At 46.1% G+C, this 136011-nt stretch overlaps 1 protein-coding gene across 1 annotated transcript; it reads left to right on the top strand.

The window, feature by feature from the left end:
• Window positions 1–25908: 25908 nt before the first annotated feature.
• Arhgap31 (Rho GTPase activating protein 31) lies at window positions 25909–135494 on the top strand. The gene is given in 16 exon segments (XM_038346261.1): window positions 25909–26322; window positions 26324–26357; window positions 97621–97723; window positions 101395–101545; window positions 112721–112747; window positions 112749–112798; window positions 113613–113622; window positions 113624–113665; window positions 113667–113722; window positions 114361–114503; window positions 115374–115572; window positions 117846–117970; window positions 124338–124400; window positions 125249–125797; window positions 127330–127607; window positions 130062–135494. Coding segments are annotated over 16 exon segments (4287 nt in total). The 5' UTR covers window positions 25909–26256; the 3' UTR covers window positions 132453–135494.
• Window positions 135495–136011: the final 517 nt, after the last annotated feature.

Genomic DNA, 136011 nt, shown 5'->3' with positions numbered 1-136011 from the left:
AAATTCGCTAGATGGTAAGGATACTTGCTGAGGACTTGTGGGGCACAGTTTACAGCACCCACCCCCCACGTTCCTCTCTGTGCCATCCAAGTCACATTATGCCTCAAGCCAGACTTTGGATAATTTCCATAGCCAAACGGACAGTTCTAAGTAAGGACCAACAAGGAAAAGGTTCCTGGTTAATCTTAAGTGATAATAAAGAAAGAGGAAATGCATACACATGTAAGCATGTACCCACCCACTCTGAGATCCTCATCAGGGCTGACTGCAGCCTCTCCTTACGGGCAAACTACAGCTCCCTGTGGACACTACAGAAGGACCTGTCTGTGAGGTGACCTGGGGCTCTGTGCAGGCTGGTTCTTAGGCAGATGCACAGACTGCAGCCCCTTGGTCTCACCCTGCTTGGCTGTTACAATAAAAGAGTGGGGACTTGAGCTCTGCCACTTCTGGATCTTTCTGGAAATCTCAGACTGGGGTCCAGTATGGTCAGTCTCTCATTAGAGCCCTCGTACTGGTTATATCCCCAATGGCTTTTCCTTGGTACATGTGTATAAACACAGACAACCCACCCCCCCACACCCACACCCACCTACCCACCCCCCACACACACACAGAGAGAGAAAAAGATATATATATATATATATTAAAATCCAAATTTCATATCTCTTGCTCTTTTTATATGACTGTTAACTCCAACATAGAGGCTGAACCTTCAACGACCTCACCTTAACCTAGATGTCCCAAAGGGGGTGGGATACTTGTGCCCCACCTTCAGGCACCCTCACATTGAGAAATAAGGCGTCAACGCAACACGGAAAATGGGGACAATAGACAAACAACTTCCTGTGAGATAAGAACTTTAGTCTACTTGTTTGTAAAATTACACTTCGGTATGGGGTGGGGACAGGCACAGAGGTTAGAGGACAGCTTGTGGATCTGGTCTTCTCTCATCTCATGTGGTTTGCCATGGTTAAGACTGCCCCGGGGTAGATTGAGGCATCAGGCTAGCCATAAGCACCTTGACCCACTAACGCCGCTCACGAAGGACAGCTGGCCTGGTTAGAGGGCAGAGCATGGGTGTGAGTCCCCTGTGCTCAGCAAGTCACAACCCTCAGGCAGACCTTGTTCTTCCCTTCATGCCTGGATAGGCCCAACACACTCAACAAGAAACGTGCAGGTGCCTCTGTGGTCCTCTCACTCCATCTTCCTGTCCCTCTCCTGGGACGAGTTCAAATGCCTGCCTGGAGGCCTGCTCTCTTCCCTTCAGCTGGCAGGAAGTCATCAGGACTCTGGGCCAGCGAGACAACCTCGGTCGTGGACTTGTGAACTTCCATTTCGGGGAAACTTCAATGTGGGGAACTAGTGATCATGCTTCATAAAAAACCTATTGTAAATCTGCGCCTCTGAAACACTGCTCTTCTAAAAGCTATTTATGGGGACACTGCCTGGAGAACGCCCATGGAATTCAAGGAGCCTATGGTCACAAAATGACTGCAAGCGTAAGCAGCGGGATGGAAAAAAAAGAAAGAAAAGAAAGCAGGAAGGATTTCTTTTTAAAAAAAACTACACGTGTGGGGCTCTCATTTACAGGGTGTGGGGAGGCTTGACTTAAATTTTCAAACCTGGGCTGGGTGGTGGTGGCACTGCATTTAATCATTCAAGCACTTGAGAGGCAGAGGCAGGCAGATCTCTGAAGTTCCAGGCCATTCTGTCTGGAGAGCAAATTCCCAGACAGCCAGGGGCTACACAGAGAAACCCTGACTTGAAAAAAACTAATAAACAAACAAACAAATACCTACAGGGGTGGGGGGAGAAGTTCAAAAAACTTCATGCCTTCAGTTCAATTTCTGTGAACCTAAAATTGCTCTAAATACTTTTCTAAGACTGTATGTGTGATTATGCATCTGTCTGCATACGGTATGCACGTGTGAGTGCAGATGCCAGCAGAGGCCAGAAAAAGGAGGTCCTGTCCCCTGCAGCGGGGGTTCCAGGCAGCTGTGAGCTGCCCAGTGGTGGGTGCTAGGAACTAAATGCGCGTCCCCTGGAGGAACAGTCGTCTTGATCCTGAGCCTTCTCACTAGCCTTGAAGTTTTAAGAGCTCTCCCTGAGAACTGAGGAGCTATGATAACGATAAACCAACAATTCCCAAACTGCAGTATAAAAAAAGTTGTTCAAAAGGCAAGACACCCATCCTCAAAGCCGAGAGTGTGACTAACGCTTACTTAGCAATTAGACCTCCATCCCTTCATTTAATTGATGCTAACCTGGCCCCAGCTAAAAACAGTCACTACTTACCCCTCATAAGCTGTGTCCTCCATAAAAACTGAAGATACAGAAGAAGTTCAAAGGCAAAAGTCCTCGCTTCTGTGGTGAAAAAAAAGAGAGGTGAAAGCATTAGAACACCTCTCCGGGTTCAAGAGAGATTCCAACCCCATCCTCAGCTAAGTGACCAGAGGCTTAGTGACAAGCGCTCTCCACATTTCCCCAGCTCATGGAAAAACGTGGGAGGACGGAACATGCTCACTTCATAATGACATCGTAAGAATTTTAATGAGAAGACACGCCAAAACACCTGCCATATTTCCAGAGCTACAAGTATTTGTTCTCTTATCCCATGATTCATGTGGTATCAGAAGATTAACCGAGATAACCAAATCATACCCCTGCTAAAATACAGACTCTTTCGGTTAATAATTCCACTTTTCTTCCCATGAGTATATAATACTTTTATGATTAGAAACATGATACATTTCGAAAGAAAATACCCCTGGGGCGGTAACTCCCGGGTGGTGCTCAGAAAGGCACTATCAGACTTCTTTGTATTATTCTTTAACTCTGAGACCCTCCTCTTCCTGGAGCCATTCTTGTATTTAATCAAGATATTTATATGGAAAATGACGGGGAATCTGCAGAAAAGCCAATTCAGACAAACATCGAGGGCATTATTTTAGGGCAGTCCTCCGCCCACCTTTCCTTTCTAGAAATCTAACCCTAGAATTTTATTTTCTCTTCCCTCAAGGTAACAACTGGGCTCTGAGAGCCTGGCACTTTAAAAGCCCAGGCTTAGACCGCGCAGGCCAGAAAGGGAAGCATTCTTTAGTTCAGCCTTTTCCCAAACCTTAAATGTCTGCAATTTGTTTTTCAAGTACGGCTTGCCACTCCAAAGAAGAGTCCATACAATGAAAAAGATTGGTAAAACATTGAGATAGGTAAGCGATATTAACCTAAGGGCTTCGCGGTGGTGTTCTACTCCTGTGTTTTTTAAACTTTCCATAATAATAAAATAATCTGTGTCCCGGGCGGTGGTGGCGCAACGCCTTTAATCCCAGCACTCAGGAGGCAGAGGTAGGTGGATCTCTGTGAGTTTGAGGGTCAGCCTGGTCTACAAGAGCTAGCTTCAGGACAGGCTCCAAAGCTACAGAGAAACCCTGTCTCGAAAAACCAAATAATATAATAATAATAATCTAATAAGGAAGATAAGCTATAAACCAATAGCACATGATATAAACATCCATTCTTGGGAGAGCTCTTAGCAGTTATACCATCTCCGTGCCTCCAATGCAGATATGGTGGGAACCACATTTATGCACTAAATGCTGATACACCAGACAGAAAGGATGTGGGTGGCATTCAGCAGCTGGTGAACAGTACAGTCAACATATCAATATCTCTCAGACAGGGTGTGTGAGTGGGCACATGCCCCAGACACTTTGCTTTTGCTGCTTCAGACTCTCTGGGGCTGCACAGTGGAAAAGCTGGGTGGCTGGTGTTCCATCATAGCTCCCAGGAACTGACTACTATACAAACTCTCCCACTTTCCTTAGGGCTCGAGCACAAACTCCTAGGGAGCTTCTGGGTGACCACTGTCCTGATGCCTGTGACACCTTTGAAGTAAGAATGGGACAGAAATGACAACAACCATTACCACGTAGGAGTCAGCAAGATAGCTTGTCAGGCAAGGGAACCTGTTACCAGGTTGCCAACTTCAATTTGGCATGGAGGACAGAACCCACTCCCACAAGTTGTCCTCTGACCTGCACACATGTGCACAGGTGCCACACACACTAAATAAATAACAAACAAGCATTAAAAATTTAAGTCACTGAGCTCCCAAGGTCAAATGAGGGAGGCAGAAGGAGGGAGAACATAAGGAAGCGAAGTCAGGGGACTGCGAGGGGCTGCACCCACCTACTGTAGATGGTGGGGCTGATCTAATCGGAGCATCAGCCAAGGCAAGCTGGACTGGGAACTTGTAAAAGCACGGGATAAAACCGGACTCCCTGAACATGGTGCATGACAATGAGGAGCTGCCGAGTAACAAGGACAATGGCACTGGGATTTTGATCCGACTATCCTACTACGCATACTGGCTTGGGGGGGGGGGGGGTGGCTTAGCCTGTTTGGATGCTCACCTTCCTAGACCTGGATAGAGGTGGACGTGAACTTGGGACTTCCCACAGGGCAGGGAACCCTGACTGCTCTTGGGACAGGAGAGGGAGGGGGAGTGGAGGGGGGAGGGGAAGGTAAATGGAGGCAAGGAGGAGGCAGAAATTTTTAATAAAAAATAAAAAAAAATTTAAGTCACTTCAACTCCCAAACTGGAATCATTTAATATTATTTTTACTCTGGCCCTGTTCTATAGCATACAGAATAAAATTAATTTCCTTGTGTATATATACTGATATAAGTGACCAAATTTTAAAAAGGGGGGGATTGGAGACAAAGGTAGCTCTTTCTCATAGGAAATTTCCAATTTAGGACCCAGGAAAAAAGCCACCACTAAGCAAATACTACAGGCATCATTGCTTCTGTCCAGTTTCACCAGTTAATGGATGGAAATTTGAGGATGAATGGTTTTGTGCTCTGCTTAGCTGGAAAGGCTCTCCGCCAAGAGCAATCCACAAGCAGGAACTGTACAGAGGAACTAACATTACCAGGTGAGAGCTGCCGACCCTGCACACCTGTCAATTGTATTGATAAATAAAGGCCATCAACAGGACTTAGAAATGAAATCTAGATAGTACTGATAAGAGGTTTTGTGGCTGTGTAAAGGGGTTACTCTATTAGAAGAAGCTAGATGAACTTTATCATTTTCAAAATTTTTAAGCAATCTAAAATTAAATTATTATAAAATGTTAAAAAAATCATGAAGTCAGAACCTGAGTAGAGCCCCAATTAACTGAATTCTCAAAAAGATTCCCAACTCTGTGTATTCCTGATGTCTCAAATCAGCCTAACACATAACTTTCTAAATATGCTATATGAATATGGATATAACATAAACCACGCCTATTGAAGAAAGAGATGTCATATTTAAAAAGAGAGAAAGAAGCTGGGTGGTGGTGGCGTACACCTTTAATCAGGAGGCAGAGGCAGGCAGAACTCTAAGTTTGAGTCCAGCCTGGTCTACAGAGTGATTTCCAAGACAGCCAGGCTATACAGAGAAACCCTGTCTTGAAAAACCAGAGAGAGACAGAGAGACGACAGACAGGGAGAGGGAGGGAGGGAGGGAGGGAGGGAGGGAGGGAAGGGAGGGAGGGAGGGAGGAAGGAGGGAGGAAGGAAGGAGGGAGGAAAAGGAGGGAAGGAGGGAGAGAGGGAGAGAAGAGAGAGAGTGAGTGAGCATAGAAAATAAAGACTAACAGGAAAGGGAAGGATTAGACACATACAAAACATCTTAGGGGAAGTCTGACAGTAGAAAAGGCTCGCCCTTCAATTTACCTTTCTAAAACAGCTCTGGATTGTGCCTACGACTTCCTCCCCTCTATTCAGAAGGGAGAGGCTGCCACTCAGCCCACCCCTTCAGTGTATTGTGTGAGCGCCTCTTAGCTTTTCTGTCCAATAGTGCACATTCTCGAGAAAACCAGCTTCGAAAATAACTATTTTGACTCACAGTTTGATGTGTTTCAGCCCATGGTCAGCCGGCCTCATTGTTTACGGGCTGTGGTGAGGCAACACATCATGGTAGGAGGCCCGTAGGAAGCAAAGGTTCTTACCCTGGAGACAGAAGGTAGAGGAGCAGGAAGGGACAAGGATATACTACCCCTTCAAGGGCATGCCTGTGGCTCTGTAACACCCATTTTATACATTTTATAACAGTTGCCAGGAAACATGAAGTAAGCCGAACAAATGACTAAGGTTGTTTCGTGTATTGTATGTTTGCAGAAGTCACAAGAATTTTTGGCGGGAGTTTTCAGGAGAAGCTCATGGCGTGTTTCTATGTCATGTTCAGCTCTCTGAGAACTCTGTAGTGAGGGTCAGTAGAGTCCACCTTCTGGTCGTAGAAAACGGGCCACAGAAATCAACTAAGCAGGACTCTCAGTGTCCAAAGTGACAAACATGAACCCTGTATGGTTCTGAACGAAGACCTCTGCATATACCTTATGGTTGTGTAGCTTGGTGATATTGGGACTCCCACAGTGGGAGAGGGGCTGGGGGCGTGTCTCTGACTCTTGTGCCTGCACTTGGGACCCTTTTCCTCCTACTAGGTTGCCTTGTCCAGCTGTGATATGAGGGTTTGTGCCCAGTCTTATTGTAACTTGTTAGGCGAAACTGGATGGATATCCTTGGGAGGCCTGTTTGTTTGTTGTTTAAGAGAAAGAAACAGGAAGAGTTGCAGGGGGGGGTGGGGGAGGGACTGGGAAGAGTGGGGAGAAGGAAAACTTTGGTGGGGATGTTATGTATAACAAAAGAACAAAAGTTTAAAATAGGTGCACCTACTGCTGTCATTACAGGTCAGGAGAAAGTTATGTTTCTAATCCAGGGTTGGGGAGTGGCTCATTACCAAAACATGCTTCTGCTTTATGGTAAAAATAACTAATTATCCATTAAAATAGTCCAAAAGTTTAAATGACATTATTATAGATAAGGAACAGTAACATTCAGTTACATAAAGTTGGCGGCAACTTGATTGCGTAAATTTTAAGAGGACCTATTCTAAATAGCCCTCCAAACCCTCATCTACACACACACACACACACACACACACACACACACACACACACAGAGTCAGTGAACTTCAGGACTAGCCAGAGCACCATAACCCTGTGTGCTCTTCTTAAAATACCTATTTCTGGGTCCACACCCAAAGGTTTTGTTTTACTAGTCTGGGGTGGAGCCAAGAAATTTATATTTTAAACAGGAACTTGGGTAATTCTGACACATACCATTGTTCACTGATGATTAAAAGAAAAAAAAAAGGCCAGAATAACCAGGAGTCACCTGTGGTTCATGGATTAATTGTTCTGTTAGTTGTTCTGTTCTGGTCCATGGCTATAATATAATCCTGAGAAAACTGGAGCAGGAGGATTGCCCCCCAAGTCCCAGGCCAATTTGGACTGTATTCGCTAGTTCCAGGCCAAGACTAACTTGCTTTAGATGTCCCCACTGTGGAGAAAAGGGCTTCAAGGAAGGCGTTTGCACTCACTCCAGATCAAGCACACACCATTACTAGCCCAGCTTAGAGAAGGTACTAAGGACTTACCTCAAGTGGCACATAAAACGTAATTAACAGAGTCACTGTTATGGCCCTCCCTGCCTATTCTTCCTCAAGCCGTTCAGCATGGCCAGCCATTCTTTTTGAGATGGTTTTAGCTCTCAAAACTGTGGATTTCTTTCAAATATAGTCAGATACACAAACGCTTGTACTATCTTATGGAGTTTTCCGTGTTCACAAAGCCCAAACCGTTCTTTAAAATTAACTTAAAAAGAAGAAGGAGGAGGAGGAGGGGAGGAGGAGGAGGAGGAGGAGGGAGGAGGAGAGGAGGAGGAGGAGGAGGAGAGGAGGAGGAGGAGGAGGAGGGGAGGAGGAGGAAGGAGAAGGAGAAGAAGAAGAAGAAGAAGAAAAGAAGAGAAGAGAGAAGAAGAAGAAAAGAAGAAGAAGAAGAAGAAGAAGAAGAAGAAGAAGAAGAAGAAAAAGAGAAGAAGAAGAAGAAGAAGAAGAAGAAGAAGAAGAAGAAGAAGAAGAAGAAGAAGAAGAAGAAGAAGAAGAAGAAGAAGAAGAAGAGAAAAAACAAACCAACAAACATTGTGTCGTTCCCTGCTGGCACTCTCCAGCAGGGTGCTGGGGCAGCCTTCCACACCCTATCTTGAATTTCACTTGCTCAACCTGAACCATATCTGAGATTCCTTGAGTTTCTTAAATCCTAGGAAGATTCTTTACACACACACACACACACACACACACACACACACACACACACCAGCTAATTGTTTTTAAAATGAGACAGAGAGAGGCCTTTTCTAACTCTCAAATTACCTTCTTTCTGCTCTTTCATCACCAAACCAGTGGGGAGACAGCCAGAGCCAGGGCAGCTTCCCGTGCTCATGATGACTGTCCACCTCCCTACACCTTGCAACCACAGGCGCCCTCTGAGTCCTAATTCTCGCCCCCAAAGGCCTTTGCTGGGTACTTATCACCCTCACCCTTCAAAACCTGAACCCCATACCAACAGTTAATCATCCTTATCTAAGAAAAGCCCAGAACATCAAGAGATACGGATCCACAGACCCTAGGGGAATCAGGTGCCCGACCGGCGGCAGGTGTGTCTGAAGACCTTCAAATCCCCAATGACAACCTCCTGCTGAGGTCACTCAGCATTCGCCCGGCCCTCACGGGCGCGGAAGTACAGCTCAGCTGTGTCCATCTCCCCAGGTGAAACCTGTCTAGCCCGGACCCATCAGGATGGGCCTTTTCCAGGTGGAGGAGCCTGGAGACGCCAGCACCAGGACGGGGGACGCTTCGGATGCGCCCCGCATCTCCCGGCTGCGCGCAACATCATCCCCCGCCCCCAACTCCCTGGGCGCTGGGACGCTGGCACCGGAGCCCGAGCCGGAGCCCCGCCGGGGTGGGCCTCTGCAGGCCCCCAGCCCGCCGGCCACACGTCCTGCGGGACGTGGGACAGCCGCACGGAGGCCTGATCGCGCAGACTCCGCACCCGCCCGGCCCCATCCCGTCGACCCACCAGGCCAGCTCCGAGCTATGACCGCTCGGAGCGCGCAGCCGCGGAGCTCCGGCCCGGCTTACTCCCCCGGACGCGGCCACCGTGAGGCCGCCGGCGAGGGGAGGTGGTGAGGAGCAGCCCCGGGGATGTCCCTCGTGGATTGCGCCGCCAGGAGGCGCGCCCTACAGCCCCGGCTCCGCCTCGCACACAATGCCATCGGGAGGCGGGTCTGCCCGGTTCTCCAGGGGCTTGGCGCCACCGGCCGGCCGGGCCAGCCCCACAACGCGCTACAGGGGCTTGAGAAAAAGAAGGGATGCACAACTCAGCCTTTGGGGGATCACAGACCTTTCTGCGGCTTGTGAGCTAGGCCCCTGGCGCTTCTCACATTCCATCCCCGGGGACGTCACCGGAACCTGGGAAAGAGATCGAAACCCTCTGCTTTACAGAACAGGAAAAGGACGCTTTGGACTCGCAGGAATGTGCAACCCTTTCGCTTCTCTGGGCAACACTGAGTGAAGCTTGGCCTTAGGCCACATCCTAGAATCCAGAGCTCCGCAGTTACCTGGTTATTTTGCGTGACATTACCAGGCGACATTGTCATCTACAAAGTTCACGTTTGAGAACCCAGAAATCGCGTACCAAAATAAAAACAAAAGCAAAGCCTTCGCCCTTAATAATGTTTTAAGTAATTTTACAATTTTGCATTTTGCATTGGTCTGAATTCATAACTAATCTGGGCCAAGGGTTGGACGTACACTTGAGCAACTCTAAAAGTTCGACAGGTTGCAGCCTTCTCAGTCATGCATTGCTCCAAATTGAAAACAGAATAATGTTTATGCCAAAAAGAAGATTGAAAAATAATGGTGGGCTCTGCATAGGCACAAAGGACAACAGAATACATGCTACCAGCTCTCTCGGAAATTTTATATAAACGTTACCTATCTAGCGCACGCTAAAGCAGCGATTCTCAACCTGTGGGTCGCGACCCTTTCACAGAGGTTGCACACCAAATGATTGCGTTCGGATGGATAATAGTAGCAATATTACAGTTATGAAGTGGCAGCAACGTAATTTTATGGTTGGAGGTCACCACCACAGGAGGAACTGCACGAAAGGGTCCCAGTATTAGGAAGGCTGAGAACCTCTCTGCTCCCAAGGAGCAGACTAGGAAAGAGCACTGAGGCACTGAGCTTTAAACAGGTCTAAGGCCTTTCTGATGCTACGGGTCCTAGTCATCACTGTGATGGGGAGGGAAATATAGAGCCTGGAGACTGAGCCTCCTGCATCGGGCAGAAGCCTCCTGAAGAGCACTGGAGAGGTCCCAGGAGGACGGTGCTCTGGCAGAAGTAATGGGACCTCCCCGTAGAGGACCGGTTTTGATTTGGTCCTATGGATACAAGTTACCACTTTTAATTTTTCATTTATTTCTATATTTACTGTTGTGTAGTGCTGAGGACAGGACTCAAGGCCTGGGCTACTTGAGACAAACCACCAGCAAACTGTACAGAACCATCATCACGGTCATCCCCTTCACACGGGCACGCCTTGAGTTCAACATCCTTTTAAAAACTATCATACCGGTTAGTTTTTATCAGCTTGATGTCAACTGGAGCCATCTGGGGAGAAGGAGCTTCAGCGAGGACTTGTCTCCGGTGAGCAGCCTGTGGGTGGGTCTGTAGATTCGTGTTCCCAAGGACCAGGTAGTGTGTGAAGGCCATCACACGAGAAGTGATGTGACCCCTGGCAGGGGGGCCTGAGTTATATAAGAGGGTAAAGTGAGCAAGGCAGCAAACAGAGCTCCTCCACAGTCTCTACCTTGGCTTCTCTCAGTGATGGACTAGCACGTAAGGGGACTCAAAGCCCTTCTTCCCCTGGTGACTTTTGGTCATGGTGTTTATCAGAACAACAGAGAACAGACTGGAACAATCCCCAAGCAAAGGGGCTACATGTCAATGACAGCAAAGGCACTACCCCATAGAATGAGCCCCCCTGAACTGCTGTCAGAAAAAAAGCTTTTAACAAACTGAATTGAACACACTTTGAACAGCTAGAGATCCCTGACTCCGGCTTTTATCACACCCAAGGAGTGCAGGGTCTTGCTTAGATTGTCGCTACCGTGACAAAGGCTAGAGCTTTGAGAAGAAAGAAAACTTCAGCTGGGAAAATGCCAGTATCAGATTAGCCTGTGGTGCGTTTATTAATGACGAATGTGGGAGGGCCCAGCTCACTGAGGGGGGTGCCAACCGTAGGCAGGTGCTCCTATGTTTTCTAAGGAAGCAGGCAAATGAGGCATGAGGAAGGAAAAGGCCAGTAAACAGGGCTCCTCCATGGCCTGAGCTTCAGCCCCTGCCTTGGGTTCCTGCCTTGACGTCCCTTCGCAATGGATAACAACTGTAGGCTAAAACAAACCCTTCCCTCCACAAGCTGCTTTTGGGCAGTGTTTGTCACAGCAATGGGAAGCAGCCTAAGACAGAGACTGGTACCCAGCGTGGGATTTTTACTGTGACAGAATGTCGCTTTGGGAAGGAGAAGTAAGAATGGGGGGGAGGGGAGACAAGAGACCCTAAGAACTAGAGAAACAATTCTGATCCTTTGTGTTGGGCTGGAAATAGTGTTCATTTCCATTGCCAGAGTAGAAAATATATCATCCAAAAGACACTGGGCAGAACACCCAAAGAAGTCTTGCCTGCCTTGGTGGAAAATTAGCGTACTCTGAGCACTGTTCCAGACCCCCAACAAGACCCCAAAGGAGTAAATCGTCACCAAGAATGTTTATAGAAATGTAAAAATACTCAACATCCAACAGGAAAAAAATCATAATGCCTGACATCAGGTGTGCAAAGAGGCAGGAGACAACCACTGTCCAGGACAATCAGCTTAAGGTGAATGTAGAACTGGAATTAATACTAGAGTTAGCCAAGATGGACGGGAAGACAGCTCTGCACACATTCTACACATTCAACAAGTTGAGCCGGTTGTAGCGGCTCTTGTCTGTATTCCCAACACTGGGAGTGCAAGATGGATGTGAGTTTGAAGCAAGCCTTGTCTTCAGAGACTGTATCTCAGGAAACAACAAGCCATGTATGGTGTTACATTAGGTAAAACAGGCAGATCTGGAGTTCAAGATGATCCAAAACTACATGGGAAATTCGAGGTCACCCTGGCTGGATAAGTCCCTATCTAAAAGGATGGAGGGAGTTTTGTTTTTTGTTTGTTTGTTTGTTTGTTTCATTTTGGTTTGATTTAGTTTGGTTTTATTTTCCAGACAGAGTTTCTCTTTATAGCTCTGGCTTGTAGAAGGAGTGGCGGGCTGGCGGTCCCACCACCCAGATCCCACATGGCTACCTCTTATACCCAAAATTAATTACACGGAAAACTGTATCATTAAAAATTGCCTGGCCCATTAGTTTAAGCCTCTTATTGGCTAATTCTCATATCTTGCTTTAAACCATATTTAGTAATCTGTGTATCACCCACAAGGTGGTAGCTTACCAGGAAGGATCTTGGACTGCGTCCATCTCAGAGAGGAGAGGCATTGGCGACTGCCTGAGACATCTGCCTGACTCTGCTTTCTTTCTCCCACAATTCTGTTCTGTCTATTCTGCCTACCTAATTTTCTGTCCTGTTTAAAGGGCCAAGGCAGTTTCTTTATTAACCAATGAAAGTAACACATAGACAGATGACCTCCTCCATCACTGGTTGTCCTGGAACTCACTTTGTAGACCAGGCTGGCCTTGAAATCACAAAGATCCACCTGCCTCTGCCTCCTGAGTGCGCTGGGATTAAAGGCATATGCCACATCGCCCGGATGGGAGGGAGGTTTTTTTTTTTTTAAGTCTCTAACTGGACCTATAGAAATGAAAGGGCAGACTAGTGACAACAGGAGGTCAGAGGGGAGGAAGGGGGATACTCTCATAAGATTCTTTTTTTTTTTTTTTTTTTTTTTTTTGGTTTTTCAAGACAGGTTTCTCTGCAGCTTTTTTTAGGAGCACTGTCCTGGACCTAGCTCTTGTAGACCAGGCTGGCCTCGAACTCACAGAGATAAGATTCTTTTTAAATTTATTTATGTGTACAAAAGTCTTGTCTGCCTGTGCCCACAACGCATTCCTGGTGCCTGCAGAGTTCAGGCATCCAATTTGGAAATAAACTTACAGATGGTTGTGAGCCATCTCATGAGTGCTGGGAACTGAACCCAAGTCTTCTGCAAGAGCATCCAAAGTTTTTATCAGGTAAACCATCTTTCAGCCCCTATTGTAAGGATCTCATGCTACATGATATATAACAAATCCCTACCCTATATGTGTATATTATTTTCAGATAGAATATGATAGATAATAATATAAGCTTTTGGGCAGCCACTAAAGGGACAAATGGCCAGCAGTGGTTGGATCAGGATCAGGGGTTTCCAAGTGCTTGGCCTCTTATTCCAAGAGTTGAAATGAAAGCCCACACAGATTTGCAAAGTAGCAAAGAACCCTTAATTAAAGCAAAATAATAGAAAAGATCAGAAGACACCGCAAGCAAGCAGTGGCCACGAGAATCAAGACACTGAAGGGCCCCTGTTACTGTGGGCTTCCCTTTCTGAAATTTAGTAAAAAGGGTAACTTTAGTTACTAAGGACATAGTGAGAGTGGTTATGTCTACTAATTGAGAGATTGCCTGATGTTATTTTCTGGGGTATGTGCCCCTTCCCATAAGGCATCTGATTTTAATCGCAAGCCTGCTCAAGTACGCATAAGATGGTTCACTCCTTAAAGGTTCACTGGAGGATACAGCTTTGTTTAATTGTGAGTGAACCCAAAACCAATTCAAGACAGGCCCTTACATTCCTTGTACCAGACACATTGGAAATATATGAATTTCACCATCCAAGTGCAGAGAATAATGGGACCCTGTGTCATGAATTCACCCCCAAGGCTCAAGACCATCACTGAAGAGGGAAGCTGAAGACTGAAAGAGGCAGGCATTTGAACTGGGCTGTGGTAGCATACGCCTTTAATCCCAGCATTAGGAGGCAGAGGCAGGTGGATCTCTGTGAGTTCGAGTTCAAGGCTAGCCTGGTTGTCTACAAGAGCTAGTATCCAGGACAGGCTCCAAAGCTACAGAGAAACCTTGTCTCAAGAAACAAAAACAAAAACAAAAAAGAAGCCGGGGGTGGCGCACGCCTTTAATCCCAGCACTCAGGAGGCAGAGGCAGGCGGATCTCTGTGAGTTCGAGACCAGCCTGGTCTACAAGAGTTAGTTCCAGGACAGGCTCCAAAGCCACAGAAACCCTGTCTCGAAAAACCAAACAAAAACAAAAAAAAGAAAGAAAGAAAAGAAAAAGAAGAAGTTTGGTGGGAGTACAAGAACAAAACAACATCTTCTGGACATAAGATCAAGACAGTCGACATTATAATGGGGACTGGCTTGTCTGTGAGCTCCCACCACTAACCAAGGAACTTTTAGCACTCTATGGCTTCTAGGGGACAGAGAGACAGTTTTACTGAAGAGTGTGACCCCGTACACAGTTGACCATGCTCCCATGGATAGCCCCTGGAGTGTATGGTCTGTACAAATTCTACTTGGGTTATGAGAGAGAGAGAGAGAGAGAGAAGAGGAGAGAGAGGAGAGAGAGGAGAGGAGAGAGAGAGAGAGAGAGAGGAGCATCTATCTGGGGATGGTTTGCATACCCTTCATCCCAGCAATTACAGATACCAAGGCGGCAGAATATCTGTGATTTCGGGTCAGCCTGGTCCTACAGAAGTGGTTCAAGCCAGCTGGGGCTATATAGACCCTGAAATCAAGAAAAAGAGAAACGGGGGGGGGGGAGGACAATAAAGGTGAGAGCAAGTAGGGGAATACGGAGGAGGAAAGGGAACCAGGGGGAAAAGTAGGTAATAATATAACCAAAGTATACTGTTACAAGAATTCTCAAAGAAATTGAACCAAAAAAAAACTGTTGCTAGGGGAAGAGAAATTTACCCCGCAGGTCAGAGAGGGAATGTATGTGTGCTCCCTGCAGGTGGGGTCCAGGATTGCTGGGTCCATTATTCAGAGGACTGCTGCGTATGCATAACTCACAGGTAAAGGAAATGGCTGTCAGTTGCATTATTAGGAGATGCATAACTTAACCTAAATAGAGTCCCACGTTACTGAGCTGGTTTTTGTGCTTGTCTGCCTCAAAAATAGATGTAGCTGGTATGGCAATAAAGGAGATGAAGAATAATCGCAAGGTTTTCTATGGGCTGGAGAGTTACCTCGTGGCTAAGTGCTTGGTGCACACCTCTGATGACCTAAGTCAGATTTCAGGGCCCGTGTAACCAGCCAAGAGTGTCTCTTGCACACTTAAATGTAACTATAAAGTTGGTAATAGCAACAAATTGTTTTTTTTAAAACTGGGAAAAGATAAACCACTAATATAAATCAAAAGAAGCACAAAGGAGCAGGAAGGTGTCACAGCAAATAAAAGTGTTCGCCATCAAGCCTGAAAGTCTGAGTTCAACTCCTGGAGCCCACAAGGATGAAGAAAAGAGTTGACTTCTGCCAATTGCCCTCTGGCCTCTACATACATTCTATGCCCCTCCCCTGACCACCACCCACATACAAATAAATAAAAAGGTAATTAAAGTTTGTAAAATGAAACAAGGACTATAGTTCAAAAGTAGAGTATGTGCTTAGCATGCACAAGTCCCTGGGTTCAATCGTCAGAGGAGATGACAGGGAGGTGAAGAGAGAGAGAGAGAGAGAGAGACGAGAGAGAGAGAGAGAGAGAGAGAGAGAGAGGGTAAAGAAAGGAACAAAGAAAATGAGAGGCCAGTTTTGTTTTGTTTCAATATTCAAGCAAAAAAAAATACCTCAAAGCAAAGACTATTAATAGAATAAAGAAGGTCATTCATTTTATACCCGTAAAGGATGGGTCAGTTATTAAGGGGAAAAAAAATCCTAAGTATTAAGTAAACCAAATAACAGACCTGCAGTGCATATGCAAGGAAAAAAAACCCGAAAGGTATGTGCTGAGAAAGTGGGCACATCCTTGGCTATAGCCAGAGATGAAATATTCCACTCTCAATAACCCTGAAATCCAGAGTTGTGTTCCTCAGCCCTCCAGAACCATAAACTGAAGTAAACCTCTTCTCTCATATGTAGGTGCTCTGTGCAGCAACAGAGCAACTGACGTGGCCTACCACTAAGACTGGCCAAACAAGAATTTAAAGTGTCCAGGCATGGCAGTGCACACCTTTAGTCCCAGCACTTGAGAAGCAGGTGGATCTCTGTGCGTTTGAGGCATCTGGTCTACGGAGCAAACTCCAGGTCAGCAGAAGCATGCACTGTGAGGCCTTGTCAAAACAGATCAAGAAAATAAATTTACAATCACAACAAAAATGATGAGGAAAGAAAAATACACAAGAGGAACCGGAAATGGAAAGGCATCAGAAGTGACTGCATTTCCCATCATTCACAGCAGGGAGTTAGCGCACACTGAAACCGGGTTGTGCCATGGGTAAACTGTGACGTCAGCATAGACATTCAGTCACAGTGCTAACGGCCAAGGAAACTGACAACAGGCTCTCCACGAGAAAACTTGCCCCTTTTCCAGGTTGATATTACTTTGTACCTCTGAATTCTCTAGCCAAACAGTAGGTATTACTTTTAAAACAATGTCCCATGTCTGCTTAGTATCGTCCTTTGCTGTTGTTTCGATTTCAGATTTAAGACAGATGAGGACAGTATACTATGTCTATTTTTAAAGTTTTATGGTCTGTGCGTGTATGTTTTCCAGACGGAAGCTCAGCCACTTCACAGCCTGTCTCCACACGATGCTTGTTTCCAAAGCAAACACTAACCCACATCCAAAAATAACAGAAAGGGAACTTAAATCTCCACCTCCATGCCACGAGGACAATCAAAGAGGGGATTCCCTTCATAAGCCAGAACAAAGCCTTATGGAAATCCCTGCTCCGGCCTTCACTCAATATCTCACACCACATGGGAGCTGGTGGGGCTCCTCCTTCCCTTACCGTCAGCACACTCCTTGTTAGGGAAAGCAAGCAAGGGTGAGAGAGTCCTTCAAGGGAAAGTCTAGCTGGACAGAAAGTTTACCCTCATGCCTGAGACCTAACCTGCGGATACCTCTTGCAAAACTCTTGTTTCGGGCTCTGTATGTTCTAAACTAGGTCACTTCCCATCTCTGCATTCACACAAGCGTCATAGTCCCCCGACCATATGCCTGCGGGCATATAGCAGTGCCTCACCACACCAACTGCACATGGAACTGTCGTTTTGGAATACAGCTTTATAAAAGTGGGCGTGAGAAAGAGGAAGGAAATGAGTGTTTTACCGAGGATCTGCTATGGGGCCGGACACAGGCCTGTGACGGTCCCTCGGTGTTCTGTTCTGGCCTCAGTAATTTTCAAGTGGAGCACGAAAGGTTAGACAGGAGAAGTACATGGAGTTCAAATGAGCCCCCATGGAACCCGGATACTCTCTCCTATATGTGCAAACACACACAGTATAAAACCTTCTACATAGTCTAAACCTCCTTCTACCTCGACACACATAACTGAGACACAGGACACATTTGCCAGTCTTGTGCTCGGAATCCTGCTTGAGCTTTTAAGCTTAAGGATGAGAGAGAAAGATACTGACTTCGTTGAAGCCCTGAAGGGGAGGGTTGCGCACGTCTCTCTGTGTACACATGTGGCGTGTTACACCGGGGGTTTATAGCGCATACATATTCAAAGATGCCCACTAGGTGGCAAACCCACATCTCAAATGTTAATGTTGACTGGGATCCTCCTTCTGGAAGTCTGCGGAACTTTAAGCAGCCAAGCCCAATTTCCTGAAAGGCCGAAATAGTGTATATAGTTTCAGGACTATGCAAATAAACTTTGTGATGGTAATCTTACAGATAACTTCTGGGGAGCAGGGTAAACGTACAACGTCACCACTTCTTTTAGTCTATGTTACTCCAGCATCCGTGCAAGTGACAGTCTTAATATAGACAAATCCCTTGACAAAACCATCTGATGGCACAGCAGGCTTCAGAACCCCATTGTGGGGCTACAGTTAGTGACAAGACAAAGACAGGACTCCAAACAGCTTCACTCCTGGCTGAGACACCCACGGAGCTAGGGTGCACTTCCTCTCTCGCTCAGGCATGGGAAGGAGCTATGTGGAAGCTGGTACCCTTCCCTGTAGCTTCCTGTATCTCCCCTCCACCCAGGGTTAGCCCACCCTGTAGAACCTGTACGATAGGACCCAGTCTAGGTCTAGACTCAGATCTATAACACACTGCCCTAGCCTATCTAGCTCCTCCCACAAGCCAGATTTGCCAGCTCCCTCTCCTGCATCCTATATTGACATGAACAGATCCTGGCCTTCTACACCTCTGAGGGTATTTTAGAAAAAGCTACCTTGCTGTCATGAAAATAGTACTGACAGGCCAGCCCAATCAATGAATAAATGCTGAATGCAAAGAGATTTCATCATCTCTCAAAATGTCAGTGTTCGGGCCCTGGGATAGTCACCAAATTTCTCATGGAAGAGTAGGAGCCTGTGGTGATTTGGGGTGGGGAGACCCTGGGGTGGGGACTGGGCCCTTAAGGTGGTTTCCACAGAGCTTCCCTTTCTCTGGTTCCCAAGCAAAAGAAAGACTTCGGTGTCCTTCAAATGTGATAGTTCCCTCTATGCCATTACCTGTGAGCCACTGAAGACCTAAAATACTAGACGGAAATGTGCAATGTTACAAAAATGTTCTATTCTAATATGTTTTCGTTGTATTATCTTTACTGTCTCTAACGTATAAACTGAATTGAAAATAAGTGTACATGTGCACACACACCAAACGATTGTATATAAGGTTTGACACCTGCAGTTTTAGGTCTCCACTGAGGTCTTGAAAAATCTTCCCGTGGATAAAGGGGACCAGGAGATGTGAGAAGACTGCCCCGGACTTCCCAATTCCCACCATCCCTCTGGACCACAGGGTCTCTGCCTATTTTCACAGCAGTCATCCTTGGCTGCCCTGGAGCATCTTGCTAACGTGGGTTTGTACCATAGTTGTTTAGCTTCCCTCCCTGCTGGAGCTACAGACACTGTCTGGAGACTCCACCAGGAGAGAGTCAGAGGGAACTTAGACTGTGTCCAATTTCATCATTGGGGTAACAACTTCAGGTTCAGGATTCTGGGTTATTTATCTTCCTTAATTATGATACTGGTTGGGCTCCATAATGAATCACTACAAATTGAATTTAAACACCAAAACTGTATTGTCTCACCATTCCAGATTCTAGAAATCTAAGATCAAGGTGCTCTTGAGAGGGTTTCTTCTGGAGGCTGTGAGACAAAATCTGGTTTCACACTCTTCCAAGTGTCTGGTGGTTTTCTGGCAATCTTCAATATTCCTTGCTGTCTTAGTCACTGTTCTGTTGCTGTGAAGAGGGCACTGTGACCAGCATTTAAAATTGGGGCTGGCTTCCACCCATGGCCATCATGACAGGAGCATGGCCAGCAGGGCATGGTGCTGGAGAAGTAGATGAGAGCTACACCGAGAGAGAGAGGAGAGAGAGAGAGAGAGAGAGGAGTGAGAGACGAGAGAGAGAGAAGAGAACACCATGCCCCTGATGTGGGCTTTGAAACTCAAAAGCCCACCCACAGTGGCACTTTTCCTATGACAAATCCACACCTCTCAGTTCTTCTCAAATAGCACTACTACTTCTTGGCGACTAAGCAACTCAGATATATGAGCCTCTGGGAACCACTCTACTCAACACCACATTTGCCTTGTGGAGCATCGTTTCTAATTACCTCATCTCTCCACAGCATCTTCTTGTGTCCGGAATGTATACAAACGGGCCAGAGACTCACCCTGTTCCAGTTAATTGAGTCTTAACTAATTACATCATAACCATTCTATTCCAATAAAGTCACATCCCACAATACTAGAACTTCAGCAATTTGGGAAGGATGAAAGTCAACCTAACACTGACTGCATTTTCTAAAGGAAAAGCCCAAAACACCTTCTAGTTGAAGCGGGGCAGAACGTGTGCTATCGGGACTGTGGGGGGACATCTCATCTCAGAAAGAATTTTAAAATATCAATGGAAGATTTCTTAATTATAGAAGCTCTGCTTTATATGTAAGATTAGAGACTCAAACCTCTGTATCTTTTAAATTTATTAGGAATTATAAATTATAAATCAAGAGGAATTAAAGAGGACTCCCATGAAATCAAATGAATGTGCAATGCATGGAGACACAGACATGAATACAGACATGTGGACACACACACGCACAGAACTTTAAAAAAAAATCACAGTACATCAGACTGCGTATGTTTGACTGGTCTCGTTTAGAATCAGTATGAAGAGTTCAATACTTGTGTACTAACCATGAAAATGCAGAACATTGTAAAATTATTTTTCAAGTGTGATTTTGGTTAATTTTGAGCCACTTCTTCACTACTCCCAAACCCTACAACCTTGTAAATTTGCTTGTGTGTGTGTGTGTTGTGTGTGTATATATATGTATATATACATATATACATATATATATGACATAAGGAGAAACAACAGGAATATATCATCCCAACAGAAAACATTCACTGTGGGGGGTCATGGTTTATATGGAGACAACAATGTGCATATGTGACTATTTTAACCTCTTATTTTCACGCTGACTTCACTATGCTATGTCCCCAAGGTAGTAATGAAAGCAGAGTCTGAGATCTATGAGACAACAGACGAGAGTGAGCCGTGACAAAGTCACTCCCAAGTACCTACAAAAGTACGGGAAGGGACTATCTTACCCTTTTGAAAATGCTACTAGGTTCTAGTCACTTACATAAAGTAAATTATCTGAATTCATGTTGGAACTGAGGAAATCTATAAATAAATAACGAAAATTAAATACGCTTAAGGCTTACAAACCGGTTTATATAAGATAGAAAATTAGGATGCCAAATGGAGATGGGGGGTGGGGGAGGGACACTCCTGAAACACTGGATGAACTGCAAGAAAATGAAAATTCCCTCTGTGTAAAAGAATCCAACAAACAAACAAACAAAGACTCGTTTGTGTATGCAGGACCTGTGTGGGATTTATGGAGGTATAGATTAATCACTCAGGCCTTTCCAGTCCTCAGAGAAAACTTCATAAGGTGTTACCACCACACTCATAAGAGGAGAGCCCTGAGGATCAGTAAGGTTAGAAAATTTGCCCCACCAAGGGTCATAGGGCAAAAAACTCAGCAGTGCCTGACCCAAGTCCACCTCCGCCCGCAGCCTCTACCTGCAGCTGGGAGCAAGCAACCTGGGCTGGAGAGTCGCAGCTTCCCTCAAGCCCCCAACTACACCGCATCTCCCAGCAGGCCTTAGGAGAAAATGCAAGAAGTCATGGAGAAGAAGGCTGGAGTGAAGGGGAGGAGACTGTGGAGGAAGACTACCGGGCGTCAAGGCATAACAACACCGTGTAGGAAAACAATTTCGCTCAAGAGGGCTATTTATAGGGGATGTTCTTCCTCAGAAGTCCCTGCCCCCTCCCCCTTTCTTTTGTGTAAATGGCGCCTGGCAGATTGGTAAAGGGTTAGAGGCAGTGTACAGGAAACCGTGGGAACACAATGAACGGGGCGGGGACAGATCCCCACCCCACCTAAGAAAATCGCTTGCTCCAATGTGGAGGGACCCTGGAGGGAGACAGATGGGCTCTGAGCCGGGCTCTGATCCTTCTATAGTTTCTTTTTTTTCCAAGTCAGAAAAAAGACAAAGTTCCCAAGGGTACAGAATCCAGTGAAAGGGAAAACAGAGGCTGAAGGAGGCAACAGAACAAACCAGGATTACAGAAATAAGTCAAAGACGGTTTTTTTATTCTCCCAAGTCAATGCAGATGGTTTTTCTACTCCAAGACTTTCCAGTTTGAGAAAGTCGAAGACATAGCAAAAGAAATGATCTCAAGCTGTAGCTACTGGGAGGGATCAGAAAACACCTCCAGACGCTGGGGGCAGACTCTGGGGCCCTCTTCATAAGAACAGCCCAGTCATTTTTCTCTCTGGGCCCCTGATCAAAGGCCTCAAGCCAAATAGATTCAAAGGTAGACTCTGGAGCCTAGGGCTAAGCCCTGTGCTGGTTCAGATGTGGGGCTGTGTAGGTTCTGATGGGGGCATAATATCAATTCAGCAGGGGACATTTGGCTCTCCCTTTTAGCCTTGAAGTCTCAGTCCTGGACCAGGAAGGAAGTGTCCCGCTGCTCTTGGCAACCTCCGGCCCATGTTGAGAGGACAAGTGAGTTTTGTGCCCCGCTAACAGAGTCTGAAATGCTAAAGACCCATTTTCAGGGCAAAATGTGCATATTGGTCAAATGTCACAGTGATTTAAAAAAAATCAGGGAACGCAGAAAATCTCCAGACCTCTTAGATCTAGAGTAACACACACACACACACACACCACCACACACACACCACACACACGTGACGGTATTCAATGTAAGATATTAGAGAGTGACTAAAATAAAATTTTAATTCTGAACTTGTTTCAAATATTACATGTAGTAACTAGTCTTCCATTCTGTCAGTGTCTGCTCTACCTTACCTTTCAAACTGCCAAAGAATATTTCTTCCTAGATGCTCTCTGGTGTGGCCCTGATGTGCCAAGAAGTAGGGTAGAATTTTAGCCTAACCAGTTGCCCAGTTCTTAGGAACTTGGTTTGGTCTCTGACTCTGCCTTCCTACATCTAGACTCTGTGGAGGGGGGAGGGGAGGCAGAGGGGAGGGGGAGGAGGACGGGGAAAGTCATTGTAACCCAGTCTTTTTCTAACATTTTTCTTCCCTTCCATCTTCCATCCCCAAATTCCTCCCTTACTTGCTTTTTTTAGTTGGGAGGGCAAAGAGATATGTAGGGCTCTCACCTTGATTGACTATGCTTTCCAGGTCTGGAATCCAAAAGAACTAGGTAGGTGGGCGGGCACACAAGCAGACTGTCCCAGACCGTATGGAGATGGGAGGAGACTCTTGCAATTCCCTTCTCACTGTTCCTGCTCACTCTTGGGAGTCCTGCTCAGAGCAACATGGGCTTTCATAGTATGGAGACGGACAAGCACGAGCCCTGGGGCATGGACTGGTCAGGATGGAGAACTGATCCCCTTTTCCTCATGAAGGAGTTCTTTTACTTGTGTTTTCTTAGGGGTTGGCAGTGTGGGCTTCGGCAGTTGCATGCCTCTAAGGATGCTTGGTCCACCCCATCTGGACCTTTGGAGCCGCCATTTGCAATGTAACATAAACAGGCACTGTGTGCAAGAAGTACAATCATGGAGCCCTGGATGTTAGCTTTCTGAAGTCCCTTTACCTGGCCATCCTCTGTCATTTGTTGGCCTGAGAGAGTACAGAGGGCTAGATAAGACGCAGCCGTCCTTGTCACGGAAGAGCTTCCCTTGCAGCTGATCTCACCCCCCAGATACCATCCGAGCACCTTTAGCACAGGGACAGCTGGAGGCAGGATGAAGACGGAAGTCAGCAAGAATTGCATCTGGCTGGACAGCAGATTAAGCATTTAATTGGCTACCTGGAGAGGGAGAGGAATGATGATGAAGTTGCCAATACTAAATCTAGTTGTATGAGCAAAACTGGGTAAAGAAAAGGTAGAACCACAGGTGATGCTAAAACCTATTGATACTGGTTTCTGGTCTTCTGTTTATTAATGGTGAGGAAGACTTGGGTAGCCATTCGTCCTCAGTAGGTGCAGGTAAGGGAGACTAAGCAACCACAGTTGCTTCTCAGTGGTAGGTCTCCGTAAGCAAAAAATGCTTTCCAGTAAAGTCATAACTTATCACCAGATAGCTTATTTATTCCTTCAGTGAACATTCCTACCCTATCACCATATAACCTTTGCATCCTAGGAAATCCACAGTACAACGGAAGAACCCTTTGAAACCAAAATCTGATTACACACACACCACACACACACCATGGTCCTATAAAGAATCTGCTTAAAGTAAACAAGAAGAGAGAGAGAAAATAAGGCTCTGAAATCCCTTAATGAGGTAAACTGCTGAGCAAATGTGAGATGCTTCCTAGAAATAAAAGGAGAAATAAGCCAATATATTAAATAATCAAAACAGCTTACAGGATGCTTAGGAATTTCTGCTCTGACTACTGGAAACAGAGAGTCATGATAGATTTTGAGTAAGCAAGCACATAAACAGCCCTGCTTCAGGAGTGCCCATTAGGCTTCCAGTACTTAGGATGAGGGGGATGGGAGGAGCTTGGCCTTAGCAAAGGGGGTGGGGGAGTATTCTAACCATTGATGGGTATTGATTTACTACCAAGGAGGCCTCGACCATGAAGAGCCCCATCTGTGCGGCCACCCTGAAGGACTCATCTTTTTGGGCTGGGCTAGCTTGGAAGGAGGAGGAGGGAGAGCAATGAGTCAGTGGTCATCAGGATGACCGAGCCAGTGGTGGTGTCATTGAGACAGATGGGAATGTGGAAGGCAGGAGAGCTTGGGACTGGGCACAAACTCGAGTGCTCCAGGGGCCAGGTAGGTATAAAGGCTGGAAGACAGGCCGGGGAGGGGGCTCCAAATTAGAAGGTTCCTCTCTAAGGGAGCTAGCATGTCTCAGCTCTCACAGTCCTGACTACGTGAGAACACGCTTGTGGTATAACCAGAGCTTCCATTTCATAGGAGATGACAGAAATACAGATTCCTAATGGAGAACTATCTTAATTCTTTCATATTAGCTGCTATTGTTTTTTTTTAAAAAAATATGTTTTACACACACACCACACACACACACACACACACACACACACATTTGTAGGCCAGATTTGTTAGGCTAGCTATCAGGTTATGTCCTGACATACAGAAAAGGTCAGAGTTCAAAGTTCATAAACTGTCATGTGTGAAGCATAAGTGACTTTAAGCGGAATAAGTAACTAAAATACTACACGTAATGCTTTTTGCCAGCTATATGACTATCCCTACCCTTTAAGCCTATATATGGATTCGAATGTATGCAGGAAGTTTAATCTAATCTTCAAATTGTTAACGCACAAGACCTTGAGTGCTCGCTTGTGTGCTGAGTACACAGAAGTCAAGGAATTCCATCTAAGTGAAGGAAAAACACGCCCTCCTGAACACACGCCTCGAGTTTTAAAACAACCTGGAAAACTGTTCTCTGTGTGATGGCAGAAAATGACAGAGCACACTTAAATCCCGGATTCTCTGCCTCAAATCTCTTGCATTTAGCAAGTTTGCTCTGTGTTGTGTGTGTGTGTGTGTGTGTGTGTGTGTGTGTGTGTGTGTGTGTGTCTGAACTTGAGTTTGTAACTAGAAATGAAACTTTCTGGGCAGTGGTTACAAAACTGCAACCTTTCTCGCCCTAAGGTATCCTAACCTCAGCGTGGGAGAGGAGACGCCTGGGCTTCAGGGACCTCAAACCCTGGCTAGGAGAGATGGGAGTGGCCAAAAAAAAAAAGGCTCTGTAGGTCAGGTTTCTGGAATCCCAGTCCTTGTTAATGTCACTATCCTTGTATGTGTTTGCAGAGGAGAAGGCAGGCACTGAAATAGAAGTGTCAGAACTGGGCTGACAAGGAGGATAACTTCGTGAGCACCCATCCCGCTCCCTCCCTGCCGAGTCCGGCGGGCACCGCCTCCTGCGCCGTGCAAAGAGCCCGGCTGGCGGCAGGAAGCGGGCGGGAGGCCCGCCGGTCTCGCGAGGCCGATTTCCTCCGGGGCGGCCCTGGGCGATCCCTGAACTCGCAGACCCGCCTCGGTCGAGCACGATCTCTCCCCCAGCCCGCGCCGCTCAACCCACCCACTTCCTTCGATCGCGGCGCGCGCTCGTACACACACACACACACACCACACACACCACACACACACACACTCAGAGCTGCCAAAAATTTCCAACCTCCGCCCCCCTCCTGAGCTGACTTCCTTCCAGCGCTTCCTGAGCTGGACGATCCTGGGATTTGTAAGGACAGGAAAAAGGGACGGCGCGAGGGCGGGGCGAGGGGACGGGATGCTTGCTGCTCGCGGTCCCTCAGCGGTCTGAAGAGAGAACGCGGGCCTAGGGCGGAGCACACTCACAGCCTCGGGGGCGGTCCCCTCGCCGCCGCGCCCCGGCCCCTGCTCCTCGCTAGGCTCAGCGGAGAAGCTCGGGGGGAGACGCCGCGGGAGCCCGAGGAGGGAGGTTGACACCCGCCCGGAGCGGTGCACGACCCGATCTGCTCTCCCATGCCGACCCGCGGCGCGGCTCTGCCCTGGTGACCCGACCCCGAAAACCCTCGTCAGCGGTGCGGAGCAGAGAGCGGAGACGGAGGGTCAGCCTCTGTGGGACTAACTCATGAAGAACAAGGGTGCCAAGCAGAAGCTGAAACGAAAGGGAGCCGCCAGTGCGTTTGGATGTGACCCTGACAGAGTATCTGGAGAGCTCGGGACAGGATGGTAATGTACCCCCTCCCCCTTTTTTGTTTAAGAGCGATGGATTCTCTTGGGGTATGTTGGATGCCGTTCACAAGTTAATGTGTTCCAGGCTCGTGCGCTCACTGTACTTTGGGGAAAAAAAATGTACATGGTACTTAAGAACAACCCTGCCACCCCGACGTTCAGGAGCCGTGTCTGTCCTTCCGACGTGTCATAGGAGTGGTTGAGTGGGGTATAGCTGTGGCAGTGGAGGCTCTGATCTTAAACTTCGGGTGTTGGGAGAGAAAGATGGGGCGGGGGGCGGTGACTGACGCGTGGAGCAGTCATGGGTAGGTTTCTCAGGATGTGCCCCAGTGACCATCTTAAATGTCCCTCCTTGTGCTGTCGGGTTTCATTCGCTCACATCCTTTTTATTAATGTGGTAGGAGGCAATGTGATGGGAGTGGGGTGAGGAATCCTGGCCGGGGAGTGGTTGCACCAACGTTTTCTATATTTCTGAGTTGATGCCAAACATATTCGTACCTCCCCCAACTCTGCCCCCTCCCACCTGACCCTTTACCTCCTCTTGGCTTTCAGGTTAGCATTTGGTGTGTCATGGAAGAAGTTTTTTGTAAAGAGGTCAGAGGGCTCGGCTTTTAAATAGTTTGGGCTGTAAAAAAGGCAAAGTCAGCTTGGAAAAAGAAAAGAGGAGCCAGCAGAGACAATTTAAATATTTGTTGGGTGAGGGAGAATGAAAACTACCCTAGTTGGGTGGTGGTGGCGCACTCCTTTAATCCCAGCACTTGGGAGGCAGAGGCAGGTGGTCTCTATGAGTTCGAGACCAGCCTGGTCTACAGAGCTAGTTCCTGGCAGGCTCCAAAGCTACAGAGAAAGTTCTTAATATAGGAAAGTTGGGGAAATTGAGCATTAAATGACTCCTTTTGTAGCACTGGCTGATTCCGCACTTAGCTATGACATTAAAAGCTTCTTTGAAAAAACTTTGAAAACTTCAGAGAAAGAGAAAAGAGCCCACTCCGTGTTTACCGAGAGATAGGAACAACAAAAGAAAGCTTAGGGCAGAGCAACTGGACAGAGTAGTTCTGCCTCCAGGAAAACTAGTTCCCAAAACAACTTGGTTTGTCTGTATCAAGCACGCATCCCAGAAACAGTGCAGGGCTTTTTGTTTCATTTCCCCTTTTTGAAGACTCAGCAGCCCTAGCAATTTGCAGTGGTGTGATATTCCTGTGGTATTCGGGAGTCCGGAGTCTGCTGTGTCATTAGGACAAATGGCTTAGTATTTTAGAGCTCGGAGGAACCGCTGGTTTCAAAACCGCCTCTGAAACGGACGGAGGCATAACTGAAGTCAATTCATTGAATTCTCCACAGCACTCTGGAGAGGTCGTTTTGAAGTAAAATCACTTGGGCTGAGCTTTTCTGAACTTGACAGAAGCCCAAGGACACATCTTAACCACTGTGGCCTGAAATAGCAAAGGAAACATTTGTCTCCACTTGTTTTGGCAGGGGTCTTCATGTTAACCTGTAAGTACACTGGGCATGTTCCTGGGATGCCATCTCCTGTCATGTGGGTGTTGTTCTGAGACACACACACCACACACGCATGCACACACACTGTAAGAGTTGTATAAGGGCCCTGCTAGCCACGCCCCAGTCTTAAAAAGTCACAGGTTAAGGAAGAACCTGAAAACCCTAGGGCTCTGGGAGAGAACTTCAGAAGCACCCTTAGGCAGCTCCTCTCTCAAACCTGTTTTTGTACTCTGGACTTCTGTGTGCTTCATATGGGAAAGGGGAAAGGGAACTGATGTTCAGTAGAAAAAGTGGAGGGCTGGTGCTCCGTGCTCTCCATCCTGCGAGGGAGAGAGGAGGTTCTGAGAGGAATAGAGGCCCAAGGCTCGTCACCACAAAGGATGGAGAGGGTCCAGACCTCTTTCTGGCTCCTATGTATAAATCAACATTCTGCCCCCCAGATTGAAAGTGAACAGCCCTGCCACAGATGAGCAACCGTTTAAGACTGGACACACCTGAAAAGAGTTTGGTTTTGAAGTGGAAGGCAGCTGGCACTCTTGATCCCACACTGTTGTAGGATGTGGAAATTAGCCATGAATAATGAGCAGCTAATATAAATTAGACTAAATAGAACTTCTGCCTCAAGACAGCCAAAAGTCATTGCTTTCCTTGTGTGTGTGCATCTATGTATGCGTGTGCACAAGCCGGCCCTCATATTACACGCGTGTGTGAGATGATGATAGAATTGATAAATATTTTTTTTCTAAAACAATGCAGAGACATGTATTAGTTAATAGGCAAGGCCTGAATTCTGATCCAGGTGAGGAAGGGCTGAACAGGGCACTACCCCTTTGTCCATGACCTTGGGAGAGTGTCTCAGAATGTTGGAGGTGGTAAATCAGATGGTAACCAGGAACCAGGAGGCTGGGAAGGGCCTTTCAATAATCATGTCATGGTCATTGAACTTTGGGGTTAAAGGACAGGACACTGGACCTAGGTAGAAATGGAAGGAAAGTGGGTTTCAGTTTGGGAGCACAAGAATATAGAGGAAGAGCGGAGACATGAAAAATCAAGATCTCCTGTGTTGCCTGCCACAGGGAGCAAAGTCACAGGCTGGCATGGAGTACAAAGCTGGTGATCACTAGCTGAGCTTGGCGCTCTGGATATGGGGAAACTGCAGTGAGCGAGTGCTAGCTCCAGAGAGACAGAGAGGAGCTGAGCACAAAAGGGACGGCTGTGAGCTACTTCTCTAGTTCAAGTCTAGCCTGGCTACCTCCAACCGGACAAATAGGACAGGGTAGGGTGAAAAGCGACCTCTTTGTTTTTCAGCCTAGAGTGAGTATTACTCATGGCCTGCTATCACGCTTAATCTTTGGGAGGCTGATGAAAGCTGAGCTCCCTTTCTTAGAAACATACACATTGAACATGCAGTTCCTGCAGGTAGCCACATGGACGATGGGTTTCACACCCTACTGGGACCATCCCCAGCAGCACAGAAGCCTGGCGTGACAACTTCCCGCTTCTCCCTTCAACCCCCAGTGTTGTGGATCAAAGCAGGGGATTCCCCAAAGGTAGTCAAGTGTTCTAACCCTGAGCTACACCCCCAGCCTCTGGCCGCTTTTCTGTCACCTGATAAGCGGACCACAGCAGTCCATAAGGTGACTGCTAGGAACAGACCCATAGGCAGAATGACTCCGCCCCAATCTGAAGTTCGTCCCCTGGGAACGGGCTAGTTCTCTCTTCCTATCTCTGATCACCTCCCTACTGCTGATGTAAGGAGTCTACTTTTCTCTTTCTTCTTTTTGATTGCTAAATGTGGAGGGTCTTTTCTCATAGCTATGTGTTTGAAACCCGTCAGATTATTGTTGTTACCCATGGCACTAGGGCGTGAGTGAAGCCCAGAGATCTGGAATGTGGGTCATGGTCATTTCCTATCACTCCCTTACGAGCCAAGGAATCTGGGTCTTCTAACAGAGCTTCAGGTGACGGGACCAGGGGCTAGGAGCTAGACGGAAACTGTCCTTATCCTCTGGGCTGGCCACACTTTAAGAGCTAAGACTTCCTTGCCTTTCTGATCCATCATTATTCGTTTTACCTACTCCTTGGTGGAAAACGAGACTGAGCTCACCTAGTGCCTTAATGGCAGGCAAATGGTGGTGACAGATTTTTAACCAGCTGGAAACTCCTTTAAAATGTTGAAGCCACTGCACATAGCACACACCTGTCGTCCCCGCACTTGGGAAGTTGAGGCAGGAAGATCAAGAGTTTAAGACTAGCCGGGGCTACATTGTCAGATCCTCTAATCATCTCTCAAAGGAAAAAAAAAAGGCAATGCAGGGCCCATGAAAGACCAACTAAACCAAAACCTCTCCGAGATGGTTTTGGTACGTGGACAGGGTGGAGAAGTTGTATGCGTTGCTTAGTTTGTAGGCCATGTTCCCTGCATAAATAGAGTCCCCCTCTGAATGTTCCATAAAAAGTGTGGACCTTTTTCATTGCTGAAGAATTTTTCTCATCCTTACCAGGGTGAAAATGTGTAATTAATATAAGACAAAGATTTATAGGTTGTAATATTGATTTAGTTTAAGAGGCGACAGAAGGTTCAGAACAAACCACTGGCCCACGCCAATGTAATACTGCCCTTGCACGGAACTTGCTAGTGTTTCAAAGGATGAGGGTGAGCAGTGGGCACATCAGTTGTCACTTCTTTTCATTTCGTTTCTGAAGCTAAATAGTTCCCTAACGTGGTTTATTCATTCCCTTTATTTATTAATCCAATAAACAAGGCCCTATCCCAGCCATGTTTTGGATGCAGTGGGGGAAGAAAGATGGGCTTTGGCTATAAGAAACGCATAGTCTCAGGGATGTGAACCAGCCAACCTTCAGGCACCTGTTGACTTTGAAGAGGCAGTTGTAGGAGAAGATGTGAAAGCTTTGGTCTCCCGTTAAACAGACAAGATACTGAACAGACATAAACAGAGCGAGATCGTAGCAAAGGAGGCAAATACTTTTCTGTTTCAGAGTTAGTGCTGAATGGACACAGGAACAGTATCTCTGCAGCTTGATCCTTGTCTGGTGCATCATTTGCACACCTTCCCCAGCTAATTCCTCACCAAGTGTGTCTCAGCTATAGAAAGTTCTAGAAGCATTCCCTAATCCAAGTTAGTGGATTTTGCTGGTGCTTGCACTAAGATTGCTGGAAACTCTCCTGCCTAGAGTCTCAGCTTTGCTTGTCCCTAGATGATGACCCTGGAGAGAGAGTTGATTCTGTTTCTGGGTCTCAGTTTCCCCTTTTGAGAAATAGATGGTAACAGGACAGATGTGAAAACACTGGATTGATATGGGTAAAAACACCTGTCTGAGGACCCACACCTGTCACTAGCAAAAACAGCCTGGATTTACACTACCACAACCACGAAGACTGAATGAGGCCTCCGTGAAGTGAGGGCATTTGTCAATCACCCGAAGGAATGGAAGCAGGATTGCGATGCCTCACTAGTGGGGAGTCCAGTTGATGCAGGGCCTTCCCAGAGCTGCTGAGAAGACCTTCAGTGCACAGGCATAGAAAAGAAAAACGTCATCCTGAAAACAAACATGCATTGGTAGATTGAGAGCTGTGTTTAGGCTCAAAGATCTCAAGTTAGAGACCAGTCTGGGCTATACAGCAAGTTTTTTTAAAGACCAGAGATAGCCAATTCCTTTCTAGGCCTCAGAAAACTGAAAGAGAAGCCTGGTTCCAGTTGGGGGACATTGTGAAGACAGAGAACAGTGGCCTTAAGGGCTTGAGCGTAGAGAGGCATCCCCACTTCAGAATGCCAGAGTGGAACTGGAAGAGGCAAGAGAAGGGTAAAGGCACTAAGCCCAGAGCAAACTGCCTGGCCAACCCTCAGCAGCCTGGACGGCTTTGTTTCTGGGTATAACAAACAACCCACACAGAGAATGGAAACAGCTACTTCCACCTACCACATGGCTCCCTTCTGCAGGCTCTCCAGATCATGCAAAGAGCTCCTTGACCACCGGAACAGCCCTACCCCTCACTTCTCCCATGTCAACCCTGGCAGCCTCCCAGGTGCCTCCCATCTCCAGGATAAGTCCAGTGCCACTGCCTTAAGAAGCCCACTCCCCTCCTCCCAAGCCCCCCACCCCAGCCCCACCTGGAGTCAGAGACCCATCTGCAGGACAGGGGAGAGCTTGTGGCTCCCTCCTACACTGGCGCAGAAGAAGACAGAGAATGGAGCACATCCTACCCATACAGAAACGAGCTCCCAGCACCATCCAGACTGCAGCGTTGGGTGCGATGTCTGTCCTCCCCTTGATTGTGGGTTTGAGGCCAGTCAGCCCTGTACAGCCTCCGTGGGGCAGCCCTGGAAAGCTTCTTGTGAGGGAGGGAAACAGTGAGAATTCCAGAGTTTAGTGACGAAGACAATTCTCAAGCACTTGCTGGGACAGTTTGTTCCCAGGGATGGCCTCCCTAACAAACAGCTTTCCTGGGATTCGATGCCGCGTGGTGGCTCTGGGCAGTGGGTGGAAGAAGTGGGTGGGGACTGAAAGTTCCAAGACTCAGGCTGGGCATGGGAACCCTTCTCCGCCACCCACTCTGCCACTGGATACTGTAGCTAATGTTCTGGAAGAAAGTAGTGATAAACCACCTGGTCAGGGCTTCTATTGCTCCTTCCCTCCAGGAGCAGACTGCCCACGCTGAGCTGCCTGTCTTCTCTGGCCCAAGGATCTCAAGATCCCACTTCCTTCTTGCAGTTCCTACAGGCCAGTCCGGAGTCAGGGACATGGAATGAGTTTCTTTACCCACATATTGTGCTCCGCACATTTAAATCAAATGTAGCATCCCATCCCCTCCTGCTGCAACTCCCCCCACCCCACTTCTCCCACTCTTCAAATTAATCTTATTAGTGCATGTGCCGACCAGTCCTCCTAAGTATTTCTCCCAAGGCTCCAACACAAAGGCCATGCTTGAGTTGAACTGATCTTGGCGCCTCTCTCTCAAAAGGCTGGCCTCAAGTACTACGGAAGGCGGGGCTCCAGCTGCTGGGACTCTAGGAGCCGGCCCCTGTTGGACTGCCCTTCCCTGGATGCAACCTTAGATAAAGGTTAAGAGAAGGAACTCTCCTCCACTGGAAAAAGCTGGCTGGCTACAGTTTGCTAGGTGGTTGGAGGGGGAGGGGCGGAGAGGTTTCTTGGAAAGAGAGAAGGGACCCAGTGTGAAGGCTGAGTTCCAACCAGACCATACTGCTTGGTTATCATTAGCAGGAGTAGTGACCATCAATATTGTTTGTTTTTGTTTTGTTTTTGTTTTGTGCCCAGCCTCTTTGTTCACACCAAGGAATATTTTCAACCTCTTTAAAAACTGACATCCACCAAGGAGAACTGAGTTCTGAGAGGTTAAATTATTCACCAAGATTATCCAGATTGGAAATGTAAGGTTAAACCCAGCTCTCTAAAACACCCAAGGCCACAGTCTGGAATCATATCTCTCAGAAGAGAATAATTTATAATTTTTACTAACTATTGTTGTTCCTCACAAAACTAAATATTTGTGCCTTTTGCTTTGCCTTCTCCCAGCCCGACCCAGAGACAGCCATAACAGTGGGGAGTGAGAAGTGCTTTGTCCCCTGCAAGCTGGTTTGTGAACAGCGTGTGCCTGCGTTGAGCAAACACACACTCACATCTGTCCAAACCCACCAGTTCTCAGTCCCTCCTAGGTCCTTCCCCACTGTAGCCGCAAGCCACCTCTTCCTTCTGGAAATACCCATGGCGAGAGGTCAGAGACCCCCAGTTCCCTCTCCAATTCTGCCCACCGTTCTGTGTTGTTCCTGGCTGTATATGTATCTCAGGGATCCTGTGGTAGGCACATGATCATTGCTTGGTGTCTATCTGGGATCTCTCTTCCTATCCGGGAATGGGCATTGGAGCCCTTAGGTGGCTGGTGACGAGGACTCCACTCATATGCTGTGTGATCAGGACTCAAGTCTCTTTCATGGTCCATGGGGCGGGGGTGGGGGGGAGGTTGTAAGCCATACCGGATAGCAAACAACCCAGACTTTGCATGGAACTCTGCAGAAGCTGACTTTTGCCACCTCACTCCTTGGTGTGAACCAATTGAGTTTCTGTGATTGGGTCGCGTGGCACTTTTGTTCTTACTCAAGCTTGGCTGGTACGTCATGCTCTGGTACCACACCCATGGTTTGATTGCTGGTCCAGAATGCCTTCAGAGGAGAGAGAGTTGAGCACTACTCATACCAGCTCACACTGTTACAGATGCCAGAAACACATCTGGAACATGGTGGCAGAGAAATAAGGTCTCAAGGGTTGGGAAAGGGCTTCTGCAGAAACTCAAGTGCGTATCTCTTCCTCGGAAGCAGAGATATTATGATTTTAATTTTCATATTTTTGTTATGCTTTTTTTAAAGACCACTTTTATGTGTGTGTGGAGGCAGTGGGTCAGTACTGAGTATGGGACCCATACCTTGCCCTTGCCAGGCAAACACAGTAGCACTGACCTCCGCCACCAGCCTCATCCGCACAGACTTTTCATCAGAAACTTACCTTGCTGGGACTTCAAATTAAAGCAAACAAAAATGGAACGGAATGGTAATGCGCTAGATCCTACTGCAGCGGGACTCAGCAGGGGTCACCTAAGGCCAATGGAAAACACAGATATTTACATTATGATTCATAACAGTAGCAAAATTACAATTATGAAGTAGCAACAAAAATGATTTTATGGTTGGGGGGGTCAACACAACACCAGGAACTACATTAAAACGCCCTGATATTAGGGAGGTTGAGAACCCACTGCCTTCTTGATGTTCTTAAGTTGGTCTTGGCCTACAGGTGATCAAAAGACAAGAAATCAACCTTCTACAAATTATGAAGAGGAGTGAAGTGAGGGCTTTAGAGAATGTTTAAGCAAGAGATGCTAAAACGTGCAGCATCTGACTGACAGCCATTGGACAGAGGGTTATTTGTAGCTGGCAAAGTCATAAAACAAAGATCCCTGACTGTAAGGGACAGCAGAGGAACTGGGAGAGGGGTGGCTGGAGTCGAGAGGCAGGAAACTATGAGGCTTTGCCTGATCCTTGGGGTTGGTCACAGCCTCTGCCGCCTCGGGGGCATTTAAACTCTGGAAAGGCCTCTAAGAGATGGGGAAGACAGAAGCCTGTCTCCAGGGCAGAAGAAAGATTTCACCATTAGGTGAACACACAGCAGCTGCAAGGATAAGAATGGTCACTGGTCTGGCTGGCTGGGCCTCTACCTGTTTCTTGCCTGAACCCAGAAAAATAAAGCCTTTTACATACAGAAAGATAAGGCTCCACCCACCCCCCAAAAAATATGTTAATCTGATGGTCCTGGTGGCACCTACCAATAATTCTAATGCTCAGGATGCTGAGGGAGGAAAGGCTTGTAGTTTTGAGGCCAGACCAGACTCTACCATGAGTTTGAAGGCCAGCTTAGGAAGCCAGGCAGAGCTACATATCAAGACCCCGTCAAAAGAAAGGAGGAGGAGGAGGAGAAAGGAGATGGACAACAATGCAACTAAGATTGTAAGAAAAGCGAAGGGAGGAAGGAAAGAAAGAAGGAACAGGGATAACACGAAATAAAGAGAAGAGTCCTGGGAGGACAGCGCGATCATGCTGTGCAAGCAGAAGGACCCAGGTTTAATCCTCAGAACCCATGTTTTGTTTTGTTTTTTAAGAAAGAAAGAAAGTAAGAAAGAAGCCGAAAGAAAGAAAGGAAAGAAAGAAAGAAAGAAAGAAGGAAGGAAGGAAGGAAGGAAGGAAGGAAGGAGGAAGGAAGGAGGGAAGGAAGGAAGGAAGGAAGGAAGCCAGCATGGGCTCCATGTGGATCCCTATGCTTGTTGGCCAGCCAGCCTAGCCTACTGGTGAGTTCCAGGCAGGTGATAGACCGCCTCTAAAAACAGATGGCCAGCCCCTGAAGAGGAACTCATGAGTTCTCTTCTGACTTCCACGCCGTTGCCCACACACGTACCAGTGCCACCTGTACAAACACACACATGCCACATACAATGCTCAGAGAAAGAGAAGATACTGCCCACCCGATTTTGTTCTCTTTTTTAAAAATTATTATCGTGTGTGCATGTAGCCATTAGAAGACAACTTATGGAAGTTGGTTTTTCCCTTCCACCGTGGAATCTGCTGATCCAGTTCAGGTTGTCAGGATTGCACGGCAATCCTTTCCCCCCATTTTAAAAATAATTTTAAAAAATTTTTTTGAGATATGTTCTAACTAACCCTGGAAGACCGAATATTAACCTTGCTGGTCTCTGCTGCCCAAGTGCTAGAATAAAGGCATTCACCAACACGCATGGCTAATTGGGTTTCTTTAGGTCTATAGCTATAGGCATAAAAATGTTCAACCTCACCTCATCTGTCTCTATTTGATGAGTGAGGGGCAACTCTGACAGTCATTTGTCAGGGTCACCTGGTTGGGAAGTGGAAGAAGCAGGACTCCAACCATATCTGATAGACACTCGGTTTTCTCCCAGGGCTTTGTCAGCTCTGGTCCCAAATAGCCATGGCTTTGCTGGCAGTGGGCTATGCAGAGTTCCATTTTCACACGTGTTGCTAGTCTAGCTTAGGTGGAGTCTGAAATAGTTTCTAAAACCCCTTGAGAACAGAGTTCCCACTCCTGGTTTTTCCAAGAAAGATTCCTAGGTAAGTTCCCAAAGGCAACGTTGGAAACACTGAAGTCGCCATTACCCTAGTAGCCCCCTCCCACCACTTTTTAGCCATCTGTTTCCTGCAGGCCGAGTATCACTGGGAAACAATGATGTCAAGTCCTTCCAGAGAAATCGACACCTCCCTGTTGGCCCCTCCCTTCAATGCATATTTTGTTCCTCTTCTGGCTTTTGTCTTGCCGTTCACTTCGGGACTCCGTGTTGGCATCAATTGTTGGCTTCTTATTAATAAGCTCTGGCTGTTTGAGTTTCGGTGTGGCCTGCAATGCGCACATGTCTCTTTGGGTCCATACTTGGGAAAATCCCTTTGTTGTGTTTGGCTGATGACTAGAACGTGGGCTTGATGTTTATGGAAGGGTACTTTCCTTTCGTGGGGAAAGCAGTGTTAAATGCAAGATTCTAAAGTAAGCTCAGGGCCAACAGTGGAACCCTGCCTGGGGCCCCAGTGGAATGTCTTGAAAACTGTAATGACCTGGGCACAGGGGCCTACAGCTTAAGGTCAGGAAATTACGGCCTATGACGTCATCTGTGAGATCCTGTATTCCTCCATCTGAAGCAGGCCTTCATGAAACGGAGATCCCCACCTCCCTTTCCTTACGCCCTTACAGACGATTGGCTCCAGAATGAAAGTGATAGAGTCCCCAGGGAGAGTAAGAGTTTTGAAATATGAATTAAAAAAAAAAACTTCTAAGCCACAATAGAAAAATACAGTTCCTTGAAGATTAATTTTAAGAATGGCAGAGTGATGCACGCCTTTGAAAGCAGCGCTTGGAAGGCAAAGGCTCTGCTTCCTCTGTCTCTGTGAGTCAAGATCAGCATGGTCTACATAGTGAGTTCCAGTACTGTCAGGACTACATAAGAGACTATGTCTCCAGAAAAAAAAAATTAAATTCAAAATTAATGTTAACTGAAGATTAGTCAGATTGTCTTTAACTTCCACATGTGCATGTTTGGATCTCTTGTAACCAAAATGAACATGGAATAGAGGTTTTAAATGGCTGTTTTGCCCTGGTGCTGAAGCCGCAGTGGCTCCATGTGGAACACATGATCCCATCCAGTAGGCCCGGCCAGTTGGTAGGAGCCATGCTGGCTGCTCCTGCCCGGGTCTTCCTCAGAGATCTGTTTTCCAGGGCTTGTTTCAGTGAGCTCCATCCAGGTGATGCGGATAGCTGTGGCCTGCAAATCTCAGGTGCGGCCACAGTGAATACGCAGCTGGGAGCAGCTGGTAAGTGAAATCACGTGACTTGATAATCCCCAGAATTTTTTTACTGTTGCCCCCAGTGTCAATGGGAGACATGAATTATTACTTTTTATTACAGAAGAGAAAAAAAAACTTTTAAAATTTTTATGGGAACAGAGTGTCTGGAGTTGTTGAGTTTTGTTTCCGACTTTACTTTGGAGGAAGTCTGTCAGTTTGCTTTCCTATGACGTCAGACTTTTCCTCTGGGTTATTTTCAAGTGTGAAGGAACCAGGGCAGCCTTAGTGGACTCCGGGACATATGAGTGACTGTGTGTTGTCAGGAAACCCTACCCAGGTTCAGCCTTGTCACTCGGAATGTGATTCCAGAGCTGTGGAAGTCGAGAGCGCCGAGAACAAACGCTGCTTTTTTTTTTTTTTAATTCTCTTAGATACACAAAATTATTGACTTCTATGGTTGGCTGCATTAAAAGGCCAGCTTTAAGGATCTTATCTGTTGGTAAACATAGCCAGGGTGGGACCATGGCAAACTTTGCAAGATTCACATTTCTTTAATATTCTCCCAAGGAAACGAGTCTTAAAACAAAACCCAATGTGGGGGCATGTGTTGTGGTGGAAGTTTGTAATTACAGGGACAGTCATGTTTGTATCCGGGCTTCAGAAGGGAAAATCTGAACAGAAAGCCTGCGTTGCATCCATCTTTGACAGAACAGGAGGGCAAGAGGCCCTTCCCAAGTGCCTGTCTGCCTGCCCCACAATGTCAAGGTGGGCTGAGCTCCCGATAATGGTGAAGTAGCTGTAGGAACAGACCTGTACTCTGGCAGGTAACAGACTTTCCCAGCAAGTGGTCTGTGTGTTCTCTGGGCTTGGAAAGGGGGACACTCCCTCCAGGTGATGTAGGCAGCGATGGGCTATGAATGCTTCAGGTGACACAGCATTGCCCAGGGTGCTGATTGTCATGAGCAAGTAAAGCAGCTTCACGCACTGCGGTGACAGCCGCTCCTGCCACTCGTTTCCTGTTGCTGCCATAACCACTTACCACTGGCTTAGCAACATAACATAAATCTAGGAGCGCTACTTCCCGGGTCTGGAAGTCTAGCATGTGTGTCACCGCGTGCCAGCAGTGTGTTCCTTTCTAGGGAGCTGGCAGAGAATCCCTTTCCTTACCTTTGCACCTCTAGAAGCGCCTTGCACTACTTGGCTTCTGGACCCTTCTTTAAAGGCACTTCTTTAAATGACACTTAGCTTTCTGACCATTTTTGCAGTCACAGCTCCTCTTCCCACAGCTGGAAGACCTATGGGATTTGACTTAGCCTGTCAAATTAGATTCTAGGATGCTATCTCCACCTCCAAGTCTTAAGTGCGGCTTACAAAGAGTCCAGGCATTAAAGCTGAAGGCATAGCACTGAGTAGATTCTCGCCCCCAACAAGCTCTGAGATCTTGGCCAACTCCAACACCTGGTAACTGGATGATGTTAATTCAAGGGCTAAGCTGTTAGAAAATACCCTTCCCTTCCACGGTGGATTTCTGGAAACAAAAACCCTTGTTAAGGTCTGGGTCTTAGAGCTAGACAGTCTGCTGGGTGTTGTGTCTGCACGGTGTACCTCACAAGCTGCCTGATAAGGCTCTGCTCTGCCAGAGGTGTGGGATTACGGCTTCTGTTTATGGAGACGCTGCCACTCAGCAGGCCTTGCAGCGTTGACTCATGGGTCTCTGGAAAGCAGCTCTGGGAGGCAGGTATTATGATGTCATTGGCATATAATGACTGCACACATTTATGGAGTACAGTGTGATATTTCAGTACAATGGAGTAACGAGCAGATCAGGGTAAGTGGCAGGTCTATCGCCTCAAAGATTGATTAGTTCCTGTTTTAGAAGCATTTAAAAATAGTTGTATTAGCTCTTTGAAGTTTGTAGCCTACTGTCAATGGTAATCACCCAACTGTACTACTGAACACTAAGTTAGTCCTGACCATCTATACCACTGAGTATTAACCATCCTCTCCCAGTCACATCTCACCTGGGCGCTGGTAAGCACAATTATACTTTCTGCTTCTATGAGATCAGCTTCTTTAGCTTTCCACATCTGAAAATAAGTGGCATTTGTCTTTCTCTACCTGACACATTTTACATTGTTCCCCAGGCATATCCATGTTGCAAAAATGGCAGGATTTTCTTTTTAGTGGCCACATGTTATTGGTATTCCTGTGTGTGTGTGTGTTGTGTGTGTGAGAGAGAGAGAGAGAGAGAGAGAGAGAGAGAGAGAGAGAGGGAGGGAAGGAGGAAGAGAGAGAGAGAGAGAGAGAAAGAGGGAGACGAAGAAAGAGATCCATCAACAGATGAATGACACACATACTCTTACATATACACACAAACATATATATTGGCACTCATATATATGGCACTCTATCTTGATTGCTATGAATAGTGTTCCAAGAAATGCAGAACTGGTAGAAATCTCTCCTATGTACTGATTTCCTTTTCTTGGATATCAACCCAGAAGTGGGATCACTGGATCATATGGTAACTCCATTCCTAGTCCTCTGAGAAACATCCATACTATTTTCATAATGACTATACTAATAATTTCGATCCCCACCAATGTTCTGAGACTTCCCCCTTTCTCTGTATACCCATTAGTGTTTGTTAGTTTTGATTGTTTGATGGTAGTCATTCTAAGTAGGGTGAAAGGATAGCTTATGTGGCTTTGATTCATATTCATATGTGATGTTGAAAACTGTTCCATACACTTTTAGTTACTTGCATCCTCTTCTTTTGAGATACCGGTAATCAGATTTTTGCGCTTGTTTTGTTGTTGTTTGAGACAGGGTGTCATGTAGCCTTGAACTCACCGTATAACCAGGGAGGATCTTCGACTTGGTGATCCTCTTGAGCCTTCTACCTCCTGAGTGCTAGCATTACAGAGGTATATTCTTCATGTCAAGATTATTCATTATGGGGACTTGAACCCAGCGCCTCTCCAATGGCAGGAAAACACTCTGCCAGCTGAGCGATATCCCCAGCCTGGGATATGGTCTAATAGGAGGCTTATGTTGTTGAGTTTTGCAGTGCATTGTGTGTTCTGGATATTATTCCTTTTCAAATGAGAGGTTTGCAAACGTTTTCTCCCATTCTGCAAGTTGCCTGTCCCCCATGTTGAATACTCCCTTAGCTGAGATTTCTTCCAGCCTTTGCCTCTGGATTCTGTGCTTTTGGGTCCTGTCGAGAAAGCCTTGCCCAAACTAGTGTCCTGAGACATTCCTCTGTGGTTTTCCTTCTCGTTGTTTCATGATTTGGGGCCTTACATTTTGTCTCCAGTCCATCTTGAGGTGATTTATTATGAGGTGATTTATTTATTATGTGGTGTGGTTTCATTGTTACACATTATGCATCTGGTTTCCCAGCAACACTGATGTAAGAGACTGGCTGTTTGGTCTCTCGTGCCTTGTGTAAAGACTTAGCTGGTTGTAAATCTCTTGGCTTGTTCTGGATCTTCATTCTGGTCTTGTCTGGGTTGTTTTCTTTATGTGAAACATGCTGCTTTGGTCCATATAGCTCGTGGTAGTATGGTTGGATAAATAATGAAAAGTAGGTATTATTAATAACTTTTCTCTTTAGGCCCTGAGCATGCTAGGTGAGCTCTCTATCCCTGAGTTATACCAGCAGTTGGTTTTTAATTATGGCAAAATATACATAACATAAAATGTAGCATTTTTTTACCATTTTAGTATACGGTTCGGCAATAGTGAGCACCTTTGCATTCTTGCACAATTGCCACCATGTCCATCTTCCAATTACTCACCTTCCCTAACTGAGCCCTGTCCCCATTAAATGCCAAACTCCCTGGTCTCCCCTCCCACAGACCCAGAATCTCCAATCTAGTTTCCATCTCCAGGGATATGACTTCAAGGATCGCACAGGCATGGGAGGGAAGTATTTGTGCCTTTGTGGCTGGATTATTTCATTTATAATGCAACCGTCTTCAATGAGAAAAAGGAAGGCTCAGAGAAGAGATGCCGTCTTGGTGAATCCAAGTTTAAAGCGAAGCCCATCCCACTCCATCTGACTGTATCATCCATTCTTAACTTACCCAGACAAGGCAACTACAGAGAGACAAACAACAGTGGGGAACTCAATGCCCTGCCCTTCAGGCAGCCCAGGTTCAGGCCACACGGCCACGAGAACAAAAACTGGTACTACAAATGGTACCTAAATAGTCCCAGCACTCAGAGGCTGAGGCGGGAAGATCTCAAGGTCGAGGCTATCACGAGCTCTGAAGTATAGCAGATTCCAGGCCAGCCTGTCTGTACCTGGAGACCCTGTCTGGGGAGAACTGGTTAGACTAGACTTGGGAGGAATTCCAGGAGAACAGTCAGAGATAGTGGAAAAGAACATCCCAGGACCACCAGGTAGCAACAGAAAAGGAGATTCTCCAATGCTCTTAACCGCATGACTCACCAGGTCAGAAGGCCTGGCCTTGGCAACAGGGTTTGGGGAGCTTCACTTAGGGAGACTCCAGTTGTATAATGCCCTGAAGGCTCCAAGTTCTGAGACTTGGAGATTAAAGGCACTATCAGCTGTTTGCATCTCAGTGGGAAGGGAATCAGCTTCATTCTTCCCAACACAACTTAGATTTTAAAGAGACAGCTCTTTAGAGCAAAAAAGATACCTCCGAAAGACAGACAGAAAGACAGGACACTTGGATGAGATAGGGTGGGATGGGTTGGTCTGGCATGTCTTAAAAGCTAACCAGGCAGAACGTGGCGGATGAAAGAACCTGGTGTGGAGAATCCAGACTCCCCAGCTCTGCCTCTAGCCCCAGCATTCCTGTCCATTCTAACCCCAGCACAGCCCCAGCGGGGGTACTCGTTCCCATCCCAAGGTCCCTGCCCTTGCATTGACCTCCACTACCCCTCACCTCCATCAACTGTCAGAACCCCTAAGTTATTTCCTTCCTTGAGTCAAAGCAAATGAGCCCATGCAGACTGGGACCATTGACTCCTGCTCTGCACTCGGCCTGTAGGGTCAGCTTCTTCCCTGAGTCTCTAAGGCAGAAGAGTCAAATCTATGTCCAGCTTCTAGAAGCCATCCCTATGCCTTGACTTGTGCCCCCCCCCCCATGTATCATTCGTCTTCACCCCCCTGCCTCTCTTCTCAAGTCTGCATCTCCCACCCTCTATTATAAAGACCTCATGGTCACAATAAAACCACTCAGGTGATCCAAGCGAACTTCAGCATCTCAGATCTTTAACTTGGTCAATGTGAGAGGTCCCTTTTGCCATATAAGGCAGCAGTCCACAGATTCCAGGAATAAGGATGTAGATCTCTTTGGGGGAGGGGAGGAATTACTCAACCAACCACAGTCTTTTTTTTCCCTCCTAGCACATATGGTCAGTTCAAGGATAACAGTAACTGGGTATTATAGGTGCAGGATGAGAAGGACATCAAATGCCACCAACATTTATTAAACTCTTACCACGCTTCAACCACTGAGTCAGAAGGAACAAAGGAATGAACAAGCATTTTCTGTCCCTAAGGAAGAATCCCTATCTCATTCAAAAGACAGACTTGTCCCAAGCTGATCTTCGTACACATCCCCAGTAGGAAGTGGATAACATCAGTTCTGACTCAGAGGAGTGGAATCCTGCAAGATGAGTGGGCTCTCTCCCTGAAGGGGAGATAGTCTAGATTAGAGGCACCGGCTACACAAAGGCATAGAGGTATAACACAGTCAAGCCAGATCCACATTCTCAGGAGAGCACCAGGGAGAGGGTACTTCCTTTCATGGGCCTGTGCTTTCAGGAACAGGTTCTGACTGCAATGAGCAACTCTCTCAGGGAAGAAGAGAATGGTCAGGTCAAAACTGTCTCCTTCAACTCTAGTGGTAAAGGAAGAATCTCAAAAGAGCACACTCTAAAGCCACCATGTCCTTTTTGTGGTTTCTGTCAAGCTATTGAGAAAACTCCTGTCCCCAGTCAAGGAGGGACAGAATTGAGATCGACCCCGAGCAACTATAAACCAGAGTTTCAAAGTTTGTCCCATTTGTTTATCACCTTAGGAAATGTTGTTCCACTCTGTCTTGTGGATGACAATCAGAAGGATGTTTAACATTTCAAATCCAAGTTCCTCGGAGGTGAAAGGTGTGTGACGTTTCCCGCCATCTGCTTCCTGGTCATGCTTCTACTGCATCCATCTCCTTGCCTTCCAGTGCTTTTAGCAAACTTTTGTCGTCTGTTCATAAGCAGATATCATATCACTGTCCTTTCTGACTCCACCCCATTCCACTCAGATAGCTGTCCCCACATCAAAGCAGTGTCCTTTCCCCCGTCCCTGTTTTTGTCTCATGAGGGACTTCAGATTTCCTTGGAAGCAGACCTCTCTCTCAGCCCAGCGCCCCAGCTCCTCTAGAACTACAAGAATGGAAAGTAATTTAAGTTTTACTTTGCCAGAGGGTGAGTATCCTGTGTTACTAAAAAACAGCCCAGGCTGGACTGAGATGGGGCACCATGGTCACCAGTGCCTGGTCAGCTGCTCCAGAGCTGCGTTCACTCTAGGATCTCATTGCATCTTTACCAGAACGGCTCCTGTTTCACATGTTTCACTTCCATCCCAGGCTTCATGTGTCTGGGTCCCCAGGGTATTCGAAGTTAGCTGGTAGGACCTTTAAGATGTGGGTCCAGTGGCAGATCCTAAAGCCAGCTGAAGGTGCTTTCCCCCCGAGGCATCATGGGTATCAGGCTCTTTGCTTCCTGCCTCTCAGTGTGATTTGATCTCTTCCTCTCATGCAAAATCCTATTATCACATTATAAGGTCCTTACCAAGGCGAGTCATTGCTAGCACCATGGCCATGAACCTCCAAAATGGTCAGCGAGCCTTGGGTGTTTCATTGTTGTAAAACAAAGACCAATACAGCTCCTTGGTAACTTTTTGTAACTCTCTTGGCTCCAGAGTGAATGTTAACTCTTGGTGTCTTAGGGTTTCTATTGCTGTGATAAATACCATGACCAAAAGCAACTTGGGAGGCATTGTTTCAGCTTGCATGTTCCAATCGCAGGTCATCGTGAAGGGCAGCCAGGGCAGGAACTCAAGGCAGAACCTGGAAGTAGGAACTGGAGTAGATGCCATAGAGAAGCAACCCTCACTGGCTTGCTCCCCATGGCTTGTGCATCCTGCTTTCTTAGAGCACCCAGGACCACCTGCCCAGATGTAGGAGCTGGGTCTCTCCACCCAGGACCACCTGCCCAGATGTAGGAGTTGGGTCTCTCCACCCAGGACCACCTGCCCAGATGTGGGAGCTGGGTCCTCCCACATCAATCACCGGTAAAGAAAATGCAGCACAGCTTGCCACAGGCCAATCTTATGGAAGCATGTTCTCATTTAAGGGTTCCTCTTCACAGATACATCTTTAGCTTGTGCCTGTTGACATAAAACTAGCCAACATATAGGAGAAAGAAATTCAGGGTATTGTTTTAAAGAGAAATGAATAACTGCTACCGGTGAAAGTCATCATTTTCCTCCTGTAAAATTACAAAAGTAATGGGGGGAACAACTATCAGACAATGAGAAGAATCAGAAAATATAAAGTTCCATCTCACAAGGCTGTCACTCTATTGGTCAATTACCAGTCTGGGCTGGTTTGTCTATACTACTCTTACCAAGCCAAACTTTTTGCATAATGGAAAAGCTCCCTATATTCTGTCTAATGTAGCAGTCACCTGTCACATGTGAGTACTGAGCCCTGAATGGTGCTGTGCAACTGAGGGAAGGAAGTTTTGGCTGTCACTCATTTAAATGCGCAGAGCACGGTGGCTTCTTGCCCTTGTGCTGTGCCGCAGCAATGATGCTGTCTGTCCTTTGTGTGTACACAAAAATAGACAGAGAAACTGATTTCCATCATTTCTTCACCAAAAAATTATAGGATGCTGTCTTAGTCAGGGTTTCTATTGCTGCAATGAAACACGGTGACCAAAAATCAAGTTGGGAAGGGAAGGGTTTGTTTGACTTGTACTTCCATATTGCTGCTCATCCTCAAAAGAAGTCAGGACAGGAACTCAAAGAGGGCAGGATCCTCGAGGCAGGAGCGGATGCAGAGTCCAGGGAGGGATGCTGCTTCCTTGTTCAGTCTGCTTTCTTGTAGAATCCAGGACCACCAGCCGTGGGATAGCAGTACCCACCATGGGCTGGGCCTTCCCCCATCAATCACTAATCAAGAATACTTTACAACCCTGCCTATAGCCAGATCTTATGGAAGCATTTTCTCAAATGAGGTTCCCTTCTCCCAGATGACTATAGCTTGTGTCAAGTTGACATAAAACTGTTCAGAACAGATGCAATATGTTTTGAAAGATGCTGATTTCACATAATAGTAAGTCTTGGAGAGCTGCCCATGTTTACAACCCTGAGTTCATTTTATTTGTTTTTAACTGTGTGGCATTCTGTTGCACAGTTTTTTAAAATATTTCAAGTACCACATTCCTGTTGTTGAAAACACAAAGGATTCTAAAGTGTATGGCAAAAAAAAACACTCTTCCTCCCATCCCTGGCCATAGCTTTCCTGTTACTCTCTCTAAATGCAAGGACTGTTGATTTTTGGAAATATTTCCATGGGTGCCCTGCATATATGTGCAAGCAAATATAGTTTAGTAAAAATATCCCCATGTGTTTATCTAGTTTTTTTATGTGTGGATCACTATTTTATAAGTGCCCTTAGGCTACCTCTCATTGATTAAACATGAATAAATAGATCATTTATTGAACATGTTGTATGATCCATGCATCATTCATGTAAGTAGTTTCTATAAGCTTTAGTTTATTGGATATTAATGCTGTTTCACTTTGCCTAGGATGAGGGTAAAACTTGCTAGCCATATGCTTCGAATTATTCAAACTTGCTTTTCAGGATTTGTGAGGGGTGTTATCTGGTCAGTCGGTTCTCTGTCAGAAAGAGTCTAAGGCAAAAGGTCAAGGCAGAGGCTGAGGAACAGCTAGAAGCTGTTTGGCGCCGATTCCCATATTCACAGTATCTTAATCATACTAGTTATCTGAACTAACCTAGCCCCGGCCACAGGGACCCAGCCAGAGTGACAAAAGCAACTGAAAAGACGTGGCAGCTCAAACTGGAAAAGTCCACAAAAGTCGGACAGTTCTATCTTTGCAGAAACTGCAACCAGAGAGGGTTTTAATAGGACATCACAAAATGGCTATAGATTCTTACATAGGCAAAATGAGAGTGTCTAAACAGACCTAGGCCCTTCAATGGCTTCCTGACATGCTCAGGACAGACTCCAACTCTATCTACAGCAGACACGTTAGCCCTTCACTCTCAAACACCTGCCTCCTCAGCAGCCTCCGTGGACATGGCCTCCCACCTGAGCGTTAGTCTTGCCGCACGGGAGCAACCACGGGTGTGCCAAGTGCCATGTTCCTCCCCGCGCCCTTCTTTGTCCCCTCACCAAGCCTTCAAGACCTCAGCTTGGATGTCCATAATGCCTTCCCTCGCTGCTCTAAGAAGGAGTATCCTGTCCATGTTTTCCCTTTTACCCCCACATTTCACCAACATGGCTGTCAGCATTTCCTAACACTGCCTAGATATGAACATGCTCGCTCCAACCTGCCCCTACCTCATCCTATACCCTAGAGATGATCTTGGCTCAATTCCAGGATTCCAGAAGCCATGTGTCCTGCGTCATCACCTGATCCAAAATACTTACAGAAATGCTTAGAAATATTGGTTGGACGAGTGGCTGGACCCAAGAAAAGGCCATCCTGGGTTAGTCCTATGTGTCGGTGGAGGTGTCTGTGTGAACATTCTGCGCGTGTGCATGCATCTGCGTGTGTCCATGTATATCCCCGTGGAAACTGGAGGTTGGGGAGGAAGCCATGGTGGAGCACAGGCTGAGTCCTTTTCAGCATCGGTCATCTTACCTTAGGTGAGTGAGCACTTCTGAATCTTCATTCCTCCTGTGGCTCAAGCTGAAAACAGTACTTGGGAGGTGGAGTGGGAAAGACTGAGACTTCAAGGCCATTGTAGGATACATACTGAGACTCTATGCTCACCCCTCACAAACGAGTGACTAAAAAGAGGTGGAAAAACTAGATGATATATTCAAGGTGCAAGACTTGGGCTTCCCAAACAGGGAACAAGATCCACAGCTAGCCTATGGTTTAGACTTTGGCTCAGGAAGCGCTCACTGGCCCCAAAAGTTGTACTTACTTCTGTGCCTCCTGCAAACATAGCTGTGGAAGTTAGCAGAGTTGCTTTCCCTAACATAACCATGCACAGGCCTCTACCTCCCCCAGCCTCACCAGCTCCAGCTGTCTGCTGCCAGCTGCACTTCTTCAGGGCCGTGAAGTGTAACATCAGGTGTGCAGCCAGTGCTTCTGGGGGAGCCCTTCCTACACTGTCCTGGGGTAACCCTGTGCCAAGACAAACACAGACCCAAGTGAATGAGAAGCTAATGTGGCACTTTGTAGAGCTGAACGAATCACAGCAAATTGCTATCCAAGCTTCTCCTTTAACTCGAGGCCATCCTGAGGCCCCGGAGGGTGAAGTCATTCGATCGAGAAGAAGCAGCTGCTTTTTTGGCGGCCTGTTGGTGTTGGCCAGAAATAAGAGGTCAGCGAGTTGCTCATGAGCGCCAGGGTCTCAGGAGACAGGGTGTCAGACTGTGGTACCTTTCGATGGTAAGGAAGAGTTCTCAGCCTACCTCACAGCTTGAGGGGAAAAAAAGTCCCTAGTTAGAAATATGACACATATTTAATGGAATATCCCAAAACACAATATGTGTTTTAAAAAGAGGAAAAAAAAAGCTTGCAAGCAGACTACATAGTGTAATTCTGTTTTTTGTTTGGTTTTAACCAAATACTGAGGGATATCTACATACACATTACCAATATGTTCCTTTGAATGGATGTTTCTCTCTTCTGCGTACACTGATGTGTTTGTGTGGTCTGTGGATTTTCTCTTGCTGCTGCTATCCCCAGGAACGTGCAGGAAAAATCCAAGAAAAGTTATTTTCACCTTATCAAAGCATACTTATTCCTGACATAAAAAGAAATGTGTGTTGTGTGTGCTGAGGGGCGTATCTGCTCATGTTTGAGGAGGCCGGAGAAGGACATCAGGTGTCCTCTGCCATCTCTCTCCACCTTATTCCCTTGAGATGGGCCTCGTGGTGAAGCTGGAGCTGGCCATTTTCCAGCTAGGCAGGCGGCCAGCAAGCCGCAGTATCGTCCCGTCTTCACTCCCACCCCCCACTGCTGTCACAGTTAGCGGTTCAGGTGGGCACTAGAGATCCAAACTCGGGTTCTAATTACTTGCACAGCAAGCGCACTTAGTCAATGAGTCATCATCTTGCAACCCAAAATTAGTGCAGCTTTCTCCGTTCCGAGATGAGCTCTGCCGTTTGCAGCAATGCTCCTCAGGGAAGCCCTCGTCTATAAAAAGCCAAAGCCCAATTTTGAACGCCTATTTTAAAAAAAAATGATTAAATTTCCATGTGACTCTACAAAGTCGTGTCCCTCTGAACCTAGCCGCAGAGAACAGATCCTCTCAGGTACAGTTGCCAAGTTCAAGTTCTGAAGACAAGACCCTGGCCTCTGATGACTCCACAGAGACCCGGTGTCCCTTTTGCCTGTCCTGAGGCCCTTCCTAAGACACCAGTCTGACCCATGGTCCCTAGAGCCATTGCCTGGGACTCCTGGTAGAGCAGCCTCGGGGACTTTTGCCAGGGCATCCTCACATCCCTAACGAGGGGAGAAAAAGAGCTTTGGTTTGAGGTTGTACAGAAGCCCGGTTAGCTGGCTGCTCTGGTCAGTAGCCAGCTGCTGACATTAATAAGAGACTTGCACAATACATACAGAATGTAGGACAGACTGGATGGGATCTGTAAATGTGAGGTCCAAGTTAATAGAAGACTAGAGAGCCTGCCAAAATGTTGGAGTAGGAGGAACAGAAGAGTAAGCCTTTGCTTGTGACTAAGTGCTGGCTCTAAACCTCATTTGTTCTTCTAGAATCTGTGATGTAGGCAAGGCAGGTAATTATGAGACTTAGTATACAAAGAGGACACCCATTCCCCAAGGATACAGCGCTGCCAATACCAAATCTGTGCCCTAGATTCACCCTAGGATGTGAGGTCTATTTATGCAGAGTGCACATTTAAAGCTTGTGTAGGAATCTGAAAGCCTGTACACTAGTCCCGTGACTTTGAAGGATTCTTTCCCTAAATCTCAGCCCCAGCTTCCTCATTTGCAAATGAGATAATGATAGCTTGCTTCAGGAGGTCACGGGATCTGGCAAGATAAAGGCACAAAACCAAATACTGTGTCGTGAAAATCTTGAGTTGCTAAAGGACTATGAAACGCAAACAGTTTCTTCAGTGGCCGGGTGGAGGAAGATATTTGGGGGAATGATTTTCTCCATGCAGAAATGTTATTTTAAAACTGGATAAACTTAATACAGCTCACAGCAATCCAATACCCCCCAGCCATTTCACTAGGAAGCCAAACCTTCTATTTTCACACCCCTTGCTCTGGTTAGGGCAGACTCAGCTCTGAAGAGAAATAATCAGGTTTCCAAGAAAGCATGGAATTCTTGGCCTGCTGCCTTTAGGCTTTGCAACCCCTGGCTCGCAGTGGGCTCAAGTCAGGGGCTTGGAGGGAGTAGGCACTGTGGGGCCCTGCTCTAATCTTAAGAAATTGGTTTTGCCTGTTTATGTTGAGGGATATTAAGAGCAAGTAATTTTATTTCTGAGCTAAGCTACGGCCACTAGAGGTGCCTGGTGGGAGGGCTTGGGGCTCCTCAGCCTGCTTTGGCGGGAGAGCTCTGTTTGTTGGTGCTCTTTGTTTAAGGCTTTGGAAACATGCATCCAAACAAGGTATTATATGCTTTCTGTTAGGCGGTTTGGAGATCACATCCTGGCTCTTTAAACAGGCAAGTCAGACGCAAAACTTCTTTTTCTGTGAAAGTCGCCCAGCCAGCCAGCCAACTCACCTCCCAGCCCTTCCTGATTTTCCTCTACTCACCTCTTTAGTAACTCCTGGGAGGGTCTGTCAGACTCAGGGTTACACCCTACAACCTCTCTTCAAGACACACTGAATCAGTGGTTAAGGAGAAGAAAGAAAGAGAGAGGGGGGAGGAAGGAAGGAAGGAAGGAAGAGAGAGAGAGAGAGAGAGAGAGAGAGAGAGAGAGAGAGAGAAATAAACAGCACATAGCACCAGTCTGCAATGTACTAGCTTGTGTTTTGTATGATGATGGACATTTTATTTTCAATGGAAACAAGAAAGAAATAAGATAGAATTATAGAGCTGGCATTAAATGACACTGTTCATTTTTGTCATTTTAAATATGTGTCTGTGTGGGGGTATGTGCCCATAAGTGCAGGTATCCCTGGAGGTCAGAGGTAACAGATCTCTTGGAGCTGGAGTTAGAGGAAATTGTGAGCCACTAAGCATGGGTGCTGGGAACCGAACTTGCGCCTTCTGCAAGAGCAGCATCGCTTAGCCACTGAGCCATCTGTCCAACCCCAACTTCTGCAAGCAGTTAATATTCTTTCCCTCTTCTTCTCCCTTCTTCCATCTCCTCTGGTACTGGGGATGAAAGCCAAAATTTTGCACATGCTAGGCACATGCTAAGCACATGCTCTACCGCTGGACTGCACCCCCAACCCTCACTTCATGCTCATTCTTGGTTTTAGACAGATTCCACGTTGCCCAGGCTCACACTGAACTCACTCTGTAGCCTATCGTGGCTTGGAACAGGTGATTCTTCTGCATCAGCCTCCAGGGTGTCTGGGATTCGAAGACTGTACCGTCAGGACCTAAGAAGACGCGTGTCTCTGCCGAGAACATTAGTGAAAAAGAGTGACTTCTGTCACCAGAGATGTGTCACAATTAACATGAGAGGACTGGGAAGAGCTAAGGAAGGATAGAGGGAAAGAAAAGGGGACAGGAAACATGGAAACTGGGAACGGATACAGGGAAATCAAATGTAGCTTTAGATTACCAGAAATGGTCAGCTGTGTGGGAGGGAGTCCTGCCCTTGTTAGTGAAGGTTGGTGTGGCATAACACAAGACTCTTCACTAAACATCATTTCCATTTTTTCTTTCTCATTTTATTCGTGTCTCTGTGTGTGCATGCACATGTGCGTGCGTATGTTAGGTCTTTGGGAGGAGTAGTTGCTGGTGTTGTCTTTTTCTGGTCTTGTTTTGATTTTTGGCTTGTTTTTAGACAGAGTCTGTGTCTTCCAAGGTAGCCTTGAACACCTGATGATCTTCCTGCCTTGACCTCCAGAGGGCTGGGATTGTAGATGTCCACCCCAATGCCTGGCTAAACTTCAGTCCCTTTATGTCTGCTTGAGAGACTGGGAAATAATTCAGTTGGTAAAGTGCTTGCTGTTTGGGAATCTAAATTCCATCCCAAACACCACATTAAACCAAAAGGTGTGGTGGCACATGCTTGTAATCCCAGCGCTGGAGAGGCAGAGACGAGTGGATCCCTGGGGCTCTCCAGCTAGCCTACTGAGCCTACCTGGGGGATCTTAGAACCCACTGGTAAGTCTCAAAAAAAAAAAAAAAAAACCAACAAGATATATAGCTCGATAGAAACACCACCTGAGGTTGTCCTCTGGACTCCACTTACACACACGAACTCGCACACATATACACCCACATGGGAGACCTCACAGGGATGCTTTGAGAACATCTTAAACAGTGCACAGAACGGAGCTTACAGAGTTCACTGAGGAAACACTTCTTCCCCAGATCAGGTTCCTGCCATCATTTTCTTCACCGTTCTTTGAACAGTTGGTCTGAGGGGTTAGGATTGTGGCTTCTTTCATCTCTCTCTCTCTTTCTGCTCTGAAACTAAACCCAGCTGTTTCTACAGTTTTAAACACTAGGTCTCAATGGTTTTTCAGTGGATAAAAATTTAAAATCATAATACATTATCTCCATTAGAACTCTTGGGCTTATAAAAGAATATTTTTTAGAGATAACACTGATGACCAAACAGTCGAACTCTAATAATTCTTGAGAATGTCAACCAATAATTTGAATTTTTAGTTAAGTGAGACTTTACTCTGAAAATGTGGCTTGGCTTAGCTTGCCTTGAACTTGGTTGTAGGTATCTAAGGAGATCTTTTGTTTTCTTACCAAATAATTCGGCTCAGCTTCTTGGAATTGAAGAGGTAGCCGTTCCCTCTTTTCCTAAGAGAAATTTACAAATTTCTAGGGATTTCAGCACTTAACCGATACTGTGAGATTGATTTTTCTGGTTCTAGAAGCTTTTAATTCTTGCACACTCCAAAAGAGATATTGAAAAAGAAATCTCAAAATTTTGAGATAAGCGTTCAAATTTCCAGACATTCAAAAGGTAAGCTCGCTGGTAGATGATACAGCAATATTTCAATGAAGAATTTCTGAGCAAAAAATTTGAGAAATGGTAAAAACAAGTTAAGCTACATTCCAGCAATAGATGGACACCCATCCCTGCTCTAATGACTTGCCCTTTTTTTTTCATATTCAGGTCAGATGGTACCTAAAAAAAATGCTTTTTCAAAATAAGCATTGCCGCTGGTCTGATCTATCTTGGGACTCATTGTTAAAAATTCTTCTCTTGTGCTGCCGTCTTTGGGCCAATACCAAACAAACTTAAACAACTGGGGAGCAGATGTTTGACTAGAGAGAATTCCACAGCTGAACTCAAACGCATTCCCAAACAGAACAAGACACCGACCACAGGGATCGATCGCTCTCTGCCAGGCTGTTATAAGATAAAAGCCACCCCCCCACCTCCTCCATTTCACCCCATATTTTCAAAAAGTGATCTTTTTAGAGAACTGGGCTGAGGCTTTATTTATTTATTTATTTTAGGGCCAAGTCAGAAAACTCCTTAGTTTGGTTGAGTCCGAGTGTCCATGCAAATGCTTAGGTTAGTATTTTGATTTTTTTTAAGCAAAATAAACAGAAATCTTTTCCGTTGTGATGGTTAAAATGATTCCGGCACCACCTTTTACAAACGTTGATGGCGTTGTTAAGAAATCACTGCACGTGGCAGCATCAGGAGGCATCTTAAGAAAGTAGCACCTCTCTGAATTCCGTGAGTTGCTGGCTGTCAGGCAAGACCGTTTCCATCTGGGCACCAACACAAAGTCATACCCAACACAAAATCAGGATTAGTATAAAGCATAGTGTGAACACATCCTGGCTCCCGTACCAGGACCCTTTCCTTTCAAAAGTGGGACAATGATGGGCGGTTCCTGCTGCCCCTTGTCACCTCTTCCAGGGCCTGGAAAACAGCTTGAGGAGGGTAGACCTGACAACTATTCGGAGAGAGTCCGTGTTTTAGCTGAAACCTAGTGAGTCCTCCTGGGTTATCCCTAGTGAAAACGGTACAACTTGCAGAAGACTGGAGGGGGAAAACGATAAAGGAAGAAAAGAAGGAAGGACCTTTCGCCCCTACATATATGTGCACACACACACACACACACACACACACGCGCGCGCGCGCGCGCATGAACACATACAAACAAAAAAATGATTGTACAAAGAAAGAGGGGAGAGAAAAGGTAGGTGAAAAAATGGAAAGGGAGACGGGCTGGCCCACTCTCGCTGAGATCACTGTGAGATGGGAAGTCGGTAAAGGGATTTCCCTCTTCCGTGTGCTCTTTTAAATCTTATAAAAATTGTTTGAGTAATGGGGGAAACCCCTCAAGTACAACTTCTCCTCTCTCACCCAGGAGAAGTAAGGTAAAGGAATTGGAACCACCACTGGGAGTTCCTGAAAACCAAAAGAGAACTCTATATATGGCCTGGTAAATTCTGCATGCACCACCCAGAGACTCCAAGATCTCAGTCCCATTCCTGAAACACAAGCCTTCGTCACAGTGTGTGCTTCATAAATCACTCGAAGTGTTATCCGTAGTGTCAGATTACATGAAGGACACACTCCATTCTCCATATACCATCCGATCTTCACAAAATATGAAACAGTTCTTAGACAAGGTAAAGCGCACCAAGTTGTAGCTGCTCCTGCAGCTACTCTGGTGAGGCCATCCTGATTTCTCCTTTCCCTCCCTGTCAAACAGGAGTAGGCCCTAAACAGGGCAACCACTTGATGGGTAGGTCTTTTCCAACCTCAAATGGGCACGACAATCATCTTGCTTGGGTTGAGATAAAAATCCTTGAATACTGAGTTGGGAAGATAGTTCAGTTGGAAGGACAAGTATCTGAGTTCAGATCCCCAGCACTCCCTTAAAAAGCTACTTGTGACATCTTTAATCCTAACACCGAAAAGGCAGAGATAAAAAGATCTCAAGAGACTTCTAGCCAGCCGGTCTAGCCACGTCAACGAGCTCCAGCTTTAGTAAGATTGCCTGTCTCCAAAAGTAAGGCAGAGGGCCAGGGAGATTGTTCTGCTAGTAAGGGCACTTGCTGAGAAGCCTGAAGGCCTGAGTTTCATCCCTGAGCCCCACGTGGTAAAAGGAGAGACCTGAGTCAAACAAGTTGACCTTTGACCTTTACCTGCGGGCCATGGAAGGAGTGTGCTTGTGCTCTTGCACACCAGTAAAAACATGTGAAAGAAAAAAATAAGAAGAAAATTTAGAGAGCAACCGAGGAAGACACTTGACATGCACGTATACCCAAGAACAGTAACTTCCGGTTAAATGTGAATTCATTAAGTGAAGTGTTTTGAGGTTAGAAAGAATTCTGGATTTTTTTTTTAATCTTCTTCCGATACCATCTCCTGGCTCGGCATACCCCTTCTTCCTTCCTTAAGTCACCTGTGTGATGATCTCTTCTTTGTCATTAGTGGCCCCCACCCCAGTCTCTTACTCTCAGGGCTTGGCACGCCCTTGCCAATAAGGAATCCACTAGAATCTCACCATTTCCTCTTTATACACTTAAATCTCAAAGATCCCCCCATGCTTGGTACCCTGTGCCATGCCCTTCCTTTTCATTTATGTCTCAGCCAGGTAAAAATCAACATATCCTTCTTAATGTCCAGGTACTCTTTTAAGATACAGAAGAACTGCTCAAAGACAAGTTCATTTTTGCACGAGGATTAGTGAGGTCCCTTTTCGGCAGTGATTTTAAAATATATATTTTTTAAATCATACTTTTCTGTTTTAGTTAGTAACACATACTTATCCTGAATGTAGAAATCCTGAAAAACATGTCATAGAAAGGAAAAGTGGATATAATTATATCATTTATAGTTGTAATGAGGGGCAATTCTATTACTCTTTATATGTGTGTGTTCTTTGTATTTTGTGATTGTGTTATATAATAACATGTAACTTATTATTTTGAATCTATGTTTTTTCGATTATAACCTGTATTTTTTTATAAGATCGTACATATAACGTTAGACCTTGTAATAGTTTTACCTATATATATTATATATGTGCCTTTTTGTCACTGTTATTAGATATTTCACTTGTAATCATTTTAATATCATAAATAAGACCACAGCAAATATTTTGTTAAGCATGTGGCTCTTTTGTTACAATAGTTCTTTAAAATATATTATCCCAAGAAAATTACTGGATTTAAAGTTATATATTAGTCTGGGCTTTTCTTGATTTTGGATGAAAGAATTCTAACATGAGATGTAACAGGTGAAGCCGGGCGGTGGTGGCGCACACCTTTAATCCCAGCACTCAGGAGGCAGAGATAGGCAAATTTCTGTGAGTTCGAAGCCAGACTGGTCTACAAGTGCTAGTTCTAGGACAGGCTCCAAAACTACGGAGAAACCCTGTCTCAAAAACAGAAAGGAAGAAAGAAAGAAAGAAAGAGAGAGAGAGAGAGAGAGAGAGAGAGAGAGAGAGAGAGAAGAAAGAAAAGAAAGAAAATAATAACGGGTGATAGTGGTCACTAACAAAGACAATCCCTTGGCATCACAGGGTCTGGGAATAGAAAGATGGGACCAGAGACCAGAATTTAGATTTCTCCTGTCTCTACAATGGAATAACAGCATTTATCTCAGGGATAAATGGAAATTAAGAGTATATAGAGTGTAAGTGCCCCAGCCTCGTTTTATAGCCAAGGCTTCATTTAATGAGCTTGCTTTGCCTAGTTCCCACACTGCCCTGCTTGAGCCCAAGAGTTAGTTTGGGAAGACTCCCCATGCCAGGGGGCACCCAGCACCTCATCTTTGTCCCAGCTACTGTTCAACCACTCCCCCCCCACACACACCCATGGCCCTGGAGAGGCCCATAATGAAAAGAAAATAGTTTCTGGTAGAGAAGCCACTGAGGTAGGAGAGTTGGTGCTGGGCTGAGCGGGGCCCCTCAGCCTGCAATGGCCCGTGCCTCCCTCTTGATGCCCAGGCCATGCTTCCCCGCATGCCGTGCCCAAGTGTCTGTCTAAAGCCAGGGTTGGGATGGGGTTGTGCACCCCAGAGGCCCTGTCTGCTGCTCCGCCGTGGTGTTGGCCTTGCAAGGCTGTGCGGCAAGAATGTAGAGTTTTGACTTAGGGTTTTGTGTGTGTTTTTTTGCCATATCCGAGGAGAGGCGAAACCTGCCTGGTCAGAGAAAGAGAGAGGATGCGTCATAATTTAAGGAAATAGTTTAACTGTCTCATGGGACGTGTGATGAACTGCCGGAGAGAAGACCAAAGAAAACCCCTAGAGTGGCCTTGGGAGCTGAGGCTGAGGCCCAGGCAGTGAGCTCACCAGGTGCACAGCCTGGAGAGGGTCCTGGTCCTAATAACTGCAGTCTCCCTGCCACAGAGAGATTGTCTATACCAGAGAATGTTTTCTGGCCCTCTGGGCAGCGTCTGAGTTCAGTCTGTCTCCTCCACCCTTCCTTGAATGGAAACTGCATTTCTAGTTTATGTTGGGGCTGTACCCTGTTTCCATTTCCACTTCCCTCCTGGGTCCTGGAGGAAAGTGAGACATGAGCTCATGAATCAAAGACAAGTTAGCATGAGGGCACTGCCTCTGAAGGTTCTCTTTTGTAGGTAGTAGCTGTGGGGCTCCTGTCAAGCCTGCCCAGTAATCAAGAACTGAGAGCCCTTCTGCCCACACCATTGCCATTGCGTTCTGTCATCTGTAGCTGTAGGTGATCCTACATAAAATCACTATTGTGGTTATGCTTCTCTGCCCTTGCAGTTTCCCTTTTCCAGAATATGCCTTTAACCGAAGTTAAAGGTGCCAAAGCTCTGGTGCTGTCTATTGAATGCCAGACATTCTCAATTCGATTCAGCCCCTCCTGGACTTTTGAACAATGGCTTTCAGATACAGGCCTCTAGACCATCTAGACAATCTAGAGCCACATCACATGCTCACCTCACTGTGTCCTCACAACTTTAGGTTAGAGTCCCCTCCCATAGAATGAGCAAGCAGCTCTTTATGCTATAAACATGAGTCTTAGTAGTTTTATTTATCTTGAACTATTTCTAGTATGAAATGGTGGTCATTGACATTATTGTTGGTTGATGTTTTTTCTCAAACACTCAAAAAAAGAAAAAGAAAAGTCTAACAATTGTATGTGGGTCACCCAAATCTTTTAAACCTAATTTGTGGAATAAAAGACTTAAGGACAGTGGTCTCACTCCCCATTTAGTCCATATGTAGGCAGAAGAATCTTTCTGTTACTTTCTCAATTACTTCGTCTAGATCTTATTTGTTTGTTTGTTTGATTTTCTTTCTGTTTTTTGAGGCAGGGTGACTCCGTGTAACAGCCTTGGCAATCATAAATTCTTAAAGTGAGGTCACAGAACTGAATCTGGGGGGGAGGCCCCAGAAACTTTGACAACAGTGTAAGGTATCTGAACATACAACCACCAAAAATTAATTCAAAATCAAACATGTAATGAACCCAAAGTGTTTCTGGTATCACTCACCAGTGTCCCATCAAGGGACTTCATTGCAGCCCTGGTACTGAACACAAAGCCTGCACAGCTTAGCCTGTGAGTATCACATCAGACAGGACCAAGGAAGACTGCCCAAAAGCCTTCACCTCAAACTGTATGGTGTGAATTACAGTGTTCTTATGAACACAGCACAGTCTTCTGTTGTTATAGAAATATAATGGCTTAATTACAGAAAACAAAGTGTTTATATATGTTCCTGCTGTCATTCTTCAGCATGGAAATATCAATGTATCTTTGGATACATTGCCAAAATGCTTGATTTTAAAAAGAAATATTGCTGAATTTCTGACTTGAGTTTTATACAAAAATTACGAAGGAATGTTTTGCTTGGATCAGGACAGAATTTCCAATAAAAGATACCTCTGCTATTCTGTATTTACAAAGACGCATTCTCAGCATTGATAACTATAAAATAAATCGCAGTAAACTTGAAAAACCATCAGAGAGGCTCTGTGTCAGGCAATATTAATATTTAGCCAAGATTTAATTCTTCATGCAAAAATAAGTACACCATCTCATTAGTATGCAAATGTGCCTCTGTCTGTAATAAATGGTGAAATTGGGGCTGGAGAGGTGGCTCAGTGGTTAAGAGCACTGACTGCTTTTCCTGAGGACTTGGCTTCAATTCCCAGCACCCACATGGCAGCTCACAACTGTCCATAACCTTGATTTCAGGGGACCTGACACCTTCACAATGACATGCAAGTAGGCAAAACACCCATGCTCATAAAATAAAAGCTTAAAAAATAAATGTTAAAAAATGGTGAAATTATTTGTATGACAATAATTGTTTTTAAATTATTAAATTACCATTCAGTGGTTGGTTTGTATGCCTACTTTATATACTTACATATACCTGGAATCATATAAAAATTTCTCAGGCAAAAATTTCTCTTAGAAAAAGTCATTCAAGAAGCCCCCAGTCTAGATTAAAGTAGTACAGTTGTAGCTATCCTAACTTCTAGTATACAGCACTGAGAGGTGACTTTCTTATCCTGTACAAAGGACTGAATCCAGAGCCTCAAGGTTGCTAGATAGCCAAGGGCTCCATCACTAAATTATACCCTCAGCTTTGAGAGGTAAATTTTAACAGACTACTGCTTGAGTAAAACAGAAATCCTGCATTGCACAAACCAGGGTCTTTGGATCTTTCAGACAGCAGATCAACAGGATGACGAACTGAAAATGGGCTTTTCCTTAAAAGGAGAAGCTAGGTGCTGTGGGTAAGCAGTCAGGTCTACCCCTGCTTCAGTAGAGCAGAATGAGAATGATATCAGGCCATTAAACTGGACCTCGGTTATATTGACCACTCTCCTAGTGTTGGGCACTAATTTAAATCTCAGGTCATAACTAACAATGAGTGGATGAAGGAATGACCGCTGCATGGCTCCTGTCATGCCAATACGGAGACCACACATACACAGTTCTTCTTTGGATGCTACAATAAAATTTTGCCTAAAATTCTTGCTTCTGCTTCTAGGGTAGGAGCTAGGATGGTTTTTAAATTTGAAAGAAGTATCTTAGGACTATTAGATAAGAATCCACCCAAATTTCCATGTCTGTCAATGCTCTACTAATAAAAATAAATTACACATTCATATATGTTCACTACTGCTCTTCCCAAGACTCTGTGTTCATGAGGTGAACTGGAAAGACTGTCATTCCTCCTTTATGGAGAAGATATTTAAGTGACTTGCCAGAGGCCGTGAGTCTACTGCCTGCTTCAGCCCATAGCTGCTCTTCTTCATTCTGCAAAGGCCTCTATGAGACGAGTCTCAGAGCCTCGAGCCAGAGGAGGAAGGGTGGAGGGAAAACCAGCCTCTGCTACCATATACCTAAGACTCTAACTCAGAAAAATAAATGGCATGGCTTTAAGACATGCTGTTTGACAGCCTCGGCAAACAGAGGTGGGGAGAGTTGTAGGGAAATGAAAGAGGAGCTACTGGTCATTCTCAGACTTTGCTTGCAAATTGGAATCACCTGGAAAGTTTTTTGGGGAAAAAAACCTCGATGCCCAGTTTCACTGAGGCTCATCGGAATCTCAGAAGGTGGGAGAATACATAGGAATTTTGACAGTTTCCCTGGGCTTTACCAGGGCAGTGACGTTTGATGATGTGTGCCGAGTTTCTCAGACTGCAGGGTGCACATCTGACCACTTGTGAGTGTGTTGCACTTGGAGTTCTGGCTCTGTAGACTGTGGGAGACCTGCTACCTCTTAAAGTCAGGAAAAAAGAGAAACACTGGATGCTGTGTGGTCACAAAATGCTTACCATAGCAAAGATGGACGAGTTTGGGTGGGTTTCAAAGGGTACCTGAGATCTAATGCAGAAGTGTGGGAAGGCACTCTAGATTAGGAGGTGGTACACTCAGAGTCCTGGGGGTGGGGGCATGTGAGGAGGGGTTCCTGGGACAATGGCTGCTCTAGCACAAATAAACTGATCTGATCTACCCAATTTAGCACTTGGCAGTGAAGTGCCTATTGTGTGGGGTGCAGATGTGTCCTTTCCTCTTCAAGATCCTGGTGTTCAGGGGCGGGCGTTTCAGTTCTGTTTCTGATACATGATGCTAAGCACTTGGCAGGGCTTCAGAACATGGCTGCAGCTTTGCTTCTGCTGTCCCCACTGCGTGATGTATGCTGGGGCTCTTTCAAGCCTGTCACGTCCTAGAGAGGCTCCTACTGTTTAAATAAGAGCTCAAGGGATTTGCTCAACCAATTAAATGGCGGCATCCTCTTTCTCTTCCTTCCCTCCTCCCACACACTTCTCTCTGCTGGAGCTCTTCCTTCTGAGCTTGTCACCATCAACTCTATGTTTCGTCTTGTATATATTTACCTTGTCTTACTTACTGCCTGTCTCCTCCCATAAATGCAGCTCCATTTTATTGGTGAGAGAGAATTTTGTTGGGGGGTGTGTACTGCTTTCCCCAGTGCCTGGAACAATCTGGATACTCTGTACCTGTTTGTTGAATGAAACAATGAATGAATGAATGAATGAATGAGCATATATATATACATATATGTATATATATATATATATATACATATATATGTATATATATATATATGTTTCAGCACAAGCAAATTCAACATTCACAGGCAGGAGAAGCCAAGAGACTCCATTTTGCAACTCTTCCTTCAAAGAAGAGGAAATTAAGACAGGAATTGGTCATTAGGGAGGAACATTTGAAACAGCAAGTGCATAAAAATAAATTGCCCTCCCCGTGGGCTGGAGATTTGCTTTTAAATGTTCTGTGTTAGAAGCCTGATGTGTGATCAAAGAGCTTTGCTATTTAAAACAAATTACTTCAGGAAAGGCTTATAAACCCCATCAGTGATTAGTATTAGCATGTTTTAAAACACAGTTATGTCTCAAATGAAGAGAAAAGGTAAAGGTCTCCAAATACAGCAGATTATAGTTAAATGAGACCTTAGAGAGAAAATGGGAAGGGAGGCGACATTTCTCATGGGGAAGTAACTCATGACTGCGGAAGTCGGGTTTGGAAGTCCTGGTACTTTACTCTGGTTAACCATACATCACCCATTCCTGCTTCTGCTTAGACACCTCCAGCTCACTCACACAGCTGACTCTTCCCTCATGAACAGCTCCAAATACCGGCAAGACCTTCCCTTGAACAGTTAGCAGTACCCTTAGGTGGGTACAGGCCTGTTCAACCTACCCCATTCACTCTTGGGACAATGTTTCAAACTTTGAAGATCGCCACTTCCTCTCTGTCAGCCCACCTTAGCCACAACACGACCTCAGGCATCAGGACCCTTGTTGAAGCCGAGTAACCTCGGCTCCTCAGTTTTTTTTTCAGCACAGGAGAGGGTTCCACTTTGTGTGTCTGCATGGTTTGCTATCGAAGTCAGATGCCCCTTTAACATTTCAAACTGCTCTGGAATGCCAGGTTGTCTGTTCTTCTCTGTGTGTCACCAAGAAAAGCATCCTGAATGGTGCAGGGTCTCCCACTCCCTCTTCTTAGAGCCTAAGAGGTAACAATATCTTTGTCAGCCACATCTCGTTTTAAATATAGTGTCCTTGTAACTGCTTTCACCTTTCAGACAAGTTTGTACCTCCGAGATGAAGGGGTGGTGACAAAACTGAGTTCGTGTTATGTGACAATAAGAGGCCCATGAAGAGTTTCAAACTGAATTCAGTATTTCCTCACTACTTTTGCACCAACATATAATGACAATACAAGCTTTGGAAACAGCCCCAAGTGGAAAAAAAGATTGCTGCTGTTCTTATTTATTAAAGGAAATAATAAATCCCATTTTAAGATTGCCATTAGAAGGTTATGAAGCCATATAAGCAATAACTGATATACAATGGATGGGTGATTTAAACAGATGCCCAGAAGATAATAATCATATTACCATCCCAATAACATGTTACTGGGCAATTACATTGCCCATGCTGGGACCTCAGGACATGATCATCTACTTTGGAAGGAACCGAAAACGTCTACAGAAAAGCAAGAGAGACCATATAGGTGAGCCCAGAGCGCAGTCCCGAGTGAATTCCAGGAACTAGACATTGGGGGCCCTGTCACTCCGTTGTCATTTAGGTCATGGTGGCAAACAGTTTCCAAGCTTGTCTTTCTGTCTCCCCTATCCCCATGAGCCACATGTCAACCCAGCCTGCATCATGTCACCAGAGCTTGCCTATGTACTGTTGCATAACCAGAACCACGCACACTTGCCACACAACAGCAACGGTGTTCAAGGGGAGCTGGGGAGCCTGGGATGTTTGCTGCAGTGCCTCCACACCTGGTTCAGTTCCTTACTGTCCCTTTCCTCTCCTTGGCGGGCCCAGAAGCCAGCTGTCCATGGCCTCCTTCCACAGCGTCTCGGGGGGACAAAGGCCTCTCACAGGCCTCCCACCCCCACGCGGCCGTATCCAAGGCTACCATGGGGAACTTGGGAACAGGCCTTGGCTCTCAGACAGAGGATGCCCTGCGTGCCCGCGCACAGAGCTGGCGCTCATTCCACCGTGCCATGAAAGGACAGACTGTTCTGTGGCCGAACATGAGCGGATTGAGAGGCGTCCATCCACAGCGCCCTCACTGGAGCACCGTACAAGCCTTATTGTGCAAGTCCCCACTAGCGCTGAAGAACGGGTAAATGAAGACCCTGTCTGGATACACAGGCAGACACTGGCCAGTCAAAGAGGATAAGAGAATGGGGCTGTGTCCTTGCAAGGCGGCTTTTCCGCCATCATCTGTGACTCAATGAACCAGTTGCTTCATATAATGGGCTGGGAGGGAGGGGAGTAGATACATCAATTATCTGATTATTCCAACTGATCTCATAGTTCCAGCCAGTGTTGTGATGTGGAAAAAGGCACGGGGTTCACTAGGGGAAAATGTAGGAGACAGGATTGGTAGTTTCCCTGTGTGCTGTTTCTTCTCTTCAGAGGGTCCAGAGACCCCCAGGGTGATGAAAGACGGTGTAGCCATTTCTAGTCCTCGTGAGATGCTCAGTCTGCTGGCTTCACAGGAAAGACACGGATTGTCACCTGACCCACTGTGAGCACCCTCTGGCCTGTGTTGCATTGGTTCAGCGAGATGCCACGTGACTTCTGAGAGATGAACCAGTATTGTCCAGCCACCAGTGGCTTTGGCTGTCTCTAGGGTTGTTTTGTCGTGATTTAGTGCAGATATTTACTTTCTACAATCACATAATCAACTCTAGTCAGAATCAGGAATTTCTAGACCTAAGTGTCTAATGACACTAAAGAAGTCACCTCCCCTCTCTCAGAACCCGAGTTTCCTTATCTGTAAGAAGATAAAGACAGACAGCCTCCAAGTACCTATGCTTGAACCAAATATCTACACCAGGAAGGAGGATTTGGCTTCTTGATGTCTTTATCTTCCCCACACTTAGAATCAAGTCGGAACTAAATGGGTGTACTGCACGCTCGTTGTGCACAGCAGATCTGTGGTCTGTGTCTCAATGTGTCTGTGGAGTGTGTGCCTTTGAAAGCATTCAAAATAATCTTAGCTGTCAAACTCTCGCCTGGTTGGGGCCCTGAAAGCTGCCATCCTTATCAATGACTCCTTCACATCCGTCCCACTGTGCATTCCTCGGGAGGTGGCATGGCCAGTGGGAGGAGGGCTGTTGTTTATAATTTTTCAGATTAAAATGTCATTGGGTGCGCCTCTGAAACTGCTGACATGTTTCGAATGTCCACTTCTGATAGTCTGCTCTTAACCAAACAAGCTGGGCCACGGGGTCCTCTTAATGCCCCAGGGTCCCTGGGATGAATAATGGAACATTGTGTCTGCCTTCAGTCACATTGCTAAAGGGCTCCACGCCTGACAAGAGATAGCTGAGGCAACATTCACTGTTGTGTTTGTAAGAAGAAGGTGCTCAAAAGGAGTCCTTGACTGTTTCTGTCTGCGGTATATCCCTAGGTCCATGAATGGTACTCGTGTATGCGCTAATGTGCGCTGAACATTTGAAAAATGAGAGAAAAGACAAAAAAAGGAAGGAGTTAAGCAAAGTGATATTAAAGGCTTTACATAAAGCAAAAAGACAAGCACATAACTACATTTTAAACTACTTTCATTTTATACAAAACAGTAAATAAACAGAACCATGACTCTGGCCTGGGCTGGTGATTTGGGAGGGTATTATGGACAACTCCGGGGAACTCGTAAATATTAGTTCTATACCAATGACAATTCTCTGAGGTTCCAGAATCCACCAACGATGTTCAGGGGTAGTCATTCACCTTGAACAACCAGCTTGAGAAACTTGGCGTTTATAAAATCTGATTTAACAGGGACCAGTTTTGACAGGATTGTAGGACCCAGGATTTTATTAAGAATCAATGGATGACAAAGACACCTCATAGGGTAACTGACTCTGGGAAACATTTTGGAGTCAGGAGGCCGACAGCTTCACTCAGTCATGTGAAGTTACAGCGTGCTGACCACCTGAGAGCAGCCTATGCCCTGGGGGAGAGTGCCACCTGACTGAGCTAAACTGCAGCTTCACCAACTCCGCCTCTGAGTTCTGTTTCGAGTTCCAGAGACGCAGCGAATATTGCTTCACCTAGTTCTACTGAAAACCTTCAAATATTTGAAAGTAGTTTTCTACAGTTAGAATTCTCCCTTTCCAGGCTAAATTTCCCAGACTCCTTCACCCTTCTCCACATGGGACTGTCTCTTAGTCAGTGGTTCTCAGCCCGTGGGTTGTGACCCCTTTGGGGGTTGAATGACCCTTTCACAGGGGTTGCAATTCAAATATCCTGCACATCAGATATTTATATGACAATTCATAACAGTTGCAAAATTACCGTTATGAAGTAGCAATGAAAATAATTTTACGGTCGAGGTCACCACATGAGGAACCGAACTAAAGGGTCACAGCATTAGGAAGGCTCTTCTGGATCCTTCAGTATTATATTTTAAAAAAGCTTCTTCAAGCAGTGAAAAGGATTTTGCAGACATTTCACATATAGCACACTCATGGGCACACACACCCATGTCCATACACACACATGCACATTCCAGACCCTGTTCTTCTATTAATGTGGATTGGCTGTGTTGGCTGTTTTTGCTTCCTAGCCCAGCCGCTCACTCACACCGATGAGTAGCAGAGAATTGCCCTGGTCTTTGTCTCTGATATCCTGGCAATGTTAGAAAGGAGGTCAAGGCTCTTCCATTAGGATGATGAGAACCTCCATTTACCCGTGTCCTCTTCTGTGTCATAGAAAGCAAGCAGATGTTGCTCCCTTTAACCCAATAGGCCGACACAGCTGTCTCCATTTTCCACAGGAGGGCACGGGGATGCGGGAGGCTTTTGCCTTAGGTTTTACAGAACCAGCCAGGGCCAACTTGGAGAAGAGCCAGGCTCATCAGATTGCAGGGCTCAGGATTATTTTTGTGAAACACTACGATGCCCTGATGAAAGGTGCTGTTTGGTCAACATATTGGAAACCCATGACCCAAAACAACATATCCTAGTGTTCTGGCTCAAACAAGATTTTCCTTTCTTCTTCAAAAGAAGGCTCTGAGTTGTTTCAGCTAATATTAATACCCAGTTGGCTGGGGAAATGGTTCACTGGGTAAACTGCTTGGTGTGCAGCATGAAGACCTAAGTTCAGGTCCCCAGCAACCCGCATGTAAGCCGGGTGCAGGGGCTTGAATCGGTAATGCAGTGCTGGGGAAACAGAGAAGGTGGGACCGCCAGTCTAGCCAATGCAGCCAAATCAGGTTAGTGAGAAGCCCTATCTCAACAATTAAGGAAGAGGGGCTGGAGAGATGCTCAGTAGTCCAGAGCGCTTGTTGCTCTTACAGACAACCAGGCTCAGTTTCCAGCACCCACATGGTGGCTCACAACCACCCGTAACTCCAGTTCCATATTCCAGTACTCTCCTCTGGCCTCCGTGGGCACTGTGCACGCATGTGGTGTACATACATACTTGTGTGCAAAACACTCATACACCTAAAATAAAATAAAACAAATATTTAGGAAAAGTAGAGAACGATAGAGGAAGACAGCCAGTGTTAACCTCTGACCTCCACACACAAGTGCATGGGTGAGACACCTGCATATATGTATATAACTGCATACACCTCTACATCCCTACACAACATATTAATACTATACCCTGGCACTATCATCCACATAGCTATCCCACCCTTCGGGTTGAGATTTGTCCTTTCTGTTTTGTATTTACGGAAGAAGGCAGAATTAGCAACTCTCACAAACACACTACCCACAATTTAAAGAGATAATTTCTTGATACTTGGAGAAATATTAGAATGTGTTTGTCATAATTACCAGGATTGCATTCTTTTAAAAATATAATGTGCTTTTTTTCTGGGCCTTTGTCTTACAAAGGACTGATACTTTGGTCCCTGCCTGTGTGGGGGCACCGTGTGGCAGCCCCTGTCTCTGGGATGCTTGCATATCATCCTGTACCCTGTCCTTGACCTGAGGACAGTGGACATCTGGGTCAGCAGGTGATACAATGGACAGAAGAGAGTAAAGGGATGCAGCAGCTGATGGGACCTTGCTCTGCCTCCAGCCCCTGTTCCTTGCTCTCTCAGATCCTCACACCTTTAATGGGGCTTTTGACCACTGCGCTTCCCTTGTGAGAAGCGATTCACTGCAGTTATTTAGTGAGAATTTTGATACTTGGATAAAACCGACACGGTCCTCCCACTCTGCTTACAGAATGTAGCTCTGGACCGGATGGAAAAGAGTCAGGCCACAGGAGGTTTAAATGGCTCTGCCACTTAGAGCTTGCTCCTTCTTAGCCCAGTCTCCTCAGCGTCACTGTTCAACCCTGGCACACGGACACAACCTCATCTAGAGGGTGTACCCGGATATTTGCTAGACAATGCCTCAATCCTTTTAAAAATGAGGAAGGATGGAGCCAGGCCCCAGAGGAATGACTGATGCCCAAACTAGTGAAACCCATTGCCCTTTGGGCACCTCGCTGGCCTCCCTGACTAGTGTCCCTGACACCTTGTCTCCTGGCTTCCCTTTACCTCCTGTTTGGCTTGCTGTGTTGGCCCTCACTCCCGCCCCCCCCCCACACCCTACCATTACAGCCTGGCTCCTTGACAAAGCTTCTGCCTGACCAGAAACTGTGTGACTGCTGGCTCCTTTGGCTGGGCTCCCTAGACCTGGCAAGCTCTACCCTGGCTTCAGACTCTCAACAGGAACCTGGGCACTGCTTCTGGAAACATCCAAACAGTAGCTCTCGGTTCACTGGCGATACTCTTGATAAAGGCCAGATTTCGCCACTGTCCTTGGGTCTATGTTGCCCCTTTGAAGTCTCAACTCTTGGGATCTGCCAGTCACCCATCTCTAGGTAAGGAGACTGTTTAACTCACCATCCATATTGCGGAACACTAAGAATAGAAGAGAGTGCTCCTAAGACCCTCCCACAACACCGCAGATAAACAAGGGTTGCCCACTTGGGAGGGTTCCAGGTGATTCTCACAGGTACATATTTCCAGCCACTCAGGTGGATTTCCCACTTTAAGCAAGAGCAGTATTCCACACTCACTGCAAGCTGATCTTGAACTACGTAAGGTGCTTAGGACAAGCAGGCATTCTTTATGTAATCCTTACAGAAATTTTTTTATAACGTTGCCTATATCCTACAAAGGAAACAGGGGCTCCAGGAAATGAAGTAGTTTACTCTCTACCCGTTTCGTACATGCACGGAAATGTCACATTGGGTCTCATAAATATGCACAAACACTGTAACAAAATAAATATAATTTTAGAGATATAATAAAATGCAAATAGTCTTATTACACTTTGATTAGTATGTGAGAGTGTATGTGTACACGCGTGTGCGCTCGTGCAGGCCATGGCGTCACAGGCAGAGAACATCTTGAAGGAGTCAGTTCTCTCCTCCTACCCTGTGGGTCCCCAGTTGGTCCTCCACTTTCAGCACATGGGTCCCAGAGATCAAAGTCTGCTTAGTAGCCGGCACTTTTACCTGCTGAGCCCTCTCAACCAACCTAAGAATATTTTTAATAGATTCAATAAATATTCATCAAGGACCTATTACTTCCCCAACACTGAGATACTCAAACAAGAGAAACTATATACTCTAAATAAATCTTTCATTTAAATAATAAAAAAAGTAGTCTGAAGAAACATCTCATTGGTAAGGGGCCTTTATTTTCCAATCTTCCCCTTGGGCCCTGACCAGTATGATAATGGATCAATAAAAATCAGCTCTTTAATGAGAGACAACAGACACAGTTCCCAAATTCAAGACTGCTCTGCTTTAGAGGAACATTTATTTGTATGTTGATTGTTTGGGATCTGAAATGTATTTTCCCATGGTTTAAAATTTAAAAAAAGAAAAAGTAGTGGTTAGGCTCCAAGCCCAACTCACAAAAGTTTGTGCAGACTGTAATTTCCCTGAGGTCTGCTCCTCTGTGCCATCCTAAACCGGAACAGGAAGCGAAAACTATGTGTAGTTCTCGCGGTGATTGACTGAGTGCCTTGAGACAAATTCTTTAGACTCTCCAAGCCACAGACTTCTCAAAGCCGAGATCAGGTCTCACTTCCAAAATTTGCATGACTCATAGATAATGTACGTAAAAGGTTCTCTTAAAACAGCATTTGGGGTTGGGGGCGGAGTTCAGCTGTAGAGATTTTACCCAGCATGCAATGAAGCCCTGAGTGTGGTCCCCAGCACTTCTCTGGCATGGTGGTGTGTGCCTGTAAACCTAGCATTCAAGGGCTCTGGGGAGGAGAATCAGAAATTTAAAGTCATCTTCAACTATGAAGCCATATAAAGAGATAAACAAGGCTTTGTCTCAAGAAAAAGAATAGTAGTATTTATGATGTTATAGGAACTGGCCAATGTTTACGACATTGCCAAAGAGCAAGTAAGGTTTCCAAGAGTAGAGACATACACTTCCCTAGCCAGTGGGGTTGAGGGAGAGAGGGGAAATGGCCAGAATGAAGCAGGATTGGGAAACTCTAAGGAAAGACGGCCTTCCTGGGTAGGGGAGGTGAGTTTGGGGAAAGAGGAACTAAGGAGAAAAAGGACTTTTAGAGGAAGATTCAGGCAGCAGCATTGTAGAGGCCCCAGATTCTAAAGTAAGGGCACTGGTCTGTGATGGCTCATGACCTTCACCCTTGCAGACACGGGAGTTCTGACTGCTTTGGAACTAGAAAAATCATCAAGCTTCCCTTCCAACACACGCTTCCCAGGTCCTGAACGCAGAGCTCACTGCTCCAAGAGATCTAGTCCCTGGGTTAACTGCGCTTGCATACAGCGGTTTCTAGATCAATGACAGAAGCCTTGCTGGCTCTCAGCTCTCCCGATTCCAGACAGGAGGCTCGCTCTTTTTCGTTCAAAATGTCTTACAGGTCTCAAGTTGAACTTTTTTCTGCATGAAAGTAACTTCTCCCATCATTCTATCACCAAATGAGCCATGAAAATGATGATATGATGATAGTTCAAACTGGAAGCACTGGGGAGAACCTTGGGAGAGCCTCCCCACGCACCTGAAATAAATAATACCCACTTGTCTGGAAGGGCATTAAATATGACAGTGTAACCAACTAGGAAAAGCTCCACTTTCCATAATCACCATGCATCCCTAATCCAGCCATACCCATGATAAAATGCTCTTTGTCTCCAAAATATTTTATTTGTCTCAATTCCGAACAGTTGCACTGTTAACTGTTGTTGCTTTTAAAAGAAGTTGTGTTGAGTATAATTTACCCACAATACAACTCACCCTCTGAAAGTGTACGGGAGTCCGTAGCTGTGCGGACACCGACTGCGGCTATTTCAGACTGTTTTCACTGCCCTCACAGGGACTCCATTCCTGCCTTCCACCTACTCTTTCCTCCTTGTGTGACTACCAACATTCTGCCTCTCTCTATAGATTTCCTACTCCAGGCATGTTGCATGAGTGGGATTATACGGTATGTGATATTCTGGATGTGACTTCTTGCACATAACGTACTATTTTCAAAATCCATTTGTGCAGAAGCATGTATTGGGCCTTAAGTCCTTTTATAGCAAGGTTGAATTCTACTGTGCGGCTATACCAGAGGCTATTTATCCATCATCTGATGGGCATATGAGGTTTTCCTACTTTTGCTATTAACATTTATGATAATGTTTTATATGAGCATTTGGTTGGTTTTGGTTTGAGTTTTATTTTATGAGTTTCTAGGGACCAGATCCGTGGCCATATGCAAGCCAGGCAAGCACTCTCCCACTGCCCTGAATGTATGTTTTTATTTCTCTTGGATGGGATTTATAGTCACATGTTAAAACTAGGTTAGCATTTTTTGGAGCCCATCAATTTCAATAACATGTGCAAATAAAATCAGCATATTGGTGTAGCTTTACTAGTACTTTGGTGAACAGACGAGTTGGGCTCTTAGCATTTATTCCTTAATAAGCTTTGCACTCTCTTTGACTGTGGTTTGCAGACCTGATTGACACACGTGGATTCCCTTTAATGCTGCACTCATTCATCCTGGCATAAATAGTTTAACTTCACTGTACGTATGCTTGGTGCTTCCAGTCCCTGGCTCTATATAGATTGCACTCAAATAATAACTGGGAAATTAGTCAAAATAGCACAATGATTATAAACAGAGAGGAAAAGCAGAACATGAGGCTGGGCGGTGGTGGTGCACACCTTTAATCCCAGAGCTCAGGAAGCAGAGGCAAGCAGATCTCTGTGAGTTCAAGGCCAGCCTGGTCTACAAGAGCTAGTTCCAGGACAGCCAAGAAACCCTGTCTCCAAAAAAAAAGAAAAGAAAGGAAGGAAGGAAGGAAGGAAGGAAGGAAGGAAGGAAGGAAGGAAGAAAGAAAAGAGAGAGAGAGAGAGAGAGAGAGAGAGAAAGAAGGAAAGAAAGAAAGAAAGAAAGAAAGAAAGAAAGAAAGAAAGAAAGAAAGAAGAGCATGACTTGGTGTGGAACGGCTCCAAGTATTTTTCGTAGGACAGAGACTTAGAACAATGAAATGTTGCCTACCTAAAGATGCCATATCTTTATTTCACAAGTGCAGATTTTACTTCACACACAAAGTAATTATTTTGCTGAATTTATATAACTTTAAAATAGAATTTGGGGGCCAGTGGGATGGCTCAGCCAGGAAAGGCACTTGTCACAAAAGCCCAGCAACCTAAAGTCAATCCATGGGACCCACAGAAAGGCAGATGGAGAGATGCAACGCCACGAAGCTGTCCTCTGACCTCCACACGTGAGTGTGGAAATAGTGCCCACACGTGCCTATAACAGTAACGTATTAATTGGTTAAAATAAAGCTATATTACTTGTTAGCCAATTTTCTTAAGAGAGTAAAAAAAAATGAGATAATAAAATTTCAGTTACTACTGCTACTGTATGACATGCTTGTTACTGAGCCTGATTCCACTCCCCAGAGAGAGCAGTCTTACAAATGGCCTGAGCTGGCCTGGCATGGTTACACACTTGTAATCCCAGCACTTGGGAAGTGGAAGAATGGGATCAAGAGTTCAAAGTCAGCTGGTAACAAGTTCACGAGCTACAAAGAGACCGTATGTCAAACAAAGATGTAAACAAAGGACCTGCTCTGCTGACAGATGTTGAGTCAACCACTGTACACAAACATGTACAAACCCAGAGAGTTGTTTCCTAACTATTTGTGAGTAAGCTTGGGTTGGAAGGCAAGAAACAGTCAGGAATTCAAGACCAAGACGGTAGAGTCTTTCCAACTGAGAATTAGAAGCTCTATGAGCTTAAATACAAGGGTAAAACCAGGCCCAAGTCTAGAGCAGAAAGCAGTTGGGGATTCCTAAATAAGACAGCACCCTGGTGGAGGAGAGTTTGAGGTTCATCCACACTTAGCAGGAGAGGAGACAGCAGAAGACTACAACCCGAAGTGCGGGTATAAGACTGGCCAAGAGTAGGGGCATTAATTAGCTACTTATGTTTTCTTGCAGGGTAATAGGGTTTTGTTTTTGTTGTTTGTTTGTTGCCTTTTGGGAGGGGTTCAAGACAGGGTTTGTCTGTGTAGCTTTGGAGCCTGTACTGGCACTCACTCTGTAGACCAGGCTGGCCTCAAACTCACAGAGATCTGCCTGCCTCTGCCTACCAAGTTCTGGGATTAAAGGCGTGCACCACCACCGCCCAGCCAGGTTGGTAGTTAAAGGAATGGAGAAGGAATGGGTGAAAAGATCTTATAAATTGAACATAGGAAAGATATCAATTTTTCCTGAAATTGACCTGCTTTGTTTAATACATGCAATTTTTCTCTTTTTGTAAATAAACACAATCTTATTTTACAATTCATGTGAAAAAAACACAGGCAGGGAAGGGTCTAGAACAACCTTATACAAGAATAAAGTATGAAGGATCAATCTTCTCAATATGAAGGCCTAGTATGTAGCCACAGTCTAAAGACAGTGCTGTATTAGCGAAGGGTAGCTATGTGGATCAGTGGAGTGGAATGGAAAAGCTAGGAATAGCTGCCAAAACCAGTCCCACCAAACTATTTTTATGGGAGTATGTAAGTAACACGATGGAGGGAGGAGACCCTTTCAAGAAATGGTGCTAGAGAAATTCACATCCGTGGATTAAAATTAAGTGTGAGCTGGGCATGGTGGAACAAATCTATAACTTAGAACTTCGGTGGAGACAGGAGGATCAGGAGTTCAAGGCCATTCTTAGATACAGACAAAGTTTGAAGCTAGACCTGGCTACATAAGACCCTGCCTGAAAACAAAACAGAAAAGAATCTTTGTTTTTCGTTTGTTTGTTTTGTCTTGTTTTGTTTTTTGAGACAGGGTTTCTCTGTGTAGCTTTGGGTGCCTGTCCTGAAACTAGCTCTTGTAGACCAGGCTGGCCTCGAACTCACAGAGATCCGACTGCCTCTGCCTCCCAAGTGCTGGGATTAAAGGCATGCGCCACCACGGTCTGGCTTAAAATAGAATCCTAATGTACAGTTTATGCTTTATATAAAACTTTGTTTGAAAGTGATTACAGACTTTTTAAAAGATTTTATTTTTAATATATAATGTCTGCGTGTCTGTGTGTGGGAATGTGCACCTGCGGGCAGGTGCTGGAGGAGGTCAGAAGGGAGTGCTGGATTCTCTGGAGCCGTAGTTACAGGAGGTTGTGAACTGCCATTGTGGGTGCTGGGAACCAACTCAGGTTCAGTGCAAGAGCAGTCTGAGTGTATGAGCTTAACCACCAAGCCGGCTCTCCAGCCCTGAAAAGTGATCATCGTCTTAAATATAAAGTGCAAAACCATAAGTCTTACAATGTATTAAAGAAAATCTTTGGAATCCATGACTAGGAAAAGAAATTCTTAGAGTTGGCTCCAAAAGCATCATCTATAAACAGAAACACAGATACATCCGGTTTCACTGAAGATAAAATATTTTTGTTCAACAAAGGACTCTGCTAAGAGATGAAAAGATCATCTACAAAAAGGAAGGAAATATATATGCCAACCACGAACTGACAAATGACTGGTGCATAGAATGTGGGAAGAAATTTTCGACCTCAGCAGAAAAAAAAAAATAGAGCAATCCAATAACAGAATTGACAAAAGATAGGAGCAGGCATTTCACTGAGGAGGGTGTCCAGAGGAGAAACCCAAGAAGACATGTGCATCATCACTACAAAATAAAAATTAAATCCACAGTGAGACACGTGTCTTCTAGTATTTTTATTTTGGTTGAGCCATATATTTAGTGCACTTCTGTGGTGTGTCTGATATGTAGAAATTAGTAATTTTTCCAGTAAAGAGGCTGAATTGAGTGGGGGCACTAAGCTGTTAAGAGCTGGTGACTCTGGTGGCCATGCTAAAGATAGTTTATTTTCTTTTTCTTTTTCATGTAAATTAAGTGCTCTAGTAGCGTCCCACAGCTGGAGTGTCGTGCATCCCTTTCAAAACATCTAATTCCAGAAAGGCTTGGTGATTGATTAGACATAAGAGTACATTGATTAGACACAAGAGTATTTGTGAAAATTGGCACCAATTGACCCAATGAGCAGTCATGGCAGCCATGTAGGATGGGCAGAACCTGGGCCACTTCTCAGCTGTGTGGTAGGACAAGGAACCCACTTTGTTGACCGTTTTCACCTCTGAAAATGAGAACAGTAATTCTTAGTGTAGAGGGTGCAGGGAAGAGTGCGTCGAACACCATGGAGATGTGAGAAGCCTCCAGATGTCCATTGCTCACATATCACTTCTGCACAAGAGCCAAGGGTGCCACCTTCAGAGAGAAGTCTTTGTGGAGAAGAGTAATTTTGTTGACCATCTTGGTCAATAATATCTAGGATAGTCTCAGCTGTATTATTTTCCCCTCGCTGTTTTTCACAAGACTGCTCATGCCTGTCTGGGTATGTATCTTGGTTATTTTTCAAAAATAAAAGATCTCTTTTATACCTCTTTTCTTCCCTTGTTCATTTAGCTGGTGGATGGAGCTTTCCAAAGGTCTACAAGAGCTTTTCCTTCAGTGTGTGAACTGTATGGGAACATCAAAAGATTTCTTGCAAGTGCCTAGCAGGGCTTGTACAAAGCATGTACCTGTAAATACCTGTGGAATGAAAAAAGAAAAGTTTGGATTTTGTAAAAAAAAAAAAAAAAAAAAAAGAAAAAAAAAGAAAAGAAAAGAAAATGGAGAATGAGAAGACATGGAATGTTATATTAGTCGAGAAGCTTTTGGGGATCAAAGGCAGCCAAGGAGTAGGGAGACAGGGCACATCCAAACAGCGTTTGGAGAGACTAGAATCAAATAAAAATTACCTACCAAGCAACTACTATATGCTAGGCTCTGCGAACAGAATAGCAGTGCTGTTGATAATTACTAGGGGAGAGGGAAATGAGCACAAGGATGTGCGAGAGTTTATATTTGGATGGAATAGGAGAGAAGACTACATCAGGATGGAGAGAAGGGTTCTCTAACTGGAGCACAGGCAAGATGCACAGCGTTTAGAGTCACTTTAAGTTACTGCTTCTGCCACCAGTGTTGATGATGATAGTGGTGACAATGATGATAATGATGATGGTGGGGGGACAATGATAATGGTCATGATGGTGACAGTGATGGTAGCGGTGGTGGGGACAATGATAATGGTCATGATGGTGACAATGATGGTAGCGGTGGTGGGGACAATGATAATGGTCATGATGGTGACAGTGATGATGGCGGTGGTGGGGACAATGATAATGGTCATGATGGTGACAGTGATGATGGCGGTGGTGGGGACAATGATAATGGTCATGATGGTGACAGTGATGATGGCGGTGGTGGGGACAATGATAATGGTCATGATGGTGACAGTGATGATGGCGGTGGTGGGGACAATGATAATGGTCATGATGGTGACAGTGATGATGGCGGTGGTGGGGACAATGATAATGGTCATGATGGTGACAATGATGGTAGCGGTGGTGGGGACAATGATAATGGTCATGATGGTGACAGTGATGATGGCGGTGGTGGGGACAATGATAATGGTCATGATGGTGACAGTGATGATAATGATGTTGGCAGCGGTGGTGATGATGATGGTGATGATGATGGTGATGATGGTGGTGGTGGTGGTAGCATGGATGATGATGGTAGCAAACCTGTCCATAGTGCTGTGACATGCCAGGCACTCTGCTGACTCAGCAACTGTATGAGATGGTTACGTTCCCCCATTTGGCAAATGAGGATACTAAGGCACAAAGAGGTCACATAGATAGCAAAGAGAAAATATTCCCAGCTGAGCATCGCTAACCTTTCAAATGTGGTTCTATCAATGAGCAAGAAGTTCCATCTGCTGAGAAAAGCATGACTCTTAACCCTTCAAAAGCATATTCCTACCAACATGAGCACTGTCTTTTAATTTCTTTAATTGATAAACTTCATTATTTTGAAAAACTTGCAAATATTTTTTTTAAAAATCACATATAAAAATTATCCAGATCCAAAGTCTGGATAATTTATGAATGAACTTCTTATAGCTTAATGAACTTCTATACAGTTAGATTAGGCATACAGAATAGAAAGTGTGGGGCTTCACATTAAATTTTACACCTTCACTGTTGGTTATATTTTATCTACCACCAAAAAAATATGACAGAATTAGAATTAGAAAAACAATTCGTTTTTATGCCCTCTTTCATAACTTGTGACCATGACCAGCTTTCAGTACTTCTTTGTCTGCTTATATTTAGCCTTTTTGGCAACATCTTTTATGGGACCACTCCGTGGTGGCTGTGCACTTGCTCTGGGGGTAGGAACATGTCCATCACTGGTATAATGAGACAACCAGAAATCTGTGTGCAATCCATCATTGCAGCTCGCCAGGCCCTCCCAAGGGTCCTGTCACTTTCTGTCGAGAGACTTGGGAATTGTAAACACTCTTGGAATGTTGATCAAAACCATCCCAGACCTGATGTCACAGCTTATAACCAACCTGGTCCTACTGCTTCCTTCTCAAGATGGCGGGCTTGTTTTCCCTATTCCTTGTCATATATATGTCTTCAAAGTAGACCTCTGCTTCACACCCTGCTAGCTTGGGACTCTCTCTCTCTCTCTCTCTCTCTCTCTCTCTCTCTCTCTCTCTCTCTCTCTCTCTCTCTCTCTCTCTCTCTCTCTCTCTCTGTGTGTGTGTGTGTGTGTGTGTGCATGTGTAAAACAGAATGTGTACAAACTGTCTGAGCTTTGAAAGAGCAACTGTAACCACGGCCCCCGGTTCAAGGGTTTCCGTTAGGAAGCTCTGCATCTTCATCTAGTCCTAGCTAAAACCAGACTGAAGTCATTCATGTGTAAATGAAAACACACCAAGAAAAAAATGAATCCCAAATGTACAGCAAGATCAAAAGAAGAAATAAGTTTCTCAGTGGGATACCCAGAACTGTGCAGAGACCATGGTTACCACTGTTTTGCATAAATTGAAGGTCAGAATATGTCTCAATAAAATCCTTAAAAATGGAAGGGCTAGCCAGAGGCTCTGAGTTAAGATTCCCAAAAGGATGAACCCCCTTCAAAAACAAACAAACAAACAAAACAGTGACTCCCGAATTGCACAGAAACGCTTAGGTGTGAAGCGTTTCTCTTAAACACTGTCGTGCGTGAGGTAGATGCTCAAGCACATCAGCTGTGGTGCAGGAGCTGCAAGCAGAGCATGCAGCGGACCGAATAGTGTCACAAATGGAGCAGACGTGAAGCCTCTCATCACAGACGACTCTGGTAGCTGTGAATGGTGGTCATACCTGAAACCTCACTTGAGAGGCTGAGGCAGGAGGATTGCTTCAAGTTCAAGAACACTCTAGATTATCTCCAAAACAACGTTACTTTGATGAATTTTCAAAGCCAAAAATATGGGCTGGCAATATGGCTCAGGTAAAGGTACTTGCTGCCAAGTCTGATAACCTGAATTTGATTCCCCACAACCCACATGGTGGAAGGAAAGAGCCTTCTCCCAAAAGTTATCCTCTGACCTCTACATAGCCAATGTGCATGCACAAACACACACACTCACACACTCTCTCTCTCTCTCTCTCTCTCTCTCTCTCACAAACACACACACACACACATTAATTAATAATGATGTTTTTAATCAAAATATATAGATACACTCTAGCCAATCATTCTTTTGGTAATTACTGTCAGATGAGCCTACGGAGGTAAACATCCCTCCCCTGGTCTGTTTACATTCATTTGTACATTCAATCGTGCATTCACTCAAGAAATACTTACTGATTACTTAATCAGGACCAGAGTGGGTACTGGGAAAGGGTGGACTAGCAGGCTGGTATGGCTTGGAAGTGGGAGTCAGAGAGACAGCCTTAAAGACCTGCTGTTCTGTTTGCATAGGAGTGCTATTCAGCAGGGGAGTTGAATTCACTCAGCCTTTGATTTCTCATCTATAAAATGAGAAGAGCTACAGTTGCTGTACAGTTTACACTGTAGGCTCCTGACATCTGACATCTAACCAAAGGAACGGTTGATTAGACTGTGTGTGGTGTGTGTATGTGTACAGTATGGTGTGCGTGGTGTGTTTGTGTGGTGTGTGTGGTGGTAGTATGTGTGTGTGTGTGTGTTTATGTGTGGTGTGTGTATGATTGTGTGTGTGGTATGTTGTGTAGATGATGTGGTGTGGTGTGTGTGTCTGTGGTGTGTGTGTGTGTGTGTGTGTGGTGTGCACATGTGCGTGTGTGGTGTGTGTGTGTACAGTGTGTGTGTGAAGTATTATCTATCAGACACTTAGCCAAAGTTTAGCACTTTATTAATATTTTAAGGGGGGAAGGAAGGAAAGTACTTCAAAATGTAAGCTCCTTTAACTTAGAGATAGCTTGGTACATTCCTCCTCAACCCTTTTCTAAGATATATATGTCAGTCTACACGCTCCTATGATCAAATACATGCCTATTAGCCAAGAAGAAACAGAAGCAGGGAGCACGCTGAGACAGGTGGAAGGCAGGGCTTCCACGGGAAGCAAAAGCCTGCTTGGGATGTCAAAGCTGTCTTCATCTTTGCTTTCTCTTTTCCTGGAACCAAGCTGAGGATAGCTTCCCCTTCTCTGGATGGGAGGGGACCTCAGACTGATCTGGGCACCCTGAAGGCCTGCTCACTGAGTGCATGCATGCATGCGCACACACATCACACACACACATACACACCATACCACACACACACACTCACACACCACACATACACTCACATACCACACCAAACACACCACCACACACTAACACAATACACACACACACACACACACCACACCACACCACACCACACACACATCAGTCCTTGTACCTGTCACTCTCTCATTTATTCAATTCTTCTGGGAAGGAGCTCAGGAATTTGAGAGGTGTGGAGTGCACAGGCTTGGGGCTAGCCTGTAGGGCAAGTAAAGGCCAGTTAGTTTGGTGAGATGAGGCTTCCTGGGAACACCTCCTCTAGCCTGAGGGCAGCAGAGGAGAGGGGACTCAGAAATGGAGACATAGTTAGGAGCCAGGAACACTGGATACCCAGCTAAATTTGAACATCAGGCAAACAACAACTCATGTCTTAACAGAGGGCCCATGCGACATTGGGGTGATACTGAAACCAGCGATTATGTACTGTCTTATATGGCAGCCCTACTCTGAAAGGGAATGAGGGACCTCCATGGTCCTGTGTTTCTGTCTGGGACTGTGTGAGACACAGCTTCCCTGGCCAGCCCACCGACCTGCTGTCTTACAGGCTCACCCCATTATGACAGACTCTTCCATGAAGCCCTTTGCAGAGACATGAAGACCCTGCTTGTAAGGGTTTGAGGGATACAGAGAGAGGCAAGGAAGTTGTTCATATCATTGGAATTCTAAGACACTGTTTGGTTAATTATTGTTGTTGTTATTAAAAATAGACTCTTTTCTCATACACTATCCTGTTTACTGTTCCCCTCCCTTTACTCCTCTCGGTTCTTCTTCACTTCCCCTCCCTTCTGGATCCACCCCCTTCTGTCTCTCCATGAAAAAAATGCTTAGAAAGAGCTTCTAAGAGATAACAACCATACCTGACAAAATAAAATATAATAAGAGAAAACAAAAACCATCACATCTAGTCTGGACCTGGCAAACCAGCAGACGGAAAGGAGCCCCGAGAGCAGGTACAGGAATCAGAGGCCCACTCGTTCACACACTCGGGAGTCCCATAGAAATATTAAGCTGAAGGCTGTAACACATACACAGAGGACCTGGTGCAGACCCATGTCGGCCCTGTGCTTGTTACTTCAATCTCTGTGATTTCACGTGAGCCTTGCTTAGTTGACTGAGAAAGCCTTAGCTCCTCGAGGCCTCCATCCCTCTTTGGCTCTTACACCCTTTCTGCCTTCTCTTCTGAAGGATTCCCTGAGCTCTGAGAGAAGAGATTTAATGGAGACCTTCTTTAGAACTGTGTCTTCCAAAGAGACTCTCTCTTTGTCTCTTTCCCTCTCTCTTCTCTCCCTCTTCCTCTCCCTCTCCCCCCCTCCCTCTCCCTTTTCTCTCCTCTCTCTGTCTCTCTCTGTCTCTCTCTCTCTACATCTCCCCCCCCCCCCTCTCTCTCTCTCTCTCTCTCTCTCTCTGCATAATGTCTGGCTGTGGGATTACACACTGTTTTTCCCCAAGTCCCTCAGCTACCCTTAGGTAGATTTTTATTATTAACCCCAGTTTACAAACAAGCAAGCCAAACCTTCTTAGGAAGGTGATCCTACAAAGTCTTTACTCCAAACAAGAAACATTTTAAAGTGAAAGGAAGCTATCATAAACTGGGCCTGCCCCTGCACAGTAGGAGGATGATATTCTACCTACAGAATGCATGCCCTGGTCTCAACAGTGGAAGGGTTAAAACCCAAGCAGATGGGCCCCATTCGCTTAAGTAGAAACCAGAGAAAGATTTATGTGCATGAACTTCTTCCCATAAGACACTAGGCTCCCTGAAGGTGAGGATTCCACCCTTGCTTCCAGCTATGTGCTAGTACTCAGTCTCTGTGCACAGAGCAGGCGCCAAGCAGTACTTGCTGGGTGAATACACCTGGGAAGCCTTGGGGAAGGGTGGGATGTGACCAGAGGACCTAATCAGTAAACTCACTTGGCCCTGTTCTGTCCCCTTCCCAGCTGCTTTAATAGCATTACAGCTGGTCGCTAAGGGAGACCAGCACAGGGCTGCAAATCACAGGACAGAAGCCAGTGGCTTTTTTTTTCTCCCGCCAGGTCATAAAGGCTGTCTCCGTGCTCACTCGAGGGCTCACCGCCTCCTCTCTCTGGAGGCAGGGAATGGGTCACATCTCCTGGGGCCTGACCAGTCAGTCCCCTTGAGCTTCACTGGGCCCTGGGCCAGGGAATGCCCCGTCTTCCCTATGGAGCTGGTGCCCAGCTGGTCTCCTCTGCTGTCCTCAGCAGGCTTTCAGAGCCCCTAACCTGAGTCCCCTCCCTCCCAGCTGTGACCACACCCTGCTACTTCCATCTCTCTGCAGGAAATTTAAGCCTAGGACAATCCATTGCATGCCTGCACACTCTTCAAACAGGAATCACCAGAGCCTTACAAAAATAAATGAACCCCTCCTCTCTGCATGGGATCAGGGACTGTTTTTTTTCCCAAAATATTGCATATTTACAGAGGAGAGGCACTCTCTGGCAGCCCACTCCCTTTCCTCTCCAGAAAGATATCATTAAGTCCAATGACTCTGGCCCACAGCTATAGAATGAACAAGGGTTTTGCCTGATATTTTTGTTCTACCCACCATTTAGCGGCATGTAATTGAACTAACTTGCAGGTCGAGGTCACAGGCAGTATCTTCTGAAGTCTTTGAATCACAAGGGCTTTACATGTGGGGATCAGATAAACATGATTAATTTGATTTGACCACTAAGGGCGTGTCTTAACTTAAACACCCTGAATTACATTGCCATAAAAGCATGTGTTAGTTTGGACAAAAAGAAGCCTCCTGGGTAGTTAGGCCTTCATTCTGGAAATTAGAGAGAAGGGGAATCTGAGGCACTTGACCAAGTACACTTGCCCTTTTCAGTCTCCCTCCAGCTAGGGGCTTTGCCACTGTGGAGCTGGATGACCTTAATTAGGGTCCTGGACTCCCTGGGGCCTCAGTTGCCTGGCACAGAGTCAACCATGTTTATCAAAGTCCCTTCCAATTCATAATCTTTCAGCCTTAATCCTAAATATATCTGGCAAAAATCACTTCTGAAGACAGTCCTGATGTCAGAAGAGACAGAGAGCAGACGAGGAGGGAGCTGTCAGGGTCCTCTAAGGACGGGTCTCTGGATGGGTGTTAGCCTTCAGAAAAGACGTTTCAGAGGGTACAACGGATTGCAAAACTTCAGGACAGAAGCCTGGAAATCACCATCCCTGTTTTAACAAATCACGGATTGCTGCCAGCATTTGCCTGGTTTTCCACGAGATAAGGCATTGTCTGCTGAGGTGCAGGGGTGACCCTTCAGCAGAAGCACACTGAGAACTAGTTAGTGATCTGCAAAGGGGGATGGGCGCCGCGCCGTCTGCCTTGGTCACTCTTAACCCTCAGCTCTGTTCCCTAGGGCCACAAAACCAAGGCTCAAAGGACTCAGGTTCTCAGGACTTGTAACACAAGCGAGTGCTTCAGCAGTGCTGGGGTGACTGGAGTCACGTTGAAATCGGCTTCCTCTGAAGTGGCAAGACTAGCCTTAGGGATGGTGTCTCTCAGATGGTTGGTGAAGAACACGGTCCCAGCGTCCCAGCGTCTGTTAGGTCTCTTTCAATCCAGGAAAGGCGTGAGGGGTGGTCTCCGGAGTCCTGCAAAAAGTTGTCTGTAAATTAGAGAGTGATGTTGCAGGAGGGAGCTCAAAGTTCTCTGCTACCTCAAGAGCAGGCAGATCGGTGTCTTCAAAAGCTTGGAGTAGCAACTGGCCCATTTCTCCTTTCATGTCATACATATATACATACATACATGCATACATACAAACATACTTGCATACACACATACATACATACATACATACATACACTATTTTAAAAAGATCTTTCTCCAAGGGTGCTCTTGAGATCTTTCAAGGGAGGCTTCCTAAGTGTGCATTTTCTGTCAGCTCTGAGGAGGAGACGCTTTGGTACACTGATAATGGAGAACCTCCAGAAGGCTGGCTGTTCGCTCAGGACGCTGGTTCAGGACAGATATCTCCCTGCCTCATTTAGACTCTTGGGAATGTCCCTGAGGCAAGGCCCAAGTCCGGAGGTAAACTGTGGCTGTAGACACATTTCTTGAGTCACAAACACGTGAGGAGATTTCATTGCTGTCGCAGAAGATGAGATTTGGTTGACTTTTTTCTTACGTCCACTTGTAGTTTCTTTCTAGTGATTACTTGCCGTTCTTGCACAGTAATAATTTAAAAGTTTGCAAATGCATTTTATTTATAATACTTGGGGCTTGGAGGGTTTGGAGGTCAAAGGACAACTGGCGGTAGTCGGTTGGTTCTTTTCTTCAACAGTTTGCAGCCTGGGGATGGAACTTAGGTCACCAGGGTTGGTGGAGTCGACTGCTCGGCCTCGAATAATAAATTTTAAAACACATTAAATGGAATAAGTGTACTGAGCACCACGTGTTTCGCATCACTGGACAAGCGTGTGGCACAACATGAGTTGCCTGAAAAGGGTTACGGGCTGCAGGAAGGTGCCCTTGTTTTCAGCAGGAAAAAGAAGTCTTGTAACAACAGGAAGCACTGGGAGGCCTCAGTACCAAGGCTTCCAATCAGAGCTGTTCTGGAAACAATGGTTGCCTGTGGCTCAGGAATATTAGGCAGGAAATGAAGAGATGCTGGGGTGGGGGTGGGGCACTGAGGAGCTGCTGGGCTGTTACCTGGCAGCTCTTCACAGGGTCTTAGCCTGCTCACGAAGATGAAGTCACATTCTCTGACTTCTCCCCATCTCCCAGTGACCAAACTGATGTCAGGAAAGCTACTGACCTGGCAGAAGCCCGCAGTGCCACGGGTCTGGAAACCATTAGGAAGCTGCACCACCCAGGAAACCAGAGGGCACAATAAGCATAAGAAAGGGACGGTGACATCAGCAGAGGGCAGGCCCTTAGGTGAACTAAGAGCTACGTTACAGTTAAGTCCCTGGAGGACTCCGACTTTGGCAGAGTAAATATAGCATTGGGGTTAGTGGGAGTCCAGCCACACTGAAGCAGATGCATTTAAACCTGCCAAGGCCAAAGTTTATGTTTTATTTAATAGAAATTTCCGTTCATATGGGTGGGGTGAGTTGGAGAGTCATGAAGAATACAAACAAGAAACAAAAACACAACTAACAAACAAGAATAACTGCCCTTCTTTGTCCAGGAAGACCTGGATGTAAACCACCATGAGCAAGGACCCAAACATCAGCAGGTGGACGGGACTCTAGATTCTTACCAAGCCTCTCCTCCCAGCTTCATCCAGGAAGCTGACAGACTTTGGGACGTTAGTTCAGAAGGGAACATTGGCCCTCATTCCATCCAGAACTGGCTCCCAGCAGAGAGAAAAGTCTGAGAGTCGAGTAGCTGATGCCTCAGGACCTCTGCTGGCTCATGTTGCTATCCTGAGTGGTTCTTGTCACATGTCAAAGAAGGGGTGAACTGCTATCCTCAAAGCTCTAAATCTGATTCCTGTGGAGCAGGAAGAGGCCAGGCTTCTTACTTCCTCACCTAAGCCCTCATGACTTGGAAAATGTCCCTGTGTGCATGCGTCCGCGTGCACACACGCACACACACATGCGCGCGCACACACACACACACACACACACACACGAGTTTTCTTGTTTTATAAGAAATAAGAATACCTCCTCCTCAGGGTTATGAGAATTAAATAAAATAATAGCAAAGCTTGTGGTTCCAAGAACATTTGGTCATACCTGCCCCCGACTGCCCTAGGAACACACAATTAACAGTGGCCTGGACACATAACCAAGGGAGAAACAGGTTTCGTTGCCCTCCAATATAAGGTGACTGATGTCTGAAGCATCATTTTGAGAAACAGGTTTATTTTCTTGTTTGCCTCTGCTGACCTTCTGAGTTTATAGTCCTCCGCTTCCTGAGACGTTTTGTCTGTAGGTATGAATGACCCTCTTCTTTGTCCACGGCCAGGGAGGGGGTTCCACCCACAGGTTCTCAGAGAAGCTGGTAGCCATAAAGCTACCTGTCCAGCAAACATAGATAGATAGATGATAGATAGATAGATAGATAGATAGATAGATAGATAATAGACAGATAGATAGATAGATAGATAGATAGATAGATAGATAGATAGAGAGAGAGATAGATAGATAGATAGATAGATAGAGACAGACAGACAGACAGACAGACAGACAGACAGACAGACAAAAGCTACCTGTCCAGCAAACATAGATAGATGATAGATGGATAGATGGATGGATGGATAGATAGATAGATAGATAGATAGATAGATAGATAGATAGATATAGATAGACAGACAGACAGACAGATGGGGTGGTCTCCCAGGCTAGCTTTGAACTTGACATGTAAACAAGGATAACCTCTTGCCTCTATCTCCCAAGTGTTGGGATTTCAGGCATGAGCCACCAGGCCTTGTGAGCTATATCCTTGGTCCCTGCAAATACAGGATGATTATGTCCTTAAGCAGAGAAGCTGGAGTGTTATGCATTTTAAATGATCTGTCCTTACTCACAAATTGGGCTTGGGAATGTGCTGGGGGTTGACAGCTCTCTGTCCTGTGAGCCTCCCCTGGCCTGATAGAAGGGCAGCCTTCTGTACGCATCCCTTAAGAACAAAGCCTTATTCTCGGGCAGATAGTGGGAAGGACGCTTAAAAAAAGAAATAATCTTTTCAAATTAAACACAGTCTAGCAGCCTCCACTGTCAGCAAACAGACAGCAGTCCTGAATGGCCGTGTGCAAGGTGAACTAGGCCAGCTCAAGGCCCCAAGCAGGGTAAACCTTGCAGCCTCATCCCCGCCACACTTTCTGCTCAGCACCATGCGTACACCCACCCACACCCCAATGCGTACACCCAGAGGCACCCTGTGTCCGTCCGGTCCTCTCAGAGTCTTCCGGGAAAGGCAGCTGCAGATCTAGCCAGGGAGCCGCCGGGATGGAAACTGACTCTGGAGAAGCCACGGGGCATGCGCGCAAAGAGGAAGCCTATTATTGCAACCTTCCCTGGCCCTCGTTTCCAAATTCCCCCATTAACCTGCACCCTTCCACCAGACTGGTCTAGGCAGCATTCCTGGGATGCGCCGCATTATTTCTCTGGTTCTACCTTGTTTATGCCGTTCTCTGCTCACCATGCACCAAGCGCTTGGTATGGGCCGACTGACCAAGCACTCATCAGACAAATAGTGCATATCCCCTCACTTCAAATCACTCCTGCCCCGGGTTAGAATTCCATTGCGTGGCTCTGACGGGGTCTCCCCACACGCACACCTTTACCCATTTGTCTCACAACACAGTAAACCCTGAGTGCGAAGACCCAGGTTCAGCACTCTCTAACGCGGTCCCTCTCACACAGCTGGAGTACTGCGAATTGCACATTATTTCCTGTAATTGGCCAAAATCCGAAATTCCCGCCTGTACCCCACCACTGTGTGCAGTCTTTATAAATACTAATAAAACAAAATAAAAATAAAAACACCGGTTACAATGTTTTGTGCCTGTCTAAAGCCCTTAATGGGTTTTGCTGGATGTTTTCCCATGGGCCATGTTGCTCAATGCCTCTAAGATGCCTCATTTGTATAACAGGGTGAATACCACCCTCATAAGGTGGTTGTTGGGACTGCACAAGGCACAGCAATGGATGAAAAAGAGTCACAGTATCAAGGCCCATGTGGCTTGACTTAGCATCTGAGACCTGGCAGGTAAAGAGGGGAGGACCTAGTGAGCCCCCTGGTCCCTTAGCTCTAGGGACAGGCTCATGACTGGAGTCTTTCCTGGGAGCCTGAGCTAAGCAGAGCCAGCCCTTGGAGGCCTTGCCAGCAGGTTAGGCAAACACTTCTGCTTAATGAGGGCAATCGCCTCATGGGATCACGGGAAAGGACTTCCGCAAACATTGCATTGCCTCACTGATCTCGGGAACCCCTCCAACTTCTTTTAATTCATCTTGCTCTTCGGAACCCCAGGTTGAGAAAGCACTGCTGCTTCAGAAAACTCAGAAAAGCGAGGCATTTATTCTCCACCATCTAGATTCTAGATACAGATCTAGTATCTAGCAATCACTGTTCACATTCTGATAGTGTCTCCGTGTCATGTCCCAACAGCCCACCACCCCCACTTAATATATAAACGAGGTATGTTTTTCTTTGGTCGATTGGTTGGTTGGGTTTTGTTGTTGTTAGTTGACAGATACTGTTTCTCATATTCCAGTCTGCCCTTGACCTCCTCTCCCCAGCTGAATTACAGGGGTGTACCACCACACCCAGTTCTGGAAGTAGTTCTCATTTTTTAAAAGCCACTTGTATTCTTTTGTAACCTTTTCAAAGACACTTTAAGTGGTGTTATTGAGGAGAGATGTTTAACACCTAGGTCGGCCTGTGGCGGTGGAATTCTTGTCACTTTGGCAACCGAGGATAAAGGACCACTCTTCTGTCCTCCCCAGGCAGCAGAACTAACAGGCCCTGTCCTGAAGGGAATCTCGGTAGGCCTGGGGTTTCCTCTGGTCTTCAGGGCTCCCCAGTGATGTCATAGAAAAGGCATGGCCTGTGGCATCAGACAGAGCTGGGGTTGGAGCCCAGCTCAGCACTGAGTAGCTCCGCGGTGTGGGGCAACTCGTTCAACCTCTCTTAAATCAACTTTCTTGTTTCAAAAGGGAGAGGAGCTTCATCTGCTTGCTGGGCTGACTCTGCTTGTAGAATAGAAAATACGACAAAACAAGCAAATGAAAGGCCACCTAAAAGTAGTGCCTGACATGCGACATGTCTCCGTCCCTGGAGGTCCCGCATCTCAGCGGAGCACAGTTAGGAATGGGGCAGCAAAGAGATAGACAGGACCTTGCCCCTGGACAGTAGACTTTTTTCGTATTTAAGAAATAATTTAAAGGTGATGTATTCTGGAGGAATATACTTCCCCGTTCCTTTTCCTATTGGTGCTGAATTTACGACTTTCTTTTATATCCTTCTTTTGTTTTATTAGATGAATGTAACAATATGCTAACTAGCATCTGTTTACTTTATAGAATGAAAGAAAAAGCATGTATTCACTTGCATATGAGTTAATATATAGGGAAGGATATAAAAGAAAGTCATAAATTCAGTCACCAATAGGAAAATGAAAATTTTGGTAGTCTTTTTATTAAATATATAATATTTACAATCTGAATGTTCTTTTTTATGTTAGTGATTTTTTTCCTTTTCTTTTTTTTTTTTTTCTTTTCTTTTATTTGCCATGACGGGCAAAGCTACTTTTTCCAAATGTTTGCCAACATAGTTTATAAGAAAACTTATCAAATCTCTGCCAATACAAGAACTGAAAAATCATTTATGTGTGCATGTGTGTATTAAAAAGTTGTACATAATATATAAGTATATTTGAAGTTGAACTGAGCTAAGACAGTTCTAGGGAGTGCTGTCAAGTCAGAAGGCACTAGAGATATAAACTCATGTAGGAAGCTCTGTCTTAAGAAGGCATCAGAGCGAAGCTAGGCAGGTAGAGGAGCCCCCATGGAGAAGAGGCAGTAGGCCAAAGCAGGGATGTGCCCTCTGTAAAACCCAGCACCAGCACATGGGGGTGCAGACTGCATTGAGGAAGCAGCTGTTTCAAAGAAGCTAGAACCTGACCTGGATCTCGAACTCATGGCTGTTCCCCTGCCTCAGCCTCCAGAGTACCAGACAAAAAGCCTGAGTCTCCATGCCCAGTTCATACTCTAATTCTTGATGAGCTGAATGTGTATGGCTTCTAACAGCTTCCTAAGGCAGGTTCCAGAATTCCTGGAATGGAAGAACGACTTAGACCCCAAAGGACAACTGGCCTCTGCATTTGTGTGCCCTGATCTGTGACAGTCAGCAACTTGCATTGTTGACAGCTTCGTTTCCTGTGCATGCGACAGCAAAGGACCAAAGCATATAGACAACATATCAGAGATAAGTTTCTTCCTGATACCAAAACCGCAAACAGCAAAAGAAAAAAATAGATAAATTGAAAATTTAAATTTTATCCGAATTTAAAACCTCTCTGCTTCAAAGAAAACCATAAATAAGTGCAAGTGTTGCCAATGACAACTTGAGTTTTAAAATTTTATATAATTAAAGGTGGTTTTGTTTGCTAGCTTAAGGCATTAATTTTATCTATTTATCTCTCTATTTTTTGTTTGGTTTTGGTTTTTGCTTTTTTTAGTGTGTGTGTGTGTGTGTTTTCAACACAGGGTTTCTCTGTAGCTTTGGAGCCTGTCCTAGAACTAGGTCTTGTAGTTCAGGCTGGCCTCAAACTCACAGAGATTCACCTGCCTCTGCCTCCCAAGTACTGGGATTAAAGGCGTGCGCCACCACCACCCAGTTTCTACTTGCTTATTTTTTAAGACACACCCTCACTGTGTAACTCTGACTGTCCTGGAATTCTTTACATAAACCAGGCTGGCCTTGAACACACAGGTCTGCCTGCCTCAGCCTTCCCATTGCTGGGATTAAAGGCACGTACCACTATGCTTGGAAAGACATTAATTTTAAAATGAAATAAATCAATTTTTAAAAACTTTTCAAAATTTTTAAAAGCTACTCGGTGCTCATGAAATCATGGATCTTGGGAGAGATCCTACAACCACCACTTTCCTAAACCAGCAACCCCCCTGACCACACTGTAAACATTTATCATTACACCCACCGATAAGTGTAGTTTCGCCCCCTCATCAAGGAAACGTCTCTGCAACAGACTGACCGCTACAGAAAGTCTCAACCAATCAAACTGCAGAGCTGTGGAGGCCAGTCCCGAGAGATACATCTACAGCATACTCCCACACCTAAAGCTCAGGGAACGTTGTGGATGAGAGAGGTTAAAGTTTCCAAGAGCCAGAGGACCGGGGAGTTTGCAGTGATACTGTAGTTCCCTGTAATGGTAGAAGCTATACCCATATGCGTGACTGCCGAGAAAGGAGTTGGACAAGGACAACACCAACAGGCCTGCCAAAGTGAAGGAAGGGAAGACCAGGAGGCTTCAACCCTACCCAGGGAACTAGAAGCAACTAAGGAGTGCTGAGAGAGGGGGAAATAGCCTTCTCTGGGGAAGAACACACCAGTTGGCTATCCAAAACCAAATGGTCAGCCCTGAACACATATGTGGGAGTACCACCATACAGACCGAACAGGTTATATTTAGGAATATGTATGTATATACATATATGCATGTAACATCATATAAATGAAAAAAAGAGCCCATGAATTTGAAAAAGAGCCAAGAAAGGAATGGGGTGGGGGCTGGTTATGGAAAGAGGAAAGGGAAGAGGACAATGATGTAATTATTATTTCAAAAATTTGAAATTTAAAAAAAAAATTAAGTATAAAGACAGCCCATCACTTAGAAGAAAACATTTGCCAAAAGCAGATGTGATGATAATCTCCCATCCTGAGTATTTCAAGAACTATTATAACTGCACAAAAAGACAAGCAACTCAACTAAAAGTAGAGTTAAAGAGTCTCCAGAGAAGATACACAAATGGCCAATCACCCCAGAAAAAGACACTAAGCATCATTAGTCATCAGCAAAATGCAAATGAAAACCACAGTAAATGCCAGTGCATCCCAGGAGGATGGCCGTAAGGAACGACAGACAATAACAAGTGTTGACAAGGGTGTGGAGTGACTGGAATCCTCCTAGATTGTCCAGTGGGAGTTGTTTGGAAGAACAGCTTGGCAGTTCCCCAAGAGTGAAGTGTAGTGTTACCCTTCCATTCCTAGATAATAGCCAAAAGAATAAAAAAATCTCTCATATTTCATGTACATAAAAAATATGTACATGGAGGAATCTTCTTTGTTCACATTGACCAAAGAGTGGAAACAGATGAATTTTCCACCAAGTGGTGAATGGATAAGCAAAATGAGGAATTTGGTTAGAATAATATCAACCACGGAAAGGAACAAAGGGCCAACACATGCTGCGGTGTGAACCGGTCTTGAGGCTGCTATGCTAGGTGCGGAAAGGGCTCAGCGGGAGACTACACCTTGTGAGATTCCGTTTCTGTAGAATGTCTGCAACAGGGAAACCCGTGGAAATAGAAAGCTGGCCGAGGGCTCCAGGGAGAAGAATGGGAAGGAAGTAATAATCAGTTTGGTGGGTTTTTTTTTTTTTTTTGCGCAGGGGCGGGGGGGGGGGGGATAGTGAATGAAATGCTCTACAATAAGATGTGTGATGGTCCCTTAAGTTGTAAATGTACTTTCAAAGAACCCACTGCATCGGGCACTTTAAAAGATGAGTTTTATGTCATTTGAGTTATAGCTTAAATTTTTCACATTTATTTATCTTATTGTTTATCAGTCATTGGAAAAAAATGGAAATCAAAACCACAGTAAATATCAGTGTGTCCCCAGGAGGATGAACATAAGGAAAAGAGACAACAATAAGTGTTAAAGGCTGTGGAATGATCAGAAGCCTCCTCCGTTGGGGGCCCTCAAGCCCCTATTTCTTGGAACTTTTTATGTATGGAATCGTGCCATATGAACTCAACTGGCTTCTGTCTCCTATCCTTGTGTCTTTAAGCTATAACCTCAGGTTTGTCTCTTCTTACCCTGCTTGAGTTTTGCTCTTTTCATATATTTGTGGGCGGTGGCACCTATGTGCACCCACAACAGGTAGGGTCGCGCTCAGAGGACAATTTTCCGGAGTTCTCTCCTTCTACCATATGGTAGCTCAGACTGTGAACCTTAGCAGCAATCCCTGCTACCTGCTGAGCTATCTCTCTGCTCCAATCTCAGTGATGCCCAGGCTGGCCTCATAATCCTTCTGTAGCTGAAGATGACATTGAACTTCTGATCCTCCTGCCTCCACCTCCCAAGTTCTGGGATTACAGGTATAGACCACTCCAAAAAAAAGTTTTTTAAAGAATTTTTTTTCCCTCTAAGGCCAGACTAAAACCGCATATTTTTAAATTTTTCCTTATAAAAGTAGGAAGTAGTTTATTTTTTAAAAAAAAAAAAGCAGAAAATATACTTTATTCTATTAACCAAATACCACAAATTTACACATCTTTAATTTTCCACCTTAGGCTAGGAGGAAGAGAGGAGACACCAAAATGAGAATCAGAGTGACTGGGACAGGGATCTGCATCAGGAGCCTCACAGAGGAAAGGAGGGGACAGAGACAGTGCATCAGGCTTAGGGGAAAACGGGACCTGTGGGAGAGCGGGGGCTGATGGGACAGAGACTGTGCGTCAGACCTGTGGGAGAGCGGGGGCTGATGGGACAGAGACAGTGCGTCAGGCTTAGGGGAAGATGGACCTGTGGGAGAGCGGGGACTGATGGGACAGAGACAGTGCGTGAGGCTTAGGGGAAGATGGACCTGTGGGAGAGCGGAGCTGATGGGACAGAGACAGTGCGTGAGGCTTAGGGGAAGATGGGACTTGTGGGAGAGCGGCGGGGGGGGGGGGCGGATGGAGATAGAAACGGGGCCACTGTGACTACGGCTCTGGGATTCTGGGGAGGAAACTCTAAGGGAATTCTGGGTGATGGACAAAGTGGTGGAGCATGGCAAACCTTGTCTGCATCACTTGGAAATGGCACAAGGAGGCCTCAGTTGCTCAGCCATCCCCTCCCACTCACAATGATGTCAAAGGATTTCTTCCCCTGGTCTCCCTCCTGCTCCATTGCCTTTCAGGCTTCCTTAGTCTTCACTAACCTGAGGCACCGGGAACCTTCCTATGGTCTCAAACAGTCCAGCCGCCCCTTAGCCTGTCCTGCCTGCCTAGGCTCCGCCCCTCCATTTTCCTTCTGCAAGCTTATTTGCACTCCCTGCAGTTTTTTTTTAAGATTTATTCAATTTTATGTGTGTGAGTGATTTGTGTGTGTGTGTGTGTGTGTGTGTGTGTGTGTTCCGTGTGCATACCTGGTGCCCATAGAAGCCAGGAGAGAGTGTTGGATGTTCTGGAACTGGAGTTATGGATGGTGGTAAATTGTCATGAGGATGGTGGGAATTGAACCCAGGCCCTCAGCAACAGTGGTAAATGCTGTTAACTGCTATGACATCTCTCTATCCCCTATTTCCTGGAGTTTATATATATGGAATCATGCCAGATGAACTTGAATGGAATGGCTTCTGTCACCCATCCTCAAGTCTTTCAGATATAACCCTGGGCTTGTCACTTGTTGCTATGCTGAGTTATGTTCGTGTGTGTATATGTGTGTGTGTCTGTATATATATAGTTTTATTGAGGTGTAATTCACCACACTTTACGTGAAGGTCAGGAATACAGAACCCAGAGAAGGATGATGTCTGACCAATAAGAAGTAAGAACAGGGAAGGAGCGAGCACACCTGTGCCCCTAACAAAGGCAATTTACTGTGGTCCGAAAGAATGTGACTTCATTCACACGTCCCCACAGTGACCAAAGAGAAGTCTGCCTGCTCCCATCTACCCCAGACCCTAGCCACCAGGAAACTGAGGCTGTTCACAGAGTCACGGCTTCTGGAGGGACATGGAAAGCTGTGACCCTTTCTGCTCTAAACGCTTGGAGGAGTCAGGGTGCATCAGGGCAAATGTGTGTTTTCCTGTGCCTGCCTAGAGGCAAGGTGACAAGGGACCCTATGGGGCTATGTAAATAGGGCAGGTGACAGGCTTTCTCTTCTGCCAGAAGCCATGTGAGGAAAACTTCTGTGCTGATTAGAAGTTAACATTCAAGATTGCTGATCCAGGGAAAACAAAAGCAAACCAGAGAAGGGAGTTGGAGAAAAGTGCCCGTGAAACAATTCAGAGATGATACCGTCCTATCCTAGCCAGCAACCGTGTGGACCCGTGTGGGAGAGACCCAGAGAGAGCCCACAGACCAAACTCTGTGACTCCGGCCTCCACAGTCACTCCTCCCCGTGTTGACAAGGGAGGCTTTCTAGCCATCTGCAGTCACTGGGCTCACTTCTATCAGCATTCCACCCTGAGGAGAATCCTAAACTGTCCTTGATGTAGCTGGACTCTGGAAGCAGCAAGGAATCCTGATACTTGGAGACTAAACTCTTGTTGAAGTGTTTTGGTGTGTGTGTGTGTGTGTGTGTGTGTGTGTGTGTGTGTGCATGCCATGTTTGTGAGGATGCCCACAAAAGCCAAAAGAGAGTGTCAGATCCCCTGGAACTGGAGTTGTAACTGTAGGTAGTTGTGAGCCACTCAGTGTGGGTGCTGGGAACCAAACCCAGGTCCTCTGGAAAAGGAGTAAGTTACAGTGCTTGCTAAGCCATCTCTCCATCTTAGTGGCCTCAGCAACCCCATCCCCCAGTACCATCCCCCTTTAAGCCCTCACTGCCCCAAGTGTCATTGCCGATTGGCAGGGCAGCACAGTGTCACCTCAGAATTTGTTCAAAAAGTAAATTCCTTGACACTCTCTCCACCAGTTTCTTACTGAACTGGAATATGAAGGTTGACAAGGTCCCCGTGGTGTGTATGTACATCTGCATTTCACAAGCACTAAGCTGGGCCAGTGGCTTTTCAGCTCTGGTGGCTAGGGGACACACTTGGCTGCCTAAGTCGGGAGATGAAGAGACTCCTTTCCCACTGCTGAAAGTAAGAGAGACCTGCACCTTCCCACCTGGTTCAAGATGGGAATCCAGGACAGCTAAGTTTGGGACTGGGGATGTGACCCCTTTCGGGGAGGAGTTATAATAGTCCCTCTCTCTCCCATAGAGCTGTGAACTCTTCCTGTATATTTCCCTATCTCTAAAGTATGTGATGCCATATGCACCATTGGGGTGGTGCATGCTGGTAGGATTTGCTGAAGGAGGTGAAGGCAAGAAGATCATGAGTTGGAGATCAGCCTGGACTACATACTTAAAAATAAATGAATAAATAAATAATAAAGTATGCAATGCATGTGTGCCCCCCACAGAGTCACCTAAGGGCACAGAGACCACACAGAAGCACAATTACTCTCAAATAAGACCAGCTGTCATTCCAGAGAGTAGAGATGAATTTTGACAGTTCATTGGGAAGGGAGGAGCTAAGCTCTGTTGTCACCAAGAGAATGCAAACTAGAAAGGCATTTCTTACATAAGCCACAAACCAGAAATAACAGCTGTCATTCCAGAGTATGTCTGATGTCCAGGATCTGGGATAAATGGATAATTTCAGTCCTACCATGAGGGTAATGTCACTGATGACTTCATCATGTAGTCCCAGGCCACAAAGGCAGCTTGGCATCTCTGAATTCTCAGCCATACTCCACATGTGACACGTTACAGAAGAGCTTTGAGTGGTGTTGCAAGAGTCAGTTATTGCTTATATGACAAATTTCATTCTCTCTCTGTGTGTGTGTATGTGTGTGTGTGTGTGTGTGTGTGTGTGTTAGCACTGGCTTTTTTGTGTTTCTCTCTTTAAAGTAAGACACACAGACTTAGCAAAGTTCCTGTGTAATAAAGCAGATCCAACTGTACCTTTTCTGCTCAGAGATGGGAGAAGGATCTGGGAGTCTGGCTTGCTCTCACACCCCACCCCGCCCTCAACTCACTCATAGGAAGTGGATCCACCTCTGCGGTCTCTGGCCTCTGATATTTCCAACCCCAAATCCACTCCCTGACCTCTTTGTACCTGGGTTAACTGGAAGCTTCTCTCCAATTCCCATCTTGCAGGATAATCCATGGACAAAATAAGGGAGAGGCCCTGGTATGTGTTTGCCTGTAGGGATGGGCAGGATATTTTTAAGAATGATGGACTTAAGTAAGGGCCTAACTAACAATTATTTGAAAGCAGCAAGGGAAAGGAAATGCTTCAAAGACGTTGTCATGGAGAACTTGGTGGGTGAGGTTGTGGCGTAGTGACAGAGTTCATGCCTTGTATCCAAGCAGCGCTGGGTTAGATCTTCCAGCACCCCGTAGTAATAATGAGACTATTGAAACCAATACCTTGTGTCTAGGTAGAGTGCTGGATTTGAATCACTAGTAATACCTAGACAAAGGTTCGATCTAAGCCAGATGTGGTGGTGGTTGCCTAAGCCCAATACTTGGGAAGCTTGGTGAGTTCAAGGCAAACCTGGCCTAGCTATCAATGCCCTATCTCAAAATGAGAAAGATCTAGTCCAGTATGAACTTGCGTTTAGGAGGAAGCTTGTGCAATAAACAAGAATGAAATGGCATTAGTCCAATCCAAGAAAGGATTGGGTGTGTGTTGGGAGTAGTGGCACAGCACTAACCAGTCCTTAGTTCTTGGAGGACCTATGTCAGTCACCCTTAGGCATCCAGCAACCATAATACACTTTAGTCTGAGACTTGGGCTATCCCACACCAAGTCACCATTCACCACACCCTCACAAGGGGACCTCAGGCAGACTGTTCAAGGGACCCAAGTAGAAATAACTTACTGTGCATCTCAAAGACATGTGTCATTCTGCCACTCTTGACTATGGCCCTTCAACGACAACCTGGGAGAGAACCCGCGCAGCTATTCCCTACCACTAGGGGGCTCTGAAACTGGGGGCGGGGCGGATGAAAATACAAGAGGCCATAGCAGACCCTTTTATAGATGACCCATTTAAATAAACGACTAGAAGAAAGGACTTTCAAAGGAGGGCATGCATCAGTTACTCACAGGAAGGAAAAAAACATTCTTAAGACATATGAAGATGGGGGGGGTGTTTTATTTGATTGCATGTTTGTATGAAACAGGCTATCCTCAAATTTACTGTGCAACTGAAGATGAACCTGAACTCCCCAATGTTCAGATTACAGATGTGCACCACCACACCCACTGGACCTCAAACACATGAGAATTTGAAACTTTACTAAGCCTCTGAGGAGCAATTGTCCCCCCTTGTAACTATCCTGAACCCCATCCTGTTTCTCTTTGAACTTACCTGGATGGTGAAGGGGAAATCCCTACAGGACAGATTTATGTCTAATATCGGTTGTTCTTCTCTTCTCATCCACAGTTCCATATGTGCTGAAGAGCTGTGCCGAATTTATAGAGACTCACGGCATTGTGGATGGAATCTACCGTCTTTCGGGCGTCACCTCAAACATCCAGCGGCTAAGGTAAGCCGACAGAAGAGCCCAGACTTCCCCAGTGAGCCTGCCTTTGTTAGGTCCCTGCGGGCACTTGTTGGGAGTCCCAGGAAACGAAAGATGGCCTCCGTGAGGCACGGCTGCCTGGCAGTTCTAACACTAATCAGGGGGCTCCCAGCCTGGTGAAACTCTTTCCAATGAAAGCACCTTTTCCTTTGTCTTGCGTAGGGTTTGTGCTTCTCTGGTGGATTGGATTTGCCTCCCATGATCTAAATGACAAGTTAGGAAACCTGTTTTCTCTAAAGCCCAGTTAGATTGGGCCCCTCACACCATACTCAGAACTCTTAGGCCCTTAGGGGAGATTTTCTTTGGATACACTCGATATTTCAGGTGGTTGTGAAATGAGAAGTAATTGTACATGTCTCTAATCAGTGCTGATGTTCTGAAGTTACTTGGGGCCAGTGATAAGGCTCCACAAGTAAAGATGCTTGCCAGGCAAGTCCTGTGATCTGAGTTCGATCCCTGGAGCCTACATGAGTAGAAAGAGAGACTACATACACAACCAATAGCAAGTGTGTCCTCCACCTCCCTCATACACCAGTAATTTTTTAAATGGATGATCCATAAGAGCCTTTAAGTTAAATATATATATGTATATACTATATATAGAAATATAAAATATATTGAAATACATATTTTTGTGATTAATTTAATAGACATTATTTTTCTCATTGTTTATAATACCAAAAGAATAGTTAGTGGTTTTAAAAATATATTTATTGCATATTTGTTTAATATAAATATATATTTTTTAAATTATTTTTGAGACAGGATCTTAGTCTGTAGCCCAGGCTGGAACTCAGGGAAATCCTCCTACTTCTGTAGAACACTCCTATTGCAAAGTCAATATGCAAATTGTGATACATTATGCAGATTGTATATTATATAATTTAGGTTTTGTATTTCCCCCTTCTCTTTGGGCTTTCATCTCCAATATCACTTATAATTAAATTATAGAAAGAATAAAACACTTTTACAGATGCTAAAATAAATTGGTTTATTACACGTATGGTTTTTTTTTTAATTTTGTGCTGCTGGATTGAAACCTATGGACATGCCAGCCAAATGCTCTACTGCTGTGCGGTACCCCAGCCCCTATTGTGCTTTCACAGATCTGTGTCATGCAATTTAATTTGCAAGTATGCTTTTTGTTATTGTTGTTGTTAAGATTTTGCCTTGTTTTGTTACGAGACAGAATTTGTAGACTTAGGCTGGCCTTAAACTCACAGGGACTCACCTGCCTCTCTCTCACAAGAGCTAGGACTAAAGGTGTCTGTCACCACACATGGCAAGAGGGTGCCATGACTTAGACTTTTATTGACAGCAATTTTTCTTTCTTGCTAGGGATCAGCAGGGGCCTTGAGTCTGCAAGTCAAGGGCTCCCACTGAGCTTCACTCCCAGCCTCTACACCCAGTAGGATTCCCAAGGGGTTGACTCTTGGTCTGGAGTGGCTGACATGGTGCCTGGCATCCAGAAAGACACCTAGGTAGAGGGAAGTCTTTTTTATTTAGAAATTGCCTTAGCCTTGACCAGGGAAAATCTGGACAAAATAAGTGAACACATTCTAGAGTCGTCTCTTCTGCTCTCAGAAATACACATGCACATGTGTTCACAGACTCACAGGACGGTTCTTACCAAGGCTCATGAGTCGCTTTGAGGTTCTTCCAGTGTTGGGGAACTCCCCACTCTTCTTTGAGGAGACAAAATCGGAGTAGAGGTGGGCAACGGCTGCTGTGAAGATGTGGACTCTCAGAATTTACCACTAATACGCTGGCCAAGGGACACACTTAGAAGCCTGATTTCTATATTAAAACTAAAACTTGTCTGCTCAATAAATGCTGACACTCGTCCCGTTGTTTTGCCCTGCATTCAGGTGTTACTCAGAGAATAACTACAGGTAGGAGGATGACAGACTCCCTAATCAAGTCTAGAATTTGGATCACTTAAAAAGAGGCCAGTGACCATCTTATAAGACTCTCAAGCAGCTTTATGTGAAGATTTTGTACCTACACACTGGGCATCCTGGTGACATTCACCATGAAATGAGGCTCTCTGCCAACATCAGGGAGACTAGCCTCCCTGGACATGGGTCACAGGGTCTCGGCTTCCAAACACCCACGATTTCAGAAGCAGAATCATCAGGAAAGTCTCAGCCAAATTCTGACCCTAACTGGGAGAAAACTGATGTGTCCTGCTTCAAGCACTTAAATCTTGATGACTCCTATGATGCCTGAAACGATAGACTCTATATACTGAATTTCCTATATGTTCATACATATTCATAAGAATTCTTTGTCTATTTTACATATATACACACACATATATATATTCATGAGAAATAATTCTCTATCTATTTTCGAGAATTCAGATACACAATTTACTGTTTCTTTGTCACACATAATCAACAGTACCACTTGCCTTTGTGCTTTGGAACTATTATCAACTGAAATAAAGATCTCTTGAACGTGGAAAAAAAACTCCTAAAACTTGTCATAGAGCTAGTTCCAGGACAGGCTCCAAAAGCTACAGAGAAACCCTGTCTCGCAAAACCAAAAAAAAAAAACCATATTTGGGGCTGGAGAGATGGCTCAGAGGTTAAGAGCACTGACTGCTCTTCCAAAGGTCCTGAGTTCAATTCCCAGCACCCACATGGTGGCTCACAGCCATCTATGATGAGACCCAATGCCCTCTTCTGGTGTGCAGTCAAAAATGTAGACCAAACACGGTATACACAATAAATAAATAAATCCCCCCCACAAAAAAAAAAACATATTTGTAGTTTACAAGTATGTATTGTTTGAGGCAGTGCAATCACATAACCTTGATGCCAAGCCTAAACAGGAGCTGGTGGCACAGGCCTGTAACCCCAAAACTCAGGAGGCTGAAGAAAGAGTGATGTGAGCTCAAGACCAACCTGGCCTACACAGTGAGTTCCTGTTTCAAAAACTCATGGAGTAAAATAAGAAAAGAAAAGAGATAGCACAGAAGCTTAAGCCGGAGCCAGATGACCTTGGTGTGTTCCTACGACCCCACTGTGAACTGCTTAGGATAGTCCCATGCTTGTGTGACATGCCAGAGTCACCACTAGCAACCCAGAAAGTTCCACTGAGCATCAGAGAGGTAGTTGATTTAGGTCCTTAAGTCTTGAGTTTGAGCATCCAGATGAAGAAAGTTTGTGATATGCCTGTGGAGGTCTGTGATGAGACATGATACCCTCCCCACTTTGGCCCTCCCCACCTCACCCCACTTTCTGGTTTTTGGGTATCACTGGTTTTTTTAAAAAAAAAAAAGAGTTTGATTCTGAGTAACGTTTAGGGGAAGCTGAAATCTCAGTAGGCTCTTCTGGCAAACTTTTCATGCCCTCCCAGTGCCTGTGACCAAGGCACGGGTACAGTGCCGTGGGTACATCTGTTCTCAAATGAGTTTTCTGATTTCAGGTCACAGCTTACTCCCATGCAAGCTTCAGCCTCTGAAAGTGGTGGCTCTCCAAGGGCCTCCTGGTGCCCGGAGCAGAAGGGAGGTCAAGAGTACAGGCAGATCAGCCATGTAGGCTCTTTTTACCCCCCCGTGCCTCCGAGCGGCTGCTGACATCGAGCGCCTGTTCCCTGGGATTGTTATGTCTCCGTCTGTGTTGTTTCAGGCAAGAGTTCGGCTCAGATCAATGTCCAGATCTGACAAGGGAAGTGTATCTCCAAGACATCCACTGTGTGGGCTCCTTGTGCAAGCTCTACTTCAGGGAGCTGCCCAACCCCCTCCTGACCTACGAGCTCTATGAGAAATTCACGGTGAGTGTTTGGATTTTCATTGTGGTTAGCGGGTGGGATGCATGGACCGGCCCAGGGCAGTTTCCACACTGAAATAACAATAAGAAAACTCACCAGCTGGTTGGCATTATCTTAGCATCGTGGTGGAAGTAAGATGGTGAGGGGAGGAGGGCAGTTTGCTAACTCTTTCTTTCTTGAGTTTTCAGAATGGTGCTGTTTGTTTTAAGAGCTGGCTTAAATTATTTCTTTGTTTATTCAACTGAATGTGCCTCATTGTACAGGGAGGAAACTGAGAACCAAAGAAGTAAAGTGGCTGGCCCAAGGTCACACAACAGAGGCAGGGCAGGAATCTGAGGGCCTCCCCAGCGCTTGCTATAGGGCAAGATGGTTCATTTTCAAAAGAGCGTTCCTTCTGGTTTTGTTGGGAGATTGAGGACAAAGACCAGTAGGTAGAAAAGGGAGAGAGAACCCACCCCCCAAACATCAAAAAGATGGGTCCGAAAGATAAGAAGAGAAGGGAAACAGAGAAGCACCTGGACCAGAGGGAGAGAGGATGGGCCAGGCCAGTGGGCTGCTGATGCAAGAACAGAATAGCTACATCCAAGCAGCATGGCCAACCGGTGAGGTGCCCATGGGTGAGCAGAAAAGAGACCAATGGCCCCAAACACCTGCATAAAGCAAACAGTAAAGTCAGGTAGCCAGGCGCAGGGAGACAAAACCTGAATGTTTTCTCTCACATTCTGATGCGAGCTCGTGATGGTTGTGTGTGTGTGTATCAGTGGGTGGGTAAGTGTAGGTACAAGCTAGGACACTAGAGTGTAGACCCAGAAAGGGGGAAAGGGTGCGCAGAAAATAGGGGAAGGCCACAGGACACATGCAACATGAATGTAGAAAGAGACTTTGGTGGGTGGAAGGGGACAAGAGGAACTCAGACAGAGGGCAGACTCGACAAGAATGGATTTTGTTTTGACAATGTTATAGTGAAAGCTAATACCAAGCATGTCAATTAAAATTTTTAACAAATAAAAAGACTAAAATAGGGTGTAACACGCCTGCCTACATAGATAGATTATAGAATAGATGGTTTAATGGAAAAGCAAAAGGGGAGAGGGATGGGAGTTGCTAAAATAACTGACCACAGAACTAAGTCTGGAGAGGAAAGAAATTAGAACAAGTCAGAGGGTTACTGAGGAAGGTACGCTGAGCACTTGCTTGTCCCCACAAGACCAGTAGAGTGAGAGAGGGCAGGAGTCAGGGGACCACTTGAATTAGCATCAGAGATAGAAAGATCTGGACTCTAGTGGTGTGACAGGATGTTTCTCAATGTCCTGTAATAAACTTGGGACCACGTGAAAAGTTTCTTCATTCAAAATTATGCAAAAATAAATGGATAATTATTCTTTTTTGGAGGGGCGGATTTTTTTTCAAGATAGGTTTCTCTGTGTAACCCTATCTGTCCTAGAACTCGCTTTGTAGACCAGGCTGGCCTCGAACTCATAGATTCACCTGCTTCTGTCTCTCAAGTGAGGGGATTAAAGGTGTGTGCCACCACTGCCTGGCAACAAAAATTATTCTTAAGAATTGGGCTTGGAACCTCACAATGGATTTAAGTGTTTTCACTGATACAGGAACAAGGTTACAGTGATAATTGAAAAGTTGGAAAAAACATAAATGTATATTAAGAAAGGCTTGGGAAGATCGGAGAGGTGGTTCAGTCATTAAAATCCACCTGTAATTCCAGTTCCAGGAGTCTTGATACCCTCTGGCCTCCTTGGGCATCCAGCACACATATGGTGCACATAAACTCACAAGGGCACAATTACATATATATGAATAAATCCTGAAAGAAAGGCAGGCTCGAGATGGTAAAGTGTTTCAGCTAGCCACCCTAACGACCCACGCTCAAGGTCAGTCTCTGAGACCAACACAGTAGAGGGAGAGAGCCGGTGCCCACAATTTGTCCTGTGACATTTACACACACACACACACACACACACACACACACACACGCACACATGCGCGCACACACCGCAAGTAATATTGTAAGAAAAAGTAATTTTTAAAAGGCTTAAAAGGAAGGAAATTCAAGGGTGGTATTTATCTTAATGGTATGACTGTAGTATTTACTCTTTTATATACTAATTTTCATAACCTATCCACAGAACACATGATTGTTAGTGAAAATTAGCCCAAAGCACACAAACACTTATTATAAATGTTGGCGACTCCACCGACCTGTAGCTGCTGACGTAGAGCTAGCGGAGTTCTTGATAAGAAACTTCAGAAGCCATTTCTTCCTAATCTTGTCAACAGCCTTGGGTCAACTCCTCCGTCCCCACTCCTTCCCTGACAGTGTTCATCTTTTGGTCCTTTCACAGGGACTGGGAGAATAGAAAAAATAAGGGAAAAAAAGCCGGAAGGCAGCATTTGGTCAGTTTTTCATCTGATCGAAGGAAATGACTTGAATTTAAACAGTTTATGGACACTAAGAAGTCAAAGGGGAATGTGTTGTTTTGGTTTCTAATCTCTGCAGAGATAAAACCTACTGATATTAATGATGTTGCAAATTTGTCCTTTGGTGGATTTCTTTGACTGCAGTAATGGAGGAGGTGACGTTATAAGCACCCCTTTGGAAAAGTGATAATTCCAGTATGATTACACTGTCACAATTTGTTCAATTTACTTGCATGGCTGAAGCCAAATACTACCTCACTGGATTAATACGAGGATTTAAGACATTAATGGGAGAGGAATGTTAATAATGATAACAGCTGCCGCGTAACTACGTGTTATTCTGTTAGGATCTCCCTTAGTTCCTTGTGAAGCCGGTCTTAACTGTCAGTCACACACAGATGAGTGCTGCTCATAGGTGGCAATAAAGACTCAAGTTCCGCTCAACTCCCACACCCCTCAGATACAGTGTGGGATCTGGAAAGTCTCAGCTACTAAGTAGCATAGCAGGAGACCCAATGAAGGACGAAGTCCACAAGCAGTGCTAAGAGCCGGCTAACTACCGGGGAAAACAACCTGCCTTCTTACCATTTGCAGGCCTCAGGGTGCTGAAGAAGGTCTGCACAACAAAATCAAAGGGAAAGATAACAAAAGCCAAATTTGACAATCTGAACCACATATGCGTTATCTTTTCCTATGCTAAAAAAGTACACCGATAACATTAAAACGCAAATATTATAAAAACTATTTTAGGTTGCCAGAGAAATGACACACACACACACACACACACACACAATGATTTTCTTCCCTTGGGCTAGAGAAATGACTTTGTAGTTCAGAGAACTGGCTGCTCTCCCAGGGGACCCACATGGTTGGTGGTTCACAAGCATTTGTAACTCCAGTTTCAGGGGTTTCGACATACTGTATACATAGTCTTCAGCAGGGCATGATGGTGCGCCCCTGTAATCTGAGCACTGGGATAGGAAGGAAAAGGATTGAGAATTCAGGGTCAGCTGTAGCCGTATGCCAAGGGGGAGGCCAGTCAGGGCTACGTGAGACCATCTGTTAAAAATATACCATTCGGACTGGAGAGATAGCTAAGTGGTTAAGAGCACTGCCTGTTCTGTCAGAGGTCATGAGTTCAATTCTCAGGAACCACATGGTGGCTCACATGACACCCTCTGCTGTCATGCTGGTATATATGGAAATAAAGCACTCATGTGCATAAATATTTTAAAAACACACCATTCTTAATAAATAACAAAAAATAACATTCCTTAATTGTAGAGAACTGTTCCTTATCAATAAAAAAATACACAACACCTCACTTAATAAATAAGTAAAAAATTTCAACAGACAATTCAGAGAAACATAATTATGTAAAAACTACTAGAAAGATATCTTTGCATGTTAATTTTTTTTTAAGACAGGGTTTCTCTGTGTAACAGTCCTGGCTGTCCTGGAACTCTCTGTGTAGACCAGGCTGGCCTCAAACTCACAGAGATCTGCCTGCCTCTGCCTCTAAGTCCTGGAATTAAAGGCACGTGCCACCACTGCTGCCCAGGTTGCATGTTAATTTTTAAAGATTTGTTTGTTTTAATTTACGTGTACATGTGTGTCCCTCCATGAGTTTCTGTGCACCATACACATGTGGGTGCCCAAGAGGGCACTGGAGCCCTGGAACTGGAGTTGCAGGAGGCTGTGAGCTTTGTGTGAATGTTGGGAAATAAAACTGAGTTCTCCGCAAAACCAGCATGTGCTCTAACTGATGATCACACTTAAAAAGAAACTTCAAAATTACATTTCATGCTGGCAAGTCTGTGAGAAAACCCACTTTTTATAATCTTCTACTGGAAAAGTAAATTAGGTGGGCACCCCAGGAAGTTATTTGAAATTATGATCAAGGTTATAAACATGTTGTGCTCTTTAATCCAGTAACTCTAGGACCCAATTTGAGGATAATAATTAGAAGTTAACTCAAATAATTGATATACAACTATATTCACTGTGGTATTATACATAGCATCCCAATTTTGGAGAATAGCTACATAACTACCATCAAAGACAAATAAATGGCAAATCTATTGTTTCAAAACTGTGTAGGCAGGAAGACTGCTCTGAAGACTGTTTACTGGCCACGGTACAAAACTAAATAGAAAGAAAGCAGTTTGTGAGGGTGCATAGTAAGGCAAGACGGTGCTCATATTGGGGCTGGAGGATGCGGGGCGGCGGGGCTTCTCTTCTGCTTCTTGGGTAAGTAGGTTGATAGTGATCCCTTCTAAGTAGTAAGAAAAAAAAACATTTTTTCCTGCAACTTTCAAGTTATTCAAGTTGACTACTGTAACAGAATTACCACAAACTGACTGTCCTAGTTTTATTTCCTGTTGCTATGACAAAAAAGATTTGAACAAAACCAGTTTAAAGCTGAAGAGGTGGCTCAGAGGTTAAGAACACTGTCTGCTCTCCTGAAGCCCTGAGTTCAATTTCAAACACTCACATGGCCACTCAGTCTTTTAACCCCAGTTCTAGGGGCTCTGATGCCCTCTTCTGGCTCCCTAGGGCACTGAATGCAAGTGGCAAAGACATACATGCACAAATACCTACGCACATACAAATAATAAAATAAAATATTAGAAAGCAACGCTAGGGGTTTTCGGGAGGCAAGCGTAGGTGCTTGCCACCATGCCTAACCATCTGAGTTCAACCTTAGGACTCATGTGGTGTAAGAAGAAAGTTGACCCCTCCAGATTGTCCCTTGACTGTCACATGTACCCACAGTGCTTCCCACATTCAAGTATGGTCTTCCCCGCTCAATTAAGAAAACCCTTCTGGCCAGGCGGTGGTGGCACACACCATTAATCACAGCATTTGGGAGGTAGAGGCAGGTGCACCTCTGTGTTGATTCCAGTCAGGTCTACAGAGTAAATTCCAGGCTGTCCAGTGATATACAGTGAGACCCTGTTTGTGGGAGGGGGGAGGCGAAGGAAAGAAGGGAGGGAGGGAGAAAAGAAGAAATTCCCACAGAGATGTACCACAAACCAATCCGCTCTAGACAGTTCCCTCAATGACGTGCCCTCGTCCCAGGCAATTCAGATTGTGTTAATTGTTGACAATTAAAACCAATCACGACGCTAATCTATTCTGTCACACCTCTGAGAGCCAAGAATTAAAAACAGTGTCTTCCTGGAGGTGACTTCCAGGTTCCCTGTTCTCTTCAGAGGCATGGAGAAAAGGGTAATTCTTGCCTCTTCCAGCCCTAATAGCTGTTGACATTTATGGGCTTTTGGGCATGTCCCTCAATTTTGCCTCTGGAGTCAAATGGAATTCTCTCCTGGCTGTGTCTCCCTCTTGTAGGACAGAGGAGATTGCATTTGGGGATGAACTAGAGAATCTAAGATCATTCCCCTATTCAAGGTCCACAATCACAGCTGCAAAGGCTACCCCCCTTTTTTCTCTCTCAAATAAGGTAACGTTTCCACGTTCCAGGATGCAGAACCTGGCATCTTTGGGCACAATTATTTAATGTACCTTGTTTTGCAGAGAAAAAAATGCAACATTCATTTTAGGAAAAATTCAAATTTTCTTCTCATTGATCCAATTAAAATTATTAAACTCAAATGAACATTGCTAATTTGGAGGTCCTGGGGAATGGTGGCTTAATTATGTATTGCATTTGTATTAAGATCATTTCCTGGGGGGGTTGGCTGCATACATCTATGTCTGTAAATGCAGAAGGGCCTTGTGTGTTGCTCTTTCTTGCCCTCCCCTAGTCCCTTAAAGCAGTCTCACTGAGCCTGAAGCTCAGCGTTTGGGCCAGGTGAACTAGCCAGGGGCTCCAGGGACACACTTTCTCCACAGTCTCCACCCCAGTGGTGGGTTTATACGTGTTTGGGTGGCCATTTCTTTACACGGGGTCTGGGAATCCCAACTCAGTCCTCACACTTTGATGGCAAGTGCTCTGGGCCATCTCCACCGCCCCCTTTAAATCCGTTCTTTATGCACTAATCTCCTTTGTTGAATTAGAATTCCACCTAAGGCCAGGATTGTATTTATTTAACTCATTATCCTGCATCTTCCTTCCAGCGATAAGAAAATGTCGGAATGATTACTCAGCAAATGTTTGCTTACAAGTTTGTTGACTCAAATAAATCGCCCAAAAATACAGCTTGGGGCTAATCAGAGACTCACAATGGCAAGTGGGTTATGAGCGCAGGACGGCTCTAGAGCCAGAGGAGTGGAAGGCAACTGTCTTGGCTTGCCAGGGACCTTTATAAAACTGAAAGATGCTTGGGACTGGAGAGGGGGCTCCGCAGTTATGAATTAGTGCTACTCTTCCAGAGGACTAAAGTTTGGCAGCTCACGGCCACTTGTAACTCCAGCTCCAAGGGGATCCAACATCTCTGGCCTTTGTGGGCACTTGCACTCATGCACACATACACACACACGCACACACACACACACACACACACGCACGCACGCACACGCACGCACACGCACACGCAAGCATGCACACAGACATGCGCACAGACACACACGCATGCGTGCATGCACATCATACAAAATTAGAAATAAAATAAGAAGTTGAAGCAGTGGCTCAGCAGCTAAGAGCACTTACTGCTGCCCTAGCAAAGGACCCGAGCTTGGTTCCCAGCACCAGAGCATCATGACCACCCGATGCAGGTGACCCCCATGCCCTCTAGCCTCCTTAATCAGTCAGTGCAAGTGAGATATGTAACTCATGCAAGCACACACACACATACACACACACACACACACACAAATTTAAAAAAAAAAACGAATCTTTTGAAACAGATTTTTAAAAAGAAAAAAGAAAAACCCTTAATCTCAGAAACTTTTAACCTTGGGGAAAACAAACTGATTGGCCGCCCTGCCGGGAGCCTAGGTTGAGGGGCTGATCCTAGCAAGACAGTGCTTAGCATGATGGAGAGTGCTCCCAGGTGGCACTGTCCTCGAGGTGTGGTTCACATGTGGCTGTCGGCCATCTTTAAGCATGGAGAAGAATATTGACTCGTTCGGTTGTTTATTCCATTCAAGGGCTGTTTGTTAGGACCTTCTCAGTCCGGGGCCTGGAGAGCTAATGGTGAAGAAGACAGATACGAGCCTTACTTATTGTTACTTTAGTTCTAGTTGGATGAGAGAAAGAGAGAGAGAGAGAGAGAGAGAGAGAGAGAGAGAGAGAGAGAGAGAGAGAGAGAGATGACAAACTCTTTTAACACAGAGATGCTTCCTTAGGGCGGCTATGGACTACTAACATAGTGTTACTAACACCGCGAAGAAAACTAGCCCCAGGCTGGAGAGATATGAATGGACCGGGACTGCTATTTTAGGATCGCCAGCGTTCTCTCCGTGAGGCAGAGTCTGAGCAGATAGGGCTAGAGTGAGGGACAGATTATACCAGTATCTGGTCAAGTGGGTGACAACAAGAAACAGCAGGTCCAGAGGCCTTGGCTTGGGGGCGGGGAAGATGCTGAGCTTGAGCCGTAGAGACCAGGAACCAGCGTGGAGCGAGCAAGGTGGCCGTGATGGGAGACGAGACAGAGGAGTTACAGGAGGACGTGGTCACCCAGGGTTGATTACATGCATAAATGGAACAAGGACACACTCACAAGGACTATCTAGAAGCCACACAGTAACTATCCCCCAGAGACTGACAGCCTGTAGTTCCAAGGAAAATGACCTTTTTCTAAAATTTTTTTCTGATTATCACTTTTTTTTAAAAAAAAATGCAGTTATGGTGTCAAATAATTTAATAAAATGGTTTGTGGTTATTTTTAAGTAAGTAATAACACTTAACACTGTAGCCAGGTGACCTGCTGCTCAGCAGGCTAAAGGCATATTGTCCTCTGGCTTGCACACACACACACACACACACACACACACACACACACACACACGTATTAATTTTCTAATTCCCTCCAGGGTGCAGTTAGAGAAAGTCCCTCTGGCTCATTTGTGTTGGGCCACCCTAGTGATGACGGCTGTCTGGGCAGGAGGACCTGAGCTATAGGGCAGAGGTGGCTTCTGAAAAACAGAAACCTAGAGTAAGGACTCACCGCCAGGAGAAGAGCCCTGCCTTTGCCTGACTCCTCCAAGGTCAGGAAAACGGTCATCTGGACAACGAAGGAGGGACCAAGCAGTGGCAGGGCAGACTCATCCCAGATCTTTCTTACATCCCAGAGACTAACATTCATCAGATTGGCCAGCTTTCTCTTCCAGTTACACACACACACACACACACACACACACACACATTAGAGTGTGTTAAACTTAAACTCTTCTCCCCAAAATGCCCACAACAAGACCTTCTGTCTTAGTTGGGGAACACAAACCCAAAGTGAATTTGCAGTGGCCAGATCTCCCGCTAGAGAAAAATGAAGATTTAAGTCAAGCTTGGTATCACCTCCCATAAATGGAAAGAAAAATTAAATGGAAAGAAAAAGAAAGTAAGTTTCTGGATAGAATGGGAATGCAGTGGGGAGAGACTGTGAATAAGAAAATAAAAAGTAATTTCCACTGGGCCCAGCAAGCATCAGGGGTCATCCTGCCCCCTTCGCTTAAGACAGTGGTTCTCAACCTTCCTAGTGCTTTGTCCTGTCCCTTTAATACAGTTCTGCATGTTGTTCTCACCCCCCAAACATAAAATTATTTTCATTGCTACTGCATAACTGTAATTTTGCCACTGTTGTGAATATAATGTAAATGCCTGGGTTTTCCGATAGTCCTAGGCGACCCCTGTGAAAGGGTCATTCAACCCCCGTAACAGACACACACACACACACACACACACACACTCACACACATTCACACACACACAGTCACAACCCACAGGTTGAGAAACACTGGCTTTAAAAATGACAATGACTGACCTGCTCCCTAAAATATTGAAGAACTTTCCATGAGGGCTGCTATCTCCACCTGCGCTTTATTCCCAAATATGTGCTTCAGTTTTCCATTGCTATTATTGCCCAGGGCCCCAACATTCAGCGTGAAGACACCTTTTATAAAGAGGGGAGTGGCACAAAGCTCAGTAGACCTTGGTACTGGCTGTGCAAGGACAGTCCTACAGCCTCCCGAACTCTCCCGGGGTGTGCTGCTCCATGGAACCAAGCTGTGAAGACCCATGCTGTATTCTGCTGCCTTCTCCTGTGAGCTTCCCCCTGCCTCCTGGGAATGTGGGTCCCTGAGATTCGATTTCTAAATAACACTCCAGGAAGAAGACAGGGCTAGGGCTCAAAGACCTGAGTTTTATCCTTGGTATCTGCATGCATGGAAAGAGACAATCAACTCCCACTGCTGTTCTCAGCCTTCACATATATACCATGGTGCAAATACACTCACACACAAATAGCAAGAATAAAGACAGTGATTTTTGAAAACAGGATCTTGATATCTTATTAGGGAGGCCCTGGAACTCACTCTATAGAACCAGGCAGGCCTTGAACTCATGGCCTTCCTGCTTCACCCTTCTGAGATGCTTCAATTACCACCAAATCCTACAGTGCCATAAAGGAACTCTGGGTGTTTATTTGTTTGTTGGGCTGACAGAGCCTTGTGCATGCTGAGCAAATGCCTCTACCACTAAGCCACACCCAGCACCCCAGAATCACAAGCCAGAAATGGCTGCTCAATTTGTTAATAAATGTGGGCAAACACAGTGTACAAAGCTCGCAGATTCAAATCTTCCTTTTTGCTTCTATTGCAACTGACTACCAGTGGTGAGTATCTAGGTAAATGCAAAAGCAAGAGGCTGCTAGTCACATTGCACTGAGTCAGGCAGCAGCAAGGATGCTTGAGGCCAGCAGGTCAGCTCTATTCTCCTTTGTATTCAGGGCACCTATGGAAACAGTGCTGCCATATTAGGGTGGCATCTCCTGCTTCAGTTAACCTAATCTAGATAGTCCTCCACAGGCAGCCAAAAGACTTGTCAGGGCTTTGAGATTCTGTCAAGTTGACCATCGACTGCAATCATCGTACGCAGGTAGGATCTATGGTTAAGATAGGAAACAGTTTGGGACTGAAGAATCATTCAGGGATGTTAGTGTCACGCGGCAGCCCTCAGGCTAGTGAGAGATGACACGAGCCAGGCTGTCATCATCATTGTCGTCATGGTGTTTCCTGCCTCCCAGCAAGGCCCTGGACTGACGAGAACAAAATGCCCACACAGGATCTAAGCAGATAGCAAATTAGGGCAAGGCCACCATATCCTGGGGACAAACCTTATCCATGATAAGGAAGGCACGTCTTCTCTGCTTCTTGGCAGCCCAAACAGGCAGCAGCTGAGAACTGAAAGTCTAGAATAGTCCCAGGATAGGTGACAAGTGAGTCACTATTCACCACCCAGAAGGGTTGAGTAACTTGTGGCACCCCTGGGGACGTCTCTGTCTAATGCTGTCTCTCTGAACGTGACTCTCTACGACTCTCTGCCTTGCAGGACAACTTTTAGATGCTATCCGTTCTTCTCAGACACCAAACAGCAATCTGAGAGCACACGGAGGCCCAACCCACTGCTGTGTGAATACAGAGTAGAGAACCTTGACTCGGTGAAAACTCAGAAAGGGCATGTGGCTGGCTGCTGCCACAGACCAGAATGCCTCTGGGATAGGATTAGCAAGCACACAGTTGTAAGGCCTGGAGGACCTGAGGTCACTGAGTATAGACCGCACGTGCAGGAAGGTGCTGGCCCCTGGGTGGCTCACTGGCCTACTTCACTTTCTTCCCCACAGGAAGCAGTGTCCTCATTGCCCGGAAGAAGGCCAGGCTGGCCCGAATCCAGAATGTTATCCAGGAGCTCCCCCCGCCCTATTATAGGTAGAAAAAACCACCAGACTCTGATGTGGTAAAAAGCATCGGGGAGTGAGGATGCATGGTCAACACTGAAATAAACAAATGATGGCTTCCCTGGATGTCTTTGGAAATCAGTGAGCAGTCAGTGTTATGAACGGATGGGCAGGTATCCAACCGAGGGGCAAGTGGCAGCCAAGGGAAACCTATCTCCATTTGCAGGGCACTCATCAGAGTCCCAAAGAAAGTCATCGTCCTCGCTATCACACAAGCCAGCCTCAGGGTGACATCCTTGGTCAGAACCAGAATTAAACTATAAGCAAACCTTCGGAATTCCAGATGGCCTTAAAGCTGTGGGTGCCTATGATTCTTGAGCGTATTATCTCTAGTGGCTTCTTTGTGGTTGACAAATATCTGTCTCTGAGATGAGCCTGCTAGCAAGTTAATCTGTAGCCATATGGATGTCCTCAGGCAATCACGAGGAGAACCTCTTTGAGGATCGTGGGGAGGTAAATTTTCCCAGGGTGGAAAAGAAGCAAGTTGTTCACTACCAGCTGAGGGTATGCAGGGTGTTTCCCTGGTTCCGTCTGTGGACCTGCCCCAGCAACTACAGCTGACATCTGACGACACTGACACCTGTCCCCATCCCAAGTCAGTGGCCCTGGGGTCAAGAAAGCTTCCTTTATCCATCTTGATCTCTTCCCACTACTCCTTCAAAGTTCATAATTTAGGGTGACTTACATCCCAGCTGTGGGTGTGACCTGTCAAGTGACAGGCTTTCCACACGGGTGCTGACATTCTTACTTTGTCAAACATCCAACCAACACATGAACCATTTCAGGACCTTGGAATAACCTGATTCGACACCTGGCCCACATGCCCTCATTCAGCAGCCAAGACCAACATGCACGCCAGGAACCTGGCCCTGGTGTGGGCCCCAAACCTCCTCAGGTAACTACCATCCGTGGGCTCAGAACAAGGCTCATATACTCTGAGTGGAAACAAAGCCCGGGTTGCTTCAAAGTGAAAGTTCTGGAAGACAGCCCTAAAGGCTCAGTGGATCTTTTTATAGCATATATGAACTAAGAGTGGCCTTAAAAGCTAAGCTCTTGGCCTGCTACAGCTTGGAAACTCTGGTTCCAAAGGCATCTGTTGGCTGTCATCCCAATGTGGCTAAAATTATGGGTCTCTATGTTTACTACCATTTCTCAAAAAGGCTTTTATTTTTTTTGTCTCTGGGGCTCATTGGCTTCTCTTGGCTTTGGTGAGGCCACCGATGCCTGTGACTTGAATCAGCTGCTTCATGTGTGACTCACGTGAGACAGCTGGATAAAGGTGGAAGGGAATCCCATGAAGCAAAAAGAAGTCCGTCCTGTGCATTTATGGACAGCGTCTATAGTCTTGTGATATAGAGCATGTGACACTGACTTCCCGTCTATTCAGTGGGTTGTGCTTCGCTTCTGTTGGGAGACACTCTCTGATTGGTCATGAAAAGTCAAAACATGTGGCCTGGACAAAAGACCCACCAGCTGTGCTCACTGCCCCCTATTGTAAGGCAGAATCATTCTGGATGTGTTTCTCCTGCGCAGGTGTAAAAAAATCGAAGCCACTATTTGCAACGGAGACGCAGCCTTTCTGGCAGTCCGGGTCCAGCAGGTGGTGATTGAATTCATACTGAATCATGCAGATCAAATCTTCAACAGTGGTGCTCCAGGGCCTCTGCAGCAGGATGGTAATGGCTCCCCGCCCTGGTCTATGCCCCACATACCCGACCTCCTTTATTTTCCTAATCATAGAGCCCCCAAATGAATTTGAAAGTGGAGGCAGAAAAGCAGGCATTCCAGGTCAGGCTAGGCTGCATAGACAGTGTGGGACCAATCTCCAGATGTCACCAAATGTCCTTGGGTAGGGTGAGGGGAGGGTGTGTAAAACTGCCTCAAGTTACCGTCGTCAGAGAAGGGAGACCCTTGTACATCACGTCCACCCTAAAGGGAACACCCCAGAGGTGGGGGACAATGACTGTAATAGAAACACTCCAAGTAGAGGCTGAGGAAAGAGCCACCCCTCTCTGAGGAAATAGTACGCTAGATAAATGCTCTGTCCCTCTAGAGACAGACACCTAGGAATAGTAGACTCCAGACATCCATGGCCTTAAAGAATGTGGTCCTCGGCTGTGGGAGGAGGGACAGCCTCCTCCTCCATCTTATTCGAGTTAAGCCACCTTCTTATCTGACCACAGCACTTAGCAGAGTTTGGGGGATTAAAGAACCATTGCCAAAACTCTGGATCACAGTAAGCACCCAGTAAATAGTGTGGGATGAATTAGCGAGTCTATGAAGAGTCACTAAAGCAGGAACCCCCTGACGCCCCTCTCTGCTCTCCACCAGCTGTGAGCAGGAGAGCCGACAGTTTCCTTGCACAACCTCTGCCCTAGACTCCCCTGTGAAAGAAAAAGCCCCAGTTGGCACGGTGTCCCCCCCGCCCCCGTCCCCCCCCCCCCCCCAGCGTCAGGGAGTTCAAGTGGAAGGGTTAAAGATGAGAGCTCTGACCGGGCCTGAGCTCAGACCTGTTCCTGAGCTAAACCCTTTTCTTTGGTTTCCAGAAAGCCGTGTCATCACCAAAAGCCTGACCTTGCCAGCCCTGTCCCTGCCCATGAAGTTGGTAAGCCTGGAGGAGGCTCAGGCCCGAAGCCTGGCGACAAACCACCCTGCTCGAAAGGAAAGACGAGAGAACAGCCTGCCTGAGATCGTCCCTCCCATGGGCACCCTCTTCCACACGGTCCTTGAGTTACCAGACAGCAAGTAATTGGCATTCTTTCAGAATTCTGAAGGATTTGTGGGTGGAGGGGGACAAAGGAGATGAGGCGTCCAGTCTCGGGGCCATGAATGATAGCGGTATGGGTTGGGGTGCAGTCCAGGTAGGGTACAGAGAGATGTGCTAAAAGGGAAGGGAGCCATCTCCTCAGGTTTCACCATCGTCCATGGTGATGCTTTCCTTCCTCCCTCCCTCCCTCCCTCCCTCCCTCCCTCCCTCCCTCCCTCCCTCCCTCCTTCCTTCTTTCCTTCCTTTCCTCCTTTCTTCTTCCCTTCCTTTTTTAAAACATTGTCCATCATTGGCCTGGGGTTCGTGAAGTAGGCTAGTCTGGCTGGGCCATGAGACCAAAGGATTTGCCTGTCTGTGCCTTCCAGGCACAGGCATTACAAGCGTGTACTCTGTTCTCCTTAAATAAATAATGCTGATTGGACTAAACTCAATACCGTGTGTGCATGAGACTTGACACACAAAGGGCTGAACAGCCAAGCTGCCCACTTCCCGTGGCCTGTCGGGTAATATTCAGCTTTTTACTTGCGATTTCGGATCCAACTCAGGCCTTCAGGCTGAGTGGCAAGCACTTTATTGACTGAGCCATCTCCTTGGTCCTTCTCCCTTTCAAAGCAAGTCATCATTGGTATCAATAGGGCATCCTCTGTCCTTAGTTCTTCTTCTGTCACAACCTTAGTCTCCACCTCCTCATGGTACCCCACCACGGAAGAAGGCAATGACTGGAGCCAGAGTCTCGCACCCTTAGCCAGGTGAAAGGCAAAGGCACCTTTTCATTGGATGGTGCCATCCTTTCTGTTTCACGAGCCAGTCCCTTCCCCAAGATAGCAAGCTGTTTAAAAAGGGAGAAATCTGCCACCCTGGCTAACTAAAGGAAGCTTATGCCGTAGGAATGGAATGCCTCAACTTCCCTGCGAAAACACTGCTTCCTAGAGCAGACAGATTGTACCCAACTACAGCAAAATGGCCAGCACCTTTCTAAATCAATGCAGAATAAGACTCCCTCCCGGGGATGAGGAGGGAAACCTCAGAGGGACCATCCGCTGCATTGTCTCTGCTTTCAGCCCCAGCGCCGCCAAGCCAGTTTAATTTATGCTGCTCTGTACAATACAGCCCAAGGCTAAGTGCTCAGGCTATCAAGCCGAGCCAGGGAGAAGGCAACGAGTTTGCAAGCTTGTCTCTTACTGATCCTGAAGACCCAGTGTTCAGTGCGAGCCCTGTGGATATAGGTGCCTTGTGAGAGCCCCAAGTTGCAGGGTTTCACCCTGAACTTCACTCCAGATCCTGGCTGGGTGGATCCGAAGCAGGGCCTGCCTCTGTGGTGACCCCTGGTGGTACCAGGTTCTCACGAGCCAGCCCAATGCTGTGTCACCTACCCACATCCCCCAAACAGCCTGGTAGGAGGCTGAGCGGGAGGTGTCCTGACCCTGATGCATTTCTTTACCGAGACCCCTGACCCTGCTGGCAAGCTACAGCTCTCCCATCAGCACCAGAATGCATTCTTTACCACCCCTCCATCCTGAGTTATTATCAGCCCTCACCTCACCGGTACATAACCTAGTCACATAGTCACCAGGCAGAGAGCACAGAGCTGGGGGGTCTGTGGCCGTAGCTGTTCACTCCTTTTTGTTTGTTTGTTTGTTTATGAGAGGGTGTCTCTACATACCCCTGGCTGTCCTGAAACTCACCATGTAGACCAGGCCGACCTTGAGCTCACAGAGATCCTCCTGCCTCTCCTTCCCTAGTGCCTGGATTAAAGGCACCCCCTCTGGCTTGTTTACGCCTCTTTTTTTCAAAAAAGACTTGGGCATATTTGAAGAGCTAGGACTATGGTGCTTCATGGACTTCCTCTGGGGTTTCAGAACTGTGTGTTTGCTTGTGATCTCTGAGCGTTCCACTGACCACTGCCTCTGTTGGCCTCCCATCCCTGCCTTTGATAGACAACAATCTTTGGTTGTAGTTCCGAGGAGAAGGGTCTCTGCCTTCACTTGCTTGATCACCCAGGGCATCCCCAGATAGGCTACAGTCAGGTACATCTTGGCTTTTAGAGGGAAACTTCTAGAACTATCAAAGCCACTCATAACTGAAACTGTAACTGTAACGTTCCCCCCTGGATTTGCAGTCCCCCTTGAGAGACATAGTCAGAAATGAGCATGAGCTTGAGCCAGCCTGGTCTACTGTGGACCGTGCCTCAAAACAAAACACTGCCTTGAAATGACAAGTTCGACTAACCTGTATGGCTTGGTTGTTTCAGGAGAAAGCTTTCCAGTAAATCAAAGAAATGGAAATCAATATTTCACCTGGGGCGTTCTGGATCGGACTCGAAATCCAAGCTGAGCAGAAACGGGAGTGTGTTCGTGAGAGGGCAGAGGCTCTCAGGTGAGGAAAAACACCATGGCTTCTGGCAAACACACTGTGGTTCTTAGCTGGGTTTCACATTTGATCACTTTACATTAACTAGTAAAAAATAATTCAGATTCACTAAGGTTTTTTTTAAGATGATGATGATAATGTTTTACTTACAAAAATGTTCAGTGTCTACACCTTCCATGAAATCTTCTAATGCTAACATCACAACTATAGAACCACTATCAAAACAAAAAGATAATATGAATACAATACTATTGACTGATTTATGTACCTTAAGAGTCATACTTAACCAATTGTCCCCCTAATGTCCTTCTTCTGGTCCAAGTCCAAACCTAAGGTCCATACTTCATGTGGTTGTCATACATCTCCAGTCTCCTCCATGGTAGAGCTGTTCTTTAGTTTCTCTCAACATGATACATTGGAAGAACACCAGCACACATTTTGTAGAGCTGTTCCTCCATGTGGGTGTGTCTGAGGTTTTCTCATGGTTAGACTGAAGCTAAGAATCCACATAGGCTGTGTGCTGCCTGCCTCTGGTCAAGAGGTACACCATGCCGGTGCTTTATTGTTTGTAGAGCTGATTTGGATTACTTGGTTAAAATACTGTGTGTCGTGTATTTCAGCAGCACTGGTTAGATCTTGCCTGCAACGGTTATTTCTGTAATTTTCTCAAATAGCTATGGTCTATTAGTTGGAATTTTGCTGTAGAAGTTCTGTCCCTTCACCCTCAGTGCTGTGATTTTAATGGGTGCTTCCCCATGGATTTATTCCTGAGCAAAAAAAAAAAAAAAAAAAAAAAAAAAAAAAAGAATTGAGGGAACCACTACATAATGCAGAATCTGGTTGGTCCATCCTGAATATTGTCATGGAAGGCCAAGGAAAACCTCTACAATGATTTAGTTCGTGCGAAATGCGAAGGCACAAATACAAATCTCGTCTGTATCCTGGTTTATTTGTTTGTTCGTTTGCCTGTATTTTATAAAACCTACAAAAACAATTTTAAGGCCCAATAGGAAACTGTGGGTATGCACTGGCTACTAGTTCTAATTTTATCTAAAAAATTCTAATTTTGAAGAATTATTAAATTGTACAGTATGTTAATGGTTCTTAGGAGGTGTACACTGTAGTTGAAGTACTTAAAATGAAATGCCAAAGTAACAAGACTCACTTTCAAGTGATTCGGGGAAATGTAGGTATAAAATGAACAAATCAAATCAATAGGAAGATGCCAACAACCATTGAAATTAGATGGTAGGTTTAGAAAAATATTCAATTTTTATGAATGTTTGAAATATTAACTAAGTGTTGGGAAGAAATGAACTCCTATAGAGAAAATAAGAGGCAATATCTCTAACTTCTTTATGCAGGCAGAGTGATAATTTCAAGACAAAGGACAGAATGTAGAAATACTAGCAACCTGAGTTGTGTTTACCTCTGCATAGGTGTGTGGCGGACAGCAGTCATGGTGATTTCTGCTCTAATTAAGAATAAATTCAGTTCAGTGGCAACACCGGACATTCCAGTAGCAAGGAGGATTAGGGGTGCCCTCACACAGAGGCTGTGTCTCCATTTCATCTGTCTTCCTTGGCTATTCTGTCCTCTCTGCGTCAGTACCGTTCTAGGCTGACTTCTTTGGCTGTGGTAATCAGAGTCAGCTTTTCTCCTTGAGCATCGCTGTCCCCAAGGGCAGAAGGAATGTCACTCTGGTAACTTGCTCATCAGTTCTCATCAAGTGTCCTGCCGTGTCTTCCCTGGTCTCAGTAACCTTCACTGGACCACAGGACCAGGCTCTGTGGCCAAAAGGGTTCCCGGGGCTGATTAACCTGGGTTCTGAACCAACCACTGGCACGAGGAATGCAAATTAAACCATTTACTTTGCATTTACAGAAGTACAAGAGCTTTGTAAAGAGGGCAAAGGGAGGGGGATTCTGGGTGGATATCTGTAACAGTTGTGCGGTTAACATACCTTTCATCAAATGCAAAACTGGTTCAAATGAGGAGGACGGAGTGTCACAGCATGCCAAACTCATACAAGTAAGAAATTAGGACTCTCCACAGACAGTGGGAGGAAGTGTGAGTACCTGACAGGAAACCCCTAGTCTATGATGAGAGACTGCCACAGCACAGCAAAGAGAGGATTTGTTACAGAACGGAAGAGGCCAGAAATAAGAAGACATAAACCAAGAGAACAAAATAAGATGAAACAAACGACGGACTGTGATCTCGAAATAGAAAGAGTTCTGTGGTTTTTCAAAAGGCACAAATCTGAGGTGCTGGGCCAAATGGTGGCTGAGTTCATGGGGTGTCATGTGCTCAGCAGGGTAGTGTCTCAGTCACCCAGAGAGTGTCCCACAGCCACAGCAGTTTCTCCGTAAGAGGTCAGTGGCAAGGGCTGAGTGTCAGTGACCTTTAAAAACTCCCTAAGTGGGCTGGAGAGATGGCCCAGTGGTTAGGAGCACTGGCTGCTCTTCCAGAGGTTGTGAGTTCAATTCCCAGCAACCACATGGTGGCTCACAACTGTCTGTAATGAGATCTGGCGCCCTCTTCTGGCGTGTGAGCATACATGGAGGCAGAATGTTGTATTCATAATAAATAAATAAATAAATAAATAAATAAATAAAAATAAATCTTTTTTTAAAAAAAAAAAAAAAAACCTCCCTAAGTAGTTCTACCATTCAGCCAGGCTTGAAAGCCACTGGGTTAAGTTCTTAGAATCAACTGATTGGAAACAGAACCAAGCCAGCTGAGCCTTGGTGGGAGTGAAATGACATCAGAGGATGGTATTGCAAGTGGCTCCTTCAGTGTCGCCAGAGTAACTTTGGCTAGAGGAGAGGCTGCTTTAGCCAGAACAGCATTGCTCAGGACTCCAGACTCTGAAGCTCAGGACCACAATGTGTGGCTAGTGGACATAATTCCAACAGAATCCCTCCTCAAAGGCAGGCCACGGAAGTCCGTAATCTTCCAGCGTGGTCTTGGTGGCACATAGATTTGCAATACTTTTGTGAGTGACCTTGAAAGGGGAAATCAATGGATTCACATATGTAAACAATACATTGACATTTCCATGACAGAGGGTATTCAAAAATTTTGTATGTGTATGTGGAGTATGTTTGGGTACATGCATATATGTGTGCAAGTACATGTGCCCACGCCTGTGAAGTTAATGCCAGGTGTCTTGCTCTACTGCTTTCTCCTTGTTTTGTTTTGTTATGTTAAGACATGATCTCTCAGTGACCAGTTTTGGACTGGATGACCAGAAACCCCACCCTCAGCACACACACACACACGCACACGCACACACACACACACACACACACACACACACATACTATCTGTATCCACCTCCCAACCCATGCAGCTAGTCTTGACTTTTATATGGATGCTGGGGACCCAAACTCAGGTTGCCATGTCACAGAGCAAGCACCTTACGTGTTGAGCCATTTCCTAAGCCCCCTAAGGGCATTTTAAAAAATTGATTGGCCATGAATAGTATTGGGAGTTTATTGGCAGCGGAGAGAGGGACAAGCACACTTTAAAAAACTAAACAGATGAGAAAGCGTAAGAAAACAAAGGCGCTTGTGACAACACAGATGCCTAAGCTTTGAAGAAATTCCAGACACTGGTTTCAATATTTAAATTTTGTTTTATATAAAAATAAACTTCTGAGCAGAGGAACCCCAAAGTCATAGGGCTGGAGATTTCACCTTTGAGTGAAAGAATGATCAGAAGAGACCACAAAGGTTACCAGATAACTGGAGGGCAACAGCTGAGGACAAGCTCAGGAGAGTTCTTATCTGGGATGCAGGAGGCCCAAGGTTCAGTCTTCCAACACTGCACAAACTTGGCACCGTAGCGCCTGCCTGTGATCTCAGCACTTAGGAGGTAGAGGCAGGAGAATCAGTATTTTAAGGTTATCCTCAGTTATATAGTGAGTTCAAAGACAGCCTGGTTTACATAAGATTCAATTTAAAAAAATATAGGGCCAGTGGGTGGACCTCCAGGAGGCCAGATCAGCACCTCAGGCAAAAATATCCTCTAAGTATAGGCATGAGCCAATGGGTCCAAAGCGAACTCTTAGTGACGATGGAGAGAAGATGCTTTGGAAGGCTTCAGAGCTTTTGCTGAAAGCTACAGAGCTTGGGCGGATGGAGGGGGCTGACTCGGGGTTAGTTCATGATTACCTGGTCCCGGCCCCTTAAGGTCAACACATGAAAACCGGAGCCCAGAGACAGAGAGATACAGAAAGCAAAGGCAAAGCCTGTCAGAATACACAGACGGAGGGACGCCAGCCAGGCAGCTTTGGGATGATAAATCAGTTCACAATCCTGCACAGACGGCCACTCTCCAAGGGTAAAAATCTTGGCATTCTGTTTAGAGTGAGGAGGTTGGAGGCACTCTGAGAGCCTGCGTGAAGCCGAGGCCAGTCCTCCCATGTGGCCAGGTCAGAGAATCCCCAAGCAGAGGACGCCAGCTGTTCAATTCAGAACCTCTTAGAAGAGGAGAGTTTGGAATAAGGGGGGTAAAAGGGGGAATTTTTAAAAAGAGAAATAAAAACAGGCATGAATTATTGCCCAATTTGAGTTCGTGCCAACACTGACTGCTTCTTGTGGAACAGCCTCCCGTTTTCCCCTGTGGTGAGAGCACTGGCTGATCCGAACAGACACAAAGAGTATGTTCTGTTTTGTAAGACAGGTTCGCACTATGTGGCCCTAGCTGGTCTGGAACTCACTACTATGTGTTATTTTTAATTGAGTATCTGTTCTATTTAGGACAATATAATTTATAGTCATTTCTCATTCAGTCTTAACAACTCTGTTTTATTTTATTCATGAAAAAGATACAGTCCGCTGGGCTTGGTGCAGCATGCCTTTAATCCCAGCACTCAGGAGGCAGAGACAGGTGGGTCTCTGTGATTTTAAGGCCAGCCTGGTCTGTCGAGTGAGTTCTAGGACAGAGAGAGATACATAGAGAAACCTTGTCTTGAAAAAAAAAAGAAAGAAAAAATGTATAACCCGCTCCCCCCCAAAGTTGTATGTCTGAGGATACACAGCTTAAAGTGACAGAGATAACTCAAACTCAGATCTGTGTAAATCTAGACTTACCTTAATGGCAGTTAGTTCTGTAGTCCTTAGCCTCCAGGTTCTCGTCTTCTTCTTAGCAGGCTTGACCAGGAAGAAATATTGGTCCTAATCCTGTTTCCTGTACTGTAAGAGAATCCTTGAGGCTGGGTAACTTATAGAGAATAGTGATTTATAGTTCTCCAGGTTAGGAAGTCTAAGATCATGGCCATGCTGGCACCTCCTTGACTTCTCGTGAGAGTCTCATGCTGGACTGGAGAAAGCACAGACTCTCGCTGTAGCTATCCCATCCCAAGAAGAAAGTCATTAAGCCATTTATGAGGTCTCTGCCCCCATAACCCAAATCCTCCCAACCCTGATCTAATCTTCCAACCTATGAATGTTTGGGGATCAAACTCCTATCACAGCTGTGCCTGTTCCTGTGCTAGCGATGGGCCCTTGACTCATTTAAACCAACGCTTCCCAAGTCCTGGCTATGGTAGCTGGTAATGATGGATATAGTATACCAGGTTCATAGTCTGAGTTCAAAGGGACTCAATTTTGTAGGGGTCTGTTCACTGTGGAGGTTGGTGGCTGAGGAACAACCAGTCCACAGATTCCATGGAGCACAGCCCCTGGGGTAGAGCTGACAGCAGCACCCCCAGGCCTGCTCACTTGTACCAGGTTCCTGGTGCTGCTCGATACGGTTGCAGCCAACAGTCCTGCTCTCCATTCTGCTGGATAAGAGGTTTCCCAGGTTCCTTAGAGTCTACCCCATGAATCCATCTTGAGTACTTTTTAAAATTATGTTTATTGTTTTTATTATTTGATGTGTATCTTTATTATTTTATGTCTATGGATGTTTTGTTCATGCAGTGCCCTGGGAGGTCAGAAGAGGGCATCAGATCCCTTAGCACTGGCCTTACAAACAGTTGTGAGGTGCCGTGTGGGTGCTAGGAATCAAACCCAGGCTCTCCGAAAGAGCAGAGCGCTTAACCACTGAGCCATTGCTCCAACTCCCTGAGCACTTTTGTTAAGTTAAACTGGATTCGGGACTTCTTCTTTGATAAAATTACAATTTACCTTTATTTGTAAAGTATTGATAAACCCAGCCTGTGCCCTCTTGTCATGAGGCCAGTCCCCGACAGGAAGGTCGGGGACTTGGAGAGTGGGACAGGGCAATTCTGTAAGGAGATAATATGTTGTAATACTTGAAACCATTTGCTGGACGTTTTTTTCTCATATGCTTAACCTATTGTTCTGAATGTTTCTTCTTGATATATATTCATCAGGGGTATTTTTTTTTCTCTTGTCTTTAGTGGAAAAAGCTACTATCCGGCCAGCTAAAAGCATGGACTCACTGTGTTCAGTGCCTGTAGAAGGTGAGCGTCTTCGTTACTACTCTCTCACTGTGAAGACACACCCTGATTGGCAGGGAGCATAATGGCAGGCAGGCAGGTGTGGTACTGGAGAAGTAGCTGAGAGCTTTACATCCTGATTCACAGGCAGCAGAGGGGGGGGGGTGTCGGAGAGGGAGCGGGCGAAGGAGAATGAGAGGGAGGGAGGGAGGGAGGGAGGGAGGGAGGGAGGGAGGGAGGGAGGGAGGGAGAGACTGGACCTTGTGTGGGCTTTGGAAACCCCAAGCCCATCCCTACTTACGCACTTCCTCCAACAAGGCCACACCTAATCCTTCTCTAATCAGTCCATCAACTAGGAATTACTTGTCAAATAAATGAGCCTATGGTGGGGGGGGGTCCTCTTTTGAGTCACCACAGTGAGATGCCACAATTAGTACCCAGTCGCTTACCTGTGGTTATGTTTATACACAACCACCTAGCCCCAAATCACTCCCTGGCTCATCCCAAACAAGATCTAGAACTTTCCCTTTCTCCAGCTTTCCTCTAGCCACAGAGGAGACCACAGGGAGTTTTCACTCAAAATTAGAACACATTAAAGGTCAACAAGCTAAAAGCTAAGACAGAGGAAACCTATAGAGAAAGAGCCAAACACTGGTTTGTTCCAGGGTAATCATGTGTCTTGGGTGGGTCACGTAAGAGTTGATAACCATCGCCAAACAGGGGATTGACATTTGTTCTAGCAGTTCTAGCATCTCTTCCACTTTTTGTTAAACAACCATCAGGCCCAGCTACAAGTTTCAAGAAAAGCTGTTTCCCCAAGCATAGCCTGTGGACACTCACGATGCTAATCACCTCTTGCTCTTCTTCACCAGGGAAAGAAAGCAAAGGAAATTTCAATCGAACGGTCACCACTGGTGGATTTTTCATTCCAGCCACAAAAATGCACGCAAGCAGCGCCGGCAGCTCCTGCGACCTCAGCAAGGAGAGCGAATGGGGTCAGGAGGGGATGCCGGCTGGGGCTGAGGGGGGCTGTGAGGTGGGCGGTCAGATCCGACCCCTGCCTGAGCAGCTGAAGGTGTTCCGCCCCATCGGAGACCCTGAGAGCGAGCAGTCCGCCCCCAAGCTTCTGGGGATGTTCTACACCTCCAGCGACAGTCCCGGCAAATCTGTCTTCACCAGCAGCCTGTTCCAGATGGAGCCCTCACCGCGCCACCAGCGAAAGGCGCTCAACATCTCTGAGCCCTTTGCTGTGTCGGTGCCACTACGGGTGTCCGCTGTCATCAGTACCAACAGCACCCCGTGCAGAACGCCCCCCAAAGAGCTGCAGTCTCTCTCCAGTCTAGAAGAGTTTTCTTTCCAAGGTTCAGAAAGTGGAGGATGGCCAGAAGAAGAGAAGCCCCTGGGAGCTGAGTCTCTTCCAGGTAAAATAGGGGCCAGAGGGTATCCCTCCATTGCAAGACAGGACACGATGTTTGAACTGGCTTAAATAGGATTTGCAGTGTGGTGAGGTGGTTGGGATGGTGGGCTCCAGGGCCAGAATGGCTGCTGCAAACCCATGCTCTGCCTGTGCCTCAGTTTCTTAATGTATAAAATGCTGGTGTTGATAACCATACCTTGTGTGTAAGTTTGTGTGAACATTCGGTTAGCACATGCAAAGATCTCAGAGCAGTGTCCAGTACATACTAAGTACTCAGTAAATGATACTAACTACTTTATTAGCACACACGGTAAGATCTCAGGAGGGAAAAGCCGGATGCTGAGCTAGAGAGCTGGAATTGACGGGCCTGTATTTCTGGATGTATTTTGTATTTGTCCATCCCTCCTTGTTTCTATCTCATATCTGCAAAGAATAGGGCTAGAACACCTAGCTATAAGAAGGTGCTTCCTTCGGGTTGACCACAGCAATCTCAGAGTGTGGCTGATACAATCTTTGAACTGTCCAGGGTGAGCAGGAGTTTCTGTTGTTGTTGCTCCAGGCTTCTTCCCTTGTAACCAGGCTGGTATCCATCAACAGATCCCACTGCGTCCGCCTCCCTAATGCTTGGATTACAGGCATAAGCCACTTAGGAAGGACTCTTTTTGACTAATGGTCCTAAAAATGGAATAGGAAGAATCTCAACAGAAAGGTTTGCTGACAGTCAAACCAACAGAATGTTTCTGTCTCAACCAACATTATTAACGCTTTTCAGAACCTCCTATTGTGCCCAACATGTATAATCTCATTTCTCAAGACAACCTTCTGAGGTAGGGGTAATTATTATTACAAAATCCCCTTTGCTTGTAGAGGAGTTATTTTCCCTAAACTTCACAGTAAGTGGGGAGCCACCACTTGCTAGCACATTATTAATTATAATTAATTCCTAGCACATTATTAAGCTCAAATCTGAACCAAGGTGCGTCAGCCAGTATTTGTTGGTGTTGCTTGGCAGGACGGCAACACAGTGTTCAGAACCAAGACTGCCACGAAGCTGTGCAATGCAGCCCAGGTGAGCACAGTAATGAACATCTAAGATTCACTGTCCGTTCGGTTTTGAATTCATCTTGGCTGCCGTCTATCCAGACGCCTTTCACTCGTGGCAACATTTTCACAACCTGCACGTTCAGTTACATGGCCTCACGTGCGGGCACAATCTACGGTTTAAAAGCCGTGCTCGAGGAACCAAAAGAACTCATCACCCCCAAGGTCATGACAACCAAAACTGTCTTCAGAAATCACCAATGCCCCCAGGGGGCTGGGGGGAATTTGGAGCAGAATGGTTCCCAGTCTAGAACCCTGGAGTAGATGATGGCCAGAATCTGAGGCAGGAATGTTGTCAAGAAAAGCATAAAGAATGGGGAGGGGGCGGTGAGTCTCTGTGAAGCAGGGTTTGGAGGTGGGACAGGGGTGGGAGGGTGCCACAAGGGCCTTTGGGAAATGAGCCCTTTGTACTGATCACGCCCATCCTCCTTGCAGCTTCTGTGGCTAAGAAGGCGGCTCCCGAGGATACCATGCCAGAACCGGAAGCCCTGGGGACAGCAGAAGATAGCCAAGGCCCTTCCCTCAACCCAGGTACCCAAGTGGAGAAGAAAACCTTGGAAATATCCCTGGGCTCTCAACTTTCAAGGGACCCAGAGAAGACGCCAAATGCCGAGAAGGTGGAGGAGGAGAGCCAGGGGGCTGACCAGCTGAGGAACACTGCTCCACAAGAGGGCCTCAGGACCAGGACGGAAGCGATGCTTCTCCACGAGATGGTAAGGTGGACTCTGCCTGCTCTAGTCACAGATGGTACAATTTAAAGCAGATTTTTAAAGAAATGTTAAGGGTTGCTGCAAGAAAGATTTATTTACTTATTTTTTTTTTTTTAGGTTTTCATTTTGTAAGTGTGATTACCGCTGCATGTGTGGCAGAGCATGTATATGTGGGGTAGGGAACAACTTTGGGGAGTCTCTTCTTGCCTATTTGTTAAGGTAGTGCCTCTCTCTTTTGTTGTTTCTGCTGCGCTATGGACTGCAGGATGACCAGATCCCAGGCTTCCAAACCTCGTACTTCACCACAGGAGCACTGGGATTACAGATGTGCGCCACATTGAACTTTTTACGTGGCCTCCGGGGATCAGGCGCAGACCCTCTGGCTTGCAAGGCTAGCATTCCTATTCACTGGCCCTCTTCCTTGCCCCATCTATCTTTAGAGTCTCACTTATTAGGCAGGAATGCTGGCCTACACCTATGATCCCACCACTTGGGCGATGGGAACTGGAGGACCATGGTTTTAAGATCATCTGGGATAACCTCGGATGTTTGAGATTCTGTCTCCCAAAACAAACAAAACCAAACCAACTTCTCAGTCTGGAGTTCCTCTGTGGCAGACCTCAGGGAGGTCCGCCATGATGCGAAGGAACCATTCAGCTTAGATTCCCAAGGCAGACACAACTCTGAATATTTTTGGCCCATAAATCACTGCATGTCCTTAGCATGTAATGACACTCAAGCCCAGAAGCAACATGAAGCCTGTTCCTTATATCCCAGTTCCAAGCATGATGATCACTCATGAACCCTATTCTCTTTTCTCGGACGTTGCAGCCTGGTGTTTGTCTGGGGCTCTCTATAAAACCTGAGATGTTCCCAGGCTCTAGTCTCTGTTTCTAGAGATGGTCAAATCTGATGCCAAAGCTGACAACCCTTAGCCATTTTTTAGGGGTGGTGTTTTCCACAAGTGTTTTTATGAGATGTCTTTATGTAGAATGTGTGAGGAGGTTTTCTGGGGACACCCAGGGAGAAGGCCTGCACTTGTAAGAACCATGATCAGAGGCATGGACTGAGGGGTAAAGGAAGCCGACAGCGTTTTAACTTGCTTCCAGAAGACACCAGGAGGACCATATGGGAAGAGTTAGGGCAAAGCTGAGTTAGGCAAATATGGTGGCCTCACGAGTGTTGAGCAAAGGTTACCATAAAGCATGTTTGCATTGGCAGAGATTCTTTGGGGGTTGGATTCTCGTGGGGAGAACCCCAACACAAACAATATCTTGAGGAAGGCAGCGTCGGTGCTGGAAGAACTAGGGTGACTACAAGTTAGCAAATAAGGCTCAGATCATTCCTTCACTGAGCACATGGCCTAAATCCCCACTCTGTGCTAGGCTCTGTGCTTGGCTGTGCGACCAAGGCTGTCACCCCTGTCCCTGCCAGCTTCACAGGGAAAAGTCAGCGTCCAGGGCGCAGTGGAGGTATGGAGTAGTGAGGAGACATAACAGTTTCTGAGGAAGAGATCAGTGAAGGGAAACACTGAGTAAAGTAAGGAAACACGGAAAGGGCAGAACTGTTCACACAGGAATGCAGTGAAGTAGAATCCAGTTGGCTTTGGCCAGAGTCATACTCAACAGCTTAGAGAAATAAAAGGGGCCGGGCGGTGGTGGCGCACGCCTTTAATCCCAGCACTCGGGAGGCAGAGGCAGGTGGATCTTTGTGAGTCTGAGGCCAGCCTGGTCTACAGAGTGAGTTCCAGGACAGGCTCCAAAGCTACACAGACAAACCCTGTCTCCAAAAGCCAAAAAAGAAGAAAAAGAAAAAAAAACAAAAAGAGAGACAGAAAGGAAGGAAGGGAGGAGGGAAGATGGAGGGGGAGAAAAGCACATGTAGAGACCCCGGATTTAACCCTCAGTACTCTAGACCCAGAGCCAGGTGAAGAGATGAAAGGTCAGAGGCATATCAGACTTTTGCAGAATGGCACACACCTCCACGGGGGGTGGGAGGGTGGGGGGGTGGAGACTCCCTGAGATGCTTCTTTTTACAAGAGAATTGCATTTTGATATGATAAAGGCAAGGAATGCACTACAGGTAAGTGGGAGGCTGGGGACGTATCTCAGTGAAGGAGCACTTGCTGGGCTAAGCACCTGCGTGTGCTAAGAGCTGACGGAGAAGGAGAGTCAGCAGCAGACTGTGTTCCTCTGTGGACAGGGCTGGATTTCCATCCCGATCTACCCGTATGATTCAGGTCATTTGTTTAATCTATTTAACAAGCCTATACCTGGTATCATCTTAGGACGTCGAAAAAGTTAAACAGGAAGACACGACCTATTCCAGACATCCATGGTTATGGCTGGGGCTGCCTCCTTCACTGGCTGGAAAATGGCATCACCCCAGTCCCTCTTGGCAGACATCGGTCCCCAGAGTTCTGGACTCCAAAGTAACCAGTGTCCTCTTGTTTTTCAGGATGAAGATGACCTAGCTCACACCCTGATCTGGCCTGAGATTCAACAGGAACTGAAAATCATTGAGTCAGAGGAGGAGCTCTCCTCGTTGCCACCCCCTGATCAGCAGACAAGCCCAATAACTGAGACAGATCCAGCCCCATTTCCTTTCCCAGAGGCCTCTGCGAGTTCGCCCTGTAGCTCTACACCTCTGCAAGTGTGGACAAGGGACTCAGCCAATCAGAGCACACAGGAGGCTGCCGTTCTCGCCAATAGGGAGAAGCTGGAGCCAGTTGGCAGCCTCCCTGGATCAGAGCCTGAGCAGGTGCTCAGCCCGGACCCAGCCGGTCTGGCACCTCTGCAATTACTTCTGTTTGAGAAGGTGTCTTCTCCAGCTAGGATAGACACAGGAGGCCCAAGAAATCTCTCTCCTCCGCTTCCTCCTGCTCCTCCCCCTCCAACTCCTCTGGAGGAGGAGCCTCGAGTCTTGCTGTCAAAGGAAGGCCCTGACAGAGACAAATCATCCATGGGTTCCAGGACAGATGCCTACACAGAGCAGCCAAAACCCAGAGACAATCCTAGCGTCCCTGGCCTCAGTCAGAGAGAAGAGGCCATTGCCAGCCCCAACGAGAAGCAAAATGCAAAATGCGCTGTTCCTGAGAGCCAAGGCCCTGGTCTTCTGAGCCCAGCACAGGAGGCCGATGTCTCCCCTCCAGAGGAGGGGGATGCTCCCCACGCAGCACAGGAGCCTTCAGACTGTGATGAGGACGACACTGGAACAGACACTGCTCAGCATGGCCTGGAGATGGTAGAACCCTGGGAGGAACCCCAGTGGGTGACCAGTCCCCTTCATTCTCCCACCCTGAAAGAAGTGCAGGAGTCGCAGGTGCAGTGCGCCCAGGCCCACCGATTGGAGAGGAGACTTTGCCACAGGCCCAGCCTTCGCCAGAGCCGTTCTCTAGATAGCAAAAGCACTGGTCAGAGTCACTGGACTCTCGAGATTCCCTTCTCCAGCAGCTGTGCCGACCTTGAAACGGAGAGGAATTATGAGCCTCTGCGGCTCCCCGCGGCCAGGAGCAAGACTGCTGGGTGGGAGGAAAAAGCCCTGAAAGCCTTCAGAGAGTTCTCTGGCCTGAAAGGGTTAGAGGCTCTTCCCAGCCAGAAGGGACCGTCTGGTGTACCGCCCAAACCAGTGGAAACCAACTTCAGCAGTCTGGAAGAGGGAAAGGAGCAGGAACCAGAGCAAGGACCCAGCAACCCTCAGATAGAACACAGTCATGTTCCCTGGCCTGAGAGCAGCACAGAAAGTTCACCTAGGGCTCCAGACAGCACCTCGCCTGGGGAGCACCCCCTAAAGTTACAGCTCAAGAGCACTGAGTGTGTGCCCTCCAAAGGGAAACACAGGCCTTCCTCCCTCAACTTGGACTCTGCCACGCCCATCGCTGACCTCTTCCGACTTGAGAACGGGGCTTCATTTAGTTCACCTGGCATAGAGCTCTCTGAATTAGGAGACACCAAGGGCACCTGGGTGAGCTCCTCTCACTGTCAAGCAGCCCCCTGGAACTCTCAGGACACCCAGGACCTGAACATTGTTGCCCATGCTCTGACAGGCCGTCGGAACTCAGCTCCTGTGAGTGTGTCAGCTGTAAGAACCTCCTTCATGATCAAAATGTGTCAGGCCAAGGCTGTCCCTGTGATCCCACCCAAGATTCAGTACACGCAGATCCCACAGCCCCTGCCCTCTCAGAACACAGGGGAAGGTGGTACTCCGCCTCTAGAGAGGAAGCAGGAAGGGCCTGTTTCAACCACTGAGACCCCTCAGAAACTCACCAAAGATGATTCTCCCTCCTCCCTGGAAAGCCCAGAGGAAGAGCAACCAAAGCAAGAAACAGGAGCCTTCGCATCCCAGAGGAAGGACAGCACTGCATCCTGTGCGTGCGAGGGATCCTTCTGCTCTCCGGAACCAGGGGCCTCCAGTCTGCTCTCCACACAGGATGCAATGGCGCCATGCAGGAAACGCACATCAGAGACAGAACCATCAGGGGAGAACCTTCTTTCTTCAAAACTGGAGCGAGCATCTGCGGGTCCTAAGCCTTTCCACAGGTCAAGGCCGGGAAGACCTCAGAGCCTAATCTTATTCCCTATCATGGACCACCTGCCCTCCTCATCCGCAATGATAGATTCCAAGGTCCTGCTGTCCCCCATCAGAAGCCCCACTCAGACAGTCTCCCCTGGCCTTCTCTGTGGAGAGTTGGCAGAAAACACGTGGGTCACAGCGGAAGGGGTTACGCTTAGGAATAAGATGACCATCCCTAAGAATGGCCAAAGACTAGAGACGTCAACAAGCTGTTTTTACCAGCCCCAGCGGAGATCCGTGATTCTGGATGGAAGGAGTGGGAGGCAAATAGAATGAGACCAGTTGGCCTGATGGCGTCTGCAAAAACGTCAGGTTCATTGGAGGTTATTATAGGACCAACTGGCCATTTGCCAGGCAAAAGTTATCTAAATGGAGGCTTATTTTGGCCTCTGACCACCCCCATCTCCTACTTTTCCTGCCTCTCTGTCTCTGACCATGCATGAGTCCATTTGCCAGAAGAATGGTCAAGACAAGGACCAAAAAGTGAGATTTAAGTAAGTCCACAGGAGCAAGTTGGGAAGGTTAGGCAAGGGAAGCGGATGGAACGCTTGCCTCCGGTGGAAACTGGGGCTCGACTGTGAGTCACAGGATTTCTCCATCACCGCTGTCTGTTACTGTTCAGAGCCGGCTGTGTTAGTACCCCTTGAAAGAAAGAACAATCCTTCGCCTGAGTCAGAAAAAATCTTCCTCTTGCCATTGAAGGCTTCTTTGTGCTTCGTTAGGCTCTTTAAAGCATGTGTTCTTTTAGACCAGTTTTCTAATAAGCTCTGTAAAAATCTATTACCCCCAAGTAGAAGCAGATCTGAAAATGCAAACTAACATGCACTTAAGGTATCCAGGGGGAACTTTCTTGTGCTCTCCCTGGGATTGCTGCAAACCTGTCCAAGGTGATCCACGAACCACAGAGAAAGTCAAAATCTGTACTCAAGAGCAGAGCTCCAGACTGGCACCACCCACGAACGCTTCCTGGTGCTGGCTTTGTGATTCCCTCCACCTGCCCTGTGCTGAACTCCGATGAACAAATCCAGCAGTTAGGGGGACTGAGGACTGCAAGTCATATAGTATGGGACGGGAAAGTCATCTAGGTCTGCAGGAGTGACGTGTCTGCTTTCTTAATAGCACCAGAACCCAAGTGCCACATGTCATAGGGAAAAGCCTCAAAGAAAGGCACAACTTCATAGGGACCTGATGTGTCTTAAGTTGGCCAGCCATCAGGGAGAAAATTCTAGCTCAGCTTGACCATCCATCACTAAGCTGTCTGGGCCCGGCATGACAGGAGAGGGGGCAATGAGGAGCCCCAGCAGTGGCTATCACTCTCATTCATGGTCCTCAAAGGGGTGTTGCCTTTAGCCAGTGGCTCCCTTCCTTTCTCCTCACTCAAGGGCAGATTTGAGACATCTCTCTCTGTCTTAATTCCCCCCTTCGCCATCCACCTGAGCACCCAGACTTGCTCTTTGATATTGTCTAGACACAAGCAGATGCAGTAAACCAATCTGGAGCTCCTTACACCTGCTGGAAGATATCTGGTGCTTCCATTCAAACGCTTAATGGGGCACCTTTCAGACTCCAGCCTGGCTGAGCTCTGTACAGAAGCTCAGTTTCTCTAAAGACTAGCAGCACCCATGGGCTGACCCCAGTCAGTCAGTACTGGACTGGGTAGAGCTGAGCTCAAGTCATCTCCAGTGGAAATGTGGAAGCCTCAGCACAAATGTCATGCCCTCCTTCTCTCCCTGGTTAACCGTAAGGATCTGAAGTCCTGACCTACGCCTTTAAGCAGGGCCTGGGCCTAGGCTAACTAGTAAGTCAGCTAATGAGAGTGAGCCCACGTGAGGGAGCGCGGGGAGCAGTTACTAGGTCTTCAGCTTTTGCTTTCTCAGTAGGCGGGGAAAGCACTGGACCAACAGCCATGAGATGTCAACCCACAAGAAGTCTTAGACACAGCAGTCCCCCCTAGTCAAGGAAGGTGAAGAAATAGTGTGGAGAGATGAGAAAGGCCGTGTTCTGAAGATCTGAAAACGCATCCCTGCCTTAGCAAGCTCTGTGCCAGCCTCAGCGCACTTATGGTATGCCTTAGCCAAGACTCGTTCCAGTGGGACGTGAGAGGCAAAGAGCCAAGCACCGGAACACTCAGACTACTTAATTACTGTTTTAAATTTTCTAATACTTCTAGGATGTATTTGTACTGGCAGGTAGACAGAAAAGCCATCATCTGTACACTAACAAATGACTTCAATTCTGAGGGCGGGTTTCTAAAATGATTGCCATGCTCCGTTAGATACCATTCATTTACGACATCACCTTCAGAAGAACGGGCATGTGGGTGTCCCCATGACCCCCTGCTACTTATTTGGAAATCTTCCTTACTTCAAGTTTTCTTAGCCAGTCAGTTCCAGAAGGGTTTGGTGGCTTTACCATCTCAGAGTCCTGTTTCTCAAGTGTGGTCCTTTTTTGACGGTCTTACAGCTATCAACTGTCACACACATATTCATACATTTTGTGGGCTGGGTAAGCCTGCATTGATGAAACTCATTCCATGGCAAAGAAATTTTTCCTCCAGATGCCCTGGGTCACCATTTGGCCACCACTCAGGGGCTCTGATATTGGAATCTTGAGGATGGCAATCGGACTGCTGGCTTCCATCCAGGTGAAGCAGCACTGTTGTCAGGATTGCTGATATGCCAAAAAGAGCAGGAGAGTCACTCTTCAGAGCAACCGCCAGCCCCCAACCCGGGGTAGCTCGTTTTCAAGACTGAAGTTCAAGCAAAATGCTTACATGTACCCTTTTTAGACATATTACTGTTGCTTAAGTCAAAAATCCATATTTATTTACAAAACAGTCCTCCCAAGATGTGCCCCCCCCCCTTTTTGCCAAAATAGAGTGGAGAAAGAGCATTGAATTTTTATTCTTTACTCTTAGAATATGAAGAGATCTGACCAAGATGTCATTATGAAATACACTACTGGCTTAACGTAAGCCTTAAAATTCAAAATAGTACCCAAGATAAAATTCTGGACTCTGGAGACACTAAAAATGTCAATGTCAGCATCCTCATCAAGCCTTTATCAAAAGCCTGGTAAGAGGGCACTCGTTACCTTGGCACTCCCACACTGATGAGGAGTCTGATGAAGAGGAGGGATGCTGGCAATCAAAGAGCCCGAAACAACTGGGAGCAGGGTGAGAACCACTAGATGCCAAGAGAAGGCATAAAGCGGCGACTAGCACCTTTCAGTAGGGATGTTAACAGTATCAAATGACCTACTAATTTCAAATAATCTAGTTAAGCAGAGTTGCAAATCCAATAAAATGTACCAGTGAGACACTTGGGTGTTGAGAACTTTGTTTTTAAAGATCAAAGTGAACATGAGCTAGTAAGTACTTCTGACTTTTTGCACGGTCCTTGTTGGTTGTCAGGTCTACCTGTTGGATGTCTACTTATAAACCAAGTAGGCTCAGATCCCACACACCGTAAGAAAGGATGAGAGACTTTGATCATTAAAAAAAAAAAAAAAGAGTCAATTTCTGCAGCTGAAAAATCATAGATAGGCCCAAGACAAACTGTTACTTAAGAAGCTTTGGCGAGCCGGGCAGTGGTGGCTCACACCTTTAATCCCAGCAATTGGGAGGCAGAGGCCAGCCTGGTCTACAAAAGCTAGTTCTAGGATAGGTGCCAAAACTACAGAGAAACCCTGTCTTAAAAATGGGGGGGAAAAACCCTCCAGAGACTGTAAGATTGTCTCGGACTGGGACAGAAGAAGTTTCTAATAAGCTCAATTCCTGATTACATAAATTAGGACTACCTTCTATCAAGCTGGTCCTACTTGAACATGCATCTTG

The sequence above is a fragment of the Arvicola amphibius genome, chromosome 10 (genome assembly GCF_903992535.2).
Source record: "Arvicola amphibius chromosome 10, mArvAmp1.2, whole genome shotgun sequence".
NCBI classification, from domain to species: Eukaryota; Metazoa; Chordata; class Mammalia; order Rodentia; family Cricetidae; genus Arvicola; species Arvicola amphibius.
The sequence above is the reverse complement of the archived record's forward strand: the minus strand, read 5'-3'. Positions and strand labels throughout refer to the sequence as shown.